Source organism: Bos indicus, chromosome 24, assembly GCF_029378745.1.
Source record: "Bos indicus isolate NIAB-ARS_2022 breed Sahiwal x Tharparkar chromosome 24, NIAB-ARS_B.indTharparkar_mat_pri_1.0, whole genome shotgun sequence".
Taxonomy (NCBI): Eukaryota; Metazoa; Chordata; class Mammalia; order Artiodactyla; family Bovidae; genus Bos; species Bos indicus.
This window is the reverse complement of record NC_091783.1, coordinates 24,746,002-24,890,180: the sequence shown is the minus strand read 5'-3', so window position 1 is coordinate 24,890,180 and position 144,179 is coordinate 24,746,002. Positions and strand designations below refer to the sequence as shown.

The 144,179-nt window shown below is 40.4% G+C and overlaps 1 protein-coding gene across 1 annotated transcript; it reads right to left on the bottom strand.

The window, feature by feature from the left end:
- Positions 1 to 26,994: 26,994 nt before the first annotated feature.
- On the bottom strand, positions 26,995 to 140,798 carry KLHL14 (kelch like family member 14). The gene is made up of 9 exons (XM_019986967.2): positions 140,667 to 140,798; positions 139,402 to 140,385; positions 105,832 to 105,953; positions 50,844 to 50,933; positions 44,304 to 44,382; positions 34,472 to 34,662; positions 34,232 to 34,390; positions 30,972 to 31,129; positions 26,995 to 29,116 (listed from the first exon to the last, which is right to left on the bottom strand). Exons 2-9 carry the CDS (start codon positions 140,340 to 140,342, stop codon positions 28,976 to 28,978), a joined length of 1,881 nt encoding a protein of 626 aa, XP_019842526.1. The 5' UTR covers positions 140,343 to 140,385; positions 140,667 to 140,798; the 3' UTR covers positions 26,995 to 28,975.
- Positions 140,799 to 144,179: the final 3,381 nt, after the last annotated feature.

The following is a 144,179-nucleotide window of genomic DNA, read 5'->3' as shown; positions in this document are numbered from 1 at the left end:
AACCAGACACTGAACTTCTGAGTTCCTCTAGGAAAAGGAAGACGCATTTAGAATCTTGGTTTAAACACACTGGAATTCTAACACCCATGCTTTTGCTTGCTGCGTTTTGATTTTTAGGACTAAGAGGAGTCCAAGAGGCCAGCTCTGAAGGCAGCTTTTGATGTGATTGTGGAGGTCTGTCACTTACCAGTTCAATTAAAATTGAAAAACATACAGAAAATCCTTGGAAATCTTTGTGGCATCATGGCCCCAAGCATTTGCAGCTGTGCCCATCGAGCTTAAGCTGAAAGAACACTGGCTCGTGACGAGTTTTGGGGTTTACTGAGAACAAATTGGTGGTGTTGATCATCACTGGGACAGAGCAAAGGCAATGGAGAGCCTGCTGGAATCGTGTTCATGGAGACTGATCTTTGTAGCAGTGTTTTATTTTCAAGTATCAGTAGGGAACAAACCTCTGCTGTGTGGTTTTTGCTCAACATTTTCTTGATATAATATAGCTTGGCCAGATTATTATAATCTCTGAGGACTGTATGAATGACTGCAACCTAGAATTTGAAGTCTTTTCCAAAGGGTTTGTTTTTAACCATTGTGTCTGTCTCCTGCTGCTTAAATCCCTCACAGATGCAGGGAGATGGGAAGAGGATATTCTTTGCTCTCCACTGTCTATCCCTCTCTGCCTTCTTATTTATTGTCTTTACTATATGCCTGCGATGCAGGAGACGCAAGAGATGCAGGTTCGATCCCTGCTGTCTAATCCCTGGCTCAGGAAGATCCTCTGGAAGAGGAAATGGCAATCTGCTCCAGTATTCTTGACTGAAAAACCCCATGGACAGAGGAGCCTGGTGGGAAACAGTTCATAGGGTTGCAAAGAATTGGGCACGACTGAAGTGACTTAGCACACACACAAGCACAGAGGTCAGAAACTCTGGGTTGTTGGCCCCTGCCTGACTCTCTCTTTCTGCAAGGCCAACATTCATGCTTTATTTCAGCACCAGATGCCTGGAATTCCATTTTTTTTCTTTCCTGAACCCCTGCAATGACCTTTGGCTAGTCTCCTTGCCACCATTTTTGCTCCCCTAGGGTTCGTTCTTCATGCAGTAGAGAGAATGAATGTATTAAAATGAAATTCAGGCTTCCTCTTCTCCTCTTTTGCCATTTCAGGGATGTTATGAATGCTTTAGTATGAAATTCTGCTCATCTGCTTTTGGCAGAGCTAGCTTCTCGTCCTTCAAATCTCACCTCAGTGGACACCTTCTCAGAGGGGTCTTCTCTGATCAGCCTGAAGTGTTTACATCCTCATCTTACTCTTTGTCTCAGGCCCTGTTTTTGTCCCTTGTAGCTTTTATTGCAGTTTGTACCTGTTTTATTTGTCTTCTCCTATAGTATTCACCTTCTACAAAAGCAGGGATTCCAGTAGTTTTTGCTTCCTCCCCATTAAATCTCTCCTACTTAACATGGAATCTTGCTCGTGCTCAATCGCTTTGGGGTTGTAACCCCATGGATTGTAGCCCACCAGGCTCCTCTGTCCATGGGATTCTCCAGGCAAGAATGGGGTTGATTGCCATTCCCTTCTCTAGGGCATCTTCCCGACTCAAGGATTTAACCGGAGTCTCCTGCATCACAAGCAGATTCTTTACCATCTGAGCCACCTGGGAAGTCCTAGGGAGATGATCTAAATGAGAAGCAAAGGGAGAACTGCCCTTCTCCAGGGACTGCACACAAACCCAGGATTTGGAGCCGCATCTGGCTGCTCTATCTCTGACTTATATGTGAGAGGGGTGGAACCACTAAGCGTTCAGGTCCGCAGACCCAAGATCACAAAATATTCATGAAGTCTCCCATTCTATGCACTTCTACCATCTCTGCAAGCAGCACAGATCAGAAAACTCATCCCCTTCTTATACCTGGAGAACAGAACAGATGTAGAGAGAGATGAAATCGTTTGCCAAAGGTCACAGAGTTCATCATGCTTGAGGACAAGGACCAGGAACTCAAACATTTCTTTATTCCAAATTCAGAGCTTTCTCTAGCAGATGCTTCTGCCTGAAAAGCTGGTGTTTCAGTTCTTGTATGCTAAGCTCTGTTGCAGCATTTCTTCTGATGTATGGCCCAAATTCTGCTTCAGTGGGTCTTGCTCAAAACTCATTTCTTTGGTGAACCATCTTCTAATCTCAAATGACCACAGGCTCTCCTTAGATGGAAGCTCCCAGACATGGTCTTTGAAAAATTACATCATAATCCTAAAAGAAATGAAGGAAATTGAAACCAATCTTTGTGACGTACTGTTTTTATTTGGTTGCTTGTGCTATTTAGATGAGGGGGTTACAGGATAAGGACTATATCTTTTCCATGTTTTATACCATGCTTAATAAGTTCTCAGAATATAATAAATGTTTCACAGGCCAGTGAAAAATTCCAATGCACATAACCTACCAGAGAGGTTATAAAATTATTCATGGCTGACATTGATGAGAGGATCAGAGCTTTTACCCTACAGGGAGAGGACTGTGACTGAGAATCCAGGAGTTATTCTCAGGAAAACCAGATATAGCGTATTTCAATAAAACCAATTTCCAGCATGAGTTTATTAAGACATATAGAAATGTACATAATAATAAAGTGCTAATTTATGTTACCCTACGATAAAAATAATAATTGGTGCTGGTTATTTATCACATGATGCACTCATTTTGGAGAAGGAAAAGGTGACCCACTCTGGCATTCTTGATTGAAAAATACCAGAGAGGAACCTGGTGGGCAACAGTCCATGGGGTCAAAAGAGTCAGACACAACTGAGCGGCTAAGTACACACACACACACACACACACACACACACACACACACTAATTTTAATATGATTTTCAAAAGAGGATAGGTATTACTGATTGAGCAAGATAACACATGGGGAGGAGAGCATGTATATAGTAAATATCACATATATGTAAATGGTTATCTTGATGGAATTATTTCAGATGTCTGAACAACCGAATAAGCATTGTGAAATTAGTGGAAAATAAACTTTCAAAGATGTTGGACAAATAAAATGTGAAATGGAACCATCTACCCTCTATGACAGTTGCATGGAATGTCAGAGAAAATATTACCTGGATTGAGAGGTAGGAGAAAAGATTATCTGGAATAGGAGGGAGGAGAAAATCCTTTAGTAATTTCTGAACATTTGCTTCCTTATTAGTTGTATTTTCTGGAAGTCAATTTTCATCGCAAATAAAACCAATTACTAATGTGCGTGTTACTGAAAGGTTTATGTGCTTATGTGTCCTGTAATAGTTCAAGAATACTATAGAAGGTGAATGCAAAGAAATTTGGGGGTCAAGGAATGAGTATATAGAACCACTGGGAAGCAGAGGCTGTGAGGGACTGAAGGTGAGGTCAATGGTCAAGGCTGGTACAAGTGGGTGAGAGCAGACTGACCTGGAGGAAGATGTCCTCAAGTAAGAGCGAGGTAGGGGCGTGGACTCTCTCAGTTTTGTGAGAGAGACTGCTAAGTTAATAAATGTAAGGTGCTAGAGGGATGATTGACTTGTTTGATCATATATTAGGTGTCAGGTATATATTTCACCTTGGGGCTCCCCAGGTGGCTCAGTGGTAAAGAATCTGCCTGCCAATGCAGGAGAAGCAGGAAAAGCAGGGGAGTTTGGTTTGGAGTTTGGTTTGATCCCTGGGTCAGGAAGATCCCCTGGAGGATGAAATGGCAATCCACTCCCGTATTCTTGCCTAGAGAATCCCACGGACAGAGGAGCCTGGTGGGTTACAGTCCATAGGGTCACACAGAGTCGGACATGACTGAATGACTGAGCATACATACACACACACATTTTACCTGCATTTCTGTGTATCAAAACACCTTATGTGAACACTCTAACAGACAGGAGCAATTATAAGATGCTCTGAAATCACATTATGAGGGATCTCTAACCTAGTCCAAGAGGATTAGGTTAGGTTTCCAGAAGAAGGTGAATGTCTTAAATCAGAGTGGAGGGGAGGTGGGGAGTAGGCTGGAGAGAGGAGGGCATTCAGAGGGCCCGTCAGAATGGCAGAGAAATAAGGTGAATCCCTCTCCCTCAGACTGTAGTCCTTCTCATCAGGGTTATCTTCGAAGTAATTGCCCAGCGAGAGAGTCATCCCATACTTAACCAGAAAAATTGAGTGTCCCCTCCAAAGTTAATGGTACCTATTGTTCTTGGTCATCAATATATCTGGTCTCCTCTCCAGCCACAGAGAAGGCTAAATTTCCCTTATCCCCAAGACATAGCCGTGGAATTTGCTTTGGCCCATGACATGTGTGCAGAAGTCAGCTGGGTGGAGGCACATGAATGATAGTGTGCTGTTCTCCCTAATTCTCCTTGTGTCACCGAACCAGGAGATCACGCGCTCCAGACAGTACAGTGACAGGAGGGCAGAGCCTCTGTCCCTCTGGATCGTCACTCAGTGTCTCAGAGAGGCTCTGGGGGGTCCCCTTGACTCATAGCAAGTTTTGAGTGAGAAATAAATTTCTGTTCTGCTAAGCTGCTAAACTTTTTTTTTTGGAGAGGGAATGTTCATGACTGCAACATAACACTGTCTGTACTGTTTGACTTTATCTCTGTTTAAAACCTTTTTGTTTTTAGATTTGTGTCTTGTTTTCATATTCTTTGACTCAGTTTTTGCCATAAAGTATTGTCTAAGGGCTCTTCACAGCATCTAGATTTTTGCTGAAATTAAATGACTTTCGAAAATAGCATACTATTATTTACAAATCTTATGGTAAATTTCAGATGGATGTGGAAGTGTCAGTTGCTCAGTTGTGTCTGACTGGACACCATGGACTGTAGCTCACCAGACTCCTCTGTCCGTGGAATTCTCCAGGCAAGAATATTGGAGTGGGTTGCCATTGCCTTCTCCAGGGGATCGTCCCAACTCAGGGATTGAATCTGGGTGTCCTGCATTGCAAGCAGATTCTTTACCAACTGAGTCACCAGGGAAGTACAAATTTCAGATGGGAAATGCTTCTATTAAAATCCTAAATGGGGGCTTCCCTGGCAGTCCAGTGGCTAAGACTCTGCAGTCCCAGTGCAGGGGGCAGAGGTTCGATCCCTGCTCAGGGAACTAGACCCCATATCCTGCAACTAAGAGTTCACATGCTGCAACTAAAGATCCTGCATGCCACGACCAACACCTGGTGGAGCAAAAAAAAAAAAAAAAAAAAAATCCTATATGGATAATATACTGCAAAAATACTCAAAACTATACTGTTACTTTCTATGTTTTCATGCTTGTTTTTTAGTTTTTGATTTTGTTTTACTGGTACAACACATTCTACATTTTTCCTATTGTCACTAATTAAAAAAGAACTTAATTTTCAAGTAACATGACAGTCATATTTATTAGGAAACGTGAGTTAAATCCATATATCCTTCTGGAACTATTTTTCTTTTTATAGAGAATGTTTCCACTACATTGCTAGATCTCACAGTCTGCATTAATTAAAATATGCATTCATACACTTCACTGAAGCCAGAATTTCAATGTTAGACTCTTTTGGATGGTGTGAGAAGGCTGGACCCAAACTTGCAAATTTGGCTCAGTTTATTACCTAGAATCTACTATCAGTTTTGTTTCTCAAAGTAATTCAAATGCAAAGTTAAAAACAGGTTAATGAAAATTCAGGTGTAACTACATCAGTAAACTAGATGATTAAGATGGGTTGTTGACCTGAAACAAGGGCAAAATTTTCAGTGAAATTCTGTTTATTATGTAATTTGAGAAGGATAAAGGGAGCATAATCTTTTCTGGGGTGTTTTAATTTGGAGACCCAGAGAAAGAGTAGGAAATTATAAGATTTCCTCCTTCCTCTGTCCAAGGGATTCTCTAGGCAAGAATACTAGAGTGGGTTGCCATGACCTCCTCCAGGGGATCTTCTCATCCCAGGGATCAAACCCACATCTCTAATGTCTCTTGCATTGGCAGTAGGGTTCTTTACCACTAGCGCCATTTGGGAAGCCCATAGAAGAGCTTGCTTGCCACCAAACATAAAACAGATTGCTCATTCGACTTTTTCTTTCTTCCTTCCTTTTTTTTTAGAGGAAAAACAAAACTACTTTTTATTGTAATATTTGATGGTATCTTATTGTAATTTGAAACATATCATGGGATTTATAAAGTGAGCTGCGACCCCTGATAACTTTTAGGAACCTAAAGGACTTGTTTGAGATATCTTCAAACCTTTCTGTGACAGCATTTACATAAGAGCTGTATTTCTTATTATAATGTGTTTATCCTCTTGGACCCAGAGAGTTTACTTACTAAGAGATGAAGTGATTTGTGTGCTTTATTGATGAGACTCATCTTATCTATGTTCTATGACGATTCAAGGATAGTATTCGAAATAAATTTCCAGTGTACCTTTTTTTAGTACTTGTTTATGCCTTTCTGTTCCATTTATTTGCAGGCTCACTTTCTAATTTTAAGAAATCCATTCTTTCCTTTTTTGGAGGCCCTGTCCCATGATTAAGCACAATGCTATGTTCTATAGGAAACAGTGGAGATAAATGTTGAGATGACCAAGATGGTGAAGAAATTGGCTGTGTATCATAAACTGGAAAAAACAGTCTTTGTCCTGAGTCTGTCTACACTTTTTGTTCCAGATTCTGTCACATTTCTGCACGTTGGTTCTTCACCTTTCTCTCCCACCCCTATTCTTGCCCTCCCCTCCCTACTTCTCCCTCCTGATACAGCCCTACCTGACGTCCACTATCATGCTCGTTCTGCCTCTTAGCTTCTTGAGGGAAATAAGATGAGATGTTTTAAACTTCTTTTGACAGAAAGAGGCATACTGATCATCCTTTCCCAACTCTTTGTCATGCAGGTTACAACATTACTTCTCCAAGTCAGGCGCTGACTGAAGAGAAACAGAAAATGGGAATGATAAGATCTACTCTGGAAAAACAATTTAGCACCAGACTGTTTCACGTAGCACATATAGCTTACTGCTATATACAAATGTCTAAATTACGTGGTGAGAGAACTAGAGATTAAAAATTGTGCCTCAGAGATAATAAGTGAAAAATAAAGTAGAATAAAGATTCACTTGAGAGCAGAATTATGCCATTACCAGAAAAATTAAATTCTGTATCTTGAGATTCAGCTTTCCCTTGTGGGGTTCATCCTGAGCACACTTGTTTCCCTTTCGTTCGGTTTCTCTTTCCTGATCTGCGTCCTCTGAGAAATCAGTGTCTTCAGGTAGCTTGCTAGCAGAGCCACTGGCACTCTGAGCAGGAAATCAAAGTCAAGCACACAGACTGGATTGTCGAAGATGGAGTTTGTGGGTGGTCTCCGCAGTTCTTCTCCAGTGATCATTTCCAGTGCATCATGTGGTCTGTAATAGCTACTTGGTGGAATAGAATCAAAAGCTTCGAATGCATATATTCAGTTATTTCAGAGTCTATGCATGTTTACTTTTTTGATTCACATATATATATAAACACACACACACATATATATGTAAACACATGCACAGTACCCTGTTATCAGGATACTGTACAGGGCATGCTTGAATTAAACAGAGCGAGATAGATGGTCCTAGGTGACAATGAACACTACTTTCAAAACATGGGCAACTCACTTACCATTAACATGGTTGATAGAAATTACTCAACTATTGGGGTAAGTCCCCAAATGAGGACACCTTGTATGTTTTCACCTTTGCATATGAGTTGTTTCAATATGCACCAGGACAACAGAGCCATGAATCCTCTCAAACAAGTTATATTGGGGTTTTTATGGTGATGGGGTTTTTGTACTTGAAAGGATTCTTGGCTGTGCTGTCCTATATTGGGGTTTAGAATGTACTATAAAAGTGTACTTATTTTTAAATGTTAGGTAGTGTATTTCTTATTCTAGTTATATTTTACTTTCACTGATGGTGAAAATTTATATTTCTTGAGCACAGCTGAAATTGGAGAAAGGTAAGGCTTCCCAGGTAGCTCAGATGGTAAAGAATATGCCCACAGTGCAAGAGACCTGGGTTTGATCCCTGGGTCAGGAAGAGTCCCTGGAGAAGGGAGTGGCAACCCACTCCAGTACTCTTGCCTGGAGAATCCCATGGACAGAGGAGTCTGGTGGGCTCCAGTCCATGGGTTGCCAAGAGCTGGACACAGCTGAGTGACTAACACACACACATTGAGTGCAAAGGGAAAATGAGGTGGAGAAAAATTTACTTTGGACAGAAATTTCCATTTTTTTGGTCATGGTAGAAAGGAGACCAAGAAGGATTATGAGCACATGGATAACTTACATTTTTTATTATGACCATGAACTTATCCACCTTATTTTTTTATAGGAACATTCAGGACTTATTTTTTATTAGGGGAGTAAAATATGTTTTATAGGAAAAAAATACAAATCAGCACATCCAAAAATTCACCTCAGTTTAAAAATAGATTGGGATTAGATCTGCACTAAAAGATCTGTGCCACATATTAAGAGTTATCCCTGAGGAAAGATTGTTAGTTCAGTCATTTCATTTTTATGATTCCTTTGGAGAGAACTAGAAACTTGCTTTAAAAAGTTGTATTAGACTTGTGTCAGAGATAACTGTAAATTGCTTGAAAAAGAAGAAAAACAACAACAAAAAATTTCTATAAGCTTTTTTTCCCTTTAAAGAACCACACTGGAATGGTAGACAGCACGACATGGGTGTGTGTAGACACACCCAGCTCTACTGATGTTTGATTCTCAAAGAAGAGCCTATAGCAGCAGATTAGCAAATAAATGTGCATTTGTGTATTTTAAATTACAATAAAATCTTTAAGGTACTTTGTGTCTTTTTTCTTTTTAACTTTAATTGACTGGGACAACTTGTCCTAATCTTCTTTCTACCTTTCATTCTGTGCATGATCAGTGGCTCAGTCGTGTGTGGCTCATTGTGACCCTATGGACTGTAGCTCAGCCGGCTTTTTTTTTCCTTCTGGTCCATAAACACGCTACAGCTTGCTATGTATTTAGAACTTCGATATCTTTTATCAGTGTTTTGTAGTTTTCAGGTATGTTTTGTTAGATTTAATACCTAGTGTTTTATCTTTTTTGAGTGACTGAAAAAGTATTATGTATTTTTTTCTGTGTCCATGTGCTCATTGATGGTATAGTGGGGTAGTGTGTGCTCAGTCCTGTTTGACTGTCCTGTTTACAACCCCACCAGGCTCCTCTGTCCATGGGATTTCCCAGGCAAGGATACTGGAGTGGTTTGCCATTTCCTCCTGCAGGAGATCTTCCTGGCCCTGGGATTGAACTTGCGTCTCTTGAGTCACCTGCTTTACCATTAGTGCCTCTTGGGAAGGTATATAGAAAAACAGTTGTTTTTTGTTATGTTTATCTTTTCCTGTTATCTTGCAAAATACACTTATATGTTCCAAAATTTTGGGGGGTAGATTTTTGGAATTTTATCCATAGACAATCATGTTTGGTACAAACAAGGACAAATCTATTTCTTCTTCCTATCTTTGTCTTTTTCCCTCCTTACTTGCTTTATTGCAAGAGTTACCATTTTCAGCACTATAAAGAGAATGGTGAGAGCTGATATCCTTGCATTGTTCTTGCCTTAGGAGAGAAGCATTCAGTTTTTCATCATTAAGTACAATGTTATTGGTAAGTGGTTGGTGGGTTTTTTTTTTTTTTGGTACTGTTCCTTCTTAAACTGCAGTGTTACTATTTCTATTTTTCTGAGAGTTTTTATTATTAATGAGTGGTAAATTTTGTCAAATCCCTTTTCAGTCTCAGTTGATATGATCACATGAAGTATAAGTGGTTGTTTTTCACCCTCAACTACTGGGAGGGAATTCATTCTTTAGGACCATGGCATATATATGGCTATTGCTGTCTGCCCTAAAGCTGACAGTCTTGCAATAATGTCTGGTCATCAGGTCCTTGCAACTCATTCTGTATCTTTCTTAGGACATTTTCTAATGATGTTCTTTCAGCTCCTTTTGCTTTTTAAGCTCTCTTGGGAGTATAGAAAAATCTAGAGGCTCTTCTATATGAGTCTTGGGTGTTTATTGTGGTAGCATAATAAGGGTGGAGAAACCAAAATTATATTGACAAGTCTCAATTCAGGCCTGTTCTTGACATATGTGGGACATGAGATGTCTTAAGTCCAATTATAAAAAAGCTATTAAAGAAACTAGCAAACTCTTAAAGATATGTCCAAACTCTTACCTTAATAAAATAGCTCTATAGTGACAAAAAATGAATACAAATGTGGTTTGTATATGACTGAAAGTCAGCAAAGTATCTAAGGTCGTTGAATTTAATTATTATTTTGCATTTACGTGTGTGTGTGCGAAGTTGCTTCAGTCGTGTCCGACTCTGAGACCCTATGGACCATAGCCCATCCAACTCCTCGGTCCAGGGATTCTCCAGGCAAGAATACTGGAATGGGTTGCTATATCCTTCTCCAATTTTGCATGTATGTGCGTTTTATTGATAGGCTAGTGAGGTTTACATAGGTAAAGATAAAAGCATGCATATTTATATATTCAGTTTAGTTCAGTTCAGTCGCTCAGTTGTGTCTGACTCTTTGCGACCCCATGAATCGCAGCACGCCAGGCCTCCCTGTCCATCACCAACTCCCGGAGTTCACTCAGACTCACGTCCTTCGAGTCGGTGATGCCATCCAGCCATCTCATCCTCTGTCGTCCCCTTTTCCTCCTGCCCCCAATCCCTCCCAGCATCAGAGTCTTTTCCAATGAGTCAACTCTTCGCATGAGGTGGCCAAAGTATTGGAGTTTCAGCTTTAGCATCATTCCTTCCAAAGTATATGTTTATTTCATAAAACTTACTTTTTGTATGTTCATTTCAGTAAAATCACTAGTTATGTTGCTATTATCAAGATTTTCCCGTAACTTGTATTCTGTTGATAACAAGGATAAATTTTACAGCATTTGCAAATGCATAGTGCTTCTTATGTAGTTTTTTATTAATTTCAATTTGTATAAACTTATGCTGAGACAATAGTAAATAAAATCAATAAAAATTTTAAGGACATATCTATATTTCTACTTCTGTATTTTGGTGGAACCCTACCTTTTATGCTGACAAAAATAACAAATTGTAATATGCAATGTTATTGCCATATTTAAAGGTGGTTATTGTCATATTTAAATTTGTGTTTACTGCCTAATTGGGTTGTTTTACCCCTTGAAGTTTAGCCCCTTTGAAATATGCCTTCGAAGAGGCTAAACTTCAAGACTCAGATGTCAATGCTTTTTACTCTAAGGGGAAAATATATCACGAAGGGCTATTTTTGAAACAGTGGAGTTTACTAGCAAGTGAAATCCATACACAGGTGGTCAAGAAGGGCAGGCTGGAACTGTCCAGCACTAGCTGAAGATGAAATCCACAGGTGGAATTTCTTATTTTTCTTCTTCCTCCTTTTTTTAAAAAGCTTTTTTTCTTTTTTTGATGTGGACAATTTTTAAAGTCTTTATTGAATTTGTTACAATATTTCTTCTGTTTTACATTTCTGGGTTGTTGACCACAAGGCTTGTGGGATCTTAGCCCCCTGGTCAGAGATTGGACCTGCACCTCCCTGCATTGGAAGTCTTAGCCACTGGATGCCAGGGAAGTCCCTCTCCTTTTCTTATGGTATTTCAACTGATTGAATCAAGTCCAGTCCCATAACTAGAATAATATTTCTTACCTAAAATAACCTGACTATAGACTTTAATCACATCTACAAGATACCTTCACACAACATGTAGATTAGTGGTCGGGTAACTGGAGTCTTCTTGACCTCCATAATTGTACGAGCCACATCCCGTAATAAGTCATCCCATAATAACTCTTCCTGTAATATATATAATATATATTATATATATAATATATATATGAGAAGAGTATATTTATATATTTTTCCTCTTGACATATATATATATATATATATATATATATATATATATATTTCTCCTCTTGGATCTGTTTCTCTGGAGAGTTCTGACTAATACAGCAGTTTTTAGAAAGTATATATATTACATTTACTCTATAAAGATTCTATGGAAATACAGAGTACATCGCACCAAAACCCAACTTTGGAAGTGAATTCATTGAGTCTCATTTGTGCACTTTTTTTGCTAATCTCTGTGCTCTACAAGGGAGACCCTGACTCTCGTTCACCTTTGTACTTGAAAGTTCAGCACAGTCTTGCTGACAGAGAATGAATTCAAATGTCAATAAAAGAAAATGACAATAGTTAACATTAACTGAATGCCTAAAATATTCTAGGCAAATGTACTAGGAACTTCATATGTAGCCGACTCATGCAGGTTTGCTTGGGACTGAGGGGTTTCTGAGATATGACACTTTGAGTGGTAAAACTGTAAAGATCCTAGTCAAATTGGGATAGTTCATTATTCTGCCACATGTATTAACTTGAAGCAAACTGTAGAGTAATGAAGAGTCATTAAACAATAAAACATTGTGCACTTATGAAAGTATTGTCCTTAAAGCACAGGAGTACTGAGAAAAGTTCACTAGCTGTCTTTAGTCCCACTAAATTTCCAGGTCTTCAGTGAATTCCTTATAAGCTACAAGTTCTTTACAAATGGCTTTTATGGTCTTCCCTTGTGGCCCAGCTGGTAAAGAATCCGCCTGCAATGCGGGAGACCGGGGTTCAACCCATGGGTTGGGAAGATTCCCCGGAGAAGGGAAAGGCTACCCACTCCAGTATTCTGGCCTGGACAATTCCATGGACTGTATAGTTCATGGGGTCGCAAATAGTCAGTCATGACTGAGCGACTTTCACTTTTTAAAAACAAACTTTTTATTTTATATTGGAGTATAGAAGAATTGATGCTTTTGAACTGTGGTGTTGGAGAAGACTCTTGAGAGTCCCTTGGACTGCAAGGAGATCCAACCAGTCCATTCTGAAGGAGATCAGCCCTGGATTTCTTTGGAAGGAATGATGCTAAAGCTGAAACTCCAATACTTTGGCCACCTCATGTGAAGAGTTGACTCATTGGAAAAGACTCTGATGCTGGGAGGGATTGGGGGCAGGAGGAGAAGGGGACGCCAGAGGATGAGATGGCTGGATGGCATCACCGACTCAATGAATGTGAGTTTGAGTGAACTCCGGGAGTTGGTGATGGACAGGGAGGCCTGGCGTGCTGCGATTCATGGGGTCGCAAAGAGTCGGACACGACTGAGCGGCTGAACTGAACTGAACTGATAGTTGATTAACAACGATGTGTTAGTTTCAGTTGTACAACAAAGTGATTCAGCTATACATGTATACATATTTATTCCTTTGCAAATTCTTTTCCCAGTGAGGTTGTTACAAAATATTGAGCAGAGTTCCCTGTGCTTACTTGTGAAATCTAAAAAAAAAAAAAAAGGTAGAAATGAATTTATTTGCAAAATAGAAACGGACTCACAGACTTAGCAAATCCAGCGTTATCACTGGGAAGCAGGGTGGGGGGACAGTTAGGGAGTTTGGGATAGACATGTACACATTGCTGTATTTAAAATGGATAACCAGTAGGAATCTACTGTAAAAGTGCTTTTTTAACATAACAAAATCTGTGTTTCCTCAAAATGTACAATAGGACAAGATTACAGAGCACTCACTTTATTTCGTTATTTGGAAATATAGTTACTATTGGTAGAGGTTTCTCAAGCTGTTACATTATCTCATTTAACTCTGACAACAGACTTTTTGGGTAGAAATTACTATTCTCTTTTATAGATGAGGAAATGGAGGCTTGGAAGAGTGAGATAATCTGCTTCAAGTCACAGACAAATAACAAAGCCATGAACAGTACAATTGTAGCCTTTGCTCTTTCTAAGGGCTTGCCTGATGGCTCAGCAGTGAAGAAGCCGCCTGCAATGAATGAGACTCAGATTCAATCCCTGGGTCAGGAAGATCCCCTGGAGAAGGAAAGGGCTACTCACTCCAGTATTCTTGCCTGGGAAGTCCCATGGACAGAGGAGCCTGGTGGGCTGCAGTCCATGGGGTCGCAAAGAGTTGGACACGACTTAGCGATTAAACAACAACGAAGGCTGCACAAACTGGATCTCAAATAATAAATCTGATGTGAAGAGGGAATGCCCAAAATGTATATGTCAGTGGTTCTCCAACCAGAATCCCACCTCCCGGCTCTGCCAGCATAAAGGAAGGCGCTGTCTGCTCCCTGGTCCCTAATCAATGGGAACACATATTAGGTTCTCCAAAGGGTGCTCTGGATTGTGCTTTGGAAGCAGGACAGAGCAGGCTCAGTGTTCTAGAGCAGGAAGGTATCTTTGCTAGTTAGCAGAGATCTTAGCTTCTACTCAGTCAAATAGCTTTGATTTCCATGAGTGTCTGGAGAGTAGTAAAGTGCCCCAGCACTCTTGAATTCTACAAATTCCCTTTGAAAATCTCTAATAAATTTACAGTCTTTGCATCAGAAGTGTTGGAAGGTTTTAAGTTACTGGACCTTTTTAACCACTTCAGCAAGTCCTCTGGGAATATGACCCTCACATAAGAAGACATGCAAATCCAGTGCTCAGATTTCCTGCTGCAGGGAGCTCGCTTGACTGACAGCCCCAGTGGCTGAGCTCTGAATTGGTCACTGTGTCAAAGCCACTGTCCTCATGGATTGCTGCCAACCAATGACCGAGTGGGTCTCGCGTACTAATACAGACCTGTTCCCTCCAAGTAGGGGACTTTTCTGATGAGTGATGTTGGTTTTAGAATTTCTGACTGACCTCCTTCAAACTTTAGAGGCTAACTGGAGGCTAAGATTCTCCATGTCCAACTCTCCTTTCTTCCCTTCCTTCTTCACTATGGTCAGACCTGAATTGCATTTTTTTTTTTGGCCATGCTGCGTGGCATGTGGGATATTCATTCTCTGACCAGGGATCGAACCCCCACCTCTTGCATTGGAAGCTTGGAATCTTAGCCACTGACCACCATGGAAGTCCCTCGAATTGTATTCTCAAAGTTCTTCTTGTCTCTGCTACTGCCTCCTCCATCTCCCAAATAGGCCTTTTCCTGAATACATGTTTTTTCACGTCTGTACCTATCATGGTGTTTGCTTCTCAGAGGACCTAAACTAACACATATTGGTACTGAATACCCACTGTCTTCAGTTTTGAAGACTTAGCCAAAGTTCTAACCTGAGACAATAGGAAAAATTGCATTTAATATCCTGCTATGTATGCCATGAGTTCAAATTTTAGAGTATTGGATTTCATACCAGATATCTGAAATCAAAGCATTTTGGGAGGAGGTAAGAGAGTAGACTTGTGTCAATGGAGCACTTGAAGACCAATCATTTAGTCTGGATAATTCCCCAGGCTTCCGGCTCAGTTTACTTGTATAAATGGAAATCATACCAACCGTAAAGAAAAGGGAATAATGCTAGAGGATGGTTGACTTGGGACACTGAAGCGAGTTATGTGGCTTCTGAATTTCTCCTTCTCTTACGAATAATGGTCTTGAGTACAACCCTTCTGCATTATGCTGTCTTCACCTGAAATGTGTAAAATTTTTTCATTCTACTCAAGAGAAAAATATCATCACTCCCATTTTGCAGATAATGAAACTAAGGCTGAGAGAGAAGACTGTAACTTGCCCAAATTAACCCAGCTAGGAAAGAATCGGATCAAAGTTTGGATAGGAGGATCAGTGGCTACAGTCTTTACTCTTTTCATCCATTTAAAACCCTATTCAGTAATCTTTAAGGTGTTTCTAGTTATTAATTTTATGGATTTGTGCACCTGAAATTAAAAGGTAACACTTTGCCTAAAAGCACATTTTAACTGTGCATGGGTTTTTTTTTGTCAGTGAAGGGAACTACCTTATTGGACAATTGTAGTTTATTTTTCATTGGCTGCTTTACTGAGCCTCATCAAATGTATTTGCTTTGCAGACCTGCAGTGGATTAATCTTGAATAAGTAATTTGGAAATGTTTTTATTCATTTCTATGGAAACCATCTATCTGGATTTTCATATATCAAGATCATAGAGATTTGTCCCAGTCCAATTGCAATCTTAGTTACAGCAGTGTCGGCTTACATATTAAGGGCATAGTTTTGCTCTGATGGCCCTTCAGAAATCTGTAATTGGTGTGGAACACAAACACGAACAGAATGTGTCTTAGGAGGTCCTGTGAGTTAGGCTTCAGCAGATTAGCTGAGTCTTTCTTGATGGAACAAGCCCTTTGGAATTTATTAACACTCTGCTTCGTCCATTAACTACTCATGTCTTAAAATCCACTTGGTCTGCGTTCGCTAGCGTTTTAAAGAGTCAAACCTGAATCTGAGACTTAATTGACATCCATAGTGATATACACCAGACAAATTCCTTCACTTTTTATCCCCAAACAGGACATTTTTTTCCCCCCACTTTGGGATAACAATACTACTTTTATATATTTTCCTTCAGCAGAGAAAGCATATATATTTTTTTTCATTCTTAGAATACATCATCCTGCTTCTAGTTTGACTTTACTCCCTACCCCTCAGTGGTTTTAGGGCTTTTGGAGCTATATTATCTCTTTTCTTCTGAAGATTACTGAGAGAGTTGTGTGTTTGTGTGGGGGTGGAGATTGGAGGCTGTGAAGGGCAGCCTGCCTGGAGATTATGAACCATGCTTAAAGAATCATTACTGTGAGAGAGGGCCTATAAAGCTAGGAAGTATGGTAGAAATTCAAGCCAAAGATGTTAATCCTGGGAGAGTGTGTAACAAATATGCAAAAAGATACGTCTCTTATCTATTTGCTATCTATATATCATCTACCTAGCAATCTTTTTATCTATCATCTATCATGTCCATTTGCCTATTTATCTGCTTTTTCTGTTTTTTCTTTTTCCTTTCATGTCCGATAATTTCTTAAATTTCTTAAAATATTGATTAGCTACAACTGATTTATAATATGTAAAGCAGCACCTAGTATGCAAAAGTATTATCAACCTAGAAATGCTAGGCTTTTAACATAGGAAGAAGTCATACTTATTTTCATGAACTCTGTTTATATACATATTTTTAAATTTTTACCATACTTACTGCTATGGTAGCTACATCAGCTTTCTTTTGATATGTCCTTGTATTTAATTTTTGTCTCCTGTTAGGATCATATCGGAGAAGGCAATGGCACCCCACTCCAGTACTCTTGCCTGGCAAATCCCATGGACAGAGGAGCCTGATAGGCTGCAGTCCATGGGGCCGCTAGGAGTCGGACACGAGCAACTTCACTTTCACTTTTCACTTTCATGCATTAGAGAAGGAAATGGCAACCCACTCCAGTGTCCTTGCCTGGAGAATCCCAGGGACGGGGGAGCCTGGTGGGCTGCTGTCTATGGGGTCGCACAGAGTCAGACACGACTGAAGTGACTTAGCAGTAGCAGTAGCAATAGCAGGATCATATAATGAGCTGTTTTTAAACCAGTCTGATAATCTTATTCTTTTATTTGGAATATTTAGTCCATTTATTTTTAGGTGTGTGAGTGCTCAGGCATGTTTGACTCTTTGTGACTCCATGGACTGCAGCCCACCAAGTTCCTCTGTCCATGGAACTTTTCAGGCGAGAATACTGGGTTGCCATGCCCTCCTCCAGGGGATCTTCCCAACCCAGGGACTGAACCCACATCTCCTGTGTCTCCTGTATTGGCAGATGGATTCTTTATCTCTGTGCCACCTGAGAAGCCCCATTTATCTTTACTGAGCTTACTAATATATTTAGTTTTATATCTCTCATCTTATTTGCTTTTAATTTGGTCTGTTTGACATTTTCTTTTCTCTTTCTTGCTTTTTATAGAATTATTTTCATTATTCTACTTTCCTCCTATTTATTTGTTAATTTTACATTTATTTTTAAAAATTTATTTATTTTTAGTTGAAGCATAATTGCTTTACACTGTTATGTTTGTTTCTGCCATACTACATTTATTGTCAGTGCATGCTAAGTCTCTCCAGTCGTGTCCGACTGTTTGCGATCCTATGGATGGTAGCCCGCCAGGCTTCTCTGTCCATGGGATTCTCCAGATAAGAATACCTGAGTGGGTTTTCATGCCCTCCTCCAGAGGATCATCTTGATCCAGGGACTGAACCTTGAGTCTCCTGCATTGGCAGGAGGGTTCCTTATCACCAGTCTTCCCTGGTGGCTCAGTCAGTAAAACTGACTGATCTGCCTGCAATGTGGGAGACCTGGGTTTGATCCCAGGGTCATGAAGATCCCCTGGAGAAGGAAATGGCAGCCCACTCCAGTACTCTTGCCTGAGAATTCCATGGACAGAGGAGCCTGGTGGGTTACAGTCCATGGGGTCACAAGAGTGACTAACACTTTCACTTTCTTGATCACTAGTGCCACCTGCTAAGCGTGTTGTTATTATTAGCAGCAGTAGTTTAATGGTTAACCTAGAGATCACAACCTGACATGACTTATTAAAATTATTTTTTATCTCTTCTCTAATACTGCTAGAAACTTAAAACATTAAACTCTGCTCCAACCCTGGGTCGGGAAGATCCCCTGGAGAAGGAAATGTCGACTCACTCCAGTATTCTTGCCTGGAGAACCCCGTGGACAGAGGAGCCTGGCAGGCTACAGTCCATGGGGTCTCACAGAGTCAGACATGACTGAGTAACTACACCACCACCACCTGTCTTTCGAATTATTCTTGTTATACATTTTAATTATCTCTACATTTTAAATTTCACAATAATTCCCAATTATTTTTGTATGGCCAATATTTATTTATAGTTACCCACAGATGTATCATCTTCTGTCTTCTTCATTGTTTGTTTTTTCCATGTTTCCAACTGTGATCATCTTCTTTTTCCTGAAAATCTCTCTTTGGCATTTCTTTTAGTGTAGGCCTACTAATGATAAACTTCTTCAGTTTTTATTAGTCTGAAATTCTCTACTGTTATTTTCAATTTTGAGAGGATTTTTAAAATCAGATATAGAAATCTGAGTTGGCTTTTATTTTCTTTCAGTGCTTAAAAATGTTATTATAAATTCTTTTGGCTCCTATCATTTCTGTTGAGAACTAAGTTGAAAATCTCATTGTTGCTCCTTTGAAAACAATATAACTTTCATCTCTAGCTGTTTTTAAGATTTTTTGTATAAAATAGATAACCAACAGGATGACTTATATCACACAGGGAAGTATACTCAATATTTTGAAATATCCTATTAGGGAAAAGAATCTGAACTATATTCAATATTCTGTGATAAACCATAATAGAAAATAATATAAAAAAGAATATATATATATGTGTATAACTGAATCACTTTGCTGAAACTAATGCAACATTATAAATTATACTTCAATTTAAAAAGAAAAGAAAAGCATACAATGACAAAATATTTTTGCTTTTCAGGAATTTCACTCTAATGTACCACGTGTGTTGCTTTGTTTTATCCTGCTTGGGGTTTGCTGAGCTTCTTGTAACTGTGAGTTGATGTTCTTTAACAGTTTTGGAAAATCCTTGGCCGATATACCTTAACATATGGCTTTTATGTCATCTCTCTTCTTTCTTTCTAGAACTTAGTGATACATATGTTAAACATTGTAAGTGCTTACCAGAAGCACTTTGTCCTTTGTCCTTCCTATTCTTTTTTCTCTTTATGCTTCCTTTTGAATGTTTTCTATTAATCTTTCTTCAAGTTTATTAATCTTGTGTTCTGCTGTGTCTAATTTTCAGTCAACTCCATTGACTGAGTTCTTAATGTAAGATATTAATTTGTTTTAGTTTTAGAATAACCATTTGATTCTTTTTAAATTTTTATTTTATATTGGAATAGTTGATCTACAATATGGTGTTAGTTTCAGGTGTAGAGAAAAGTGGTTTCGTTATACGTATACCTATATTTATTCTTTTTCAGATTCTTTTCCAATGTAGGTTATTACAAAGTATTGAGTAGAGTTCCCTGTGCTCTACAGTAGGTCTTTGTTGATTATGTAGTGTATATATGTTAATCCCAACCTTCTAATTTATCCTTCTCTCTAACCTTTTCCCTTTTGTAACCATAAGTTAAAAAACAACATAGATCCTAGTACTCTGGTGAGATTCTTCATCCTTTCATTTATTTTGTTCACTTTTCCTATATTTTATTTAACACATTGATTATAGCTATTCCCTTGCTAACTCAAAAATCTGGATCAGCAGGTCCATTTCTATTCTGTTTTATTCTGTTGGTTATAATGCATATGGAGCTGTACTTTTCTCAAGTCTAGGAATTTTTGACTAAATGCACTGTTTTGTGTATTAAATAATGTACTATAGTGGCTGGATATAATTTTATCTCCCATTGGAGCATGTGTCCTCTTTTTCTGTTATGCAGATAGAATGAGGAGGTGGCTATCTCAATTCAGTCATGGATATAGCTTGGCTAGGGTCCCTCTTCCTAGGACAGGCTCTCCCAGGCTTTTGCTTGAGAGCCTGTTCTTTGTGTCCTCAACCTTGAAGTCCAAAGAAAATCCAGCTCTTCCCTTCAGCCATTTTCCATGTAACTATTCTTCCAACTCATAAAACTTTAAAATTTGCAGATGTCCTAAGGGAGTGAGCAGTCATGTATTTGAAGCAATTCTTTTCATCTGGCAAGTCTTGAGATCGTGGGAAGTTTTTCCGGCTTTCTAGAAGTTTTGACCTAGTTCCCCATCTTTCTGTACAACCCCAGAACTCCAGAAATTTCTTTCCAGGCAAAGTTGGCTATGTGTTTAGGGCTCCTTGGGGTTTTCATTGTGTCACTTCAGTTCTGTGTGACAGCTAAAGTTGGCTGGTTTCTCTTTCCCATTGGATTGATCCTCTGCCTGGGCTAGGGTTGATCAACATGTGGCCAGGACTTGAAAATGTCCCTAGAGAAAAAATACTGGCCATCATAAATTCACCTCAGAGCATGTTTCCCTCCCTAGAACTTGAGTTCATTTAGTCCTAGTTGCTTTTATAGCTCTCTAATGCCTTGAAAAATATGGAAGTCTTGGCCTGCTGTGGCTTAATTTGCTCTATCTAAACATGAAAATTCCTTGACCTCTCACTATTTCATTTTCTTCATCAATTATTTATTTATCTAGTAGTTTTCTATATGAAACTGGCTTAGTTGTTATTTATTGTATTTTCAGAGATTGTCTTTATAAACATTAACTGAAAAAAGATCCATTCATTTTCTACTTAGTACTGACTTTGTATACTTCCTTTGACCCAGCCTGACTCCCTGGTTCTCCTAGTTGGACATCAACTCTTTTCTGGAATTCCCACTTTGCCTTATGTGTATATCTTTAGAGGATGAGATGGTTGGATGGTATCATCAACTTAATGGACATGAATTTGAGCAAACTGTGGGAGATAGTGAAGGACAGGAAAGACCGGCACTCTGCAGTCCATGGGGTTGCAGAGTCTGACACAACCACGTGACTGAACAACGACATTGCACGTATACCTTGCACTGTAGTGACTTAGGGATGTGTATATCCTATGCAGGGACCATCACAGAGCTTTGTCCATGGTGGAAGGAATACATGAACAAAACAACAACAGCATAAAACATAAAAATGCTCTAGGGATACCAAGAGAATTCTTACATACTTGTCACTGATGAAGAGATCACCCAAGAAGCAGTATTTGTATTGTTTTCTGAGCCGGGGGCCAGAATTACACCAGTACCATCCCATTTGTGTACTGGGGCAAAGATTTTCATAATAATGGGATGTTTATATGAAGAAACAAGAGTTTCTGCATGCAAATTCTGGCTTTCACAGTCATTAAATAGCGGGGACATGGTTAAAATGACAAAGGCAACTAGCTTGCACACACACAGACCAAGACTGTTTGCAGGGTTCGTCATATTAGCAACGGTTAGGTTGTCTTTAAGAAAATCCATATACAACTTACATTTTCAATATGAGGTGGAAATAACTCCACTACTCCAGGGATTCTAATACTTCTAAAGTCAACCACTGCTCATTCATGGAGCACCACATTGGGAAAAGCATTGTGGAGAAATATACCATTTCAGGCATTGTCCATTGTCCACCAAGGGAATTAGTTAAAACAAGCCACAAATACATCATAATACATCATCAATATAATAAGATATGTGATAGGTAAACTATATGAAAAATATAGATAGTAAATATTATAATAAATACTGTAAGGATTTAGAAAAGAAGATGACCACCCTAGTGATGATCTAGGGAGACTTGGATTATATTTTCTCATCAGACACATAGCCTTAAGGCCTTTGGCTTTAAACTTCTTTCTTTCCTTAGAGTTGGTTTAACATGGCCAATCATGTTGGAAAAGAAATGAATAAATTTGACATGGCATCCCATCCCAGCTGGCTTTAATAATCTGAATTGCTTTTAAGACAAACTTGTGAGAACAAGTAAAGAACTTCCTGCCAAACTATATGAATGTCATCTGGCCTGAAGTGAGAGCTTGGTGGTGGTCTAAATCCATTCACAAGGAGGGTACAATTTACCACAACTATTCTGGCAGAGCTTGGAGGTGGGGGAGTTGCAGCTTTGCTCATTACACGTTAATTGAGGAGAGGGATCAGAGATGGCTGAATAAACAACATCTCTGGAGAGCTAGAAACTTTCATGTATTTCAAAGAGTATGTTATGGTGAAACCATATTAGTAGTTGAGAAGAACATGAATTGTGGAGTAAAACTGGCTTGAGGAATCAGAAAGAACACAAAGGAATGTTTGTTTGAGGATTACATGTGACACCAGTACATAAATCGAAATTTGCCAGTGTTTGAATGTTTGTTCAGCATACTATGATTATTAAAAATTAGTATAGAGACCACCTTGTCACATGGAAACATGTTTATGAAATGTTGAAGATTTAAGAGATCAAGATATAAATTCAGGGACCTTCCTGGCAGTCCAGTGATTAAGACTTCACCTTCCAGTATAGGGAGTGTAGGTTCGATCCCTAGTCAGGGAGCCAAGATCCCACATGCCTTGTGGTCAAAGCCCCAAAACGTAAGCCAGAAACAATATTGCAACAAATTCAATAAAGACTTTAAAGAAAGATATAAATCCAGTTGTACAGAATGCAAAAGTGCAAATGAAAAAGATGGGGAAGAGTCTGGAGCCCAAGAGACAAGTCATTGTGTTAAACGTAATTTTCTTTCATCCCTCCGTATTTCCCAAAATGTCCATAACTCGATTATATTAATCATTTAAAAAACAGGACTTTTATTCGAGAAATATTTCATGACTTCATGGTTTTTTCAAAGACATATTGCTTATTATCTCTACCCTCAAGGAACGCTGAATCTAGTAAGGGGGTAAGACATAAAATCTTATAAATAGTATGGAGTATTGAAAGTAAGAGAGCCAAGGGAAGTCAGATGAAAACCATCACACAGGACTGTTGTGATCACGAAGGCTTAATGAAGGCAGTGAAGTTTGAACATGACCTTTAAAGACAGGATTTTAATAGATTGTGTTGAGCATGAAATGGCATTCTCTGTGGAGAAATTGCACAAGCAAAAGGCAAAGATGGAAAAGCATAGCTGTTTATGTGGAAAAGCAAGGATTCACAATGCTCAATGAGCAGAACAGCAAAGAAAAATGTGACTTGAAAGCGAGACTGAGGCCAAATTTTAAGGTATCATTGCCAGGCTAGAAGTTGGATTTAGTCATTGCATCGTAATAGCTGATTTGTGTATTTTTATTCAGGGTTTACAAGGTGCAAAGTGTTTTCACATTCTTTACATATGATTTTTTCAATAATGTTCTGAAGATGAGATTATCACTCTATCTGCAGATGACAAAACTGAAGTTGGAGGAACTGGAGGATGCCCCAAGTTCACAGAGCAAGTTCCTTCTGCTCATTCTTCCCAGTGGTTCATTCTCAACAACCATATAGCATTTGCCATAATGCACGATTGTTATTCTTCATTTTCCCCTCCAGCACATCCTAGTCACTTGTGGAAAAAGCAGCCAGTTCACCAGGATTTCCTACATGATTTCAAATGATTGATCTAAGAAATTAACTTTGTTACAGGAAAATATGATGGTTGGAGGATGGGCTTAGATTAAAGCCTTAGGTTGAATCCTAGTTCTGCTGCCTATGAGCTGTATATCAAATAGTTTATCCCCTCTGAGCGTGTGTCCTTACTTTTCATATATGATTAACATTTGCTTTATAGAGCTGTTTAGAGGAGTAAATAGGAAAACACATGAAATGCCCAGTAGTGTGCCTGACCCATAACAAACACGAAGTCAGTGGAAGTGTTATGTTGTTATAATATTGCTCATATAACTTTGAATCAGTAACTAAATCCTATTCCTTTATTCTACTTTCCTAATTTAGTTCGATCAGTTTCCAGATGACCCAGATTTGAGGGTCTTGACTGGGAGTCAGGAGCCTGCCATCTCTCTAAATGTAGGGTGACTTCATCCTGCAGCCAAATGTTCCCCTTCCCCCTTGCCTTTTCTCATATGTCACTTTGTTGTACAAAGGGGATTTGGAAGGTCAGAGAGAAAGAGTCAACCTAATAAGTGAAAAATGGAAGGAGAGATCACAATCAAGGACCACTTTACCTGAAGTGATACAATTATTCTGAGCCTGAGTAGACAGTCCTAAACGTCAAGTCACTCCAACCATCTTGTTTTCAATAATATCAGTGAGCTAAAAACATTAAGGTAATGCTACTTCTGCTAATGTTAAGAATTGACATTTACTGAGTCTTTAATATATACTAGGCAACAGCCTCAGAGAAGGCGATGGCACCCCACTCCAGTACTCTAGCCTGGAAAATCCCATGGGCGGAGGAGCCTGGCAGGCTGCAGTCCATGGGGTTGCTAAGAGTCGGGCACGACTGAGCGACTTCACTTTCACTTTTCACTTTCATGCACTGGAGAAGGAAATGGCAACCCACTCCAGTGTTCTTGCCTGGAGAATCCCAGGGACGGGGGAGCCTGGTGGGCTGCCGTCTATGGGGTCGCACAGAGTCGGACATGACTGAAGCAACTTAGCAGCAGCAGCAGCAGCAGACAACTGCCTAGAATAGAATAGGCCACTCAAGCTTCAATTTGTAGATGACTTTTTCCTTAGTCCTACCCCATTGTGTTGTATTCTTGACACACATTCTCAGTCTGCATCTCTAGATAGAACTGAACATTTTGTTTATGCACCAAACCTGAGAGTCAACCAGTGTAGGGAAATTTTATTAAGAAACCCAACCCAATATATGGCTTCTCAAGTGATGCGAGTGGTAAAGAATCTGCCCGCCCATGCAGGAGACATAAGAGATGTGGCTTCGAACCCCTGGAGAAGGAAATGGCAACCCACTCCAGTATTCTTGCCTGGAGAATCCCAGGGACAGAGGAGCCTGGCGGGCTACAGTTTGTAGGGTCACAAAGAATTGGACACAACTGAGTGACTTCACACGCACATACAACCCAATATAAGGCCCGTATCTAATGCGCAAGGCAGAGTAGCGCTCTACCATTGTACCAAACATACTAAGTATTTGGATATTTTCTCCTCATATTGACCTTTCTTCTTTTTTCTCACTGCCATTTTATTTTCCACCAAAATTTCAGCATTCTCTAGGTCAGGTGCTTCTATGGAAGTCAGGCTTGATCAGTCATGGTCTTCCTTCTACTTCATCCACAGGAACTCAGTCTATTAAGATACTCACCAGTGTGTATTAATTGGCTTTGCTATGCTTTACTAATCCAATTTTAGCTGGTTTGCTTGTTCATTTAAAAATATTTTGACCTAGAGAACCAAGTTTAATCAGGATCCTGGAATTTATAGTGATGCCTTTGAGGATATGCTCAATAAATACTTGATACTTAGCATGTTGATAGTGATAAGTGATATGTCAGGCAGCTGGGAAATTGGAAATTTGGCCCTCAAAGGGGAGAACAAACACAGATACTAATTTAAGACCACAGACACAGCCTAGTTAATTTTTTAAAATCTGGTCCTTATGTTTTCTCTTCCGGTTTTAGTCTAGTCATGGACTTAAGGAGAAGGAAATGGCAACCCACTTTAGTATTCTTGCTGGGAAAATTCCATGGGCAGAGGAGCCTGGTGGACTACAGTCCATGGGGTTGCAAAGAGTTGGATATGACTGAGCACACACACATGGTCTTAAAGTAGGTGGACCCTGGGATTAGGAGAAAGCCAAGTATAATTTCTTAACTGATCATGATAACTGGTCAGCACTAGAGCTTTTGAGGCTTCAGAGTATTGGAAAGAAGTTCTGTAACAACTGGGCATTGGCTCAGGAGGAGAGGAGGCTGCTATAGAGAAGGGCCTTTCCTGCTATGCTACAGTAGCATGGTGAGCTGAAGATTCAGTGGGTAAAAGAAACTCTATTGCTCTTGCTTCTGTGGAATATTGGGGAGAGTCAAATGGCCCTTTAATTACCAGTTTAGTCATCAATAATGGAAGATTTGCCAGGGAAGGATTAAATACTAGTTTGCAGGCTCTTTGCCTGGAAGTTTGCCCAAACCTGCAATCACGTGCCTCAGTTTCTCCTACTGTCTTCCAGAGCCCCATCCTTTCCTTGCCCTGCACGACTTCCCCCCCGACCCCCAGATTTCTAAAAATAAAATGAACCACTGTATATTTAGAGAGTTGACTTAATTAAATATGTGATTCACTTAGGGTTAGGGTTTAGGGTTAGGGTTAGGGTTTCTAAGGGGTTACCCTTTAGAAAGTGTGCAAGTATTGCTTCATGCATAAGGTGCTTCTAATAATTTCTATAAGTACTGTTATTAGATCTTGGATAAGTATGCCTCATTGTAACATTTTTACAATGGAAAAACCAGATTCAATTCATGATTTATAACTCACAACACTTTTTCTGAAACATTCTGTAGTTTTTAGCATTAATACTACATACATATATGTAGGGCCAGGAAGCTAAATAAATTGATAAAGTGTATCTGCAGAATAAAAATATTTATGCATTTACAAATTACAAACCCTCGAATAACTTAGTGGGTAGATTTATACACATGCTTTATAAGTCAGAATATGAGAGACAGTTGAATTAGTACATAAAGTTTTTATTTAAAGTTTTCCCCTTCCAAGCAAGCTTCATTTACACATTCTAATACTGTACAAAATTTACATTCTCTGTGATTTATTTATTTATTCACTCTTCACTTTCTAATAGCTTACGCCTTTCTGAAATACAGAAAGCTTTGCTTATAGTTCTCATAAATGCTTTTATTTATTTTGGCTAGAAATAAAAAATAAATGAAGAACAAGTCCAAGGAAAGCAAATACCCTTGTATAAACTGACTTTCGGAAGAGATGGGGACTATTGACGATAAAAGGTTTTGAAGGAGACCTTGTATTCTTCATGACATCAGCTGGGAATTTTATCACAAAGTACTGTAACCTTTCTTTCTATGTATTCATATGTGATCAAGGAAAAAGAAATGAAAAGCTGATTCCACTGGATATATATATTTATATATATATATTTTTACAACGGATCCTTTGGATCTGAACATACAAATAAATACAAAAACAACAAGGATTGCACTTTACTGTAGAAATGGCATTGGATTCCAGTATACCCATCCATCTTGACATGCTCCACAGTGAAACCTTGTCACCAGGGCAATTTTAATTGGTGGCTTCCCTATGTGGTTATTTCTGAACGACATACTTTTTGAGGGATTTGAAAACATCTCTGGGTGATTCACAAAATATTTTAGGCTTTGATTTGTTCCTAATTATTGTTGTGGCAGCTCTGAAGAGCTTGAGAATCAAATCCACGTTTCTGCTAGTTTTTCTCTATTGTAGGTCACACTGATATTGTCTCATGCTTTTCTGACCTTCTGCTCCTAAATTCCTTGTGCTTCTCAAGACAGCTAGTGATGGCTCGCTTCACTGAGCCCAGGCATCTCTGCTGACAACAAAGAAATGTAATGAGTTGAGGGGAAGGAGGGTTCATCAGGTGCTTTTCTAGAGGCACATCTAGAGTCTTTTCTAGAGCCAAAGGTGTGGAAGAGGGAGAGGTATTGTTTGAGGAGTTACAGTTAGCTCCTTAGGCTCTTTGCGGCCCCATGGACTGTAGCCTGCCAGGCTCCTCTGTCCATGGGATTCCCCAGGCAAGAATACTGGAGTGGGTTGCCATGCCCTCCTCCAGGGGATCGTCCCAACCCAGGGATTGAACTCATGTCTCTTAAGCCTCCTGCATTGGCAGGCGGATTCTTTACCACTAGCTCCACTTGGGAGGCCCTGTTCGTTCCTTATATGCTGCCCCAAATGAGAAAGCCTGAGCCTCTATAAACTGAATAGTGCATTTTGTTTTAATCTTTTGGATAAAACTGAGGACACAGAATTTATGACTCTGGCTAGCCTAGAACTGACAGGGCAGAAAGAAGTTGCTACAAGAGCCAATATCTTTTTCTTCTCCGTCCCCACGAGGTGCTGTAAGGGGCAGAAGGTATATAAAATGAAGTTCTATGGAAACAAAAACATTCCTCTTCAGTCTTACATGATTTTCTTTAACTGTGTTGCCTACAGAATCTGTGAAGCTGCCACAGGTTAGGAATATAGAATCAGTGGCCATTTCTGTAATGTAGTATGAGTGTTTGGGTGGGTCAAATTTGGAATCATTCATGAACACAATATCCCCAAAACTTCAACATAGATCACATGCAGGTAAACTACAATGCACAATACTGATCTCAGGTCTCTCGGGGGGCACTCCTCTGTATTTTCTTTCTCCTGTTGAAAGTCGAGATCCACGTGAGGGATTTCGTAAAGCTGAGACAAGTTAAAACCAGTCTGCAATGGAAGAGTCTGTCACCACAGGAAGTTTGATGTGATCCGAGTTACAGACAGAGTTTCCGTTCAAGAACAGGTCTTTTCCTTTTGTAGCTTCTTGTAAATCACCAGACACTAAAGTGGGTTTCGGCAGATGTACCATTAGAATGCATTGTTCTGGCTACAATAGGGATGTCACTTGTCACTGCTTCCTAGAATCTGTCGTTCCGGGGTTTCCTGGTGTTATTTGTTGTAAGGTACGCAGGCGGGCAGGATAACTGTTGCACAGGCTGGCCCTGCCAGCGGTTCTGCCACATCTCCTTCAAGTTCTGTCCAGCTGCCTTTTTCTGGACAATAGCATATTGTGGATGACTTGTAGGCTCCCTGGAATAGAGGGCAGAGAGACTTAGGGAAGGCTATTCAGAGAAGTGCCATGGCAACCTTATTTATCACATCTACATTGGGATGGTTTACAAATCCTTTATGATAACTTAGCCCATGTTGGAAATTATCCCTTGTTTAAGTTTAAAAAAAGAAATAATTATCTTAAATATTCAAATAATTGAAGTAAATTGGATTTTAGATTATCACCTCACTTTTCCATTTCTTATCTTACTACTATAGAGAATCAGAGACAGAGGGTTCAAAACCAGTTTAAAATAAACTGGAAATGAAGGTTTGTCAACTTATTCACATGTTGATTTATTTGTTTTCAAGGGGCCACACGAGAAATAAAAAAATGTCTTTGATCCTCTTTCCTTTGTCAACCTCAGCGGCTAGTGCTTGTATAGTTCCCTTTCTTAACCAAAACAGCCTTTTTTTTTACCATAGGCAAGGGAAAAAACCCCAAAATCCCAACCAACATAATCATTTTCTGGTTCCAAACATACATACGTTTGCAGCTAGCAATATACGCCAGCAAATAAGGATGTAGATGAATATCTAATGATATATGTCAATACAGTTCGCTTCCACAAGACTATAACTTTTAAGGCTCTTCAAGACTTTAAATAACAATCTTGTTGGATGCAAAAGAAATGAGGCTAATTAATATTATTAAAACCCCAAATTAATCTTATAAAACCAACACATATATATAGGAAAATACAGTCATCATTTCAAAGGTGGCTGTGTAGACCATTAGACTTATGTGTCTTCTGATATGTCATTTGAATTACATAGCCCCCCTCCTGTATATTCTTGCTATTAATAAAATAAATAAATAAAATTTTTTTAAAAAGCTGAACTCAGGTCCTTACCAATAACAGTCTATAGGAACTATGGAGACAGAGGACTGTTTTAAATATCAACACAAGGAAATCATTAGCCAATACCAGAACGTTGGGTATTCTATAAGATAACTGACCTTGCTGTTTCAACAAGTCAACGATATAGGACAGAACGAGAGGCAGGCGTAATTCTCCAGATTGTGGGGGATGTATGAGATATAATAGCAAAATATAAGTGAGGCCTTTTGAATCCTAATTTGAACACGTCAATTTGAAAAGCAGCTTTTTTTTTTTTTCCAGATCAATGGGATAAATTTGAAAATGGATAGGATATAAAGGAATTACTGTTGATTTTATTGGGTGTAATAATAATAATGTGTTTATATAAACAAGTGATTTTTTTAAAAAGAAATACTGGAGCATTTAGGTTGAAATAATGTCTAGAATTTGCTTCAAATTGCTTCAACCACATATTTTTAGAAGCAGGAGAGATAAAGTCAGCATTGCAAAGCACTGATAGATGTCGAAGTTGGATGGTGCACTGAAGAGGGCCCACTGAGCTCTCAGTTCTTGCGTATGTTTGGAAATTTTTATGGTAAAGAGGGGGCAAAGTGGAAAGCAATGGCAAATTACATAATCCTAAGGAGAATCTGTGGATAACCGAACAATTATTTTCCATTTTCTATGCTTTGCCGGTCAGAAACTTTTCAGACTTTCCTAAACAGATTTAACAGACATCTGTAAAACCACTTCAGCCCGACTTTTAACTGGAAAGCATGAGGATGGGAGAGAAGCAGAGACCTACCGCATTTTGTGATACAATTGACCAGAGAGCAAGCCAGTTCTACAGCAACCACACTGATTCTACTTTACTGCTTAAAGTAATTTACTGTGTGCATATAAACATGATGCTCGTAAAAGGTATTTGTGTGGGTGGTAACACATTTGGAGGGACATGAAAAGTAAGCACAAGCAAAAAGGAGGAAGAGGAGGTGAATGTAGACACGTACCATACTCCAGCTGTAGCCTCCCACCAGGTAAATGCTGTCATCAAGCACTGCACAGCCAGGACCACTGCGACCCTCTAAAATGGGTGTCTGGAGAATATTCCACTGGTCACCTTTTGGGTCATAGCATTCCACCAGCATTACATCGAGATGGGAGAAACCTAAGTGACATAGCAAAATGGAATCATCAAAGAATAAGCTCTTGGGGTTCCAATTTAAGGCTAGGGCTTCTTTTAAAATAAATGACCAGAGCCAAGAAATAGACAGCTATACCTTTGAAGACGTATGTATAAATTTGCGGGTGAAATCAGGAGTTGTCAGAAAGATCTAACAAGCAAAAAAATAAAAAATCCTCCCAAACCCCAACCTTTGATATTTTGGATTAATTTAAAGCAAAAATGCCTGGCTAGATGTCGTTGGAAAAGGTTGATTTACCTTGGAGTATCAGTAAAGATTTATTTAAATCTTATTAAAAAGCTTTAGCAATATGTAAACTGTGAACTTCCAGATGTTCAAGCTGGTTTTAGAAAAGGCAGAGGAACCAGAGATCAAATTGCCAACATCCGCTGGATCATTGAAAAAACAAGAGTTCCAGAAAAACATCTATTTCTGCTTTATTGACTATCAAAGCCTTTGACTGTGTGGATCACAATAAACTGGAAAATTCTGAAAGAGATGGGAATACCAGACCACCTGACCTGCCTCTTGAGAAACCTGTATGCACATCAGGAAGCAACAGTTAGAACTGGACATGGAACAACAGACTGGTTCCAAATAGGAAAAAGGGTTCATCAAGGCTGTATATTGTCACCCTGTTTATTTAACTTATATGCAGAGTACATCATGAGAAACGCTGGGCTGGAGGAAACACTGGCTGGAATCAAGATTGCCGGGAGAAATATCAATAACCTCAGATATGCAGATGACACCACCCTTATGGCAGAAAGTGAAGAGGAACTAAAGAGCCTCTTGATGAAGGTGAAAGTGGAGAGTGAAAAAGTTGGCTTAAAGCTCAACATTTAGAAAACTAAGATCATGGTATCCGGTCCCATCACTTCATGGCAGATAGATGGGGAAACAGCGGCTGATTTTATTTTTCTGGGCTCCAAAATCACTGCAGATGGTGACTGCAGCCATGAAATTAAAAGATGCTTACTCCTTGGAAGGAAAGTTATGACCAAACTAGACAGCATATTGAAAAGCAGAGACATTACTTTGCCAACAAAGGTCTGTCTAGTCAAGGCTATGGTTTTTCCAGCGGTCATGTATGGATGTGAGAGTTGGACTATAAAGAAAGCTGAGCGCCGAAGAATTGATGCTTTTGAACTGTGGTGTTGGAGAAGACTCTTTAGAGCCCCTTGGACTGCAAGGAGATACAACCAGTCCATCCATAAAGGAAATCAGTCCTGAATACTCATTGGAAGGACTGATGCTGAAGCTGAAGCTCCATTACTTTGGACACCTGATGTGAAGAGCTGACTCATTAGAAAAGACCCTGATGCTGGGAAAGATTGAGGGCAGGAGGAGAAGGGGACGATAGAGGATGAGATGGCTGGATGGCATCACTGACTCGATGGACATGGGTTTGGGTGGACTCCGGGAGTTGGTGATGGACAGGGAGGCCTGGTGTGCTGCGATTCATGGGGTCGCAGGGTCAGACACAACTGAGTGACTGAACTGAACTGAACTGAAAAAGCTTTAAAATAGTAATAGTTAAAGCAAGCATTTTATAGACTGCTTATAATCTGGTTCTTTCCTAAGTGTTTTATATGAAGGAACTCATTTAATCCTCTCAACCACCCTATAGATATTCTACATTATATTCATTTTATAGATGAGAAACTGAGGAACACATGGAATTTTAACCTAAATAAGTCACATAGCCTGTAGCTAGGCTGAGATTTGAAACCAAATCAATAGGCTTCAAAAGTCACTTTTACAGACTAAACTTTATTGCTTTTCTTAAGTGAATATTCAATTCTCTCAAAATCTTTTACTTTTTTTAACAGTCTGATTATGTAAACACCTGTGATGATGTGCTTTAACTATTATAAACTTGAAAATACATACTTAAAAATGACACTTATCCAGTACTTATTACATTTAGGGGTAGATATGTATTGCTAAATAGCACAAAAAATGTCCATATCTAACCTGTGGTTTAAGAAGGGTATATGATTGGAAAATAAATGTATGAACAAAGGTGAAGTTGCTTAGTCATGTCCAACTCTTTGTGACCCCATGGACAGTAGCCCACCAGGCTCCTCTGTCCATGGGATTTTCCAGGCAAGAGTACTGGAGTGGGGTGCCATTCCCGTCTCCAGGGGATCTTTCCGATCCAGGGATGGAACTCGGGCCTCCTGCATTGCAGGCAGACTCTTTACCATCTGAGCCACTGAGGAGTCCCATATATGGGTATATGATTGGAAAATAAATGCATAGAATGGCCTTATGTGCTATGCCCAGATGGCCTGCATTTCATTTCATCAGTTTCAAGAATCATGGAAAGTCAGAGCTGGAGGAGATTTGAGAGACCAACTTGACCGTCTTCTTCATTTACAGATGAGAAAACTGAAGCTCAAAGTGATTCCACAGTGTTCTCAATATCACAGCTCTCTCTGCTTTCCTGTGAAATTTAGTGCTACACACATGCACACAAACTACAAAAAACTTGCTGCAATATACATAATAAGGAGGGAAAAGAGCCATATGTGGTTCCAAAAATACTATGTTACTTATTAAGTAAGCAAATGGAAAGAATTTGAGGATCATAGATGGTTTGATATTCAACTCTTCAAAGAAGTAATTCTAAATTTAGACATGAAATTCTGTTTTCTTTAAGAAAAATCACATTCATTTCTTTGTGCAGCTCTAAATTAAAAAAAAAAAGTTCTTTACGATGATTACAAAAACAATTTTCTGGAAAAAAAATCCATTACTATAATTTGGTGATAAGGGATAATTTATTTTACTGAATTCATTGTTACAACCAATTGTTTGTGCTTTTCAGTTATTAATGCTCTTGTTTTTTATTTTCTGTAGACATCATTATTCATTTCTTTAATGTGTGTGGTAACTTCAAAATAATCCTATCTGCAGGACAGCCAAAATAAGTGCTTGCCCAAGGGTACTGCTAATTTGCAAAGAGTAGATTTTATTTGGTCAACATGTTTTGTACTTGGTTAACTATGATTATCTAACGAGAAACCCCCTTAGCAAGAAACATGAGATGCAAATGTTATTGTGATTTAAAAAAAGAGGACCTTTCAAATGATTTCCTCCAATTGCATATAAGCGATCATTCATTACAGCCAAAGTGTGGATGGCACGTTTTGTGTTCATATCTTGTTTTCGAGCCCAGACATCCATGACGGGGTCATAGCAATATAGCCACGGGACATACTCTCCGTTGTGTACACCCCCTGTGAATTAAACATAGACACACAAGTCAAGAAACTGCCTTGGAACTGAACTTTGCAGCAGAAAGTGGAGGAATGACTTGCCTGAAATGTATATTTTCCCATTGTGCACTGCTCCTGCATGAGCCGCCAGAGGCTGTGGCAAAGAAGACACATAACGCCATTCATTTGTTTCCAGGTTATAGCACTCCACGCTGGACAAGTAACCAGTTTCATTCCGTCCACCAATCACATATAAATGTTTGTCCAACCGGCATGCATAGAAACTGGCTCTTCTACAATGAAAAAAAAAAAAAAAAACAACACCCCTCTAAATACAAAGTAGCCCAATCAGTCATCAGGGAAAGTGGGGGCGTCCTGCTTCAGAAAGGGGTGCTGTGTGTGCTCAGTCGCTCAGTTGTGTCTCTGTGACCCTTTGGACTGTAGCCCGCCAGGCTCCTCTGTCCATGGGATTCTCCAGGCAAGAATACTGGAGCGGGTTGCCATGACCATCTCCAGGGGATCTTTCTGACTCAGGGATCGAACCCTTATCTCCTGTGTCTTCTGCATTACAGGAAGATTTGTTACCTGCTGAGCCATCAGGGAAGCCCCAGAAAGGGTACAGAGCTTTGGACATTATACATATGACTCCTTGTGAAATCAGAGACCTTGAATAGTAATCATCCGTAATCCCCATCCTGGTTAACATTATTGACACTAAACTCACAGTAGAGGGGAAATTTACAACTCTTTGTTTCAGCTCTTTTTATCTTGCTTTTATACACTATTCAAGTGTTCACTAATGTTTGGGATATTTGGTACCTTGTAAAGATATCACAGCTCAGTAAGACAAAGTGAAAAATGAGGTAGATAATGTAACAATAATAAATTATCTTGACATTCACTTTCTTTATGGTCCTTCAAGGGTCATTGTTCCCAATTTATAAGAGAACTACATCATCAAAATTTTTCTTCAATTATCTTTTTTTTTCTTTTATCCCCCAGTATGACTGCAAGTAGAGAAACTTTTCGGACTGAATATAGTGTTGAAATTTTGCTCTTAGGAATTTCATCTGTGTAGCTTTTGATGTTCTTACAAAGCCATAGGATATTTTTAAATCTCTTTTCAAGAAAGACTATTTATTAAATTACCCCACCTTCCCTCAAAGGCAAAAGACACGCAAGTTGTATTAAAAGGACTGGAGACAGGAAGGCCTTTCTGGGGAGAACACAATCTAGGAGTCAGAGACTGAGGACCTGAAGTAGAGTTCTAGCAGAAGACACGGAAAGTGGGGATGCGAGATATAGGAGAGGAAGACGTAAAGCTTAGCAACTAATAACATACAAGAGCTGAGGGAGAAAAGAAGTTGGAAGAGGACTCAAAAAGTTAGTTAGGATGACAAGGTCGCAATCTTAAGCAACACTTTAATCTTCAGCTTCTTTTTTTCTCATTGATGCTACTGGAATAATATACTTCACAAGGATAACATGTGGGTCAATACTGGAAAAGGATAATTGTGATGTGCCAAGCCCTTCAGAGGCTTCCCAGGTGGCTCTTCCCAGGAGGCTTCCCAGCGGTAAAGAATCTGCCTACCAATGCAGGAGACTCAGGAGACACAGGTTTGATCTCTGGGTTGGGAAGATCTCCTGGGGGAGGGAATGGCAACCTGCTCCAGTATTCTTGCCTAGGGAATCTCATGAACACAGGAGCCTGCACGGTTATGCATGGGGTTGCAAAGAGTTGGACACAACTGAGCATGTGTGCACAAGCCCTTCAGAGAACATAACTTATGTTTGATGAATTAATGGTCTTTATAAAATTTTATAAAAATTATTTACAAAATTTTATAAAAATTGATGCCAAGACTCTTGGGCAAAGTCAATAGCAAAATAAAGAGTCCTAGAGGTTTTGAATCAGGTAAACCTATATTGTTTGAAGATTTTCCAAGCTGTGTTTATAAAGTGTCAAGACCTCTGGGAAGCAGTATATAGCATCTTGATGAACAGTTAGGACTCTGGAATCAGATTGCCTGGCCATATGACATATTGTAAAGTGCTTGTCATAGTGTCAACATTTTGTTCACTCTCATGAACTGTCAGTTGACATTATCTGGATAAAAATTTTTTAAAAATCAGCCATTGTGATGTTTGCATATAAACTTCTAATAGCATTTTCAGTGATGACTAAATTCTTTAATTTTTAAACACAATTTAGTACCATATACATGCACACTTAGTCGTGAGGTCACGTCCAACTCTTTGCCAGCCTATGAACTGTAGCCTGCCAGGCTATAGTTCATGGATTTTTCTGGCTAGGATACTGGAGTGGGTTGCCTTTGCCTCCTCCAGGGGATCTTCCTAACCCAGGGATCAAATTTGCATCTCTTGTGTCTCCTGCATTGCAGGAGGATTCTTTACCGCTGAGCTGCCGGAAAAGCCCATATACATATGGCATATGTTATAGATGGTGATGTATTCAGTTGTTTTTCCAGTTTTATTGAGGTATAATTGGCAAAACTATAATAAATATAAAGGGTACAGTGTGATGATTTGGTACATGCGTACATTGTAAAATGACTTTCACAATCAAATTAATTAACACTTCATCAGCTCACATATTAACCTCTATTTTTGTTTGGTGAGAACACTTAAGATCTACTCTCTTACCAAATTTCAGGTAAACAATAACTATTATTAACTATAGTTAGCATGCTGTAATTAGATCCTCAAAATTTACTCATCTTGCAATTGGAAGTTTGCATCCTTTCATCAATCTCTCCCTATTTCCCTCACCCTTATCCCCTGGCAGCCACCATTTTAATCTCTATTTCTTTACTTTTGACTTTTAAAATACGATTCTACATATAAGTGATATACAGTATTTGTCTTTCTCAGTCTGGCTTATTTCACTTGGTGTAATCACCTTCAGTCTCATCTATGTTTGTCATGTAAATGGCAGAATTTCCTTCTTTTCTGTGGCAGAATAATATTCCAGTATATATATGTGTGTGCAGGCTTCCTAGGTAGCACAGTGGTAAAGAATTTGCCTGCCAATGCAGGAGATGCAAGAGACATGGGTTTGATCCCTAGGTTGGGAAGATCCCCTGAAGGAGGAAATGGCAACCCACTTCGGTATTCTTGCTGGGAAAATTCCATAGACAGAGGAGCTTGGAGGGCTACAGTCTATGGGATCACAAAGAGTTGGACATGACTGAGCGACGAGCACATACTTGCATATTTATATACACACCACATTTTCTTTATTTGTGTGTCAACAGACAGTTTGTTTCCATATCTTGGCATTTGTGAGTAATGCTGCCATGAACATGGGAGTGCAGGTGTCTCTTTTAAGATCTTGATTTTGGTTCCTTTGGATACACTGTATATGCAAGAATGGGATTGCTGGAATATCAAGTTCAGTTTTTCTGGATAGTCCTGGACTTGTTAGCATCATTGTTTATTTGAGAGTAGTATTTTGGCTATTTTTTTTCCTATATTTTCTTGACAGAAATGTGTGCTGTAGAAAACTCAGAAAGATGATGAAGAGAGCAATAATGGAAAAATAGAGAATGTTACAAAGGAGAACAAAGAACAGGTGAGTTGGATTTCACTAAATAAAGTTTGCTGCTAACCTGGGCCATGTCTTCTGAGGGGTATGTGAAGCTCTGAAATTATAAAAAAGTCTTTTAAATAAAATTATATATATATATATATATATATATATATATATATATAGTGAATACACACACACACACACACACACACAATGCTTTTGTTTAGTTGTAAGTCATGTCTGACTCTTTGTGACCCCATGGACTGTAGCCACCAGTCTCCTCTGTCCTTGGGATTTCGCAGGGAACCATACTGGAGTGGGTTGCCATTTCCTTCTCCAATATATTATAAATATGTATACATATATGTTGTGAATGTGCATTTTTTTGGAGGCATATGTTTGGAGAAAAAGATTTTGAAGGGAATTTTTAATCAGATTATTATGGGAATTGAAAACCTGAAAATTTGAAATTTCTTGGTATAAGGACGTAAAAACTCATCTAAACATAAAATTAGGTTTAAAAACAATAGCAAAATTAAGTGCACATAGGTAGACCCCTAGTTCCTTCCATTTTTCTAACCAGATTTCAATTGCTCTCATTGAATATGATGGGTCAAGGTTGCTTTACTAGTGCTTTTACCTTCTCAAGTTAAAATATTTTGTTGAGAAGACTGACATGTCTATGAAAATTTGTGCTAAACAGATATTTCTTTGCATCATTGACACAGGGTAGGTCAATATCCCTCTTCTGTATGAATCTATTGCAAGTTTTGGAGCCTCTGAAACAATTAAGTTAGTAATCTTACTAACAAACCATCATCAGTGGGCCAGTTCCATAATTTGGACCATGTTAGTTGCAATATACTATATTCTAAGTTCTTCTGTGTATTATATGTACTATATTCTGGTCTAGAAGAGAAAAAATGCTAGTCATAACAAGCATGAAACTCTCTATTAAATTAAGTTTAGGTAGTGGAGAATCAGAGAAAGATCTTCTTCTGGCAGTGTGAACTCCTTTTATCTTGTCCACAGTTTAATTTCTCCCTCTTTCTGATCTTGCTCCTTCCTTCCTCTCCTCACCCGAGGGAGCTGTCAGAACTGTCTTTCTATCCCCGACATTCCCAATGTGATGTTCCGTGTGTACTCCTAGCTTTATCCACACAGTGTCACTGTTAGGTTCCAAATGGGGGAAAAAAAATCAGTAGGTTTCATTTCCTGATGAAAAGTGCATTTTTGTGTAGAAATTTTAATAGCTAAGGTTCTGAGTCTCTGACTTATTCCCTTGCATGCCCAAAGTGAGAATTCATGAAATGTATTATAGAAACACTGGGTAGTTAATGGTCTATCAGCAACTGTGAACATTTGCTTGCGGCTAAAATTTCACCACACCAGGTCTCTCCTGGGAACGCTTCCTGCCCCTCCTCCCCACATGAAGAGCACACCTGATTAGGCTACGTTATTTGGGGGCAAAAGGAAGCTTATTGAAGACTTTTTAATGGAATGACACTATCTGTATTTCAAGTTGTTTCTCTCTCCCTCCTCCACCCGGCCACCTCCTGTCCCAATGCCAGAGATGATATTCAATGACTTGTGATAATTTTAAAATGACTATCGATGCCCTCTACAAATACACTTTGAACCTGTGTATAGGACAGATTTTTACAAGCTTTTTCTGAAGCGTAAGGTGGTCAGTTCATATCCTCAAGAGTCATACTGAGAGGGCTTCCCTGATGGCTCACTGGGTAAAGAATCCATTTGCAGTGCAGGAGACATAGGAGATGTGGGTTTGATCCCTCAGTTGGGAAGATCTCCTGGAGTAGGCAGTGGCAACCCACTCCAGTATTTTTGTCTGGAGAATCCCATGGACAGAGGAGCCTGGCGAGCTTTAGTCCATGGGGTCTCAGAGTCCAACAGGACTGAGCCATTAACACTTTCTTTCACTACCTCTGTTTCAACTTTTTTTTTTTTGGTTTTATTTATTTATTTACATTTTATTTATTTATTTTTAAATTTTATTTTATTTTTAAACTTTACAATATTGTGTTAGTTTTGCCAAATATCGAAATGAATCCGCCACAGGTATACATGTGTTCCCCATCCTGAACCCTCCTCCCTCCTCCCTCCCCATACCATCCCTCTGGGTCGTCCCAGTGCACCAGCCCCAAGCATCCAGTATCCTGCATCAAACCTGTTTCAACTTTTGACTTTTACCATCAGGTTAAAAATACCAGATTTTGTCAAACAGAATATTGTTTCTCATTGTTTCTTGTAAGGCTGCTAGAAACAAAATATTTAAATTTGGAAACTTCTTTGATGTACATGCTTCCTGCTTTTCACTTACTCTGTGAAACTTAAGCTTTGTTAATGGTGCCTCCCAAGTGGTTTTCCTTTCTCCCGCCCTCCCTCTATCCTTCCTTCCCTCCCCACCCTCTCTTTTTTCTCTTTTTTATTTCCTAGACTAGCTGCTGCTGCTGCTGCTAAGTCGCTTCCGTCGTGTCCGACTCTGTGCGACCTCATAGACGGCAGCGCACCAGGCTCCCCCATCCCTGGGATTCTCCAGGCAAGAACACTGGAGTGGGTTGCCATGGCCTTCTTCAATGCATGAAAGGAAAAAGGGAAAGGGAAGTCACTCAGTCGTGTTCAACTCTTCCCGACCCTATGGACTGCAGCCCACCAGGCTCCTCCACCCATGGGATTTTCCAGGCGAGAGGACTGGAGTGGGTTGCCATTGCCTTCTCCGCCTAGACTAGCTAGCAGGTAGTATTTCCATAAGAATAACACCTAAAATGTCTACTTTTTTTTGAAAACAAAATTGAAATCACCAAAGCATTTTTATTGATCCAATCGTTCATTTTTGCCCTCTTCTTACTGAAGAATCAAATCCTAAATCTGAGACCAAAACAACTCTTGAGCTTTACATTTATCTTTGTACTCTGTCTAACCCCTTCTGTCGGCAACCTCTTGGTAGCACACATACAATTCATGAGTTGACCTATGGCTGAGTAAGCCTGGAGGTCATGTGCCCATTTCCTTGATGAACTGGGAGGGTGTTCTGCACGTTCATTATACTCCTTTGGAAGTTCTGATGAGGCAAGATATCTGAGGAATTTGCCCAGCCAGCTCTGTAAGAGTGGGTGACCCTAGAGGTGACTTTCAATGTGTTTCCATTATTCTTAATCTGTTTGGTAACTTCTCAGCATAGTAACAACTTCTCAGCAGTTTGGCAGCAGCTGAGGGTATGAGGGGGAATTCCCTGGTGGCTCAGCAGTAAAGAACCCGCCTGCAATGTAGGAGATACAGGAGACACAGGTTCAACCCCTGGGTCGGGAAGATATCCTGGAGGAGAGCTTAGAAGTGCACTTCAGTATCCTTGCTGGGAAAATCTCATGGACAGAGGAGCCTGGTGGGCTACAATCCATGGGGCTGCAAAGAGCTGGAGATGACTGAAAGGACTGAGCACACGAGCAGAAGGGAAGGAGGGAGGTGGGGAACTTCCGGTGAGTCTGATTCATGATCTATACAATGCAGAGCTAACTCAATTAAATATCTCAAGAAATCTCTTTTCTAATCTGAAGAGTATCTCATATATTTTCAATTTTTTTCCTTCTTTGTTTAATCACCAATTAAACCACACTGGTAGCTAACTGTACTTGCTTGGGTGAATGGAAGCTTGGCAATGACAGAAGAATTTCATTTTAAGTTATGGATTGCTGCCCAGGTCAACCAACCAATAGGAGATATGGAGCTAGAAGATTGACTGGGCATTTGTGAGGTCTGCCTTTTCCCATTCAGCTCGGGAAGGAGCTCTTTATTTGGTCTATCGAGTTGATTGTTCGAAATCTAAAAAAAAACTTCTTTTACTAGGGACCTGACATGATATACCATAATGACTTGGAAAGAAACGTTAAACAGTCCATCCTGTCAACGGTGGCTGCCGGGCGCCGACAGACCATGGCAGGTCTTTTTATCAGGTCAATGAGCTGCTAAAAATTGTCTAAGTAGGACCCTGCCCTGATAGGCTATAGTGCCTCCGAGGAAGTCATTATAGAATATCAAGTAAACAATACACATTTAAAAAAATTACTAATTAGGTTTTGCAGCAATACTTCTCATCCTTAGGGGCTCTACAGTGAGATAATTGACCGCGACGTGAGTTATGCCTCCCAAACCCAAGGCATGAAGGTTAATTATTGTGGTGAACAGCCCCCAGCAAAGGAGACCATGGTGATGAGAAGCTGACATCTCAAACATGTTTTGATGTATATTTAATTTTTTTTAAATAAAACTTTTGGAATAGTTTAGATCAAAGGTTAAAATGATACAGCTAACAATAACAGCAACCAGAAAATAACCCCAAAAGGAGAGAAATAAGGTATGTTGGAGAAAGAAGCTTTCTCCAGGAAAGAAGCTCTTCTCTTAGGAAGCTTTTATATATACATGTATACACAACAGGAGGATTGAGAAATTTGTCAAGATATTAACTGAGCCAGAATAATCCCTTGAGGTACCTTTGAATTAGACAGTCCTCTCTGTGGTCCTTAGACTATATTGTGCCTTGAAAATGACTAAAATGTCGTTTTCAGTGTATAATGTTTAGTCCCTTGAAAGAGAGTTTCAATATCCTTATATGGAATGGGACGTTAGATACTAAGTTTACAGCAGAAATTCTTACTCTCTTTTGGCAGTAATGTACCTTTTTGAGTGAATGGTATGATTTGAATTTTTTTAACTTGGAATTCATGATTAAGGATTTAACTTGATCTCAGTGTAATCTGTGGTGCTGGAGAAGACTCCTGAGAGTCCCTTGGACTGCAAGGAGATCAAGCCAGTCCATCCTAAAGGAAATCAGTCTTGAATATTCATTGGAAGCACTGATGCTAAAGCGAAACTCCAATACTTTGCCCACCTGATGCGAAGAGCTGACTCACTGAAAAAAACTCTGATTCTGGGAAGACTGAAGGCAAAAGGAGAAGTGGGTGGCAGTGGATAAGATGGTTAGATAGCATCATCGACTCAATGGGCATGAATTTGAGAAAATTCCAAGACAGTGGAGATAGTGAAAGACAGAAGAACCGGTGTGCTCCAGCCCATGGGGTTGCAAAGAGTTGAACATGACTTAGTGACAGAACAACAGTGTAATCTGATTGAATGTTTAAAAAAGGGGATGTTAAGGTTATGAAGGAATAAGAACAAAAATTATTTCTTGGTTCAATTGAGAAGAGAAAATATGTTGCAGCTTATTGTTACTATTATATCAGAGAATTTGCTCATGAGGATGTTGAGACATTATTCGAAAAGAACCAAGTGTTCAAGATTTAGTATGTGAATTTGCATGTATATATTACGACATGGCCTCCTGCCTAAGTAATAGTCAGGAGAACTGAATGTGTACAAACACAGTTGCCTTATTGTCCTTCGATGTTAGAAAACTTTGGTGAGATAAACACTGCATACATTAGAAATGAGAAGACACCTTGCAAAACTGACTTTTCATTAGGTAGCAAATCACCTATTTTTAAACGTCTGATGGGGAGATGTTTGAGGAAGTAGACATAAGGAATTCGAGGTAGTGAGACTTGGAAACTTTAATATGGAAATATCTGCATCAAAATACATACATTGTGAGAATGGTGTTCTATATTTCAGTGATAAGATTTGAATAAATTACAACTGTGAAGAGTGGAATAGCCATGAAATTGTAGCTCTGCTTGTCAAAAAAACTAGTGCAACATGGAAAAGGAAGACAAGCCATGGATAGGCATTATGCTAAGTGAATAAGTCAGACAAAGATAAATGCCATATGATATCACGTACATGTGGAATCCAAAAAATGCAACAGACTAGTGGATATAACAAAAAAGCAGCAGACTCACAGATACAGAGAACAAACCAGTGGTTACCAATTAGCAGAGGGAAGTGGGGAGCGGCAAGATAGGGATAGGGTATTAAGAAGTACAAATTATTAAGTATAAAATAAGTTACAAAGATCTATTATACAACACAGGGAACATAGCCAATATTTTAAAACTACAAATGGAGTGTAACCTTTAAAAATTGTGATTTTTTTATATTGTACACTTATATAATATTACACAGCAACGATACTTCAATAAAAAAGTAAACTTTAATGTGAAAAAAAAAAAACCAAGGAAGACAAGTTATATAAATTCTTTCTTCCTACATTGGAACAAATACTTGACCTATTATTTTTCTCCATCGAGTTAATGAGGCAGTTAATCACAGTTGGCCAGGCCAGTTTTGTATTTTGCCTCCAGTGTCATTCATTGGCTTTGCTTAGAATACCTTATCATGGGAAATCATTCAGTATCCTTCCTTGAGGTCAAGCGGCCACAAATGTTTCAGACACAAGAGATAAACACTTACCGTTCTTGCATGGGCGGAAGTTGTATCCAGCTATTAAATCGGGGGTCGTATCGGCTGACAAAATTCGTACTGTGTTTTCCTGTAAAGATATATTTGAGACACTTAAAACTTAAGATTCCTTTGTTGTTTTGCACATTGAATAGTGTTTTATAAGATGCCCCTGTTCTCTGGTTTAACAAACAGATGAAAGTTAGGGGGACTATCTAACATGGTATGAGAATGAGGAGTCAGAACAAAAATCTATGTGCCACTTTAAATATTTTTCTCCTTTTTCTTCTTTTCTCCTCTACTTTTTTTTGGGGGGATGAGTTAGTATAAAAATAGTGAAGTGAAAGTAATAATAAACATAAGTCAACCATAATAATAAAAGCAGATATGTTTATCAAACTAGTTTTATCCCAAAGTTAGGGTAAAATTTCTGTGTTTCTGTATTTGCGTTTTAAAAACATGAAGTTATTATCTAATCATAATCAGTTCCAGAGACTACATTGAGTGATATCTCTGGTTAAAGTATTTTTGATTTTTTTTAAATCAAATTTAAGAATTCTAGCAGTGGTAGAGACCACTCTGTCTCCATGGAAATGATAGCTCTCACTACAATAAGAGTTTGCATACGAAATCAGTTGTAGCCTATGTGTGTCAACTAAGTTCTGCTTTTGCATTTGGGGAGCACACAGTTGCTGTAGCAGGTAGGTTTGCTGAAATGTGAAACATGAGACCTCAGAGCTGGTTATTTAATAACCAGGTTATTTCCTCTGTTGAGCCTAAGAAGCATAGTAATGTCTCCAATGTGTCAAAATGAACCCTATTGTACATACAGATTGACACCAAAGCAAGAAATACAAGCAAAGAGTGTGTTACATTTTCTTTGTACCATTTGAGATGATAATCATCTAAAATACCTGAGGTCTTAACTCTAAAAGTCTGTTTTTTGTTAATATATGTGGAACTAACCCTTGAAATATAGGTACTAAAATTCACTGCAGGAATAAACAGATAGGAGTGTGTGTGTGCGTGTGTGTGTACATGCACTCACACAGGCATGAATACACCACACAATTATTAATTGCACAAATACACACTGAATACCCACTATGTGTCTTACCTATTCTAGGTCTGGGACTATATTGGTAAACAAAAAAGACAAAGTTCCAGTACTTACAAGGAAATAAATACAAACTTGTAAATTCATCAAGTGAAGATGAATGTTATAAAGAAAAATGAAGGGGGGATCGATAAAGGGAAACTCAGTTTCAGTACTATGGGCACCTGTTCACAGATACACTCTGAAAGTCATGCAAATATCTGCAGAATTAGAGTCTCAGACAGTAGGCAAAGTGAGCATAACCTCTCCCTGGGCTGGCCATGGGTTCAAAACCAGCAAGACTGCAGGGGCTACTTGGACAGAAGTCAGAAGTATATGAAGGTCTGGACACAGTGTGCCTTGTGGACTGATGCTGATTTTTGTCTTTTCTTCTAAGAACATTAGGAAGTCACTGGAAGGTTTTGAGCCAACGAGGAACGTGGCCTCACTTCTCTCTTACCGTGACCACTCTGGCTGCTGTGTAACAGAAAGACTGCAGAAGGGCTGCTCTGGAAGTGGGTGCCATCACAACAATCAAGGCAAGAGCTGGCTTGAATGAAGGTGGAGGCAAGATATGGCCATATTGGCATCTACTGTTTGGGCACAGCCAATACAATTTTCTGATAGACTGAGCATTGGTGTAAGAAAAGGTGAATAATTAAAGATGACTGTCAGAATTTTAGCCATAGTATCTGGTCAGAGGGGTTTCTCTGGTGGCTCAGTGGTAAAGAATCTGCCTGCCAGTGTAGGAGACATAGGTTTGATCACTGATCTGGGACTATCCCCTGGGGAAGGAAATGGCAACCAACTCCACTATTCTTGCCTGGGAAATCCCATGGACAGAAGAGCCTGGCGGGCTGTAGCCCATGGGTTTGCAAAAGAGCTGGACGTGACTTAGCAACTAAAACAACAATAACAACAACTGGTTGGAATGTCATGCAGTTTGCTGAGGTGGGGAAGACCAGGCAGGAATAGTTGAGGGTTAGGGAGGGAAGCCATGAATTTTGTTTTGGACTTAATCTGCAGAATCCTATGGGATCTCAAAGTGAAAGTGGCTCATAGGCCACTGGCTAACTGAGACTGAGTTATTGTTTGAAATCATAGAACAGGATGAAAATCTTTAGTGAGAGGGTATGGAAATGGAAGATAAAGAGTCCTGGAAATGAACTCTGGGGGAGAAGAAAAATCAGCAAAAGAAAGGAACTGTCAGAAGTAGGAAGGAAAGTGTGGTGGGAGTTTGGAAGCCATGTCAGATAGAGGAGTGAGGAATGGAGAACTGACCATGGGATTTGGAAACTTGGCAGTGACCATGACAAGCCTTGTTTACACAGTGGACAGGAGGGGATGAAAGCCTAAGGGGGGACTCCTCAGGAGAGGCTAAGATATAAGAAAGCAGAGGCAAGAGGACAGGCAAAGCTTTTAGGGCTTTTGGCATAAAAAGATGAAGATGATAGCTGGAAGATGCAGCATCAAGAGAAATTTTTATTTGGTTGTTGGTCATGTTTTTAAATTCAGAAGTACTCCAAAGTACTTGAGGAGGCAAAAGGGAATGAGGAGTAGACTTCAGGTTGGAGCAGAAATAATAATAGGAGGGATGGCTGCTGCTGTGCTAAGTCGTGTCCGACTCTTTGCCACTTCATGGACACCAGGCTCCTCTGTCCATGGTGTTATCCAAGCAAGAAGACTGGAGTGGGTTGCCATTTCCTTCTCCAGGGACTCTTCCCAACCCAGGGATCGAACCCAGGTCTTCCACATTGCAGGCTGATTCTTTTACCATCTGAGCTACCAGGGAAGCCCAATAAGAGGGATATATTTACCTAAAATATATGGGTAGTGGGACTTCTCTGGTGGTCCCATGGTCAAGATTCGTCTTTGCATGCAGGGGGTGGTGGGTCAATCCCTGGTCGGGGAGCTGGGACCCCACATGACTCGAGGTCAAAGAACCAAAACATAAAACAGAAGCAGTATTGTAACGAATCCAATACAGACTTTTAAGATAGATCACATCCAAAAATCTTTAAAAAAAAATATCTGGGTAGCAATGGATTTGGTAGTAGCAAGATGAAGATTTTACTGTTTGATTGCTTCTATTCTCATTGGACTATGAAGCAAGGCTATCAGCTGAGAGTGAGGAAGGAGATTTTGGAGAAAGAAGTATCCGAGGAAAGAGAAGGTGTCAAATAATTAACCCAGAGGGTGGAAGAGTGTATTGACCAGGGAAATTTAGTAGTGTTGGCTAGTAGCTAGCATGGCTGTATGATTTTCTATGTCTCCATTTAGTTGCTCAAGGGCAGGAGAGAGATGGAAAGAGTTGGGCTGAACCAGGACCAGGGCTTTACCAGGCAAGAATAATAGGAGAGATGGACACAAGGGCTTCAGGTTTGTGCACTAATGTGACTATAAGGGTGGGCGATAGACTATAAGCTCAGTGAGGAGGGAAGTATGGACATGAGGAACTTCCCTGGTGGCTCAGATGGTAAAAAATCTGCCTGCCATGCAGGAGACCTGGGTTTGATCCCTAGGTCGGGAAGATCCCCTGGAGAAGGGAATGGCTACCCACTCCAGTATTCTTGCCTGGAGAATTCCATGGACAGAGGAGCCTGGTGGGCTACAGTCCATGGGGTCACAAAGAATTGGACATGGCTGAAGTGACTTAGCACGCATGGACATGAAGGGATGATGGACAATGAAAATGTGAAGGAGGTGGCATCTCCGTAATAATACTGGGGAGCTGCTACATACAAGGGCAGCAGGAAGTAAAATCTGAAGACACCCTTTAAAGTGGTGAGTTTAAAGCATGTGAGAGTGAATAGAGAAATAGAAAAGCTACCTGCCTCCAATAATATGGAGCATAAGAGCAAAGGTGGGGGACCGAACACAGTCCTCATTGGACAGAGTGGCTGGACTAATAGTCCTCCCAGAGAACAGTCAGACTTTGATTAGAAAAGAAGCTGAAGGGACGTTTGGGGAGAGTTTAAGGATTATAGGGATATTGTTGATGTGCAATCATGAGTTCCAAGGATTGCATGGCAGGGTTTGGATCGCCTGGTTGGGTGTCAAATCAAGTTTTATTTGGGGATTACAGAAAGAGTTGGGGATTACAGAAAGATCTAAGAGTGCCAGAAGTAAGTATGACTCCAAAGACTTGGATTTCACAAAGGGAGGCTCCAAATCAAGGAAGGATTATGTCTAGAGTTGGTTTGTAATCAAGTTTTTGTAGAATTTACAATCATTTCCCTGTAGAAAAAGTCATTCTTGATAGTCATGTTCCAAGATTAATTCCCAAATATATCCAAAGATGAATGTTTTTAAGAGGAATGTAGAATACACCCACCACGAATAAGAATGTTTCTCTGTGATGCTTGGTTTAGAATTTCCATTTGGAGGAAGACATGTGCCTCCTTTCAGTAATGGGGCGTAGGACCTGCACACGCTGAGCACTGGTGGTAGAAATCAGCAATCGGCTTTGCTTATTAGTGGTAAATGGTAGTGACCGTCACTCAGAGAAAAGGCTGAGCTAACCACTCGTGTGATGTTGATGGGAACCGAAGAAAGAGCTTTCAGAGGCAAAGTCGGTGGTATGGAAAAGAGGCTAGGATGAAGGATGAGGAGATAAAAAGAAGAAAGATGTTCTGAAGTTGGCAAAGGATGTGCAGAGGGGATAATAAATCTCAGAAGGAATGAGTGAGGTAGAGTGAGGAGAGTGAGATAAAATGAAGACAGTTATTTCCTCCTGTGCCTTTCATTGACCCTACTTAGACGCCTGAGGGGGTGGCCACAGGCAATGGAATTCTGGATTACTCTTCACTTCTTTAGTTTCTTCTCATCTTTTCCATTTTCTTGTAACTCTTCCATTTCTCTCTCTTTTTTTCTTAAGAGGTCCAGTCACCAGACATGATTGTTGTCTATCTCTTGAGTGATAAAGTGGGGGCAAGGAGTGGCAGTTTTTAGCCAGTGGTAGAGGGGAAGGAAGAAGAAAGGAAAGGAAATCTCCCATGGGCAGTTTTTCTGGGGGAGTTAATATTGGTAAGTGACAAATGTAAACTGGTTCTCTGTAAGTTGGGGCATGACAGAATATAGGCATTTATATTAGAGTATTACAAAGCAGTCTATCACTAACGTCATTAGGAACAAGACCCCCCAGCCTTCCCTTGTCATGTGTTAATTTTCATCTGGCTTTCAAAAAACAATTCTGCACGTTCTTTCTTAGATAAACCTGCCTGCTGTGCACTCTTTTCTCTTACAAAAGTTCCACTCTGTTCAAATCACTTCCAGGGAAGAAGAGGTTAAACAGGAGAGTTCATCGTGGATTATATATCTACCAGGGCTTTTTTGTTTGTTTGTTTGTTTTTGGTAACATATGGAATCCGTCATTGCAAAGAGAAGTTAGAAAAGACATAATAAATAACATTTTTTGTTCCTGATCCAAATCTGTTTCTCCCCAAAGCCCAGAAACTGTCTTTCTAACACTGAAAGATATGAGCCAACAAGGCAGATCTTGGGAAAGACTGTCCCTTTCTCTTCAAAGAAATATTCTTGGAGGGTAGCCTGGGCTGTTTTCCTTTAAGATTTTCTAGAATGAACAGATGTAACAATTTTCTATAATTTGCCTTGGTGCAGATGCTAAAAGAGAACATTCACCATAAAATATATGCAGTATATGTAATTTCAGCTGGCTGTTCTGGGGTTTTAAAGTAAAAATGTGTACCTGCAAGCTGTTTTATGGTTTCTCAGTCATAATGATCTCTGTTACAGAGAAGGCTACAATGCAACCCCTCCTTTACGTGCAAGGTTTCCAAAAATATCTTGATACTTTTGCGTGTTCTGCAAGGCGCAGCAAGGTGCAGTGTTCTGCCCATGTTGGGTTTGGGAAGGGTATTCAAATGTTTAGTTTTTCTCTTTGACACAATTACAGAGTAATTGCATCAACAGGGAAGATGGTGGATAATCTGTGGACGAAGCCCTTGCAAAAGATGCTGTAGCCCGAATAGGCTTTAAGTAATAAAGGCTGCAGAGGAACTTCAGCTAAGGTTATCTTCAGCACGACGGCAGATGATGTTTACTTATTGAAACTGTGTGTTATTATCCTGATAAAACGGGAGAAAATTGGTGGAGAAGGTGGTGAGCATTCTTCATAGCTGCCACTTGCTACCTGCCTCCAGGGAGTCTGGGCTTATGCTGGGGGCATTCCTCAGGGGATGGATAAGGAGATGGGGCTGGGCGTCACGGCGAAGCCAAATCCCCAGACAGTCCATGAGTGAACGCACTGCTGCGTACCGTCCTCTGTCAGCTCAACGGTTGACCCTCCCTCCAATCGTCAGCCCCCATCACCGACTACTTCATTTGTCCCTGCTGCACAGAAATATGTTTTCCACGGTAATTACAAGATGGATTGCCACCAGCACCTCTCATCACATACTTGTTGAGCATCTACTACTAAGTGGTTCAATAGTTACCATTAGGGTTCCATTGGTCCTCTCCGCCCAACACAAACAGGAAGTTTTCCACCTCCACGACGCAGTGATGGGCACTGTTGTAGGGCATGACTAGAATTGAGAAAGGAAAAAAAAAGGACATATGAAAATTTTCATCTTAGGACTTGGTACCCTGGATCATGAGTTATGTGCTTTCACCAAAATGCACAAAACATGAGACTAAGTCAGAAGGGAGAAGAGCACACAGACAGCAGAGCGGGGCACCCCCCAGTCCACAGGGCTCAGCAGTGTGTTTCCAGCAACTGCCAACCCCACCCCTTTGGATGAATTTTACATAATATTATTCCGCAGATCAATCAAGAACAACGTGTCGGGCTGCTTTCGATTCTTAAGTTCTCCTCACCTGCCTGCTGATGGGGATCGCAGTCTAAAACCATGAATGACACTCCCCAACGGTCAGGGCTGGGGGTTCCGTCTCGGAAGAAATCCCCCAGCATCCACTCGGAGCCATTAAGCTGCTCTGCCCAAACTTGGCTTGCTGGCAATCTTTCCATAAACAGACTCAGGGTGCTTGGCTGTTTTCTATTCCACAGCAATGAGCAAGCTGAATTTCCATACAGTTTTAAGTTTTTAAATTAAGGTCCTGCTGATTTAATGCCTTCTCCAAATGTATACGCTTAATTTCCTGTACAATGTCATTAGCAGCACAATCACACATTTTCTATCTATCTGCTTAACAGCTCTTCTGGAACAAAGATAAAAACTGTCAGGAATGTCACAAATATCCATTCCCCTCGTCTTGCCCTGCTCTGCCCCGAATGCAGTGCCTGTGAAAAGGGGGAATATGATTCAGAAAATCCAGGTTGCCCTGGATCTGTTCTCATGCACGTGTTCGTTGGGGAGACACACAGGACCAGAATGGGACACCCCTGTTAGCCCGTGTGTGCAGTGCTGTGTTCGTCTCTGCTATTATTATATCACATGGTGACTGTAAACGTGCATGGCATTAGCTGTCACACCACGGGCAGTGTGGTTTGGGCCCAGTGACACCAGTAGGAAAAATGATGTCCTTGTTCAGCTCATCATATGGGCACCTTAAATCTAGGTGAGGACAAATGGGGAGGTGATATGCATGTTCAGCCAGGGAACTTATTGCTTGACACGGATCAACAGAGCACTTAAGAAACCAGTGCAGTGGGAAATCAATATGAGTCAGGGCCAGCTCGTACTCTGTACTCTTTTGCCAGTGGTGGGAGAAAGATAGGAAGACAGAGAGAGAGAGAGACGGAGGGAGAGAGATAGGGAGACAGAGAGAGAACGAGCCTATCTTATAACCCAGTTTATCTGAGATGATACATATCTCTCATTTCACTTTGTTTTTAATATCTTCTATTTGTCTTAGAATGTACTTATGCTGGCTAAGATATGTATACAAAAATAAGGAGAAACTGGCAGAGCTTTGAATCCTTATAACACAGCTCCAGAAAGAGCAAATCAGATAGCTTAAGCCTCTTATTAAAGGATTTTAGGAGTTTTTCATTGTTTGTATTAGTTATTCACTTTTACTGTGAATATTCACTGTTTCTGAACTAATAGCCACAAGGGAGATGGCATTGGCATGGAAATCCTGGATTTCTGGGATTGAGTAAAAATTGGGTGTGCCCTGGATTTTCATGGCCCATGAGTTAAGTCAAATGATTTAGGGAGTTATCTAGGGAATGTCCTTCTGTCCCTCAGCCTTCAGTTATCTCATTGGAAAACACTTTAAACCACACAGCTCCTGCAGGCTCCACTCCTCAGAGTCCATCGGGGCAAAGTATATGTTGAGTTTGTGGAGCAACTAAAATTGGGTGACTGGTTATGCATTGAACACCTTTTTTTCTTTTCTTAAATTAATTCATCATTGTTTTCATCATGCTGCTGGTTCCAAAATACCAAGCACAAAACTATGCTACTCATATCTTATGTATACCGTGTGTATTGTGAATGACCTGGTACTACTCTGGTTTATCATAATGTCATCTGGTCAGGGTACACTCAGCACAGCTTGTTTTACCTGGATGCATCTATTCATATGAAACATAAGTGTAAGAACAGAGGCCACTGGGAACTCCCTGGTGGTCCAGTGATTAAGACTCCGAACTCCCAATGCCGGGGATCTGGGTTTGATCTCTGGTTAGGGAACTAGATCCTGTATGCTCTCATGTTGCAACTAAGACCCTGAGCAGCCAAGGGAAAAAAAAAAAAGAACTGACTATAACCAACTTACTTACAACAATATTTATTTTACAGTTTTGGTCAATTCAATGCCCACATTTTATCAATAATAAAAATTGTATTATCTTCTTTTTAACTGGAAGTCCAGCTTTATATTAATAATAAAGCACAGACTCTGAAAATAGAACACTAGTTGTGTTTTGTTCTTGTCATTTACTTGCTCCCATTCAGGCAGAAATTAAGTGAAGGAAATAATACGTGATTTATTCTTAAGCCTCTTTCTCATTTGATTACCCCTATTGTTAAGCTTTGTGCAAACAAATGAAATTATTGCACTAAACTATTGAATCCTTCAAAATAAGGGAAGACAAGGTCTTTGAAATGCTCATATAAAGGCTACTTGAAGATATTCTCATTTATCTACCCAGTTTTTTACTCTTGTTTTAAAACCTTGCATGCTATATTTCTTGGCTCTTTCAGCATCTTCATTCCTGAATTATTGTTGTGAATCAAGAAACTATACATACACACAGAAAATCCTTTGAGATGATTATCAATGTAAAACTCCAAATCTATTAGAAAAATGTTGCCATGAAATCAGTGTTTGAGTTTTGCAGAAGATCTCATTGCTTTGACTTCTGATTAAGCCCGAAGGAAAGCAAAATAAAGAAAGCAGTGAGCAAGACAAAACATCTGTTTAAAATGACACCGGGTACGGCAATTATTGATTATCTTAAATAACAAGAAAGACGTGCCCACTTCCTTCCACATTTCTCTAGGGGTGGACACTGGCCTCACCCTGCCAAGCAAGTATCATAAGAGAAGTTTGTACTCCCTGTTCATATACAGCCCGGTGTGAGTTTTTAGCGTGTCAGTCAGTGAGTTAGAGGGAAAGGGTAAAGAGAAGCTAATCAGGATGAAATGAGATTAAAGGCTGTCTAATTTTACAGCGACTGTGATCCATCAGCCACTGTGAAAGTGACAGTGGAAATGAATGATGGAGACAGACAGGTGGGGCTGTACATTTCACTGATTTATCCTCAAATGCACTGGGCCTTATTTTATTGAGTGAACATGACCGCATTTATCATTACTGTCATCTAAACCCACTTCCCTCCATTTAAAAAGGTCACTTTACTCACAGGGAGTAAGAGAGAGGCACTTTCAAATCAGATTTAAAATCTAATAACACGTGTTTATAAGGCCCTTTGTGAGAAGTCTCAACTTCATTAAACAAACTCAAAATGCTATAAGGAAGGAGAAAAACAGCCAGAAAACTGAACAAGAAGAAACCTCTGGTCATCTGAGGGGTTCATTCAGTCTCTAAATGTGAAGCAGTTTGTATCATTTTTGTTTTCTCACTCCAAACCCTTGCTATTCTATTCTAGTCTGGGAAATTTCATAAACCATTTGCATTTAATATTTTTTAATTAAGAAAGTAGGAAGCAGGTGATTCTATAAAATAAACTTGGAGAGGATATTAAGTCAGACTATTTACTCTGAAGAATGACTGCTCAGCACACACTGAATAGATGTTAGTCATTGTTACAAGTTGAATCCTTGCCACAATTCACTTACATACCTGCTAATTGTTTTCTCATAATTTTAAAGCCATAAAAATCTCAGTAACACAAATTCTTTTACCCTTTTCTGTGCAGTGCAATGAAATGTCCTGGGATGTTATTCACAGAATTGGTCTTTGTGGATATGAAGATGAAAGTCAAACTCTCAAGCGTATTTCGTGTTACTTTTCACAGCAGGAACCACCATTAACCAAACTTTGCGACGTGCCAGGCATTGTGCGGGTTCTCTATACGTATATGTATATATAATTATATTTATATATATGTGTGTGTTTGTGCTCAGTCATGTCCAACTCTGCAGCCCCATGGACTGTAGCCCACCAGACTCCTCTGTCCACAGGATTTTTCTGGCAAGATTACTGGAGTGGGTTGCTATTTCCTCCTCCAGGGATTTTCCCAATCCAAGGATTGAACCCACATCTCCTGCATTGACAAGCAGATTCTTTACCACTAAGCCTCTGGGGAAGCCAATATTTGTGTATAGTTACCTATATTATATTTCTGAAAACATAGCAAAACTTGTGTTTTGTTATTACTGGCTCTTATTCAGGCAGAAATTACATGAAGGAAATAACACATATTATAATACATGATAAAATATAAGACATGATAAAATATATATTTTATTTGCCTATAGCTTTCATTTAATACAGCTAACTACAAGGGTCGCATTAGTGATTCACTTTATTTCTGTAAGAAATACTGAGGCCTTGAGAGGTTAAGTCACTTGTTGAAGGTCAGACTCAGCTAATGAATGGCAGAGATAGAATCCCAACACAGGGCTATCTGGATCCCAACCCACGCTCTCATCCATTTCACTCTACTGATTTTCAATAGGTATGTTCATCCAACCAGCAAGTAATTACCGAGTACCTGTGTGTTCAATGATGGTGTTCCTGAAAGTTCTGTATAATTTTTTGGTATCGAATCGTATTTTAAATATTTATTCTTTTCTTATTTAAAAGGATCCTTAATTAAAGCAAGTTGACACTCCTTTATATTTTTTCCCTATAAATCCACATATTCAAAGAGTGGATTTTCTGAAAGTAAGATACATATTTTTGATGGAGCCAGAAAAACACTGACCGAATCAGCCAGGCAAGGATGGGGAGAGTCTATTGGCAGAGGGTTTTTATCTTTTGAACAAAAAGGGCATATTTCAACCTTGCAAGCAGATTCAAAGTACCGTGGGCCCAGAGGCCCTTTTCCTGGCATATAAAATGCACAGGGATCTTGTTGCCTTTATGAAGATCTTAATCTGCTAGAGATCCACATCTCGGTTTTCTCTCATATTTTATATCTAAGGAACATATGCCTCTTTGAACAGTAGGTATCCTTTGCAACCACAGATTTGCATGAACATCCAAACAAAAGACTGCATAGGGCTATGCCAAGTTTATAGGATGACTGAAGGTGTGCTTATTGAATGTTTATCATTTCAAGTAACATTTATGAGCGCTTTGATTTCCTTTTGGCCTCAAATACATAAACTTGAAAAACCGTCAAATATGACATAATTTTTGGAAAAAGTAATTATTGGCCATGTTTTGTAAAAGTACAGTCTTGTAAAAACTAATGATCTGCAGGAAGAATAAGTTTTCCTCAAATCCCTCTCAACCTTTCAGTTCCCTACTGCAGAGGCCAGCCCTGTTGTTTTCTTGGATTTTTCTTCCAGAGAAGTTATATATATGGGTCATTTTCTTTAATACAATTGGCATAGCATTCTATGGGCATACTATTCAGTACTTTGCTTTTTTTGCACTCAAGAATACACTCATTTATTCATTCCCCACCAATCAAAGATCTGTTTGGCTGCTACCCTATGCCAGGCAATGCTCTACTTGTTGGGGAGGTCATGACAAACAGGATCAAGGAATATTGTGGTCAGGGAAAGCATGTAACCAACATGGACACAAATAAACAGGCACTTCTATTTCAAAAGATAAGTGTGTTGAATAAAACTGGGTTTCCCTGGTGGCTCAGATGGTAAATAATCCGCTGCAAATGCAGGAGACGAGGGTTCTATCCCTGGGTTGGGGAGATCCCTTGGAGGAGGAAATGGCAACTGACTCCAGTATTCTTGCCTGGGAAATCCCATGGACAGAGGAGCCTGGCAGGCTACAGTCCATGGGGTCGCAAAAGAGTCAGACACGACCTAGCGACTAAACAACGACAACAAGGAAGAAGAATAAAGCGGGGTCCATGGAGAGGAAGGGAGAGAGTGAGGAATTTTGACAGTGGTCAGAGAGGCTCTTTCTGAGCAGATGACTTTTGAGCAGAGACCTGACAGAGTGAGCAAGGCAGCCACAGGGGTGGATGCAGGTATAGAGACAGGAATAACAAATGTGGCGTACAGCAAGTACACCAAGAAGCCCAAGGACAGAGGATCTGAGATAAGGTCTGGGAGGGAGACCGAGGCCAAATCTGTGCGATGGTGCAGCCTTGGTCAGAGGATAACCCCTGGATTGCCTACCATCCCCTTCTTTTCAACAGCCACACTGTGCTCCATCTGAGGGGAGTCCTGGGATGTGTTCCATCCCCTTCTGATTCACTCACTCAACGAATATTTACTAAACATTTATTATGTGCAGGCACTTCTCTGGTTGCTGATAATAAAGCAACAAATGAAGCTGACAGTACCCCTGCTCTCCAAAACTTCACTGACAGGAGCAGAAGAATCTGTACAAATACACGATGGAACGCCCAGGAACACAGCCAGGTGAGGATGGACAGTGTAAAGAGGAAAGCTAAAGGGACCAAGTGTTAGAAAGTGAGTGCCTGGCCGTGGCTCGACCTGGGGTCATCAGGGAAGGCCACTCGAGACTGTCACGGAAGGTGAATTTTGAAGGGTGAGAAGGGGTCATTGTGAGAAATCTAAGGGGAAGGGGTTCAGTCAGAGATTCCAGAGCATTAATGAGCTGGACGTGCCTGAGTAACCTTGAGACAGCCTCCATGTCTAAATACGCCAAGGGTGAGGGCCAGAGAGGCATGGGAGATATTGGGGGCATGCAGAGGCAGGGTAGGTGGGTCTTTACAAGCCAGATTAGTGGTGTTGATTTTATTTTTAGCATGACGGAAAGGCACTGGAGAGGTTTTAGCAGCAGCAGGACGTTATCTATGTTTTAAAAACATTGCTCTGGCTTTTATGATGTTGTGAGAGTGAATGAGGGAAAAGAAGAAGATGAGGCAGGATGCTCCTTCTGTGGCCCAGGTGAGAGAAGATGGAGGCTGGGTGAGAGAGGGGTGAGAGGGCTGGAGAGTAGGGGCGTGGTGAAGTTTGCCGCTATTATTACAAGCAGGTCTCTGCTGAGTGTCCATGTGGGTACACAACACGCATACACAGGGCTTATCTGTAGGATTAATTCTTCCAAGTGAAATTTCTGAGCCAAAGGATGGGTGTCTTACTTGTTGATGGATGTCATTATATGGTACCCCTTTTAACATCTGTACCTTTGCCAACATGGTAGGTGAACAAATTGCTGTCTAGTTAAAATTTAAATTTCCATTTGTTTAAATATGAAAGAGCTTTTTCCATATATTTCAAATCCATTTGTATTTTATACATTTCTCTACTGGTTTTTGATTTCTTGATATCATAAGTTGCCTCTAAGTATGTGATTTCTGTTCTTAAAGTGTTTTATGGAATTATCTAAATTGGCAAAATAAATGATATTTTGGAAGTATGGCATTGCTGGAATATGTATTTGGGCAATATTTACTCCTTGAAGCAAATTCACATAGCAGTTACATGCTGTTGATAAAAAATATAACCTGAAAGAAAGATGCCTCATTTTAATGACACTGAATGAGTATTTCTTGCCATTGGATTGTAGAAATTTTTTTTTTTTTTACATTTTCTTCATTTTTATAGTAAGTATAATCAAGAAACATAAATCTTTTAAAATTCACTAGTTTAATCCTACCATCCTGTCTTTCTGCAAAGATCTAGCAACTTAGCCAGTGCTTCTCTGGAGACAGAATCAGACACACAGTCAAACTCTTGCATTAAATGGAGCACATGCCTGATAGATATTATTGAATAAATAACACATGAAAAAGGCTCTGCTACTTTTTTCTATTGTATTTGGATTGTATTATCCCTGCTTTATTGTTTAGTCTCTAAGTTGTGTCTGACTCTTTGCGAACCCATGGACTGCAGCCCACTAAGCTCCTCTGTCCGTGGGATTGCCCAGGCAAGAATACTGGAGTGGGTTGCCATTTCCTTCTCCAGGGGATCTTCCTGATCCAGGGATCGAACCCACATCTCCTGCATTGGCAGGTGGATTCTTTACCACTGAGCCCTGCAAACTACCAATAAATGGACATGGTTTGTGTATTGGGGGATGATTTAATTATGGATGGTCTGTCTGGAAAATTAAATCCCGTAAGAAATTCACATAGTCTGAATCCTGTGATGAGTTGGTGAAAGTTCTGAATTAACCCAAAGATGGCCAACACTTTCTCCCTCACTCCCAATCTGTTCTGCACACAGAGATTAGGGTTCCCATAGTCTCACTGGAGACAAACTTGTTGACGTGAGTTTGAGATATATCAATCTGAAAATAAGGGTCCATGTGTTAGACTTTGGAGACTATGCAAGAACCAAAAGAGTCTGTTTCTCTTTCATAATTAAAAAATGTATCTGAGGGAGAGTTTTCCTGAGTATTATTTTGTGACATTCTCCTCTGTGCCACTGCTGTAAATGCATGACTTTATCCTACACTTGCCGAGTCATGAAACAGTGTATTAGAGACATGGATGGACCTAGAGTCTGTTACACAAAGTGAAGTCAGAAAGAGAAAAAAAAATCATATATTAGCACATATATGTGGAATCTAAAAAATGAAACAGATGAACTTATTTGCAAAACAGAAATAGAAACAAATGTGGAAAATAAAGGTATGGACACAAAGAGGGGAAAGGGAGGGTGAGAGATTGGGAATTGGGAGATTGGGATTGACATATATACACCATTGATACTATATATAAATAGATCACTAATGAGAACCTACTCTATGGTACAGGGAGCTCTACTCAGTGCTCTGTGGTGACCGATGGGGAGGAAATCCAAAAGAGAGGGAATATCTGTATCAGATAAGATCAGATCAGATCAGTCTCTCAGTTGTGTCTGACTCTTTGTGACCCCATGAATCGCAGCACGCCAGGCCTCCCTGTCCATCACCAACTCCCAGAGTTCACTGAGACTCACGACCATCAAGTCAGTGATGCCATCCAGCCATCTCATCCTCTGTCATCCCCTTCTCCTCCTGCCCCCAATCCCTCCCAGCATCAGAGTCTTTTCCAATGAGTCAACTCTTCGCATGAGGTGGCCAAAGTACCGGAGTTTCAGCTTTAGCATCATTCCTTCCAAAGAAATCCCAGGGCGGATCTCCTTCAGAATGGACTGGTTGGATCTCCTTGCAGTCCAAGGGACTCTCAAGAGTCTTCTCCAACACCACAGTTCAAAAGTATCACATATAGCCAATTCACTTCACTGTACAGTAGAAAGTAACACAACACTATAAATCAACTATACTCCAATAAAAATTAATATAAAAGAGTAAAATAATTTTTTAAAATGTCTTTTGTGTGTCACTCAGATCTGTGAGCTCCTTGAGGCTAGACTGTGACATCCCTATAGCTTTATGGCCACACCAGTGTCCAGTACATGGGATAATACAGCCTCAAGCATTGCTAGGGCTTTTATGCCTATTGCAGAAATTAGAAATGTTAGTGAATCAATAAATGTTAGTAGCACAAAAGCGTGAATATTATGAGAGAATGTGGCAATTACTTCTTTGGCAGGTGTAAAAAATGTATGAATGCCAGAAGATGTGAAGGAGGGAGGAAGTGAAAGAATTAAAAGGAAGAAAAGGAGAAAGATACATGCCTTAGATCAGGATTTTATGTTGTCTAGGAGGATGTCGCCCTACACCCAATACACATGTTAAACAAAGGAAATTTGTAAGTTCTTCAAAGACTGTGACATATTTCTTGAGGAACTATCATAAGCCTAATTGTGCCAAGGTCAAAGGTTTTTCAATAAATGTTGATTTACAGTTTTAGTTCTGAGTGCTTTAATGGAGGGAAGTGCTAATAACCAGCAAGACTGAGGAGTCTGAAAAAATCAGGCTTCTCTTAAGCTATTCAACCAAAACTAACTTTTCAAATTATGACTCTATCATTACAATATTAACTACTGTATTTTGAATAGTTCTTGATATGTTAGTTAGAATAGTTTTATTTTTACTTTTGGAAGGTAAAACATCTTTGGGAATGAACTCCGTGTGCATACGTGCTCAGTCACTCATTTATGTTTGACTCTTTGCAAGCCCATGGACTGTATCCTGACAGGCTCCTCTATCCATGGGATTTCCCAGGCAAGAATACTGGAATTTCCTCCTCCAGGGGATATTCCCAACCCAGGGACTGAACCCAAGTCTCCTATGTCTCCTGCATTGGCAGGCCTACTCTTTACCATTGAGCCACCTGTGAAGACCTGGGAATGAGCACTGCAATATCTTCAAAATATTAGTTTTTGCCCCCCTGCATTTCTAAAGTGTGTTTTCAGAGGCATGCTAATGAAACATGCTAGTGCTTTGACATCTCCCTTTTCCTAAGTGCCAATAAGTGTCTTCCTGATTTTGTCTTTCTGGAGGACTGAGAAATTGCACTTTTCTTTGGTCTACACCCAAAAAGACTCATTAAAAATAGAGTCAACTCTATAAATGAATTAAAGCCATAGAGCAGCTTATATTATTCAAACTTGTGCAAATACCTGACGAAGGTCAAAGGAGCCAGGGCTATTTATACTGTGGATGATATGGCAACAGGACAGCAAAAATGATTGTGCAACAGCTTAAATTCTCTTAGGTGATGGCTCTATTGTTGTTCCAAGTTATTGATGGCAAGAGGAAGGAAATGGATACGGTACATATAATGAGAATTTGTAAGGACGTATTTTCTGATGTGGATCACACACACTCATTATTGGAAAGTGAACTCTGGTCAGTTAGTTAGTCAGTTCAGTCGTTCAGTCGTGTCCAACTCTTTGCGACCCCATGAATCACAGCACGCCAGGCCTCCCTGTCCATCACCAACTCCCGGAGTTCACCCAGACTCACGTCCATCGAGTCAGTGATGCCATCCAGCCATCTCATCCTCTGTTGTCCCCTTCTCCTTCTGCCCCCAATCCCTCCCAGCATCAGAGTCTTTTCCAACGAGTCAACTCTTTGCATGAGGTGGCCAAAGTACTGGAGTTTCAGCTTTAGCATCATTCCTTCCGAAGAAATCCCAGGGCTGATCTCCTTCAGAATAGACTGGTTGGATCTCCTTGCAGTCCAAGGGACTCTCAAGAGTCTTCTCCAACACCACAGGTCAAAAGCATCAATTCTTCGGCCCTCAGCCTTCTTCACAGTCCAACTCTCACATCCATACATGACCACTGGAAAAACCATAGCCTTGACTAGACGGACATTTGTTGGCAAAGTAATGTCTCTGCTTTTGAATATGCTATCTAGGTTGGTCATAACTTTCCTTCCAAGGAGTAAGCATCTTTTAATTTCATGGCTGCAGTCACCATCTGCAGTGATTTTGGAGCCCCAAAAAATAAAGTCTGACACTGTTTCCACTGTTTCCCCATCTATTTCCCATGAAGTGATGGGACCAGATGCCATGATCTTCGTTTTCTGAGTATAGTGAACCCTGGTAGTTCACTATAAAACTTAGGAGATAGCAGCTCATTCATTCACTTATTTCATTCAAAAATACGTATTGAGGAATTAGTTATTCTGCTACACTCTGGGACGCCACTCCTGTATTTCAGAGCTCACAGTGCAGGGAAAAAGAGAATGTGTAAATAAAGAAGTAAGACACACGTGTTCTAGGAGAAGAGCAATGGAAGAAGTGGGATGGAAATAAGTATAACCTCAGGGAGAAAGTGAGACTTGAGATAAATCATAAAACCAGGACTGTTGGGGTAAATTATTTCCTTCCCTCTCTGTGCAAAGCAGCACTTTGTAGGTCAGTGTCTGGCAGACAGTTGTTGTTCGATAAATGACAGCTTTGTGTTAAAAAAATAAAAGACCTATCTCAGGCCATTGATGCAAGAGTTTCTAAAAGTGGTTCCTAAGCTGGGTCCTGGTGGTGGTATGATTTTGTGCACATACATACATTTTGCCTATGTATACACAATGACATGGAAGACTATTAGTGAGTCGGGATTTTTTTAAACAGAGTGGTTGTGGAACCACTGGGCATTTTCCATCCACAGAAGAACAGAATTCTCCCATCCGGCTCCCCAAAGACAAAGCAAAGGCTGGTGGAAATACTTTGGGCCAGTTGTTCCTGTGTCTCCTAGGGATTTCTGGGGACAAGGAGAAGTCTGAAGACACAAAGCTGGCAGACGCCGTCAGTGCTCGGAGTGTTGAGAAGAGAGTGGGGGCAGGAGTAGCCCATATTTCTGGATTTGGTGGAAAAAATAGCACCCAGGACCTCCCTGTGGGCTGAGCTGTCGGCCTGCTTGGCTAGAACTGCCATGAAAGGTTTCCCAACCAAGAAGATTAATTGCTAGTGCAAGGTGACCCTAACAGAAGCCATGTGGTGGACAGTGGGATGCCTTCAACAGGTTCATAACTGGGACTTCCCTGCAGGTCCACTGGTTAAGACTCTGCACCTCCAAGATAGCGGGGTGGGTTACATCCCTGGTCAGGGAAATAAGATCCTGTATGCTGCATGGCTTACAACCAGAAAGTAATACTGATCATAATAAAAGAAAAATAAATAGAAGTTTTTTAAATTAAAAAAAATTAAAAAATAAGAAAGAGGTGTACAACAGTGTCTATAAAGACAGCTCATGAGAAAACAAAGTCAGCTTTACAGCATTTACCTCTTGAAAGTCAAGTTCTAAAAACACCAGGCAAATAAGAGCTTTCCTCTGTCTTCCTCCCCTTCTGCTCTATCTCTGGTTGAACCAGACTACTTGCATGGTTGATTTCCATCCAAGGGTGAGTCAGTCTTTCTCACCTTCATGTCAACCTCAGTGTGCAGGAAAGATTTAACACAGCAGGCCTGAAACTGCTATCCTTGGAAAAGTCTGGCCTTTCCTAGAAAGGTTGCTGCTGCTAAGTCACTTCAGTCGTGTCCGACTCTGCGACCCCATAGACGGCAGCCCACCAGGCTCCCCCGTCCCTGGGATTCTCCAGGCAAGAACACTGGAGTGGGTTGCCATTTCCTTCTCCAATGCATGAAAGTGAAAAGTGAAAGTGAAGTCGCTCAGTTGTGTCCGACTCCTAGTGACCCCATGGACTGCAGCCTACCAGGCTCCTCCATCCATGGGACTTTCCAGGCAAGAGTACTGGAATAGGGTGCCATCGCCTTCTCCGTTGGCTAATGTTAGGGAACTTAGATTTCAAGAGCAGTTCACTACCTTAGCTAAGAGTGGCTGTCTGTGCCCAAATTGTACAAACAATGAGATTTATGCTGTTTTTCTTTTGGGAGCATGGAATTTTGGTATGTGCTAGGCATACGTCTACCTGACTAGTCCCCAGTGAAAGCTTTGGGCACTCAGCCTCTAATGAGCTTCTCCAGTAGACAACGTTTCATAGGTATTGTCATGATTGTATGCTGGAAAGAATGGGTGCAACTCGTGTGTATCCACTGCGAAAAGCCTGGTTTCCTCTGGACTTTGCCCCATGCATCCTTTCTTATTGCTGATCCTGCCTTCTATTTCCCCCCTGCAATAACTCACAGCTATAAGTAAGACTATATGTTGATTCTGTTAGTCCTCCCAATAAATCACTGAACTTGGGGAACCACAGGAGACAGAGAAACTTCAAGTATATTTAGAGAACAAGGTTTTGATTGACTGTCCCAAGACACCTAGGGTTGCTTTAAGACCTTTTCCTGTAGCCACAGGGAGAGATGAGGCATCCAATACAGAGGTTTTAAAAAATCAGTGGTTGGGAGAAAAAGTTGTTTTTGGTTAGTCCCATATGTGAAGTTCTCTCAATAAACTGCAGATATAGGTATGTATGACATGACTGCTTCTGGGCTCTGGGGAAGTGTGGTCAAAATCAATGTGCAAACGCAGCACAGTCTCATTATAGGTACTAGATTTATCAGAGCTTTTTACATTATGGCCCTTTTTATTTTCTTGGGGAGCTTGCAGTTGCTATATTATTTGAAACACTAATACAGAGACACAGGAGACCATCTGTAAGGAGTGCACAGTGGTCCAGGAGCTTTGTGGCAGAGAAATCCAGAGAAGGGAGAAGTCACTGGGGCTTGCCTCCATCAGGTAGTGATACACCATCTTTAATCTCTCCCTAGCCATTCCATCCTTCTGCTGTGTTCACAGAGTGCTTTTCCTTATCTTAAAAAATAAAAAAAGTGACAGAAAATGAATACTTCTTTATCCTGCTGCTCCTTCCAGGTATCCTTAGAGCACCCCATCCCCTGGGCCATAAACACAGAGGTGGACACAGTGAGTGACTGGTCAGTCTCAAGATGGCCCCATGGTCCAGCCAGCCCCCTCAGCGGGAATTTCACCCTGGCTCTAACAAGAAGAAATCTTTCCTTTCTGGCCACAGATCCTGGAGTTTCTTGTGAAAATGGAGAAGCAAACCTGAGTAAGGAGAAATGAGAGGAGAACAGGAGCCAGGAGAAATGAGACCAAACTTTGACATTTTGTTTCTGAGTTATCCATAAGGTCAGAGCAGCTCTCCTCTCCTGTTTAGATGGTCTATAAACCCCTTTCCCCACTGGCCTTTTAAAAAGCCTTCCAACAGTCTCCCTTACCCCTTTTGGTTTAAGCTTCACAGGGCTCCCAGAATGATCCTTCAAAAGCCAAGTCAGATGATGACATTTATTTCTGGTCAGTCTTTTCCTTACTTGCCATTGACCTCAGTAAAGTTTGAAGTTTTTGAAATGACCTACCAGAACCATAAGGCCAGGCTGTCGGCCACCTTCAACCAACTTTTCTACCACTGTCTCCTTCCCCAGTGGTGCTCCAGCCACACTGATCTCCTTGGGAATTTCCCCTATGACCCCAACACATTCCTGGTTGAGGACTTTGCTCTTGCTGTTTGCTCTGCCTTATATGTTTTCCCTTCATGCATTCCCATGGCTCACTCCTTCACTTCATTCAGTGTCCCTAGAAAGTGAGACCTTCCCAGGTAACCATTAAAAAAGGCCTCCTCTGTTATTCATCACTCTTTTACCCTCTTGTAGTATTCTCAATAGCACTTGGAAATGTTTATCATTAGACAGATCTTTTGTTTATAAAGTATTTCCATACTAAATATATTAGTTGCATAGACAGAAAACATACTAAAATATTAGGCTCCTGGCTGCATTAATGCCTTGCTCATCACTGAATCCCTAGTGCCTTGAAAAAATATCTTGCACACAGAGAACACCTGATAAACATTTGTTAACTTGATACAAATCATTAAGTTATATTGAATTGGATTTCTGTAACTTTCAACCAATACTTTTACATTTCAGATGAAGAAAGTAAAGCAATTTGGTTAAGGCAGACTAACAATGCAATATGCATGTGGCTTTAGCTCCTAGGTTCAGTCTTGGAGACTTATGTGCAATCTGCCTTTTAAAATGGAAGGCAGTAAATTGTCATACAGATCTAGGTTTGGTATCATTTAACTGTGTGAGTTTAGAAGTCGTAGTTTTCTTCATCAGTAAGATGTGAATTATAATATCTACCTTATAGGGCTATTGTAAGAATTCAATTAAATTGGATAACTTACAGAATGCACCAGGCTCATTACAGACAAACGATAAAAGTTAGTTCTTTTATTGTCCCCTTTCCTTAGTTCTTCCTTCAAATATTCTTACATTGTTTAATTTTATGAAGGACACAAAACCCCAAAGAAGCAAAATTCCTTCACTTGTGATAACTAGTTGACAAAAGCATGAAACTGTTAGAGCACGAACTTGATAGAGAATGGACTTTAAAACACAGTTTTGGTTTATTGGGGGTAGAAATGTATGGTCCTCAAAAGATTCACATTTGGCTGTGACTAGGATGAAGTGACACAGGTCCCCATATTATCAAGAGGTATGCTGATGATCCTTGTGTGATTTAACCTAGCTTAACATGTGTTCCGTGAGGATAAGAGATTTCATTTAGTTTTTACCTAACATATATCACACATGGACATCACCAGATGGTCAATACTGAAATCAGACTGATTATATTCTTTGCAGCCAAAGATGGGGAAGCATGATACAGTCAGCAAAAACAAGACCAGGAGCTGACTGTGGCTCAGATCATCAGCTCCTCATTGCCAAATTCAGGCTTAAATTGAAGAAAGTAGGGAAAACCACCATGTCATTCAGATATAACCGAAATCAAATCCCTTTATGATTATACAGTGGAGGTGACAAATAGATTCAAGGGATTAGATCTGATAGATAGCATGCCTGAAGAACTATAGATGGAGGTGCCTAACATTGTACAAGAGGCGGTGACCAAAACTATCCCCCCAAAAAAAGAAATGCAAGAAGGCAAAGTGGTTGTCTGAGGAGGCCTTACAAATAGCTGAGAAAGAAGGGAAGCAAAAGCCAAAGGAGAAAGGGAAAGACATACCCAACTGAATGTAGAGTCCCAGAGAATAGCAAGGAGAGATAAGAAAGCCTTTTTAAGTGCACCATGCAAAGAAACAGAGGAAAATAATAGAATGGGAAAGACTAAAGATCTCTTCACGAAAATTAGAGATCTCAAGGGAACATTTCATGCAAAGATGGGCTAAATAAAGGACAGAAATGGCAAGGTCCTAACAGAAGCAGAAGAGATGGCAAGAATACACAGAAGAACTGTACAAAAAAAGTTCTTAATGACCCAGATAACCACGATGGTGTGGTCACTCACCTAGAGACAGACATCCTGGAGTGTGAAGTCAAGTGGGCCTTAGGAAGCATTCCTAAGAGCCAAGCTAGTGGAGGTGATGGAATTCCAGCTGAACTATTTCAAATCCTAAAAGATGATGCTGTGAAAGCGTTGCACTCAACATGCCAGCAAATTTGGAAAGCTCAGCAGTAGCCACAGGACTGGAAAAGATCTGTTTTCATTCCAATTACAAAGAAAGGCAATGCCAAAGGATGTTCAAACTACCGCACAGTTGTGCTCATTTCACATGCTAGGAAGGAAACACTCAAAACCCTCCACGCTAAGCTTCAGCAGTATGTGACCGAGAACTTTCACATGTATAAGCTGGATTTATAAAAGGCAGAGGAACCAGAGATAAATTGCCAACATCATAGAAAAAGCAAGGGAATTCCAGAAAAACATCTATTTCTCTTTCATTGACCACGTTAGAGCCTTTGACTATGTGGATCACAACAAACTGTGGAAAATTCTTAAACAGATGGGAATACCAGACCACCTCACCTGTCTCCTGAGAAACCTGTATGCAGATCAAGAAGCAACAGTTAGAAGTGGACATGGAAAAACGAACTGGTTCAAAATTGACAAAAGAGTACATCAAGGCTGTATATTGTCACCCTGTTTATTTAACTTACATACAAAGTACATCATGTGAAATGCTGGGCTGGATGAATCACAAGCTGGCATAAAGATAGCCAGGATAAATATCAACAACCTCAGATATGTAGATGATACCATTCTGATGGCAGTCAGAGAAGAGGAACTAAAGAGCCTCTTGATAAGGGTGAAAAAGGAGAGTGAAAAAACCTGGCTTAAAACTCAATATGCATAAACTAAGATCATGGCATCCAGTCCCATCACATCATGGCAAATAGATGAGAAAAAAGTGGAAACAGTAACAGATTTTATTTTCCTGGGCTCCAAAATCACTGTGGATGGTGACTGCAGCCATGAAATTAAAAGAGGTTTGCTTCTTGGAAGAAAAGCTACGGCTAACCTAGACAGTGTATTAAAAAGCAGAGACATCACTTTGTTGACAAAGGTTCGTATATTCAGAGTTACGGTTTTTCCAGTAGTCATGTACAGATATGAGTTGAGCACCGAAGAATTGATGCTTTCAAATTGTGGTGCTGGAGAAGACTCTTGAGAGTCCTCTGGACAGCAAGGAGATCAAACCAGTCAATCCGAAAGGAAATCAACCCTGAATATTCATTGGAAGGACTTATGCTAAAGCTGAAGCTCCACTACTTTGGCCACCTGATGTGAAGAGCCAACTCACTGGAAAGGACCCCGATACTGGGAAAGACTGAAGGTAGGAGGAGGAGGGGGTGACCAAGGATGAGATGGTTGGCTGGCACCATCGACAAATGGCCATGAGTTTGAGCAAACTCTGGAAGATAGTAAAGGACAGGGAAGCCTGGTGTGCTGCAGTCCAAGAGGTTGCAAAGAGTTGGACAGGACTTAATGACTGAACAATAACAACAACAACATATATTAGACACCTACTTCATGCTATGTATAAAACAGAGAAGAATGCAGTGGCTTATGTCCAATGAAGGAAAAATTTATGTCACATGAAAATGTAATGCAAAGTAGAATATCAGTTCAGTTCAGTTCAGTCACTCAGTCGTGTCCGACTCTTTGCGACCCCATGAATCGCAGCACGCCAGGCCTCCCTGTCCATCACCAACTCCCAGAGGTCACTCAAACTCATGTCCATCGAGTCGGTGATGCCATCCAGCCATTCCATCCTCTGTCTTCCCCTTTTCCTCCTGCCCCCAATCCCTCCCAGCAGCAGAGTCTTTTCCAATAAGTCAACTCTTGGCATGAGGTGGCCAAAGTACAGCTTTAGCATTGATAAAGGACAGAAAAAGTAGAGGATAGGTAATGACATAAGTTGAAAGTACAGAGAAGGATGAGGCAAATGAATAATTTTTTTTAAAGTTGTCTTGTAAAATAAGAGCTAAAAGGAGATTTGTGATGGGTCTTTGAAGGAAGGATGGGAAATGGGGCGATGCTGAGGAGCTCAGGGAATTCCAGTCAATGCCATCTGTGTGCAGAAAGGCATGGTGGCTGGGGAACTGTTAGGGAGCTTGGCTGGGTTAGAGTGTAAAGCAAGGTTTGAGAAGCAATGGGATGTCAAGTTGGGAAAGCAGAGTGAGACAAGGTCATGGAGGTGCCTAAATACCAAAGAGTCAACTACTCTCAGTAGAGAGGCTGTGAAGATTTCAGGAAGGGAGTAAAGCCTTAACCAAGTGAACAGGGAAAGGATCTTGTCCTTAGATCATGTTAACATTCTTTCATCACCTGGGCATGTTTCTGCTAAAATAATAGTAAGTCCCTTACACTTGAACCTTCAAGTTGAGAGCTTTCAAAGATGCGAATGTGTATCTGGTTCCAGCAAGGAACCAGATGCTGATGTTGTGCCAACAACATCAGGCTTGAGTGAAACTGCAGCTTGTCTCCATCTCTTATTGCTGATAATCTTTCAGCTCTACCATTACCTACCTCCTCTAATTCTTCTCATCAGTAACTCTTTTTGCCTGTTCACTCAATGCCAGCCCCTGTATGCCAGTTATTAAAATGAAAGTACTATTGTATTTTTCAAGGTACTGTGCTGTAATATTAAAAATGTTTTATCTTGGGGATTTGTGTTTTATGCATCATTTGTGCGAAAGGTAAGTATTATAAACTTATTACAGTACAGTACTATATAGACAATTGTGTTAGTTGGGTGCTTGGGGTAAGAGGTACCCAACTTATGAATGCACTCTTGGTACAGAACTTGTTTGCATGTAGTGGACTTACTGTAATTAAAAAAAATAGCCATCATCTTAAAGATCATAAATGCAACAAAAGAGATAAAGGTCTAAAGGGAGCAAAAAAGAAGAGTGTAAGCATCTTCAAGTGTCAACCCAGAAAATGTAAAACATAACCACATGTAAAGGCTAAGAGCTGAAGACCAAGAAAAAGGGACAAATCAAGAGAGGGAAAAAAGACCATTAACTTAAACATGACAATGGCTATTATTTGTGGACAGGGAATAGGCAAAAACGTTTTTCATAATAACATAGGGGAAGAAAAGAGAGAGAGTAGTCCTCATAACTAAAAAAATTAGTTATTACTGTAAACAAGACTGTCCTTCAAGCATTCAACTTACTGTGGCTTCTCCTTTACTTCAAGTTGATAAAATGGGAAGTGGCATAATATCTCTTTGGCAGAATGATAACTACTCTAAGCATTGTCACTCTACAAAGTATGAGCCACAGTTTAGTTCTTACTCTCCAATAAAATAGCTAATGAATCGTCGTTGTCCCTCAGGAAAAGCATCTGAGCATCTAAGGCTGGCAGTGAGGCCTAAAGCCATTATTAAGCTTTTCTCTTTTCCACTACCCCCTAGCTGTCAAGTCCTTGCTTCCCTCCTGACTCAGCTTAGATACCAATACTTGCCTTTTAATAATTTCCTGGCACACACACACTCAACTCTCTTATTCCTTTCTCCATTCTTCATACTTGTGTAGAAAAACCAAATCTTGGTTATATCCAGCCACACACAACTCCAGCATGTGGCTGGAGATATATTTTTATGACAGCATTTAAAATTCACGTTATTGTTGCCTGAAATTCCTACTGTGTTCCCCTACACCATTTATTATCAAACTAAGGTCTAGGACCAAACTGGGCCCACCACCTGTTTTGGTAAACAAAGTTTTATTTAAACACAACCATAGCCACCAGTTAATATATTGTCTGTGGCTGCTTTCTTGTTACCATGGCAGAGTTAAAGAATTGCAACAGATACCTAATGGCCTGCAAAGGATGAAATATTTATAACCTTGCCCTTTAAAGAAAAACTTTTCTGACCTTTGTCCTAAATGACTATTTTGTAGCTTGCTCTCTCTCAACTCTGTAACATCTGCTCCCTGATTTACTTTTAGCTGATAACATTGCTTTCTATTTCACTGAGAAAATGGAAACATTTAGAAAAGAACTCCCACAGGCTTCCAGCATCGTACCTATCAAATTACCTGCATCAGTATTATCTATACCCTACCTTTCCTTTTGCTTCCTTTTGTTATTAAGGGTGGATGGACCATCCACACTCATTTCTAAAGTCAGGCCCTGCATTTGCATCCCATTCTCTCTCAACTATTTGAGGATATTTTCTGAGCAATCTTATCCTGTCTTGTGTCTTTCATTGCCCTCCCTCCACCCCTGACTCCCGCCCCAGGCTCTTTATCAGATCTCCCCTACCAGCAGAGAAACAAGGGCTGCTTTGCCACCTTAAAAAACATTCTTGGATCAATATCCTTGTCTTGCTCCCTATCCCATTCCTCTGTTTTCCTTTATATAAATAATTATTGAAAGAGTTGCCTTTACTCCAGGTTTCCAATTGTTTCCCTTCCATCGTCACTTGAGCCTTTTCAATAAGGCTTTTATGAATAGCTTCATCATTTCACTGAAGCATCTGTTGTCAAAGCCCATGTTGATCAGTGAAATGTCATTTCCCATCGCTCATCTCATGAGATCTAGCTGCGTCAATTTGCATCGACCACTCTCTCCTATACCTGTGTCCTTCCTGGAGACCATTCTCTCTGGATCCTCCTTCAACCTAAGCGGCTGCTTTCTAGTTTGACTCACGACTGGTTGCTGCTCATCAACTCAATCTGTTAATGCTGACATGCCCTAAGAGCATGACGTTGAAATCTCTTCTCACGTCCATCCACCTCACTGTCTTGGTGATCTGCCAGCCACATGATTTTATTCACGTCAATACAGCTCCACTTGGGTACCAAATGTGCTCTCAAACTTAACATGCCTCCAAATAAACCCTGCCTTTTCGCTCCAAATGTTTCCATCGAAGTCAGTGTCAATTCCATCTTTCTACTTGCTCGGGACAAGAACGTCAGAGGCATCCTCGACGCTTTTCTTTCTCTTGTAATAAGCTTGGTAAAAATAAATCATTCATTTCTCATGGGATAAAAGGTATCCTTTTAGACTTTTTCTTTGCCTTCTCACAAACACATAAAAATGGTATGCATATGATACATCTGCTTTTCTAATCTTCTGTCACCTTAAATGTATGGTATTTTCATTAAGAAAAATATAGATTTTTCCTTAGTAGTTTTTAACAGTGGTATGTATATATTTTATTTTATATTATTTATATATAATAATATATATTATTTATATATATATATAAATTATATATATATATATATATATATATTTTTTTTTTTTCCGGTATGGATAAACTAAAACTCACTCAACATCCCCTAATTGTCAAACACCTGAGTTTGGTTCTTATTAATTGCTCTTATAAACAACACAGATGTGAATGTCTTTGAATGTGATATGTAAATGATTATTTCCTCAGAACAAATCTTAGAAGTAGCATTGCAGACATCAGGACCATTATGTTTCTTAAATGTTTATTTTTTTGTAATTTATATATAACTGTATAAAGAAATAAATTTTCTGGATTTCTAGATGAGCATAATGTACTAAGATATAGTGATGAAAATTACCCACCAAACTATGGATGATTTAATAATGTTCTTTCACTGACTACATTTGAATTGCAGTTGTGAATCCAGTGCATGTAGAAGACGTTATATATTTGATTTCTAGAAAATGTTCCTTGTGGCTGTGGATTCAAGGTCCTTGTGGTAGCTCCGTGGCTCCCTAGGAGTTCATAGACTGGCAAACCCAGCTTTGGTTACTGATTTAGAGAAGCAATTCTCTTAGCATGTGATCATAAATGGAACCTATTTCCTCTCCCATCCAAGTTGCTCACTTCTTGACATAACAAACTATTACAGTAGGAATATTAATTCTGGTACTAAGCAGGCAAGTAAAAAGAGTTCTCATTAAAGCAGAGTAATTATACCTATGTAGTCAGAATAAAGTAGGATTTTAACTGAGGGCTGTTTAAGTTAACTTCCTCGATCGAATCTTTTTATGTGCGGTGAGGGTTTCCCTCTGGAATTCATGGCAATCGCTTTAGCATTCCTCAGGCATTTGAAGACATGTGGAAGGAGTGTCTGTGGACTGCCATGGCGGCAAACGCACACCGCCGCACTCTGCTCAAACACTTCTTGCACTGTTGCAATTCTGAACTCAACCACTAGATGGTGTACACTGTTCTCTGCTGGCCCCCCAGAAAAGCATCAAGAACTCTGCTCAAATATGGGGCTCTAAGTAAAGCCAACAAAAACAAAGAGGAAAACCAACATCCATACAACAAGATTTGGGGGATCTCTTTAAAACTCTGGTGTCCTTTCCCCACCCCGCCCCCCGCCCCCCGATGCAGGCCATGCTGAGTTAGAGAATAATATCAGTGTTATTTTCTTTACTTCATTTCTCCTAAGTAATTCCAAATATCTGAACTGGACAGAATCTATCTCTGATTCTCTAGCTATTTGTGGAAACCTCCTTTTGAACTTCATACTTCAGTGCTGAAGGCAATCTAAATAGTTTATTTCCTCTTTTAGAAACTCATATGGACCAATACTTAGCAGACACATCCTATGCTGTTATTATCAAAGACAGATTTTTTCACAAAGATCAGATTTTTCAGTAACTTAAAAGATCTTCAGGTTAAGTCCTGTGGTGTTTATGTGGCAGAGATGTAATAAACTAGAATTTACTGCTGTTCTTTTGTCTATAGGAAATTTTGACCCAGGCATCAACATAAACTTGCTTTTCTATTTATAGTATACACACAATTGGAAAAATGATTTGGCTTCCTTTGCTTTTTAGGGAATAATTCCATACAAGAGGCAAACATTTTTAACTGGTAAATTACTTTAAGAAGCAAACATTTTAAAGAAGCTGAAAGAATAAATAAAATCCTCTTCCTTAAATTTCTGCCAGGTTTTTACAAATACGTAGGCATTTAACTATTGATGATATTTTTTTAGTAGCTTCAACTTATCTTTTATTCTTTGGTGAATTTACCTTGAGTGGTCTTTGAGCTGTGGGTTGGGATCCCAACTCTACTGTACACGGTGAACATGCTCATTTGCTCAGTCGTGTCTGAGTCTTTGCAACCCCACAGCTTCTCTGTTCACAGGATTTTCCAGGCAAGAAAACTGGATTGGGTGGCCATTTCCTTCTCCAAGGAATCTACCCAACCCAGGGATTGAACTCAAATCTCCTGCATCTCTTTCATTGGCAGGCAGATTCTTTACCACTAAGCCACTGGGGAAGCAATGAATTCATCTTCAATACAGTAAATTGCCTTCCGTTAAGAAAGCAAATATTTTAGTGAAGAAGTTGATGGAATAAAAAAGTCTTACCTTAAAGTATTCCCCCAGATTTTGTAAATAACACATGCATTTAAACTATGGATGATCATTTTAAAAAGATTTTTATTGGAGTATAGTTGCTCTACAATGCTGTGTTACTTTCTGCTGTACAGCAAAATGCATCAGCTAAACACATATTTATCTCCTCTCTTTTTTGGATTACGTTCCTATTTAGGTCACCACAGAGCACTGAGTAGAATTCCCTGTGCTATACAGAAGGTTCTCATTAGTTATCTATTTTATACATATTAATAGTAGTGTATATAAGTTAAGCCCAATCTTCCAGTTCATCCCATCCCCACTTCCCCTTGGAATCCATGTTTGTTCTCTATGTCTCTTGGATGACCCTTTATGGATTAAGTAATTTCAACATATCTTATACTCCTTCTTGTCATATTAACCTGGGTCCTATGAATCATAGCTCCTCATCTCAAGTGGAATTTAGCTTTCTGAATCCTTAATAGTCAAAGATGCCTGTAACAAATCAATATTATCATCCTTTGCGGGGAAATACCATTCAAACCAACTGGGGCCTCTGAGCTGACAAAAACTGCTCCAAGTTCATGTCCACTAGCCAATAATGATGCGAAAAAATGTCCATAGATGTAACTTCAGTTGGAGAATCTAAAAAGTCAGTGAAATTACAAGGCTTTAATGGTGCTTCTAAAAACAGTTCTAATTTTATATTCTCATTTTTTGAATTATATTCACTTGACATTTAGAAGCAATTTTAACAGAAATTTTTTTATTAACTGAGAAACAAGAATTCTTGGGCTCTAATGATAAATGATGACTCTTTTAAAAATACAGTCAACTCTTGATTACTCAGTGGTCTGGTTCATATATTATTTTAGTATTATTATTTCTCCTGTTACGTTACCTCCTTTAATCCTGCTCTTTGGTTATTTAATTCTTCAGGGAGTAGGTGAAGCCAAAGGACAGTGGTAAATGCAAGTAAATTGGTCATGTATCAGCTATGAAAAAAACTGATTAGTGTGCGTGTGTGTGTGCTTGTGCGGTAAGGGAAAGGGATGATAAGGCTAAAATTTTATAAACTGTCAGGTATGTAGTTTGCTTGAATTCTAACAATCAATTTTACCCCTTTACTCATACAATTTAAACTTCCCCAGTGGCTCAGATGGTATAGTGTCTGCCTGCAATGCAGGAGACCCAGGTTCGATCCCTGGGTCGGGAAGATACCCTGGAGAAGGCAATGGCAACCCGCTCTAGTATTCTTGCCTGGAAAATCCCATGGACAGAGGAGCCTGGTAGGCTACAGTCCATGGTGTCACAAAGAGTTGGACATGACTGAGTGACTTCACTTTCACTCATACAATTAATATTTAGAATTTGGTTTTTGTTTTACATTATATTTTAAAATTTACTTTTTATTGGAGTACAGTTGCTTTACAATGTTGTGTTAGTTTCTGCTGTACAGCAAAGTGAGTCAGCTCTATGTAGACATATAGCCCCTCTTTTTTTTGAATTCTTTCCCATTTAGGTCACCACAGTACATTGTATTTTGTATCTAGTTTATATTTTTAATATTTTTCAGATATCACTTTTGTAGATATGAACCTTTTACACTAAGACTCCTAAAGCTTTAGGTTTAATTTCTTTTTATTTCCGTATTCTTATTCACTCTGCTGTCCTCATTTGCTAGTCTAGGCTGGGCCTAGAAGAGCAAGGCCAACTCTGATTGAAATGAAGGCCCTCCCTCTCCAAACTGGCTTTCCTAATTAATGATGGTCAGTGTGTGAGACCAGCAGCTCCAAAACCTCTCAGGCAACATTTGTGTATACGGATCACAGCATATGAAGAGAATGCACTAAATATTTTGGTTCTATTCGGCATACTTTTAGTCCATGAAAAGTATTATCTGTTCCTATATTGTTGTATTATGGGAAGTCTTAAGGAAAAAATAATGGTATTTTTAATTTAATGGTACAACTACAGTTTGATGATAGATTTAAGTCATAAATTGAAATGGAAAAAAAAAGTATGGAAGTGAGAAGACCAAGCTGCTAACACTTTTACTTTTTTCACTTTCTTCTTCCTTTCGGATCTCAATTTGCTTACACGCTGACTTTAGAATTTGTACTTCTAGCCGTTTCTCCTCTGTCATATAGACCAATATTTTCCAGTCCTTTCTGGGTAACTTCCCTTAAGTCTCTCCTAGTCTTTAATTCTTCCTTCTTTCATTGATATATTCACCAAATATTCACTGATCACCTACAACATGCCAGGCAGAAAGCTGAATATGATGAATATAGACACTACAATTCAATGTTTAAGACTAAACTTATCCCTTCCTTCTGTAAGCTTGCTCTTCTTAGCTTCTTCTTTTGAGCAAAAAGGCATTAGTTCAGTTTAGCCAATCAAGCCAGACTATCTCTTACCTCCTACTGTCCAGCACGACAAATGAAGTTTAAATTCTACTTATGAAATGAGATTTAATTTTGCCATTCTTTCATTGTTTTCATAGCCATTGCAGTAAATCAGGCTCTAATTATCCCCTGCGTGGGTTATGTAATAAATGGTTACCCTGTCTCCAGTCTCTCCTTTTCTAATTCACCCTAAATTAACTTTTAAAACACAGATTTAATTATGTTATTTCCCCGCTCAAAGATTTTTGGTGACTCCCCACTGACTACAGAATAAGATCTAAACGGTTTTCACCTGACCCTTTACACCGGCTCTCAACCCACTTTTCAGCAGTTCCCTACTCTTTGCAATTTCCTAAGTTTAAAATGTTTCATTATGTTCTGCTTTTGTTTTGCTGTCCTGTCTCTGCCTGGAGTAATAACTCATCATATTTGTGTGTCATTTTCCAGTTTACAAGGGACTTTTTCCCAAGCACCTTCCATTAGGTGGGATCATATCCCAGAATTTAAAACTGAAACAGCCCGGGCTCTGAAGATGTAAATAATTTGATGAGGGCCTCATGATTAGTAAGAGAGCCCAGATACTAAACGTCAAGGGGACCCAGCACCATAAAGCAAACTAGATTGAGGTGCAGCATTTTTACTGAATAAAATGAATTTGAGACCTAGATTGCCCTTGGTATTTGGTGCATATATTTTATCTAAGAGCTTCATTTATACAGAAAGCCAATTCTTCCTTTCTTCCTTTCTCTCTTCCGTCCTTTCTTTCTCTGGCTGCTTTGGGTCTTAGTGGTAGTACAGGGGCTCAACAGTCGTGTTCAGGCTTAGCTGCTCCAGGGCATGTAAAATCTTCTTGGACCAGGGATTGAACCCGTGTCGCCTGCAATAGCAGGTAGATTCTTATCCACTGGACCACCAAGGAAGTCCCAGAAAGCCAATTCTTAATTGCCATACATCTTTGGATTTATTATACTCTAACAGAGTTTAAAAACAATTTTAACTTTAATTTTATAGTCACTATGGTAAAACTCTATCCTATTTTCAATCTCTGTGTATCTTTATAGTGATATAAATGAACTCACAAGATTGGTACTGCCTAGCTTTCATGAACATTTTGTAAAAAGGCAATGGCACCCCACCCCAGTACTCTTGCCTGGAAAATCCCATGGATGGAGGAGTCTGGTGGGCTGCAGTCCATGGGGTCACTAAGAGTCAGACACAACTGAGTGACTTCACTTTCACTTTTCACTTTCATGCACTGGAGAAGGAAATGGCAACCCACTCCAGTGTTCTTGCCTGGAGAATCCCAGGGATGGGGGAGCCTGGTGGGCTGCCGTCTATGGGGTCGCATAGAGTCAGACACGACTGAAGCAACTTAGCAGTAGCAGCAGCAGCTTTCATGAACATTTTGTAAAAATAGCACCTGCTAGTTTCATCAAAATGTATAACACACTGTGCTACAATTTGATGGGGTTGCAAAGAGTCAGACATGACTGAGAAAGTACCTGTTTCATGCCACTATGGTAGTCCCTTGATAAACAGTCCATACAAAAGAATACATTTTAAAAGCGTGCCACAGTATTTGAATGTGAACTATAAAATATGAGTCTAACCCAGAAGTCCACTATTCAAAGACCTGAATGAATTGGAATTTCTCTCATCATTAACAACGATAAGTACCTTGAAGCCTCACCATATAACATTTTATGTATATCTCAAACAGCTTGAAGTGACTTTTATTCAAATTGATCACTGTAGGAATAAGATGTAAAGGTAAACTGGCTTTGTTGACTGTCTGTTTATTGATTTCCAGGGCTCCTTAAGCTGCTATTGTAGTTTAGGTACCACTCAGTCATTTCTTCAATAATTATTACATGTACTTGACATAGTGGCTATAAAGATACATGAGGGACAGATGCTTTCAGTCTAGGAAGATAGACTAGACTAGGTATTTATTTATTTTTGTTTCATATTTGTACCTTTTAATTTTGTATAAAATATGTTAATACAAATAATTCTTTAAAAAGTGCAGTATATTTTACTTTTATAGATATTATTGACTTTGTTGCTTTTAGAAGAAACTTCATATTAAAATAAGTATATTTGGGAAATGTTAGAAAACATGAAATACACACACACACACACACACACACACACACACCCTATAGCTTAGTCGCATGACTGGGTTTTCTCTTCTTTTTTTCAAAGTTTATTTTACTTTATATTGGAGTATAGTTGATTTACAATGTTGTATTAGTTTCAGATATACAGCAAAGTGATTCATTTATACATGTACATATATCTATTCTTTTTAAAATTCATTTCCCATTTAGGTTATTACAGAATATTGAGGAGGGTTTCCTGTATTATACAGTAGGTCTTTGCTGATCATCTGTTTTATTTACATGTAGTAGTGTGTATATGTCATCCTAAACTCCTAATTTAACCCCCCCACTCCAGAAGGCAGACATTTAAGCAATTATAACACAAACAAACAAAAAGCTTTCGGAAGGTAGGTCTGGGCAGGGAACTGTGACAACACAGAGGAGAAACCAATTATTTGTTAGAGGGGGGTCAGGAAGTACCTTGGCACTTGGTCAGAAGGACATTTATGGCCATGTGGGTGTAACACTATATGCTCTTGTAGTAATCAGTCGCTCAGTCGTGTCCGACTCTTTGTGACTCCATGGACTGCAGCACGCCAGGATTCCCTGTCCTGCACCGTCTCCTCGAGCTTACTCAAACTCACGTCCATTGAGACGATGGTGCCATCCAACCATCTCATCCTCTGTTGGTGCCTTCTCCTCTTGCCCTCAGGGTCTTTTCCAATGAGTTGGCTCTTCACATCAGGTGACCAAAGTATTACCTAATTTTATCTTGACCTAGCACATTATATAGAACTAATTCCTGTATGTTTCCTGGGAAAACTGTGGCAACCTTAATAAGGGCGATGTCCTATTTGTATCCTAAACTCCAAGCACAAAGCTCGAAACAGAGCAAGTGTTGCATAAAGTGAAAGTTGCTCAGTCGTGTCCAACTCTTTGTGACTCCATGGGCTATATAGTCCATGAAATTCTCCAGGCCTGAATACTGGAGTGGGTAGCTTTTCCCTTCTCCAGGGGATCTTCCCAACCCAGGGATCGAACCCAGGTCTCCTGCATTGCAGGCAGATTCTTTACCAGCTGAGCCACAAGGGAAGCCCAAGTGTTGCATAACTTACATGGAATTAGAACCAAGAGCATTCTGTACAAGCAATGGCCTAGTGTCAGAAGGGCTGCATCTCAGGGATCTGAGTGTAGTTTGGAGAAGCTGGAGGAAAGGAGAGGGATGGGAGAACGAACATACAGTGAATCCAAGGAGGCAGGCTTTAGAAGCTGTGCTGGGTTGAAGCTCACCTTCGGGGAATCTTGTTTTGGGAATTTGCTGAAGGTTTTGTGCTAGGGATCCACAATGTGAATGGAGATTAAGAAATGGATTAAAGTGGATACAGAAGATAAAAGTGACAACACGCTGGTAAGATGAAAAAGGGATTGGAGGAGAGGGACACCTAGGGATGTCTCTTAGGTTCCCAGGTTGGGGAGATGCAGATGTCATTCACTGCGATGGAGAACAGCGAAGGCAATGGGTGTGAAGGCAAGATAACAATTTTAAGGCTAAGTGGAGATGTTCAGGAAGCACTTGGAAATACAGTTATTGGTTGCAATAGAGAAGTCTGGGAAGGAAATGCAGATTAGGGTTAGGGGTAGGGTCAAGGTCAGGGTTAATGGTCTATCATGAGCTGTTATGGATGCCATGCTGCAGGAAAGGTGTTCAGGATGAGAAGAGGGCTCAGGATGATAGTCTGGCAAACATGAGTGCTTACAGAGTAACTAGAAAAAGTGGCATCCAGGATTACCTGAGAAGGCACATTTTTTTTGCAAAGTTACATTTTTGAAGTCAGAAGATGACTTAACCAGATGGATACAGTTTTCATTTGAGATGAAGGACATATTAGAGGCACTAGGAAAGTGGTACCGATGAACCTATTTGCAGAGCAGGGAGAGGGACGCAGACATAAACAGACATGTGGACACGGAGGGGAACGGGGACAGGGGGCTGAATTGGGAGGTTGCATCAGCACGTATACACTACGATGCGTTAACTAGATAGCTGGGGGGAAGCTGCTGTACAGCACAGAGTGCTCAGCTTGCGGCTCTGTGATGACCTCAGGGGTGGGATGGGGGAATGGCAGGGAGGTCGAAGAGGGATACATGTACACACAAAGCTGATTCACTTTGTCGCACAGCAGAAACAAACATACCACTGTAAAGCAATTTTTAATTGGATTAAAAGTATATCAAAATGAAATTAATTTTTAAATTTAATTAAAAAAAAAAATCCTGCCAGCAGGAAACCTGGGCATTTCTTAGTACAGCTGGCCCCTGAGCAACGTGGAGTGTTAATCCAAGAGTAATTTACAGCTGGCCCTTTGTGCCAAGATCACTCCACATCCATGAGTTCACCCAAACACCAAGGCGCAGTACTGTGATATTAGTATTTACTCCTGAAAAATATCTGAGTGTAAGCGTTTCCATGCAGTTTGAACCCACATTGTTCAAAGATCAACTGTAAGTGTGCAGAGTAACACACCCCTTGGGAAGTTTTCAAGAGGCAAAGGGATGCCCCAGGTGTCTGCCAACCCTGATGCCCTGTTACCACAGATCATATGAACCTGCACAGGTAAGAGATCAGAAGCAAGCCATGCATTTAAGGGGTAAAAGAGAGGGGGAAATGGCTTTCAAACTAGATTTATATTGGGGTTAATAATACTCATTATAAGTGATGCGTTTCTGACATCCACATTCCCTGAGCATTGGTTAGGGTTTGATGTCCACGAAATTTACAGTTTTACCTGTTTTTCAATGAGTCAGCTCTTGCCCACCTGATGTGAAGAGCAAACTCATTGGAAAAGACCCTGATGCTGGGAAAGATTGACGACAGGAGGAGAAGGAAATGACAGAGGATGAGATGGTTGGATGGCATCACTGACTTAGTGGATATGAGTTAGAGCAAATTCTGGGAGATGGTGAAGGACAAGGAAGCCTGGCATGCTGCAGTCCATGGGGTCACAAAGAGTCAGACATGCCTTAGCAACTGAACAATAATTCACTTCAATAAGGGCTCCTCTTCTCCTACCCTGGGACATTTGTTTTAAATGAATTATTAATCAAACTCCGCTTTTTCGCATGACTGGTCTTCCTCAGTTGCCAACCTGAACATCTCTGTGTGACGAAAATGTTAAAACACCTAATGCCCCAGTGGAGACAAGTTTGGGGACACCTTCTCCAGAAGTCCCTTTCTGCCTTCAGATCTCAAAAACAGTGAACCCACTCGCCTGATTCACCCATTTTGAATCTGCAAATACCCATCTGACCTTGAAAAACAGATAGTGTGACTCACACAGGGCCCTCCTGGGAAGGCATTTTCTTTTATCATTTAGTGCCCATCAGAGGCCCCAGCTCAAACCAATGTCATCCCGCAGACATGTAGCACCTTTTCTTTATCAGCAACGAGCCTCAAGTCTAATGCAACATGGACCACAAAGACGAAAAAGGGAGAGAAATGTAACTAAAAGGAACTTGGGAAAAGGGAGAGGAGCAGTACAGTACATGGGCGGATGCGCACAGAGCCCGACAGGGATTTACACCATTGAAGACAGTGGTCTCATTCTCATCTCAAACACACTTGTGCTTTCTGCCAATGGTGAACCAAACCATGAATTTTCACTTTGTCACATAATGTGTGCAAAGCACAAGACTGTACCATGGAGATTGTCTTCAACGTGGCAAAGAGAATCACAGGGAAGACAAGACATCCATCTTCAAAAAGGTAAACAAATCCTCACGGTCATTCTTACTGTGGGGGATGGACTTAGGATAACACTGGCTTCAGGCTTGGCCTGTACCTGGTGGGTAGGTTTGGGGGGCATCTCGTCACTGTCTCCTTGTTACCAGCCTCCATTTCAGTTTCTTTACTTGATAGTGGTCCAGTTTGTCTCAGAAGAAAATATAATATAGCTCAGGTTTTAAGGAACTCTGGTAAGCCAAACTAGGTATTACAGTTACAAAGAACTGAAAAAATGTATCTGTATTTTTACACTGTCAGTTGAAGAGCTTGGTGTCTACTTAAAGGGGGCTTCATGAATGCTGAGCATCTCCTGACTGCCCTGCAGATCCACTCTCCATGTCTGGGGACCCTCTTGGTTCTTTTGAGTGCTGATACCCCTGACCACATCTCAGGGCTCCCTTTCCTCTGGCTTCTGACTGGATTTGGTTTCAGAAGACTGAGGGAGGACGAAGAGAAAGGTCAGGGTATTTCTACCCCTAGCTTCCTTCTTCTGGGTCAGTGTGGGCTACCTTCCTTGTTGGAACGAAGCTTCTACTGAGGTCGTTTCAACATCGCCCTCTGTCTCTGGTTCTGGAAAGTTCTCCCTCCCTTTGCCTTTCAGCCCTAAGGCTGGTGTCAGTGTCCCACTGTCTTAGCACTGGCAAACAAGGAAAGGGGGTACACTACTCCTTGGGATGCTCTTAGCCCTTGCCTACATGTCTCTAAGTAGCTCTCGTAATTAAACATCTTCTGTTTCCTGGTACTCACCAAATATGCCTTAGCTTTAATATGGCACCTGTGAGTTCTCACCTCTGCATTGTTTGCAAACAAGGAATTCATTATTTTCCATTCAAAATGGCTTGAGTGAATGAAAAGCTTCTGACATATACTTTTCTAAATAATCCAGCTGAAAAAAAAATACCATGTTAAAAAGAGTTCGAATAATGTCAGTTACAGGTCAGAGAACTCCTAATAAGGTTTCATGGAACATGGCTTAATAGAAAGAGCACTAAACTAAATTAGGTCAGAAGCCACGGGTCTGAGTCACAGATTCATCAATTATTGCATGACCTTGACAAGTAACTTAACCACTCTGAACTTTAGTTTTCTCATATATCAACCAGTGATAATAATGTCTGTCCTGTTTATCATACAGGGTTATTGTGGGGAATCCCATGACTGACCGATGTGAAAATGCTTTCCAATTGTGAGGACTAGATAGGGATATAACCCAGAATGTTTCTGAGGATAAAATTTATCCAATAAAAAAATTTATTCAATAAAGAAACACATAAAGTTCCATTACACTAGAAAGTCCATAATACCTGTCCATTTTTATCCTTAAAATCACAGTGACAAGATAAAAGCACTGTCCAGTTTAAGAGGCAGGTTCTGAAGCTAACTGGTCCCTAATTTGACCCCATCATGAATAACCTTGGACATACTCCTCGCATATAAGTTAAATAAGCAGGGTGACAATATATAGCCTTGACGTACTCCTTTTCCTGTTGGGAACCAGTCTGTTGTTCCATGTCCAGTTCTAACTGTTGCTTCCTGACCTGCATACAGATTTCTCAAGAGGCAGGTCAGGTGGTCTGGTATTCCCATCTCTTTCAGAATTTTCCACAGTTTATTGTGATCCACACAGTCAAAGGCTTTGGCATAGTCAATAAAGCAGAAGTAGATGTTTTTTTGGAACTCTCTTGCTTTTTCAATGATACAGCAGATGTTGGCAATTTGATCTCTGGTTCCTCTGCCTTTTCTAAAACCAGCTTGAACATTTGAACGTTCACAGTTCACGTATTGCTGAAGCCTGTCTTAGAGAATTTTGAGCATTACTTTACTAGCGTGTGAGATGAGTGCACATCATGAGATAAGCTGGAATCAAGATTGCCGGGAGAAATATCAATAACCTCAGATATGCAGATGATATCACCCTTATGGCAGAGAGTGAAGAAGCACTAAGGAGCCTCTTGATTAAAGTGAAAGAGGACAGTGAAAAGGTTGGCTTAAAGCTCAACATTCAGAAAACTAAGATCATGGCATCCAGTCCCATCACTTCATGACAAATAAATGGGGAAACAGTGGAAACAGTGGCTGACTTTATTCTTTTGGGCTCCAAAATCACAGCAGATGGTGATTGCAGCCATGAAATTAGAAGACGCTTACTCCTTGGAAGGAAAGTTATGACCAACCTAGATAGCATATTCAAAAGCAGAGACATTACTTTGTCAACAAAGGTCCATCTAGTCAAGGCTATGGTTTTTCCAGTGATCATGTACGGATGTGACAGTTGGACTATAAAGAAAGCTGAGCACAGAAGAATTGATGTTTTGAACTGTGGTGTTGGAGAAGACTCTTGAGAGTCCCTTGGACTGTAAGGAGATCCAACCAGTTCATCCTAAGGGAGATCAGTCCTGGGTGTTGATTGGAAGGACTGATGTTGAAGCTGAAACTCCAGTACTCTGGCCACCTGATGTGAAGGGCTGGCTCATTTGAAAAGATCCGGATGCTGGGAAAGATTGAGGGCAGGAGGAGAAGGGGACGAGAGGATGAGATGGTTGGATGGTATCACCGACTCAATGGACATGAGTTTGGGTGGACTCTTGGGAGTTGGTGATAGACAGGGAGGCCTGGCATGCTGTGGTTTATGGGGTCACAAAGAGTCGGACACAACTGAGCGACTGAACTGAGCTAAACTGAATGCTCCTCAACTTGGTTGTATCATCAATAAAATTGGATGATAAGGATCTCAGCCTCACATTACTACTGCAAGTATTGAATGAGATCATCGTGAGAGCATGGAGCACAGTGTCTCCCACAGAGAATTCCTTCATCTATGTTAGCTTCAGCCACGAGATGGAGAAAGAGTCCCTCAGTAGAGACAGGATGAGACAAGGTGCAGTATCCAGCTTCTGAAGTCAAAATTTCATGTCTTGGAATATTATCTCATATATTTATTAACTGTAACTTTGAACAAGTTATTTAGTCTTTCTAAGCTCTAGGTTTATACACACACACACACACACACACACACACATATTCAATAGGCTAATTCTATCTGCCTTAAAATGGAACCTTGTGAACACCAAATAATAGATATGTAATGTGCTTAACTGGTGGCTCAGACAGTAAAGAATCTGCCCACAAAAAGGAGACTCGGGTTCAATCCCTGGGTCGGGAAGATACCGCTGGAGAAGGGAATGGCTACCACTCCAGTATTCTTGCCTGGAGAGTTCCATGGCTAGAGTAGCCTGTCGGGCCACAGTTCATGGGACTGCAAAGAGTTGGACATGACTGAGTGACTTACACACACCATGTGCTTAACACAGTGCTGGATACATAATACAATGCTCAATTAAAACTGTCATTACCATTTTGGTGTTGCTAAACTCAAAACCCCTCCTTGTCTTTTTAGCTCTTACTTCTTTTGGATGAATAGTCTGCAAAGAGGCTGGTTTACATAATAGGTATTTGCAAGTTCAAAGATAGAATTGAGATAAGCAGAGAAACCTAACTACACATATTTAAGGGCTGGACATGTCTTTGAAAGGCTGATGTCTTGGCACAAGCAGTATATGACCTCGTGGAGAAGGGAATGGTTACCCACTCCAGTAATGAGCCAATGTTTAGCTGCTTTTGGTACTTGTCTGCGGCCCTGGAAAATGAGAGTTAATCCCCTGATTCAGGATTTGCCCAGTGTCTGTGGGGTGTACCTGTGAACCAGGCGGGGAAGTGGAGGTAATTAAGAAGGCAAATATAATATCTGCCTCCATGTTGCTGCCTGAGAAAGTGTTTCATTTATTTTCAGAACACAGTCTATCTTGAAGTTAAAAATGAAGGTCACAAAATATTCCCTTTGGGAGTGTATGGCTTGCGACTTAAGAGTGTGATCTCTGGAGTTCGAACTTTGGCTTTGTTTTTTATTCATGCTTTTGGACAAGTTATTTTACCTGTTTATTCCATGGTTCCTCCTCTATAAAACAGGAGTTCAGAGTAGAACTTGCATCATTGGATTGATTGTTGAGAGGACTAAATGAGCTAATACATGTATAAATGTCTTAGGACAATAAATGTTAGTTATGCTTACCAAGATAAGTATTGCTTTATTACAAAGTGGTGTGGTTTGTGAATAAAATAGAAATGTCCTTAGATCAGAGTGCAAGAGCTAGAAAATTATGATTTGCAGGTCATATCCACCCCTCCACCTTTTAATTTTTTTTCCTGTAAACCTAACCTCATTGGAAACCAAGTGAAAAAATTATTTGTTTGGCTCTGCTGGTCTTAGTGCGGCATGCAGGATCTTGGGTCTTTGATGTAGCATGTGGTACCTAGTTTCCTGACCAGGGATTGAACCCAGGACCCCTGCATTGAGAGCGTGGGAGGCTTAACCACTGGATGACCAGGAAGTCCCTCTCCACTTATTTTTATAAATAAAATTTTATTGGAACACAGTTGCAGTTATTCATTTACTTACTGTCTATGGCTGCATTCATGCTACGTTGGTAGCTGAATATACCTGTGATGGAGATCTTATGGCTACAGGCCTTGAATATTTACTATCTGGCTCTTGATGGAAAAATTTTGCTGACTCCTGGACAGACAGCTACTACTAACATATTCTTCTCAAAGGGAAAATTTGGCATAGAAATTATTTATTCTGTGGAAATATGTTTATATTCACACATTTGCACTCTGTCAAGTGACATATTATGCACTGCAAACAAGCAGCTCGGAAGACCTTGGAAGGTCCGCTTTGTGCTCTCCCTGCCCCCACCAGTTCTGCTTAAGGAAGCAACATGCATGAGGTGATGCTACTAACCTACTTTGAGCAGAATAAATATCCTGTTATTTTCCAGTAATGTTAATGAGTGTTCACGCTTCCAGCCGCAATTAGGGAATTGAACTCTCTCTCATCCTTGACTTTTCTCAGACCATGATAGAATCAGGCATTGGCTATCATTTCTGTAAATAACTGAACTTTATTTGGTAAAAGGAACAAAGTTGTTCTTAAAAAAAGAGATATGTATTTCATGTTTCTGTTCCTTTCTTAAAAAAAAAAAAAACAAAAAAGAATACATCAACATATAATAAACGCTGGAGAGGATGTGGAGAAAAAGGACCCCTCTCCACTGTTGGTGGGAATATAAATTGGTGCAGCCACTATGGAGGTTCTTTAAAAAACTGAAAGTATAGTTACTCTATAATCCAGCAATCCCACTCCTGGGCATATATCCAGAGAAAACTCTAATTCAAAAAGATACATGTACCCCCAGTGTTCATGGCAGCACTATTTACAGTAGCCAAGACATGGAAGAACCCCAAAAGTTCACTGAGATGAATGGATAAAGAGGAGGTGGTATATATACACAATGGAATAGTGCTTAGCCATAAAAAAGAAGGAAATAATTTCATTTGCAGCAATATGGATGGACCTGGAGAGTATCATTCTAAATGAAGTAAGCCAGTCGAAGACAAATATCATCTGATGTTGCCTATATGTGGAATCTAAACAAATGATCCACATGCACTCATTTACAACCCAGAAATAGACTCACAGACACAGCAAACAAACTTATGACTACCAAAGAGGGCAAGGGGAAGGGATAAATTAGGAGTTTCAGATTAGAATATACAGACTACTATATATAAAATAGACTACTAACAAGGAAATACTGTATAGCACAGGATACTATACTCAATATCTTATAATAACCTATAATGGAAAATAATCTAAAAAAGAATATATCTATATATCTATATATCTATATCTATATCTATATCTGAATCACTTTGCTGTGCTCTTGAAACTAACACAGCATTATAAATCAACTATGTCAGTCACTAAGTCGTGTCTGACTCAGAGACCCCATGGACTGTAGCACGTCAGGCTTCCCTGTCCTTCACCATCTCCTGGAGTTTGCTCAAACTCACGTCCATTGAGTTGGTGATGCTATCCAACCATCTCATCCTCTATAGACACCTTCTCCTCCTGCCCTCAATCTTTCCCAACATCAGGGTCTTTTCCAATAAGTCAGTTCCTCACATATTTTAATAAAAATTTAAAAAACAGACGAAAACATTTCTCCTAGGGAACAGAAATCATTAACAAATGTTTCATGTTCAAAAGGATGTCGATCTCAGAAAAGGTGATATGGTTAACTCCATGGAAAAAAAGGCAAAATAAAAAGTTTCAGTTAAAAGACAAAATAATAAAACAGAATGTGGAAAATTAAAAAATTTTCCAGAGGTTAAGAAAGGTTATTCCCGCCAGTGAAAGTGCTGGATACTGCCACACTTCTGGCTTCATCTTTTTTTTTTTTCTGGCTTCATCTTGTACCCACATCCACTCAAGCTTTTCAGTTCAGAGCTGAAACCAGCTGGAACAAGGCATGGAAGATGAATGCCCAATGCTGAGATTAGCAAGTGAACTGGATGTTAAAGATACATATAAATTATGAGAACTATTGTTGATTACTTTCTGAATTAGATCAAGAAGTCTATTTACATGTATTTGTAACAAACACAATATAGGATATCAAACCTTACAAGTTGACTAATAAGATTGAAAGCAAATAACCATTACACGTCTCCTTAATTCATCTGCACATGTATCTTTTGGTTATCATGCAGGTGGGGAAAATGATTTGGGTTTTTGACAATAATAAAGACAAAAAATGATGCCTTATCATTTTGTTTTTTAAATGCAAGCTGTAACATGGAAGAAGTAATTTAATCCTAGGAAATTTTATGCACAGACAAGAACAGCTACTGATATTTGGTAAAGTTAATGATTTCGGTAATGAAAAACTTCAAGCAAATTTATGAATGAACAGGAAACAAAGATCTGAGATTTACCAATGCAGCCAGGCTGAGGAATACCTTAGCGTCATTAGTACAAGATAAATCAGACGACCACGCTGAGAGAGCAAAATGCACAGCCTTCCCCTCTTTAGGACACTGTGTTTTGACACACAGGCCTTATAATTATAATTTTTGCAAGTGAAGGAATTGCAAGACCCCAGGAAGTATAAATCACCTCTTTCTAAAGTAATTTTCACCTAAAAATAACCCAGTATGTATCATATTCTTTCTTCAATCTTCCATTAACAACAAAGGGGGCAGTGGAAATCTCAAGAAACAAACATACGTATTTAGGATATTAATATATTCTGCTTGGGCAGAGAATATCCCATTTTATTCTGTATAAAATGCAGAAGTCTAGTCTTGCTTCACCTTTAACACTTTTTCCAGTTTGCACTCGGTCATTACTACTGTAATGAGGAAGAGAAAAGGGTACAGGCTCTGGAGCTTTATTTGGGTACACATTTTGGCTCTGCCATTTACCATCTGCGTGACCTTGAGCAAATGGCTTAATGTCTCTGTACCTCCATTTCTTCTTCTGAAGTAGAAATAATCACAGTGCCTAAAACCATAAAGTGCTGTTGTGAGACTCAAACAAATAATGCAAGTGAAGTGCCTAGAATGTGTGCCTTGCACACAGCAAGTGTTTAACAATTCTTTGTTTTCGTATGTGTTCTGATATGTATCACTTGTCAACCACAGTGAGCTGAACTGTGTCTCCCCAAAAGATATGCTTAAATTCTAACCTTATTTGGAAATACAGTTTTGGCAGATGTAATCAAGTTAAGGTGAGGTCATAGCAGATTAGGGTGAACCCTAAAGCCAGTGACAAATGTCTTTATAAGAGAAAGGAGAGGAAGATTTAGACACAGATGCGGAGGAGTGGCATGGGGGAGATGTCCAGGGAAAGACCGAGCACAGACAGAAGTGATGAAGCTGCGAACCGAAGAATACCAAGGACTGCCAGGAGCCGCCAGAAACTGAGAAAACGCAAGGAAGCATTTCCCCCTAGCATGTCTGGACACTTAGATTTTGGACTTCTCGTCTCCAGACCTGTGAGAGAATAAGTGTTTATTATTTTAAGCCATCCAGTTTTGGGTACTTTTTATGGCAGCCCCAGGAAATGAATGCAGCAGGTAACCTCTATGAAAAAGTAGGGACTCGTAGGAGAGAATGAGGTGAAGTCACGGCACCTAGAAGAGAACCCACAGGTGGCTCACTGGGTGTCCTTTGAATTGAGTTATTTCATGGAGTCACCTCTTTTTAACCTTGCTTAGAGGGGAACAGCTTTGGGCCGGTAGAGCTGGGGTGGCAGACAGCTCTCCTAAGTGACAGTGACCACATCATACAACTTTATCTAGAGCTGTGCTGTTGATACAGAAGCCATTCGTCACAAAGGGCTATCTAAATTTAAATTCATCAAAATGAAATAAAATGAGAAATTCAGTTTCTCAGTTGTATCAGCCACGGTTAACATGCTCCATAGCCACACAGGGCTCCTGGCTGCCATATTGGATTGTGCAGTTACTGAACATTTCCATCACTGCATAAACTTGCATTACACAGCACTGGATGACATTGGCACTATAATAGGATTTATTTAGGAGGCAAATACAACAAGCAGACAGGTTGTGTAGAAAAAGGAAAGTGTCATACTCTTGTAATAGAGGTAGGCAACCCCATCATTTATGAAGGACAAAAGGAGAAGTGAAGATTGTAGAACTGATACCCGGACAACTGCTCACAGGATATCTCTCTTGTTGAATGGTCTATTGTTTTCTTCTTAAAGTCACCTACATCCCTGCTTTTCTGTAATGTGGACAAAGAATATTTTATTCAATTTTTGTAGACTGAAAATTAGTACCATACAAAACTAGCCTATATCCAATGCCAAACATCACTATAGTAGAGTATGGCTTACCTTACCTGCATCTGGTTGAGATACACCTCACACGGAATTGGTTAATTTTTTGGTCCCTCGACACTGTGAAGGAGGTAAATGCTACAAAGCGACAAATAAGATCAAGAAATACGTGAGCTACACAATCTCTCTCCTCCTCTTCTGATCTAATCATACAGTTGAATAAATTGCTATAAAATACCAAAAATAAAACTAAAAACAATGACTGAATCATTTTTTTTAAATCTCATGTACTCCGTGTTCAGGTAGCAAGAAATTTAATTCCAGTCCAACCAGTCTCCTGTGATTTTTTTTTCCCTTTCATCTAAGATATTTTTAATGCTCAGAGGCATTATAATAGAAAAGCATGTATTTTTGCCTGGTTTATACCCATCATCCTTACCATTACAACAAGACAAAAGCATTAAAGTAAAATTAATCATGTCAAAAGATTTTAGCAAAAACAAGTGAGACCATGCATAAAGCATCGCTTTGTCTAGTGTGAAGTCACGCTCTGATTAAAAACATATAATGAAAGTGAAAGTGATACATCATTGCCTTAGCAGTAGGATTTTCTGAAAGTGCTTTGCAGTTCTCAACATAAAAATGTGGCAAGACTTTTGTCTTTGAAACTCACAATGATTATTGTTCTAGCTAAATAACTGGGATTCAATCTTAAAATCTTTTCTTTAAAGAAATTAAGACTTCATGACCAAAATATGGCCTGTCAGTAGGATTAATAGTTAGTACACACTGAAAGGAGTAGTAGTTTGCCTTGACATCCAGACACAGTGATCAGAAAGTATCTGCTCAATATTCCTCTTTTACAAAGCCATCTTTAATGCCAGCTAATATGGTCAGGCCTTTAAGATATCTTCTGTGAAGCACAACTGTTTGCTTCATCAAAAGCAATCTCACTAATAAGTATTAAAGCATGGTCACAGAGTGATCATTCCCCCATAATGGAGTCATTTTCTGTATGCCACACAAAGCCAAAAATTCTACCTGACCAGATATTCACAAAATATAGATTTAGCTCCTTGATGCCACCAGGGTTATGTTGTAAGTGTGTTTATTTGCCCTTTCCTTAGTTACTCGTTTATTCTGACAGAGTTACTTGCATATAATAAGCTTTCTTTTCACTGTTTTGTTGTAAGTTTAAAAGTCATTTCAATTCCCTTTTATCATCTCTATTGATGATAAAAACCATTCTGTCCTATGGGAATTATGTGTATCTCTATGATTTATATTTATATCTGTTTTGTATAAACTATATAGATGTATATTAGTTGGCATATAATAAACAGAATAGTAAAATTACATAAACTCAGACATACTTAAACTATTTGTGGGAAGTCAAAATTAGAAAAATTCCCTTTCAAATGCCTTATACTAATATTTGGAGTATACTTTAAATTTTTTCCTTTAATATACATGTTTGTAATCTTCTATGAATAAAGATCTGTCCCAACAATAAAAGTCACACTGATGCAGGAAGAGATAGAAAGATGCATGGAGCAGCTGTGACTTCTGACAGATAACTGTTCATAAGAGAAATGAGAATACTTTGATTGAAGAAGACGGAACCAAATACTTGTTGAACATAAGGATGCACTGTTGTAACCATTCAGGCTATTAAACAAGTTTTTGGTTATTCTTTATTTGAGAGCTTGGGAGGATTTCATTTCTCTACCTACTTTGAAGTTAGGCATGGCCAGGTGATTTGTTTTTGCCAATAAAATGTGTTAACTCTTAAAGAGTCAGTGTGACTTAAAAAGCTCAAAGAGTCATTATGAAGTTTTTCTCTCCCTTGCCTTGGCAACCATAATAAGCCAAATAGTAGTGGAATTTCCATCAACATGAGTACCGGAATGAGAAGAAACGGAACAGAGCCCTAGGTAACTTATCACAGACATGTGATATGGAAAGAAATAAATCTTTACTTATAGAAGCCACTAGGATTTAGGGATCGTTGTTACTGTCTAACCTAGCCTAGCCTCTAAAAGATATAGGCATTGGTACTAAGAGGACCCAGGAGCTGATGACAAGGAAACTGACCCTGGAAGGTGGAAAGATGGGAATGCACGTTATGATATGGAAAACCACTTTGTGGGCACTCAAAGCCAGTGCTCTGGGACAACCCAGAGGGATGGGGTGGGGAGAGAGGTGGGTGGGGAGAGAGGTGGGTGGGGTTCAGGATGCAGGGGTACAAGTGCACCTGTGGCTGATTCATGTCAATGTGTGGCAAAAACCACCACAATATTGTAGAGCAATTATCCTCCGATTAAAATAAATTAATTAATTTTAAAAATTTTAATAAAAATATAACATATCAAAAAAATTGTTGTTTGCTTTTACTTGGGTGGCTCATGTGTTACTTAATAAACATCCACCTCCAAGAGAAGAGGTTAAAAAACAGATAAGAGAGATATCAAAAATGTTGATAGTGTGTATTGGTTGCTGTTGGCTGCACTTGGCTAGATCTACAAAGAAGAGATGATCTCACACAAAAAAAGTCTGCATATTTATAAGTAGGATTGAAAGAAATAGTCTCGAAAACCAGGAGTGTGCAACGTTAGAAGAAGCAATGCTTTTCAGACCCATCTGGGAAAAGGTGACATTGGAAAGAATTTTGAGCAAAAGACATAAATTCAAACTCAGCTTCTGTCTATCAGTAGAGGAATGGATAAGGAAGATGTGGTACGTATATACAACAGAGTACCACTCAGCCATGAAAAAAAAGAGAACAAAATAATGCCCTTTGCAGCAACTGGATGGATCTAGAGATTGCCATACTGAGACATGTAAGTCAGACAGAGAAAAACAAATATCATATGATATCATTTATATGTGGAATCTAAAAAAAAGGTACAAATGAACTTATCTACAAAATATAAATAGAGTTACAGATATAGAACACAAATTTGTGGTAAGGGGAGGAGGTAAAAACTGAGAGATTGACATATACAGAGTACTATAGATAAAATAGCTAACTAAAAAGAACCTACAGTATACCACAGGGAACTCTGTGACGGCCTCCATGGGAAAAGAATCTAAAACAGAGTGGATATAGGTATATGTATAACTAATATGCTTTACTGTACCCTGAAAATTACACAATATTGTAGATCAACTATACTCCAATAAAGATTTTAAAAACCTCAGTTACTGACAAAAAAAAATTAAAAAGTATGGCTTTAGAGTTCAGGGTTTCTGAGACCAAGCCACCCATTTTCTTTGCTTGGCCTTACAATAAACCTTCCTTTGCTCCAAACTAAAAAAAAAAAAAGTGTGGCTTTTCACTGTAATTTTACTACTTTAGAGTATCTTAGAAGAAAGTTTCAATGAAGGGTAAGACATCCAGTAAACTCTTCTAACTCAGGGAAAAGAGTAAAAAAGGAACTTCCTCAGTAAAGCCAGGTAGATATCCAAATATATACAATAGTAGGAAGAGAAAAGAAAGAGAGAGATGAGAGAGAGAAATGGGGATAAGAAAAAAAGGAAAAAGCAATATAAGAATATATCAGAAAAGTGCATATGGTCATTGGCCATGGAGTAGATGGAAATATAAGAAGACAGCTGAGTTTATTTAGAGGATGAATTACCCAAAGACTCCCCAGTTTGGACTACAAGAGGCTGTGACCATTAGTGACTTAAAATAATCATCATCTGCTACACATCTTAGACATGAAATGTACTTAGAAAACTCTTCCACTCCTAGGAAGTGCAGAACCCTCAGGTTGACTTCAGATAAGGAAGAACCTCCCATACAGTGGAGCCATGGCCACGGAGAGCAAAGGACGGTGAACAGAATTAGGGAGGACTCTCATCAAGAACATACATTTGGATAGTCAACTTTCCAAATGCCTATTTGGTGGGGTTGCTAAAGTGCTATGCTCTTTCTAAATTAAAGAGTCTGTTGTGCTCAACTTGTGCCTAATCCATCACTGTGCATTATGTGCGAGGGAGCCAGAAAATTTGTCTCTTTATTTGGTTTCCAGGTCAAGTGAAAGTGTGAAAGTGTTAGTTGCTCAGTCGGGTCCGACTCTTTGTGACTCCATGGACTATAAGCCGCCAGGCTCCTCTGTTCATGGGATTCTCCAGACAAGAATACTGGCATAGGTTTCCATTCCCTTCTCCAGGGAATCTTTCTGACCCAGGGATCGAGCCTGGGTCTCCTGCTTTGCAGGCGGATTCTTTACCATCTGAGCTACCAGGGAAGATCAAGAGGTGTCTCAAATAAACCCCGTGACGGAGCTGAAATGACAAATGTCATTTTTAATTGCCAGTGCAAGATGCTTTGCGGCTCATTCTTGGCTCTGCTGCACTGATGGTTGTTACATGTTAAGATGGAGCCCTGTAAGCCTGGATCCCTGAATGACGCCCTCTACCAACATGTGCTGGCATGTAGCATGAGTGAGAAATAACTTTTTTGCTGATTTAAGATTTTAGGGTTGTTTGTTACCACAGCATAATCTAGCCTGTCCTGATTGACACACAGATCTTCAGGCTAGAAATAGAAATTTCATTGTGAATCAAAAGTGTGTCTTCTTCAAATGGCCAATAGACATATGAAAAGATGTTCAAAAACCACTAATTATCAGAGAAATGCAAATCAAAACTACATCAAACTGGTCAGAATGGCCATGATTAAAACGTCTACAAAGAATAAATGCTGGGGAGAACATGAAGAAAAGAGAAATTTCCTACACTGTGGGTGAGAATTTGGCAGCTGCAGCCACTTTGGAAAACAGCATGGAGGCTCCTAAAAACTAAAAGTAGAGTTTCCATATGATTCAGCAATCCCACTCTGAACATATACCTAGAAAAACTATAATTAAAAAAGACATGTGCACCTCTATGTTCATAGCAGTACTATTTACAATACCCAAGACATGGAATCAACCTAAATGTCCAACAGATGAATGAATAAAGATGTGGTATATATACCAGGGAATATTACTTAGCCATGAAAAGGAATGAAATAATGTCATTTGTAGCAATATGGATGGACCTAGAAATTATACTAAGCGAAGTAAGTCAGAAAGAGAAAGCAAATACCATATGATATCATTTATATGTGGAATCGAAAATATGACACAAATTAACAGATCTACCAAACAGAAATCAGACTCAACAAAAGTAGAGAAAGTGGAGAACTGACTGTGGTTGCTAAGGAGGAGAGTGGTGGGATAGGGTTGGTGGGGGTGGATTGTGAGTTTGCAGTTAGCAGATGCAAACTATTATAAATAGGATGGCCGAAAAACAAAGTCCTAGTGTATAGCCCAGGGAACTATATTCAATATCCCATAATAAACCATAATGGAAAATGATCTACATGTATATTATATATACAATATAACAAAGTTACTTTGCTATACAGCAGAAATTAACATTGTAAATCAACTATACTTCAAAAAAATTAAGAAAGATATGTAATTAGATTAAAAAATAAAAGAAAATGTATACCTGTTACAGAAAGAAAAAAAAGCATGTCTTCTTTCTCAAATCTTGGATCATAAGAGCAGAAGATTCACTTCTGTCTAGTTGTAAAACAATACAAAATCGAGTCAAATGGAATAAAAATGTATCAGGGAACAACTATATTCCAGATACTGAGCCCAGAGCTTATATTATTTTTATTTAACTCTCACAATAAATCTAAGAAGTGAGTATAATTATATCTACATTGTGGGTGACAAGGATCAGAGAGGAAGCACGGGGTCTATTTCAATTTAGATCTGTCTGTCCTGAAAGATGTGGCTCTGCGTGCGTGCGTGCGCATGTGTGTGTGTGTGTGTGTGTGTGAGTGTGTGGTTTCATTTTTGATACTGCTACCAAGACAGATTTAAGCTGTCAAGAAATCTTCATAGAATTATGGCTTGTCAGTAACCTTACATGTAAATTTCATCACTTGCACCTCCTAATTTGCAGATTAGTCCACAAACCAAGATTATATTCTTGACCTCTAGGAGTAGGGGATTCATTCAATTAACCTGCAACAGTTCTACTCTCTGAACATGGAACTAATCCCAGTGCCTTGGATCCGTTTAGACTGTCATGGGTGCGATGGGTCAACACAGATTAAGTCCCATTCATCTGCCTGGAGTCTTGACTAATAGCACCTGTTGGTGAGATAGAGAGGCAGCCCTGTCTGATGAAAACCCAGAGACCAGTATTCTGTTCCTCATCCTACCACTAAATCGTCATGTGACTCTGGGTGCAACACCTCTGCTCCGTCAGTCATTTAAAGTGAAAGCCAACATCATGAACATGCTGTAGAAAGTGCCTACAGGATCTGGTTTCTGCTAATCTCTTTAGCCCCATGACATGTGTTTCTTTCCCTCACTCTGAGTTTAGCCAAGCACCTTCTTTCTTCAAGGTCTTAAGTGTTTCAGTGGCTAACTTGTGTCTGACTTTCTGTGACTCCATGGACTGTACCCTGCCAGGCTCCTCTGTCTATGGGATTTTCTTAACTAACCTGGGGGAATCATCTCTCACATCTTTACTTGGGTAGCTGGCTACCAAATTCTCACCAACAGTGTAGGAAATTTCTCTTTTCTTCATGTTCTCCCCAGCGTTTATTCTTTGTAGACGTTTTAATCATGGCCATTCAGAGCAGTGTGATGTAGTTTTGATTTGCATTTCTCTGATAATTAGTGGTTTTTGAACATCTTTTCATATGTCTATTGGCCATTTGAAGAAGACACACTTTTGATTCAGCATGAAATTTCTTCTGTTCTCAGCTCACATGTCACCTTCTTTGGTGATATCATTCATGACTCCTACACTAGATCTGATCTCTTCATTCCATGATCTTATATATTTTATACCCTTCCTTCGGAGCACATCACATTTTGTTATTATATACTGCTATCTGAGATTATTTATCTAGTTTACTTTTTGTTTTATATTGGAGTATAGCCGACTGACAATGTTGTGACAGTTTCAGGTGAATAGCAAAATGACTCAGCCATACATATACATGTATCCATTCTCCTCCAAACCCCCCTCCCATCCAGGCTGCCACATAACATTGAACAGAGTTCCCTATGCTATACAGTATGCCCTTGTTGGTTATCCATTTTAAATATAGCAGTGTGTACCTGTCGATCTCCAGCACCCTAATGGGATTATTTATTAATGCTGATTCCTCCAGTAAACTCGAGGTTTGGTGAAGACATGATGCTATTTGCTTTGACTCAGCACTGTTTTTTCTGCATCTAGAGCAATGCCTGCTACACAGAAGGTATCAACTATATTTGCTGAATGAATGAAATTAATGTGCAAGATGAGAGGGTTGAGTGAGAAGATCATTTAATTTTTCAGGGCTCACATTCAGTGGTTTGCTAGACTTTGTCTGCAATTTGCCTAGGATTGACACAGAGCAAATCTGAGCAGCCTGTATCACTCATAACTCCTTCACGCCAGATTCAGTAGCAAATACCACAGCTGGTGTGTAAAGAAGGCATCATCGGAATTATTGGTACCCATTCTGTCCTCTGGAGAAAAAGCAATTGCTATATTCAAGGGAGGTATATATAAACCAGAAATAAAGCCAACTGGTTTTTCTAGGCACCCAACTTACTTGAAATACAATATTTGGAGTGACCACGACACATATTTTTTTTAAAAAATCTATGAAAAATCCACTAATGCACTGGTGCATGAATACACAGCAGCAAATAATTCAAGATATATAGCAATGTGCAGCCATGGGTCCCAAATTAGAATTGAGCTCATTGAAGATAAAATTAGATGCTAACATATTTTAAAAGTCCAAACAGAACTCTGTCTCCTTTTTCTTTGTCCAAAGTCCTAGAAACCATTATTCAATGAACTGAAATTCAAAATTCCAAGCTAATAGAGAACAACTGCCATGCTACTTTTTTTAAAGTAGCATTTTAAATCACTGCGTTTCGATCACTGTGTTTTCATTAACACAAACAAAAATGAGAGGCGTATCTCTCCTCTCGGTTCTTTTTTTTGAGCCTATCTTAACAATTCTTTGAAATGGTTCTGTATAATATGGTTCTTGGTTAACTCTCCAGTCCCACCACATAATTCCTCGACCTCAGGCTCTCCTATAGATACACAAATTCATTTCAGTTTCTAGAAGGTACCAACTGTCTCTTGCTGTTTGGCACTTCCAGTATGGGGCCCTCTTATTAAAATACTTTATCATTCATCTCTTGTTAAAAATATTTGTTTATTCATTTATTTATTCAGTCTTAGTGCAGTACTGGGGGGTCTTTAGTCACAGCATGCAGGATCTTTTTAGTTGCCACATATGGGGTCTAGTTCCCTGACCTGGGATTGAACCCGAGCCCTCTGCAATAGGAGCTCTGAGTCTTAGCCACTGGACCACCAGGGAAGTCCTGATCATCCACCTCTTTGCATCAATAATTCCTAGGCATTTTTCTCAGTTTTGCAGAAGGTCACTTTTACGGAAGCCTTCCTAACCTCCCATGTATAGATGAAGGGTACTTTCTGGGCTCCCATGTAAGCCCAGCTTCTCCTGTTTATTTCTCAGCACAATCTTGCTTTCATTGCCTCCTTGGGTTCTTGAGAGGAGATTTGATCACCTTCTACCTTACCACCTAGCACAGAGTAGGTATTCAATAATTGCTTGCTTCATAAAGGAATAAGGTCTGCAGTTAAGTTTAAATGCTTCCCAGGCATTTAGAGTCATTCTGGAAGTACCTAGTTCTTTTCTGAGGTTCTCTTGCAATGCAAAACGCACTATCCACAGACTCTACCTACCTGTCTAGAAATTAAGCTAAACAAGTGGGTTTTCGTTATGGGTAATAAAGATAACCCGAATAAAGGGAACATAAAGGTATAGAACCCTCAATTAATTTTGCTTTTTATTTCTTTCAAAGCAAATCATCATAAGAAGTGATTGTTTTCCACTAACTTGCCATCTCCACCTCTCCAATATATCCTCAAAGAACAGAAATGAACTGAAATCAAGAAACAGAAGCCCAAGAAAGGAGTCCAATTAAACTGTCAATGTGCAGGTTTATTATTCCCTGAGTAACCAGCAATTAAACCATTCTCCGCTGCTCAAATATTGGCTAAATATCAAATCTACATTTATCTTTTGGAATTGAAGTTCAATGTCTGACGCAAGATGTGTTTTCTCAGTATTCTTTCTTCAACGTTTATGGAAGATATGTTTTTTTTTTTTTTTTAAATCAAGCATCCACCAGCCTCTCATCTCTGTGACTCTCCTAAAAGAAATTGATGACACCCAGCCCCCAAACTATTCCTGCATGGACAGGATCAAGTTCAAGGTCCTCCACAAACCAGATAGGAAGCCCAAGAAACCTCTGTACAATGGTTCCCTTTATTTTCTATGACTGAAAAAATACAAATTCCCAAATCCTTGCACTTCCAAGTAGAGGGCAGAGTTGTAAATTGAGAGGAAGAGGAACAAAGGCGGTTCTCCGCCTGCTAACAGAGGCATCTGAAAGCGGCCAAAAGGAGGAACACACCTTTCTAACTCAGCTCTTCTAATTTTCCTTCTAACCTTACTGAAGGGAAATCATTATCGGCATGTGGAGAGGGAAATCTATATTTTGAAATCCCTTTTCCTGAAATTGCTCAAGGAAAACAATAAGAAGCCCCGAATAAGTAGAATCTCTTATCTGGAATGTCAGCAAAACAAGGTCAATTTCAGGGAAACACTTTACCCACCAGTAAAGACAATGGTCAGTGGGGAACCCAAAGAATTGACAGCCCCTCAGTACCATCTTGTGAGAAGGAAGGCAAGCTGCTTCCACACGAGGACTTTGTGAAAACTTTGAAATGTCAGTCATACATTACAGCAGTTCACAGCAGCCGCAGGGACCATTTTCCTTGATCTTTACAGGAAGGATTTAAGGCCTGCAAAGTGCAAGAGGCACGCTTTTCGCATTGGCCATTTTAGTATTCATGTCTCCTGTACCGCTTCCTAATAAGTTAAGAATGAAACGGGAGACTGCGTGCAGGAGTGAGAAATGCAAGAAAAGCAGTACTGTAAAATAAAAATGAACAAAAGTGCATTTCAACTTCCCTTTCATTATTAACAGTCAAGAGAAACAACAATGCCAATTTTCTTGTTAATACTTAATATTTCACACTTACAAAAGGACTTAACCTTCATTTTTACAGGGTATTTCTTAGAATGTTGCTGATAGAGGCTGGGGAGCTCCGTTACAATTCATAATGTTAATTTTACAATGTTATATAAGTGATTTTTTTTTCCCAAAGAGAAAGATAAAAATGAAGGCTGTGTTAGCATGTTACCAAAACAATTTTTTTTTAGAAAGATAAAAATGAAGGCTGTGTTAGTATGTTACCAAAACAATCTTTTCAGGGAGAGTAAGTGTTCCCTTTGCTGTTTGGTTAGACCAAGCCACTGGTTAGCTAGACTGTTGAATTTTGTTTTCTTTATGTTAGGTAGAACCACCTTTTCACTTCCACTGACCTCCACCATATTCAATTTATTGTTATTTGTGGACCCCTTCAGATAGTGTTTCTAAAACATAAATAAAACAACAGAATAAGAGGTAAAGAAAGTTGTGACTGACTTTCCTCTTAATTCTTCTTTTTCTTCTTATTATACATGTGCAAGGGGTATGACTCCCATAAGTGGGCATCTGTGCACCCACCTGGGGATGACATCCTTCTAAAAAAAACACACTTGTGAGACAGGCTAAAAATGCTCAAGTCAAGTGGGCAAAGGATTCTACGATTCACAGGCTCTAGGCAATCTCAGATTTTAGGTTTCCGCTGGTTAACTTATTTGTTAGTTCTTATGAAGAGAGTCATTCAATACATAAACAGACTCCACACCAGGAACTGTCTACAAGCATTAATTGGCATCTTCAACTTCCTGTCAACTGTCTTAGCAGTTCTTTGGGGTCAAAATAAATGACCATGAGCAGTTCTGCAATCCCTAATATTTCATTAGATTTGGGGAGAATTTGGACACCTTCTTATCCACTAAGAAACACTTTTTCACTTATTATTGGGGACTTCCCTGGTGGCTCAGCAGTAAAGAAACTGCCTGCAATGCAGGAAATGCAGGTTCAATCCCTGGATCAGGAAGATCCCCTGGAGGAGGAAATGGCAACCCATTCCAGTATTCTTACCTGGAGAAGTCCATGAAATGAGAGCCTGGAGGGCTACAGTCCCATGGGGTTAGATGGCCCCAACAGTGTGGAAATTGATCAGTTAACTGACATATTAATTCAATTTGGCCAAATGAGATGCCTTAATTAAAAAATACAAACCAGCAGCAGAAATCATCTAAATAGACTGTCTATATTTCTCCCATAAACCTGAAAAATATGCTTTCACATGGGACCGTGTAGTCACAGCCCAGAAGGTAATAAACTTGATTTCTTAGAGTGCAAGCCCAGTGAAATGGAGAGTATCAGTAGAGTAGACATTTATTTTAGAGTTATGAGCCTTCCTAAGTACAGGAAAAAAGATCCAAGAGTTTTGAACATGTTTCTATTAGAGCTTTTCTATACATTAATGTCTTTATTTCCTTCCAATTTCAAATCTGATGAAGTCAACAGAACCCATATGTCTTTACTTCTTAGTCTGAAGACGTCTACGTTCAATGCATGAAAACTAGAGAAAATGGTCTCCGTGCTCCAGAATGGTGGATTTAGTACTGGATCTGTTACAGCGTAATTTGTCTCCCCTCTGCTTGGAGAGCTTGAGTTGACTGATACCTCGAAAATACAAAGGTACATACAGTCCTTGTGCCAATATTGGTGGTAGTGTTACAACAATAGCAATAACATTTGCAATTTTTTGAGTTCCTGCTGTGTGCTTGATGGTTTACCAACACAATTTTATTTTAAAAATACTGAAAGGATGTTGACAGAATGAATAAGCCATGATTCAAGACATTTACATGACTTGCTCAAGGTCACAGACATGGGTTCAAACCTAGGTCTGACCAACTCAAGTTCATGCTTTCTTACTGCACTTCACTAAGTAAAGAGTTAATCAGGCAATATAAGGAAATGAAGTAGGGTGACCCTATGTTCTGGTCCTACCTGTTGTCCCAGAAGAATTAACAGATCCCCATTTCAGACTCTAAGCTTCCCAGGTTGAACAATAAATTAGATGAGCACTCTCTTTCTGAACAAGGCTTGAAAGGAACATAAGACTTTTCATGAGTTGTTCATAATGTTTTAATTAATCTTTTTGCCTTTAATGAAGGCCTTCAAACCACTAGATAATTGGACCCTGCCTGATGTACCTGGGAAAAGAGATGTACTTGTGAACGAATATCATTTATTGTTTGGGTCTAATATCTCCCTGTCCCCTGGCCTCTGTTTTTGTCCTTTTTCATCAAGAATCTCTTGTCCTTCCTCTTCCCTCTCACCTCCTCTGGGTATCCACATCTCATTCTGTGTAGACATTCTCTATTGATCAAGTATCAGAAAATTGATTCTTTGGTTTTACTTTAGCTTGAGTTTCTGATGCATCTTGAAAAACACAGCTTGGGCACTCATTTTGGTTGTTCAGGTCATGTCCAACTCTTTGCGACCCCATGAAGTGCAGCACGCCAGGCTTCCCTGTCCTTCACTATCTCCCAAGTCTGCTCAAACTCATGTCCAGTGAGTTGATAATGCCATTCAACCATCCCTGGTCACCCCCTTCTCCTCCTGCCCTCAATCTTTCCCAGCATCAGGGTCACTCATTCAGATGTTTCAACTACTGTGAACAGTATTTTGTCAAAAAGAGAATGAATATCATTTGAGGGTATCTCTAACTTACTTTTGTTTTTTCCTTCCTAATCTGGCAGCTACCCTCCACTACTTCGTTACTACAGCCAGAGTGTGTAGGTGTCCAGGGAGCCTTCCCATTGCAGTTTCTGGACAATGCTACTACAGGTCTGCAGGTTTGCTGGAGTAAGCCAGCTGCGAAATGTATTATTCCAAGCACCACCTCATATGCCTCTACTCCTCTCTTGCATTTGTGGGCAAACTGTTGTCCTCTTTCTGTTGTTTTAAAGGGCTTTCCGTAAGAGGAGAGGAAACGACTTTTTAAAAAATCTGCTAAAATATATAACTGCTTCAAAAGACACATGTAACAAGGAAATCTAACTTTCACTTTGGCGGGTTTTAAATGTATGGCTTTGATTTATGGATCAAAATTGCTCATTTATTATTTTATCTATACAGCTCTGGGCAATTTTGACAGTTAAAATTTAGTTTTATTGACCAGTGCAGCCACTGTGCCCACGAGGGGACTGGTGCACACAGCCTGCTGCACTCAAGAAACGATGATTTTTGATTCCATGACCGAGTCAGATTGGGAATCATAACCGATGTAACAATAAGTTCCAAATCTCAGTGCCCAAGGCAAGAGGTTTGCTGTAAAACACAATCACCCTTTAAGGAAGGGAGGAGAAAAATCTTGGGTGGAAGTCTGCAAGCACAATTTAATGCAGTCAGGCTTGGACTGGGGTATCTCTGTTCTTTTGAACAGTGGACATGGGAGCAGTGGAGCATGGGAAGGGGGTGGTTTTCTAAAGACTGGAGACCACAGCCTAAAGGTTAACGAGCAAAGACGCCTCTAAAGCAAACCCAATGTTAATTATAGAGACAATGAACTCAGTAACCATTTGGACCTGAGGAAATTTACTAGCTGACTGCTGTTCAGCAAGCTTTCCCTTTTCAAAGAGCAAAAACATAACTGAAGAATTTCTCTTGAAAGAAACACAAGCAGACACAGCAACTTGGTGCAGTGATTTTAGGCCAGTTTTTCGTTTAAGCGTCTTCCCACTACCCAGTTGGCCACCTCTGCAATGTCAATTTAGTCTTTCACTCTAGACCTCTCGTGATACATTCACAGACTTCCAAAGGGTAACAAATCAATAAAATGTCTAATTTGATTAACCATGTTTTCCAATCCAGATAGCTCTATGTTGAAATAAATAGGTGGGTAAATAAAGAAAGAAAGGCACTCACTTGTGAGGATTTTCCAGGTCTTCTTTTCATCATCGTAGTACTGGACCAGATTGCTGGGGAGCCGGTCCGGCCCAGGAGGCAATCCACCGACCAATAACAGCATTTTCTTGTTAGAGCGAATTCTTCACCCAAAACAAAAGAGGAGATGAATAACCACATTATTGTAGAGCCTTTTTAGTGGCAACAAAATCATAACCATCAAAAGAATGTTCCCTGCTTGCAGATTTCTATTTCATTTTTTTCCTGTTTCTTTTCCCATTCATTCTCAACCAAAAAAAAATTTTTTTTGAACCAAGCAAAGAAATGATCAGAAGCACGGCATATCCCCATACTCAAGGAATAATAAGCTCCTTTTATGCAATTTGTTAGAGGTTCATTCTAGAACGACCTTTTTCTTATATTATCCCTTTAAATCATCACTCTTTACAGCTGAGTACACATGAAATGCTCTGGAGTTGTACTAAGGTTAAGCATTAAAGTTGCATGTCAAAAATCGTATTAGTCAAAATCATTATTATAAACCATTCTCCACTCAAAGAACCTTGAAAAAATTAAGGTTATGCAGAGAGTTTGTGAGCCAACTCTTTAATCACCCGGCGAACTTCAAATACCAGTTTGGTACAATTAATAGCACAGGGGCTAACTGGGGTGGGTTCACCAGCGCCAACAGGACTTTTTGTTTAATTTAGATGAGACTTCTGCCTTCATGCTCTTCCCAGCTCCTCCTCCCCCTTCCCCCATCCCTGGGCACCACTGGCAACACAGCAGCACCAATTGGTAAAAATGAGACTGTGAGGTTGTTCTGAGCCTCCCCGGAGCGGAGCCCTGCCAATGCTTGCCACTGATCCAGCGGCATGAACTTGCTCAACTGTGCAAAGTCACTCTAATTCCCTCCCTCTGTTTTTCTACCTTCTCCCCCCAGGGGGCAACCACTGAAAGGAGTGACTACCCACCCATCAAGAGCTGGCAATTCGCTGCTATTAACCGTGACTGTGATTCCCAGGCTGCCTGGCAGTTCCTGAGAACAGGCCTGCAACATCTCATATGCAGTAAAAGCTATAAGATGCACCCTGCCCTGCACACTTGACCTGATGGATGTACGATCCTGGGAACAGTAATGGATTGAGCTCACTTGCGATTGGAGGGAGAAGGGGAGGCCCAGACCCCCACAAGGGCCCTGCTGATTTAACGGTCGCTTTACATATAATTGAACTTCTCATTTACCTGAAAGGCTGAAGGTGGTGGTGGAAGAAATGCAACAACCATGATGGAGGGAGTAAGTCAATAAATGTAAACGGGTTCCTCTTAAATATGATCACCACCCACTGTGTGGCTCCGAATCTATGCTTACACGTTCATCACGGTTGTTCTGATTCAAGGATGCTTGGCAAAGTATGCCCTTGTGGAGAAGTGCTGTTTGTTGGTTAAGAACCTAACATTCAGAGAGTTAACTTAATACAGTTAACGACATTTCCATGGGAAGGAAGGGAACAAGAGAATTCCTTTAATGAAACTCTGGTGCCATTGAATGCTTCATGTATGGCTCATCAGAAAAAAACACTTTCTGGAGAAACTCGTATCAGGGACTCATGCCTGGGGGCAGCTGTATTTGTAGAATATTTAATGTGACATCAGCTTATGATATTAATTTTGTCACAAACAAAAATAAACTCAACTATTTTGAAGTTGAAGTACTTTGGAACTCTACTCATATATCTTATAGATCAGTAGTGAAAGTGAAAGTCACTCAGTTGTGTCTGACTCTTTGCAACCGCATGTACTACACAGTCCATGGAATTCTCCAGGCCAGAACACTGGAGTGGGTAGCTGTTCCCTTCCCCAGGGGATCCTTCCAACCCAGGGATTGAACCCAGGGCTCCCACAGTGCAGGCAGATTCTTTACCAGCTGAGCCACAAGGGAAGCCCATCATACAGGCTATATGTATATGAAGGTGATCATATAGATCAGTAGTTGGAAAACAGTAACAATATAATAGTAAAAAGCTCCATATTTTGAGGATTTCAGTCATTAGGGAGGTTTGTTGACAAGGGTTAAGGAAACTCAGTGCAGTACATATCTCTCTTTTACTTGCAAATAATACGTAACTCAAGTGCCATATCATCTCCCAAATATCTGTTTACAGAACTAACATAAGACTATTTTTTGTTGTTGTTCTGTAGTTTTAGCCTAAATAACCACTCTGTGAGTACAAGATGACAGCAACTGTATTTTTAGACTGCTGTCAGTTTCCATGTGTAGACACACCCGTTCAACCAGAAGTCGCGATTCTGTGGCTGTCGTGATCTGACGCATGGACATGCTCTAGACTGAAAGTAGGGGTGGCTGTGCTTTGCTGCTCAGTCGTGGCCGACTCTTTGAGACCCCACGGACTGTAGACCGTCAGGCTCCGCTGTCCAGGAGGATTCTCCAGGCAAGAAGGCAAGAATACTGGAGTGGGTTGCCGTGCCCTCCTCCAGGGGATCTTCCCAACCCAGGGATCAAACCTAGGTCTCCCACATTGCAGGCGGATTCTTCACCGTCTAAGTCTGCAGGGAAGCCCAAAAGTGGGGGTAGATGGACTAATGTCTACCCATTAGATATAGAGGCAAGGCTTCATTGGAATGGTATGACCAAAGTCAATTATCAAATGTTAATTCGGTCTCTGTTTTAATATTTAAATAAATGTACGGCTTTAAAAAATGTGTTTCAGGAGCGACAAAGGGAGATAAATGCATGGCTCAAATGATGCTCAAGTAAGGGTGTTTGATTCACTGATAAGGCCAATTTCCCTGGACCAGTCCCACTGGTGATTTTCAATATCTCCTGAGACGGACCATATCTCCAGATGAGGAGAGGATCAAGGGTCTTTGTCATTTCTGCCCAAAGAGCCAAAGAAGATGCCCAAAGAAGATGGAGAGTCTTCGTCCTTTCTGTCCCCTACAAACTGGACTGGGATTATCAATACATAAGCCACTGATCAGCTGGCAAACAGTAACAACTGCCGTCCTGGCAGCAAAGACACGACTCAAAGGGTTAGCTGGCAAAGCAGCTAGGAGAGACTCCGCATCAACTAGGACATGTCTCTGAACCAGCCAGGCCTCCTGAAGAATTACATGGAAGGAAAGGAAATCCCCCATTGGCTGCGTATTTTCTGTAAGAGAACAGTGCTCTGAGGTCATTACGATGACTTCCCTGGTGAGTGAAGACACATTCTAAAGCTTTTGCATTGTTACATTTATATCATCATTCATTCAATTTATGGCATTCTTACATGGAGTATTTTGTTCCTAAAGCTTATGTTACTCCATGTTCCAACCTGATATTAATGCTATTCAATTCTAAATAAAGTTCAATACTCTACCTTGTGAAGGTGAATCATACAGAAAGCAAAAATGGGATAAAACATGTGAGAAGTAGCACAGCACAGAAGAAAGAACACATAAAACAACAAAATGCATTTGAGTGGTTTTCTTGGCAATTTCTCCATCGATTATCAAAACGGCACTGTCTTAGGTATAGTTCACTCAACAGGGGAGTAAGAAAGTTCTTAGAGTCAAATAAAGTGGCAGAAACAGTGTTCAGACTTAGGTCTTCTAAATACCAAGTCACCGATCTTTTTAAAATTCAAATCACTTAAAAATTTTTTATTTTAACATAAATTCTGGTTAAGACCCAGGTGACCCGGATTCTAGGACTAATTTTGTGATTTAGCAGAGTGACTTTGTATAAATTACTTGGCTTCTTAGAGCCTATGTTTTCTTATCTTTAAATAGAGGAGTAATATCTGATCTGCATGAGGATTATATGAAACAATGAAGTGAAATGTTCTATGTAAACTCTAAGGTAAATGATTTTTAAATCAATCTTTAGTATTCACAGTACAATGTGGGCTTTATTTCATTATGCCAAACCTGATTAGTTAAAAAAGAAAAGTGGTATTTTTCACTGAGATTCTTGTTGAGTTCATATATATAAATACAAGCTAATTAAGAGGATTTCACTACCTAGCTGTTATCTTATAATTGTATGTCCTTAGAAAATTATCAATTAGATTATAATGGGTGTCTTTGAGCCTTGTTATAAGAAAATATACTTTGGACATGACATAAAACTGTGAACCTTTAAATAAAGAGCCAAATAAAGAGACCTAATAGAGATTACTCTACATTTCTTATTTCTTAAGAATAAAACAAATGAGAAAAACCAACACATATTTTACTTTGATATAAACGCAATGTCAACTATTCAATTACTCCTAGAAACTAATATACGTGAATAATTCCTGTGGAAAAGCTCCCATTCTTTTTACAGTGTGCAATTATAATAGTGACAATCACAATAATGACAGATAATAATGAATGCATATCAGATATTGAAACCTCTGATTATCATGCCATTTATTTGATGTGTGTGAACTTCAATTTGAAAACATGAAAAAAGATACCTTGTGAACTAGAAAAGTAAAATTAGAAGGATCTGAATTAACTTGCTGAGGGGGCTTTCCATTATTCTCTTCTAAACAATTCCAGTAGAGCTTTACAGGTTTAATTTTAGATTAGACAAAATCTACAATATTGCAATAGAGTTCCTTTATATGGCAACATAGTATACTTTTTAGAAGCTCTTTACATAGGAAAGTAATTTAGCCAAACTTAATCTATTCTCTTTAAGTCTGTTAATATTTTTTAAATATTTATTTTCACTCCTCATCTTTGCACTTCCTAGACCAAAGTAATACATTTAAAAGGTAAGTAATTAGAGAAACTTAAAGAGCTGAGAATGTCCTGATTAATAATACAATTTGCATGCCTTTGGGTTCTTAGATTCCTGCTTAGAAAAATATAAGGTTAAAAAGGCAACGGAATTTGAAGGTCTCCTTTGTTCCAGCTCAGTAATCACCCAACATTTACCATGTGTCACATTTGTACGTGTGTGTGCGTATGTATGCGTGTGTGCTCGTGCGCAGAGGTACTTTGGTTCCGGGGATGAATGATTGAAGAATAACCTAAAATCTCCTGGTATAAACAAATTTTTCATCATACTGGTGTTCTAAGTATGGTAAAGTCTCATTTATTTATATTTCAGTGATTTGGAACTTTAATAATTGGGAAACAGGCCAGGTAAAGTTTTCCTTCGCAGGATACATATAAAAAGTTTTTATTAACTAGGTTGCAAGAAGAGTTTTAACCAATTTAAGAAGTCAGTTGGTCTGCTGGCACTTTAGAGCCACCCACCTACATTTAGGCTGTTTTTTTACAGATAACAAATTATTCTCAACTATTTATTAAATAAAATGTTCTGCAGTATTCTGAAAAATCATTAAGTCAGAGAATTAAAAGAGAAGTTTAAATTTGTCTTCTTCAGCAATTCCCAAGCCTGGAAAGTCATCAGAATCACCTGAGGGGATTAAAAAACTCAGATTTTTGAGATTAAATTCTTAGGTCTCAATTTCCAGAGGTTATGTTTCAGTGGGATGAGGTCTTAAAAATCAATAATGTTACAGTTTTCTGGTTGATTCTGACACACAGGCAGACTTCAGGCCACTCATTTGGTTCAGTTCTCCATATAATGTAGAAATCCTTTCAATAGTTTTTTTTTTAAAATAAGTAAACATTATTATTAACTTGGAAATTTATAAGGAAATGGATCTTAGTTTTTCAAATGCACTCTACTGTGGAAAGCTATTGGACACTTGTGTTAAATCTATTTTTTCTTCTCCTGATGCTGAGCTGAAAAGTCTTTCAGAGAAAAATAACAAGTACCCGGCTCTTTGTCATGGCACTTTTCCAATACTGGAAGATAGTTGCTATGTGTCTTCTCTTTTCCATGTTGAAAATTTCCCTTTCTTTCTGAAAAAGTTTTAATTTTCTTTACTATGCTGTTCACCTTCTTGAGTGTATTCTAGACAATCACTGTCCCTTTAAAAAATGTGAAGGTCAGAACTGTACACATATAACAAATACAATATGTGATGGACATACTTTTTTTTAAGGCTTTCCAAAATGACAATGGTCTTTCAGCTGGCATGGCACAGTGTTGGTTCCTGTACAGCTTCCAGCTGACTACAAATACAGATTTTTTTTTAAAGCAAGACAAGCCAGATATTCAAGTCAGTTTTTCCCCTATCCTGTATTTCTTTTAGTTAAGTATTTTAAACATCAATGCATGACTCTTTTTAAATGCTTGTATGTCCTCTACTGATTGAGACTTTGTTTCATCTGTCATTTAACAATTACTGAGTTTCTACTATGTTCCAGTTTCTACTGTGTTTTAAACACTAAAAATCATAGTGTGAACAAGAAGAAAAAATTCCCTATTCCTCATGGTAGTTACTTCCATCCTAGTGGGGACATCCATCAGAAACATCATGATTCTCCAAGTAGGACAGCCTGGTTGTTAAGGGTGTAGATCTGACAATTAGTGAGATGTTTGGCTTCCACTATTCTGAGATGGGGCTTCCCAGGTGGCGCTAGTGGTAAAGAGCCCAGCTGCCAATGCGGGAGACTTAAGGGAAGCCAGTTGGACCTCTGGGTTGGGAAGATTCCCTGGAGGAGGGCATGGCAACCCACTCCAGTATTCTTGCCTGGAGTATCTCATGGACAGACGAGCCTGGCGGGCTACAGTTCATAGGGTTGCAAAGAATTGAAGACGACTGAAGCAACTTAGCATACACACATTCTGAAATGAGTGACCTTGGGCTAGCCTCTTTGCCCTCTTGAATCTCGTTTGTAAAATTGGATAAGAATAGATCTAAAGCATAGGTTTGTTTAATGCTCAGGGCTAAACACACACACACACACACACACACACACATATACATGTAAACCATTTATAACAGTGCCAATCAAATGCTATCTATCACCATCACTTTTCTCTTTGTCCTCCTCCTTCCCATCATTGCCGTATCATCGATGTAGCTATTCTTTTGTGTAATATGCAGGTAGATAAGTGAGTATCCCATATCCCCATCAAAATTTTATTACTTAAAAATAATAGCATCACATTTCCATTGTTTACATATTTTAATTATCCCAATTCATTCTCTCTGAAATGATACATAAATATTTGGATTTTTACCCTGTAGCTCCCCATATACGGTCTTTAGAAGTGTGTGTGTGTTTAAACAAATGTATAATGGAAAAACTAAGCAGTTTTGAAGTGGCAGTGTAAATGGGGGTAAGTCTGTGCATGCTCAGTCATGTCTGACTCTTTGCGACCCCATGGACTGCAGCCTGCCAGGCTCCTCTGTCCATGGGATTCTCCAGGCAAGAATACTGGAGTGGGTTGCCATTGCCTTCTCCAGGGGATCTTCCTCACGTAGGGATTGAACCTGGGTCTCCTGCATTACGGGCAGACTCTTTACTGACTGAGCCACCAGGGAAGAGAGATGGTAAAGAATCTGCCTGCAATTTGGGAGACCTGGGTTTGATCCCTGGATTGGGAAGATTCCCTGGAGGAGGGCGTGACAACTCACTCCAGTATTCTTGCCTGGAGAATCCCATGGATATAGGGGCCTGGCAGGCTACAGCCCATGGGTCACAAAGTGACTGAGTGACTAAGCACAGCACAGCACACTCCTTTGGAACCACCATACATTTATAACTAGTTATATATTTTTTTCAAATGTTCAAGCTCAAGCATCATTTTTTGCCCTGCCTCACTTTTTTTTCTCAGAATTTCCTTCCTACACCCTTTACTTTTTCTTCTTCATTCTGAGTCTGATTTGCTCTTCAGGTCTATGGGACAGATAGCATCCTGGGATTTCCCTTCCCAACTCTTGTTAAATGTACATTTTTGTTCCTGGATCCTATATCTTCCTTTTCTTCAATGATTTCTTGGTTCTGCCAAAGCATATCCTCTTGCAGTTTGCTTAAAACACTAGTTAATTAATTAACCTTTTACCAAGATACACAGGAGATGTGCGAAAAATGGAATAACCATGCTCAGGTTCTTGACTGGTGATTTGATTGAGTAGAGAATTCTGGATTGAAAATTATGTGTCTGTGCAAAGAATTTGAAGTTTTTCCATCCCTGGGGCTCTGTTATTTCCATTGCTTAGCCAATACGGTGATTTCGTTTCTATCTGTTGTGCTGAGTACCTTGAATCTCGAATCTCATGTTCTTCAGGCAGAGAAACTGTCTTTTTCTTAATTACTCTGCTCTTTCTGCCTTCCTTTTCTAGATGTTTTAGACTTTTTGGATTGATCCAAATATATTTTCACACTCAATCTTTTCAACCTGCTTTTGAAGATTCTTTTGTTTTATCTTTAACTTCTTCTGGATGTATTTTACCCTTTTTATAGCTACTTCATTATTCTCCTTTTTGAGTCTGAGGATATTCATTGGGCACCTTTATTTTTTATTTTTAATTTTGGAGTGGTAATGGCGATGGTTGTGGTTGTGGTGATGGTGGTGGTGGTTGGTTGGTTAGTTGGTTGATGTGTGCTATTTTCTTCTCTTCTCAGAATTCTATTTGAGTTTATTTTTTTTTTGTTTTATTTTTAAATTTTATCTTTCATATTTTCATAAGAAATGGACTTACACTTATCTCAGTTTCTGTTCATACTTAAGATTCATGTAGTAAAGTGTGTTTGGACATTTTATGTCATTAGACAAGATTGTTGACTTGCAGGCAATATTCTTGAGTCCAGAGGCTCCACTTCCCCTTTTTTCAGAGAATAGCTCACAGTCTTCCACCTGGTCTGAGGGTGAAGGATGCTGACTGTCCTCAGGGGTTACTCATGGGATCTGACACTATTAAAAATTAATATACTTCTAACCACCCCTGACTTTCGGTATTGCCTTTAGCCATGCCCTGCAGTAGACTGGAAACTCCAACTCTCAAGTCCCGAGAGTTTCTGAAATGCAAGTCAGTTCGCTTGTTGTTACTATTCAAGACCTTTAGGTTTTTAGCTTTTTCCATGCTCATAACCCCATCAATTGACATGTTCCCAAACATATTAAGATCCCTCCTATTAAGATCCCTCCTCTGCTGCTATCTTCTCTCCTTTTATCTCTGCTCTTATAAGTCTATTTCATCTCTTTGTTATCTTTTTTAGAAGTGACCTAGAGAGAGAGGAGATAGTATGGTTAGACAACATCTCTGATCTATAGCTGTGATTTTGATTTTAAACAAATCCATCCTTCAAAAGCCAATTTTAATATTTTTACGATTTATTTATTTTTGGCTGCATTGAGTCTTCGTTGCTGCATGCAGGCTATTCTCTAGTTGCAATGAGCGGGCTTGTCAATGTGGTGGCTTCTCTTGTTGCAGAGCATGGGCTCTATGTGGGCAGGTTCAATAGTTGTGGCTTGAGGGTTTAGTTGCCCCGAGGCTTGTGGGATCCTCCCAAATATCGTACATGTGTCCCCTGCTTTAGTAGGCAGATTCCCAACCACTAGACCACCAAGGAAGCCCCAGGCTAAGTTAATTTTAAGAGTCAGCCAGATCTGGATTTAAGTTCTCTTTTTTACCACTTCATGTATTTTCTATCCTTAGGCTGGTATTCAACACCTTGAAGCCTCAGTTGCCTCATCTGTAAAGTGGGAATGTTTTGAGTGTTAAAGTCATCTAAGTGTAATGTTTGAAAAGAAATGGCTGCAACTCATAAATAGAGTCACCTTCTACAGCCAGTCTCTTAAGCAAAGGAAAGGCATTTTGTGCTGCTCTTGCCTTTAAAGACGATGCCTCTGCACAGTGAGGAGAGACAAAATTGATGCCCCCAACATAATCCAGTAGAGAGAGGCTGGAGAAGACAGGAAGAAGTTTTAACTTTCCCATGACTTTCCAACTTCAGTGAACTTTGCTAACCCTAGTATTAGGCTTAGTATTTTATACAAGCATTGAGTCAAGGAGGCATTTTGTATCTAGTGATACAGTAGTGATGTATGGTAGTGACCTGAGAGGCAGGAAAAACTGGGAAGATGTAAAAACCACCTCTGCGCCCCCAGGATTCACAGAAACAGACAGGTTTTGAATTTCCACAGGCCGTGGGATTGGAGGGGTTTGTAACAAATTTACCATATCTTTAGCAGATCTGAAAAGCCACCAGATGACATCTGAGTTGCATATGGAAAATACTTATATAGTCCCATAGTAATCAGGGTTTCCCAGGTAGTGCTAGTGGTAAAGAATACTCCTGTCAATGCAGGAGACTCAGGAGACATGGGTTCGATCCCTGGGTCAGGAAGATTCCCTGGAGTAGGAAATGACCCCACTCCAGTACTCTTATCTGGAAAATTCCATAGCGGAGCCTGGCGGGCTACAGTCCATGAGGCTGCAAAGAATAGGACACGAATGAGTGACTGAGCACTGAACACATAGTAATCAATCGATAAATGGCAGCTATTATTATTATGAATCATTTATTAACCTTTGGCATTTTGTTTTATTGCTTAGAAGTCTTTTCATATACCATAGGTGCACTGTTTATAAGCAGTCAGAATATTTACTAAGCAAGTCTAACAAAAATATAAAAAACCACTGGGCTTCCTGCAATGGTATTGGTCTAGATCTCATTCATAAATTTAACCTACTCACTCACTCCTGGCTGGGAGCTCCTTGTTAAGGAAGTCTCCAAACCTTATGATATCCAAGTCACCACATTTTACAGTAATCCTGACTCTTCTCTCATTTTCCTGTTATAGTCAATGTTCTATCAAGTCCAATGCTCTATGGATTCTGGAGCTGTAACACGTACAGACCACTATATTTAAAATGAATAACCAATAAGGACTACTGTAGAGCACAGGGAACTCTGCTCAGTATTCTGTAGCAACCTAATTAGGAAAAGAATTTGAAAAAGAATAGATACATGTATTATGTGTAACTTAATCACTTTGTTGTACACATGAAACTAACATAACATTGTTAATCAACCAATATAAAAATATGTATCTCTTCATTTCAACCAAACTGCCAGTAACCTGATTCAGCTGGGTTGGCTTTCTCTGGAGCTGTTTTAACTGTGATGTCCTTGCTTTGTGAGCTTCTGCTCCCCTCTAATCTAACCTACATGCTTTGTCAAATGAATTTCAGCAAAGCCTGACATTAATGATCAATTACATTAGTCCTTTTTTTTTTTTATAAATTATCAAGGAATTCCCCATCGCTTATCCTCTGTAAAATACACATATCCTCCACGTTATAACCTCCCTTTTTCTTTCTTTGTCTCTCTCTTTTTCTCATAGGTAAGTGCCTTGCTTGAGATTCTTTTCAGGAATAAAGTGTTTCTGAGTTAAGATCTGAAAAAAACATGAAAGACAAATTTAAGGAGGAAACTGCTTAGACTATGGGGAAAAGTAAACAGAAGAAGATCCTGTATCAATGGCCAGAAGGAGACTTTTTTGCAAATCAGCTAGCCTTCCCTAAACTTCCAGCTAGAAGGGTACCCAAAAGTCCCCAGAGGAGAGCTGCTACCTTTTCTTAAATTTTTCCAGAGAAGTAAACTCCCCGGAGAACGTGTTCCAGCTGATTTGATGTTGTATTTAGGTTTCTTTATCATAGCTGTTCTTGGTAATTACACAGCAGCTTTCCTGAGAAGAGCCTTTAAATAGACCTGCTAATGCCTCTCTGAGGCAGGAAAACACAGAGAACCATTATCCCCATTTAACAGATGAAAGAATAGAGGAAAAGGGGCTTGGACACCTTTTCCAGTGCCTCAGGATGGGCTTTATTTCCTCCATTTCACAGAGGAAATATCTCCAGGGCTTTCTCACACAACCCTTCTGTGATTTTCAGGTCTGGCTGAAAATGCCTTCACTTCTCAACTTCTGACACCAGGGTCACCCCTTTTCCCCACCAGCTACATTGTGACTGGAGAATGTCAGCCATGTACAGTACTTTCTGTGCTTAGTCGTTCAGTCATGTCCGACTCTTTGATGCCCTGTGTAGGGACTATAGCCCGCCAGCCTCCTCTGTCCATGGAATCTTTCAGGCAAGAACACTGGAGTGGGTTGCCATTTCCTACTCCAGGAGATCTTCTCGACACAGGGATGGAACCCTCGATTCTTGTGTCTCCTCATTAGCAAGCAGATTCTTTACCACTAGCTACCTGGGAGGATTATACAGTATTTGTTGTCCTTGTTCAGTTGTTGTGTCCGACTTTCTGCAACCCCACGGACGCCAGGCTTCCCTGTCCTTCACTATCTCCCGGAGTTCACTCCAACTCACGTCCAGTGAGTCAGTGATGTTATCTAACCATCTCATCCTCCAACACCCCCTTCTCTTCTTGCCCTCAATCTTTCCCCTGCTGCTGCTGCTGCTAAGTCACTTCAGTCATGTCCGACTCTCTGCGGCCCCAGAGATGGCAGCCTACCAGGCTCCCCCATCCCTGGGACTCTCCAGGCAAGAACACTGGAGTGGGTTGCCATTTCCTTCTCCAATGCATGAAAGTGAAAAGTGAAAATGAAGTCGTTCAGTTGTGTCTGACTCCTAGCGACCCCAGGGACTGCAGCCCACCAGGCTCCTCCATCCCTGGGATTTTCCAGGGAAGAGTACTGGAGTGGGGTGCCATTGCCTTCTAGAATCTTTCCCTTAGTTTTCCTAAAATGGAAGTGACTTTAAAATTTGTTTGATCATAAAGACAACACATGCTTATTGAGAAAAATTCTAAGTTTACTTAAACACTTAGTAGTATACAGTAGGTACTCAATAAATACTTGTAGGAATGAAAAAATGACAAAGAAAAGAACGAAGTGGTGAAAGGAGTCAAAGTCACTTGCAATCCCACTATCTAGTAACCTGTCATTGTAGGTTCTTATCATCCTTTTTCCCCTCATCTGTTTTAAGGTCCAATAAGGTGGGTGTATTGATGGAGGTGCCAAAAGGCAAAAGGGAAAGAATAAAAGTTAACATTTCTGAACCAAAACATGGAAGAGTCAGAGGGTGACATATTGGAAAACAGACAGTCTTATTGATTAGCCCCCAAATCTAATGTGCTACCTAGGATCAGTGTTGCCTCCCAGAATGAGAGCTACCCATGACAGAGATAAGTTACTGAACTCCAGTTATTAGCACAATATAGTATCTTTATGCTCTCTGCCATATCTGTATATTATTTACTTAATATTTTATTTAAAACTGATCACTTTGAAATGCTTAATTCTAGTCTATTCAAGCCGTTCCCAATGGTGGTTGCTCTTTAAAATCACCTGGGAGAGCTTTCATGAAATATTTAGGGTGGGAGCACCTCTCAGAGATTCTAATTTCATGATCCACTGTGGCACCAGCATTGGTGTTTCTTTAAAAATCTTAAGCATTCTGTATGATTCTAATATGCAACCAGTATTGAGAATCATGGTTCTAGCAATTACATTTATGAATCATGGGCTTCATGGGTTGCTTTTCTCTAATACATGTTAAGATATAGTAATACCTAATGATTAAAATAAATTAAAAAATGATTTCTCACGTACCCTCTGAAATGTTTCACATCCTACCAGGGGCAGGCAAACTATAGTTGAGAACATACCATAATAAACAGAAGAAATTAGGACTTTAAAATCTGAACTTCTGAAAAACTAGTCACATTCCAATTCAGCTACTTCTTACATGTTTGACCATGAGAAGCTCGATATATTTAATGACTGGAGGTTTGCATGTTACAATTGTAATGAACTATCTTCCCATCCACTTACTTCTTACTCCTGCCCCTGTAGCACACTAGTGAATTCTTCCTCAAATCTTCACTGATACATACTGATCTCAGAATGTCACCGTTATTTTTCCTAACAATTAAAATAAATTAAAAAATGGTTTCTTATATGCCATTTGAAATGTTTCACATCCTACCAGAGGCAGGTAAACGATAGTTGAGGACACATTGTAATAAACAGAAGAAACCAGAACCACATTCTCTGACAGGCAGGGTGGGGTAGTTTGCTAATGTTTTTGCCACATTTCTCCTGATACTAAAGCTGTACACTGGTTCATGATGGCAGAGGCAGGTATGACAAAAGTGTCTTAAGGTCTTCATCTGAATCCATGAATAGTAAGTCTCCCCAAGGCTTAGTTCATAAGGCAGTTGGGTCTATCTTTATACTGTACACAGCATTTCACACTGTACTCCTGGACCTTGGCATCATGAGGGACATCGGCTTTCACCCAACTTCATATTTAATACTCAGCGTTTTCCCCGCTTCACCCCCCTCCGCCCATCCCCAGATTAAAGTTTCCTTTAGTAGCTAGGAACAGTTGAATATCTTCTTTGCTTGATTACCTATATAATCCCTATCTCTAATACCGAGTACTTAGTGACTTTCGTCTAAAGAGCGTGAATTGCAATGGGAATGGCATCTCATTAATCCTCCCCATTCCTGGGTGGAAGTTTCGTGGCAGGTATGACCTCTGAGATTAATCTGTCTGCCTCCAAGTGAGTGGTGGGGATCTCCCTGCTCACTATCACAGATGCCACCAACACGTTGGGAGGGACACCAATGTTTGTGTAACAGGAGAAAATTCTTCTTCTTGCCCAAGAGAGATGTGGTTCTGTGCAACCTGTTGCCAAGGAGAGATTCAAGCTCTTAGTGACAAAGGCAGATAAAGCATCCTTCTCATGCCAGGGACAGACACGTAAGTAATGCCTATGTCTAAACCTCTAATGGAGCTTCCCAAGTGGCACTAACGGTAAACAATCCACCTGCCCATGTAGGTTAGACATAAGAGATGAGGGTTCGATCCCTGGGTTGGGAAGATCCCCCAGAGAAGGGCACAACAACCCACTCCAGTATTCTTACCTGGAGAATTCTATGGACAGTAGAGCCTGGTGGGCTACAGTCCATGGGGTAGGACATGACTGAAGGGACTTAGCATGCAAACCCCTGCTGCTGCTGCTGCTAAGTCGCTTCAGTCGTGTACGACTCTGTGTGACCCCATAGACGGCAGCCCACCAGGCTCCCCCATCCCTGGGATTCTCCAGGCAAGAACACTGGAGTGGGTTGCCATTTCCTTCTCCAATGCATGAAAGTGAAAAGTGAAAGTGAAGTCGCTCAGTTGTGTCCGATTCTTCGAGACCCCAAGGACTATAGCCCACCAGGCTCCTTCACCCATGGGATTTTCCAGGCAAGAGTACTGGAGTGGGGTGCCATTGCCTACTCCACGCAAACTCCTGATAAAGGCCAATTATTAGACTATGCTGCCTCTTGAAAGCCAATCTCATTATTGAGACTTCTCTCCCTTTTTTCCATCTGGTTGCCATTTTGAAGAGAAAAGAATGACTTCCTTTTCTTCCAAGAGTTCTTTCTTGGAAGAGTTCTTTCAAGAAAAAGTACAGAAAGACCCAAAATCAGAGAATGACATTGAAAACAAAAGTTCAGGATGTTACATATCTCCCACTGAAGTCATTTGTATCTGACTGTCAAAGACCTAACAGTAAAGATGAATATTTTAACAAAATCACGTTTCTCCAAACAGAAGTTCAATCATTTAGGATAAGAGGACAACGGCCTGATTCCACATCAAGGGTCTAGAGACTGATTTTATCCATTCCTCTGACTCCAGGGAGAGACTTCTCGTGGGGAAAGTAGGAGGCTCCTTCTGAGAACGGGAGCCAGCCTCCTGCCAGGCAGGCTGTTTCCGGTTGGAAAGTCACTGCAGGAGTGGCCATGCAGGGAGACGGGGAGAAAAGTTAGTTAGTAACTGAATATATTACGCCAGGCTTCTCTTGGACTATTCACGGCAACAAAGAGGTATCCCTCTTGGAGATAAGAGATTCGCAGCCGACACCTTTCACATGGGCTCAGAATTTATTTTTAGAGGAACAATAATGTTATGAAATCATCCTGGGGTTAAGAGAAATGAAGAAGGTTATCCTTACTTCGGGGTAGATAAGCAGCAAGGGACTGAGGCAGGCCTGGGGGCTGTGTGCTGTGGAGACAATGAGGTGTGGCTTGTGGGAACCAGCTTAGGGGCACCCTGCTGCGGTGGGTGAAATAGGAATTTCTTATCCTTCTCTTCTTTTCCTCTCCCTCCCTATAGGGAGCCAGTTCTTTCTGTTCTTTGCTGCTTCACCGCGGCTGGAGGGGCTAAATGCTAAAGAAAACCCTAGCTCAAGGGCCCAGTGGGGTCTAGGAGGTCTTCCAAAGGCGCCAAAGGAAAGCGCATGCGCAGAAGCCTCTGCGATCCCCGGATCAGCCAATCCCCCACAATATCCTTCTCAATCATCAGATCTCTGATTGGCAGAAACAAATTATTCTGGGAAAATTCACCACATCTCTGAAGCTGCATTGTGGACTCGATACTGTGTGGCTTTAAATTATTCTGAAAATTCTCTAGAGCAGCAAGTACCCAAATTTTATCACCAGGAAACAAATCCCCATAGAGTCTGGTCATTCCAATAACTTGCCCTATGACTTATATCCTTTTTATTCATGTCAGTGTATCAAATTTCTTTTAATGCAACAAATTTTCCTTAAACTTATCTTCCAGTAAATGACGACCCTATTTTCTTCCATTGTCTATGGAGCAAACAGGAAAACAGAAGCGTCTGTTTAGTTGCCTGATTTTCACATGAATGCACGCTAAGTTGCTTCATTCGTGTCTAACTCTTTGATACCCCATGGACTGTAGCCTGCCAGGCTCCTCTGTCCTTGTAAATTTTTCAGGCAAGAATACTGGAGTGGGTTGCCATGCCTTCCTCCGGGGGATCTTCGCGATCTGGGAATCAAACCCGTGTCTCTTAGGTATCCTGCATTGGCAGGCAGGTTCTTTATCACTAGCGCCAGCTGGGAAGCCAACCACTGGTAGCAAAACAGCCTGGGGTGTTGCTGAAAATGCAGATTCCTCAGTCCACGCTCCAGATCAATTTAGAATCTCTGGAGTAGGACTGGGGAAGACTTGTGTTAGAACAAAGTTCTGTGGTTGGTTCTTCAAAGAACTATTGATTTAGACATGATTTTTTGGGGTGGAGGAAAGCAGGCCTACATTTTCTTTCTCTTCTAGGTTTGTATTATTGAAAGAGAGATATATATACACATACATACATACATATATAGATATATATATATTGCTGACTTGGATAATTGCTCAGCTGCCTAGATAATTTTGCCGGTACAGATCTAGTTGAAAAGTAACATTTCAATTAGTTTCTTGAACCTGTTTTATAAGTCCTTCTGTCCTATTCTTGGCCCCTGTTATGGACTGAATGGTGTTGTCTGCAAGTTTATATGTTGAAGCCCTAACTCTCAGCATGATCATGTTGGTGATGAGGCTTTTAGGAGATAGCTACAGGTAAATAAGTTTATAAGGGTAGGGCCCTTGTCTAATAGAACTGGTGTCTTATGAGAGAGCTTCCCAGGTGGTACAGTTGGTAAAGTCTCTGCCTGCCAATGCAGGAGACACAAGAGATGCAGGTTTGATCCCTGAGTTGGGAAGATCCCCTGGAAGAAGAAATGGCAACCTGCTCCAGTATACTTGCCTGGAAAGTTCCATGGACAGAGGAGCCTGGAGGGTTACGGTCCATGGGGAAGAAGAGGAAGAGACCCCAGAGCTTCCCCTCCCCCACTCCTCCTCCCACCCCCCAGCTCTACACACACAGGAAAGACGACGCGAGCAGACACTGAGAAAGCAACTGTCTGCACACCAGGAAGAGAGCCTTCACCTGCATCAGGCCCTGCCGGACCTTAATCTTGGACTTCCAGCCTCTAGAACTGTGAGAAAACAAATTTCAGTTGTTTAAGCTCCCTGGTCCCTGTTATTCTGCTATGACAGCTCAAGCGGACTAATGCAGTCCTCATTAACACAACTGCTTGGAGGAAGGATCTTCCAATTTCACCACACAAGAGCTACACTTTGTAGCAGCCTACCACCCGCACACCGTGTGGGGAATTTGGAATATGGGATAACACTCCTCATCTCCTCCTCTGCTTGGTGCTCGACTACTTATGTGCATGTGTGCTAAAACGCTTCAGTCACATTGGATCATATGGACCCTAGCCTGCCAGGCTCCTCTGTCCATGGGATTTTCCAGGCAAGAATACTGGAGTTGGTTGCCATGCCGTCCTCCAGGGGATCCTCCCAACCCGCGTCTCTTTATTCTTCTGCATTGTCAGGTGGGTTCTTTACCAGTAGAGCCACCTGGGAAGCCCATGCGGTAAATATTAATAGTTAACCATGTTCCACGGAGAAGGCAATGACACCCCACTCCAGTACTCTTGCCTGGAAAATCCTATGGACGGAGGAGCCTGGTAGGCTGCAGTCCATGGGATACCTAAGAGTCGGACACGACTAAGCGGCTTCACTTTCACTTTTCACTTTCATGCATTGGAGAAGGAAATGGCAACCCACTCCAGTGTTCTTGCCTGGAGAATCCCGGGGACGGGGGAGCCTGGTGGGCTGCCGTCTATGGGGTGGCACCGAGTCGGACACGACTGAAGTGACTTAGCAGAACCATGTTCCAATGAAGAAGAGCAGCTAGGAGGGATAATAACAGACACAGAGAGTGGGGAGCCATGATTCCCATCAGCGTTTGTGGCACTCTAATTAATGTATATAAAGCCATAGACAAATTTCTTTGTGCTTTCAGAAATTTTAAATGTTACTCATGCTCTCAGATTCTAAAGTTTCCTTGCTGTAAAAAACAAAAAAAATGGGAAGGATTCTCCAGAAAAATCTTTCTCAGGTGAGATCATGCTTTCTAGGTCAAAAAGACTATTGTGTCTGGAACCTGGGCTCTCAGTTTGATGAAGCTGCTGCGAAGCTTGAGGGGCTCTTTCCTATACAGGGGGTGCCCCTTTCTTGGAATGGGTTTTTACTTGCTGCTGGTTTTGTTGGCTGCTTCCTAACTCTGGAGCAATCACAAATCTTCAGTTTATTTGAGTGCAACAAAGTGCTGTTTATTTCAGTTTTCCTTTGTCTGCTTTCTCTTCTAAAATTTTGAGTATAAGAATGTCTGGGTGACAGCTGAAATTTGCCAGGTTTCTCGGGGTTCTGAAGGGCTTCCCTAGGGCTCAGTCAGTAGAGAATCTGCCTGAATGCAGAAGACCTGGGTTCAATCCCTAGGTTGGAAAGATCCCCTGCAGAAGGAAATGGCAACCCACTCCAGTATTCTTGCTTCAGAAATTCCATGGACAAAGGAGCCTGATGGGCAATAGTCCATGGGGTCTCAAGAGTTGGACATGCATGACCTAGCAACTAAAGCACCGCCACCACTCAGGGTTCTGAAGTGACTACTTTGAATTAGGTAACTACTCTATACTTCTGCCGAGGAAAGGACGTGTCTGCCTTCTTGATACACAAAGTGACTAATTTAGGTGATGCTCTGCTTTCCTGAGATCTGTTGGTAATGCTACTAAAAACTATAAAGTTGTAAGTTTGATAACACTTCGTCCCTTTGAATAACCAGATAAGATATCTATGTTAAAATTTCTACTGCTTTGCACTCAGATCTATGATGGTGGTCTGGAGTCTCTTTGTTGTGTAGTAGTCATGTAAATCTTTTAACAGAAAGCAAGAAGTTGATTGTTTGAAGCGAACGATAATCAAAATAGAAACTGTTCCATCCAGAAGCATAAACATGAAGCTTAGGAAACAATTTGCTGAACATTCTGCCATATCCACACACTCAAAGCAAGAGTTAGTGAAGTAACCTATGGGAATTGCCTGGTGGTCCAGTGCTTAGGGGTCTACTCTTCCGTTGCTGTGGGCCTGGGTTTGATCCCTGATCAAGGAACTAAGATCCCATATGCCTCCAGGCATGGCCAAAAATTAAATGAATGATTTTTTTAAAATAAAGAGTGAAGTAACCTAACCTACTAAGAGTAGCAAAAGTAATTTCTTGTTAAGAGCAGTAGATATTTTTTGTCCCTAAAGAGAACTGCAAGGACACTGTAGCAAAGGAAGATAAAACAGAACAAGTTATTCTCCCGATAAACTTAGCTTTTCCAAGTCAGAAACTGCCTTGGTGATATGAGGAAGGAAGCCTGAAGGTGCATGTCAGCCATGACTGAAGATTCTGGACTCGCTGTTTCCTGCTGATCCCCACAAGGAGCACTTCTGACTCCCCTTTCAAATGAAAGCATCTGTTTTTCAAAGGTTTTTTTTTTTTTTTTTTTTTTTAATTTCTCCTTCTTCTGCAGCAGTTCTAATGAATTATCACTGTCTTGGCAGTCGAAGAATTTTACCTCATTTCCTTAAAATACTTATTGTATAAACACAGTTTGAATAAAAATTCTGACCTGCCTTATAGATAATATAAATTAATACTTGAGTAATAAACATTTTTTCTTTGAATAAAAGATTTGCTACACCAAGGAATCTTCCTACACTTGAGGAATATAATGCCTGAATCAACACAAAGCCAAAATAATCACATGAAGAAGAAAACAAACAGCATCAAAGTCAACCACAGACACTGTCCTCTGCCACACTAAACACCCAGAATTTTACACACTAGACATATGTGCTACATAAAAGTACTCGTAGAATTTTCCACTGTACATCTGCATGCATTTGTTTTAATTTTTGTCAGATAGGACACCCAATTTCTGCAGAAGGTGGCCCCAGCTTGACCAAGGAACCAGAAGAAGCCCTCCTAAAAAGGTCAAAAAGACTTCATCAACTCTGTAAGAAAAAGAAAATAGCGCAACTAGAAAGTGGCCAAAGGAGTTGATAAACCTTTTTTCCCAAAAAATATACAAGTGGCCTATAAGCACATGAAAAGATGCTCAACATCATTAGCCATTGCTGCTGCTGCTGCTAAGTCGCTTCAGTTGTGTCCGACTCTGTGCGACCCCAGAGACGGCAGCCCACCAGGCTCCCTGTCCCTGGGATTCTCCAGGCAAGAACACTGGAGTGGGTTGCTATTTCCTTCTCCAATGCATGAAAGTGAAAAGTGAAAGTGAAGTCCTCAGTCGTGTCCGACTCCTAGCGACCCCATGGACTGCCGCCTACCAGGCCCCTCCGTCCATGGGATTTTCCAGGCAAGAGTACTGGAGTAGGGTGCCATTGCCTTCTCCGCATTAGCCATTAAGGAAATGCAAATCACAGTGAGATAGCACTTCACATCCATCAGGACGGCTATAGTCAAAAAGACGGGTGTTAAGTGTGGGTGGGGATGTGGAGAAATTGGAACTGTAATGAAAAATGGTATGCGCACGCTGCTTTGGAAAACAATCTGATGGTTCTCTTGTTCAGTGTTAACTGTGATACAATATGACCCTGCAATTCTACTCCTAGGTATATATATCTAAAAGAAATGAGAAACATGTGTTCACAAAGAAACTTACACATAAATGCTCACAGCAGCATTATTCACAGTAGCAATAAATGGAAACAAATCAAATGTCCATCCACTAATGGATCAAGTGTGGTTTATCTATACAATGGAATACTATTTAACCATAAAAAGGAACGAAGTATTGTTACATGCTACAGCATAGATGGACTTTGAAGACATGCTACATGAGAGAAGCCAGCACCAAACGCCACATGTTGCATGATTCCATTTGTTTGAGATGTTCAGAATAAGAAAATCTATGGATTTATGGAGACAGAAAGTAGATAACTGGTTGCCTAGGGCTGCAAAAGGCAGGGCCAAGTTGGGGCTGATTGCTAATAGGTCTTTAGGGCTTCCTTTGGCTCAGCTGCTAAAGAATCTGCCTGCAATGTGGGAGATCTGAGTTCAATCCCTGGGTTGGGAAGATCCCCTGAAGAAGGAAAAGGCTACCTACTCCAGTATTCTGGCCTGGAGAATTCCATGGACTGTATAGTCCATGGGGTTGCAAAGAGTCAGACAGGACTGATCGATTTTCATGGGGTCTTTTAGGGAAGGAGTGATTAAAAAATGTTCTAGGTGAAAGGCTTGTCTTTTTTTTTTTTTTTTAAATTTTATTTTTAAACTTTACATAATTGTATTAGTTTAGTACCCCTGAACTTGGTGATGGACAGGGAGGCCTGGCGTGCTGCGATTCATGGGGTCACAAAGAGTTGGACACGACTGAGCTGTGTCAGTTCATGAACTGAACTGAACCCCTGAACTTGCAGTTAGTCTCAGAAGTGAAGGTGGTCTTGGGGAATCCAGGACACACAAAAATAAATAAATAAATAATAAAATTAATTGTGGTGATGGCTGCCAACACCACAAATATACTAAAAATCATTGAATTGTACACTTTTTAAAATGGGTGAATTGTGCTGGATGTAAATTACATCTCAGAAAAGCTGTTCAACCTGAATCCACAAAGGCTTTTCTAACTTTTTTCAGTTGCTGACATGGATATATCAAAAGGATGGACCAGACTCAGGACGGGCCTCAGCTCTGCAGTCTACTCAGAGGTGGATAAAACAAACACTGTCAAGCTGAACCTCATCACTGTGAGAGCAGCACTTGGAACTCAGGCTGTGAGAATCCGGTTCTAGAATAAACATCCTGTATGGAGTTAGGAGTCCTAACAAGTGAACAGAAGGGCAAATTGATATAAACAGAATTATGTCTATAAAAATAAAAGCTATCAACAATTATGCATTTACTGTCAGGCACTATGTCAAGTTCAGTACATGTTTTCACCCAACATTCAGGATTGCCCTGAGGAGATGGGTATCTTTACTGACATTTCAGAGATAAGCAATCTGAAAACAAGTTAAGTAAACTACCCAAGGAGAGCCAGCTTATATGTGGTCAAGGTGGGATTTAACCTGAATCTGTCTGACTTTTAGGTCTTAATTACTATGCAATAGAACTGTTTAAGATATTTGCACTATAGCATAACATTTTTATCTGTATCTCCTATTATGTCATATTCTCTTTCTCTCCATACACATATCTCCTATTACTCTGTAGTCCGTGTCTACGGATGTCATTTTGGAGTGAACCCTTGTGAAAACCTTAAGACAGGGAGTTTATAGGAATTGCCACTGACAGTAGCGATACTGTTGTCATAGTAACCAATCCACCAAACTGGTCCCTGCAAGGAGCCGCACACTTCTGCCTCTATAAGGCACCAATACTGGCTGAACTCCCTCACAGCATCAAGGACCCTCTGTTCATGCATATGGGGTAGAAAGTACTGAGGTTCTGGTGTGCATCTTAAAGCATGAAAGTTCTTTCTTCTAAGTTTCGCTCTCTGACTCAAACATTTTCCATTTCCTCTTCTAATCCTTTCCATTTACTCAGGATGTCCCAGGGATGCTGGTTCTGAGGGGTGTGAAAAATCAGGGCTAGTCAGTATCCACAGCTTTGTTCTAAGCAGGAGTTACAAATATGACTACTTTCTGTTTGGTGAAAAAGGCACACTCCCAACCCAGTAATTCCTCACTCAGTGCTGACTCTGAATCTTTGTCCCTGCCCCAAACCTACACACAAGACCTTTAGCTGATTAAAAAATAAAAAACAACAAAACCTCTCAGGAGCCACTGTACAGAAAATTTCAAGTTGACAGCCGACGGTGCACACTATGTCAGGGGGCTACACACACAAGACATCCACACGCATCCAACCATCTGCATTTTTCAACAATGCCCCTACATTTTCAATAACTCTTTTCTTCTCTAACCTGGGTCTTTCTCTCTTCCTTCTCATCTCCATTTCACTGGCCTCGCCTGTCTTCAGAGGCACCTGAAGGCACATAAGGCAGGGAAGTGAAACCGACTGTAATTCTTCAGTTCACTTCCCTGCAGCCTCCAGTGAGCCAGTCTCCATACGGTGGCCCAGCTGAGCTCCGAGGAAGCCCGGGTCCCTGCGCAGGTGCAACCCACCAGCCCGCTGGCAGGCGCCCTGGGAAAAGAGAGCCAGTCAGGGACACCAGAGGCCCTGCTAGCCGCAGAAAACCAAGCTTTACATCGAATATATAAGATTAAAAAGAAGAGGGCCTCTCCTCTGTGAAAGAAAGAATAGGCGACTCTTGTAGTATCTAAAAAGGCCATCATTTTCCCTTTGAGGAATTAAACATAAATTGCTGGGAGCAATCAGAAATTCTGATTTCCCCATTTTCTTCTGATGCCCTTGTGATCACCTTCGGATCCCTCCAACTTCACTCTTAAGTCCTTACAAGTCTATTTCTGTGCTATCAGTGAAATCACAAATCTGTTCAAGAGTGTTCTTGATGGGCAAAAATGTATTCAGGTAAATCTGCTTAGTGTATCTTTTAAAATTAAAAATCAATTACAAATAGCACTTTCTGTTCGTAAGCGTGTTGTTTCTTTTTTCCATGTTCTCAGCTGATCCTTACCAAAACCCTGGGAAGCTGAACTATATAATTCTTAACCCATTTTACTCAGCTAAAGTGGAGCCAAGATACACACTTAGGTTTATGAATTCAAAGGTGGCAGTGTTTCCAGTATAGTGCTGTTCATTTAGTCAGTTCAAACAGAAAAGCCTGCTGATTTTTTCATATGGGATTCATCCATGTAGTGGTTAATCCTTAGCAGGGCTGACAACTTCCTCTATGATTTCGACAACACTTCTTCCATAGTCTCTAGCCACTCATTTGTTTTTCCAGCTCCTGGAAGGTACCAAAAACTCTTTGCTGCCTAGTATTCTCTCAGCTTGTAACTCCCCGCTTCCAGATCCTGCCTTCCTCCAGACCCATTACCCTGGCCATCTCAATTCTCAAAGCTCATCTTTCTTTCTCTTTTTTGGAATGTAATTTCTTTACAATATTGTATTGTTTCAACTGTACAATGAAGCGCATCAGCTACATGTATACACATATCCCCTCCTTTCCGATCTCCCATCCCACTCATCTAGGTCATCACAGAGCACCGAGCTGAGCTCCCTGTGTTATACAGCAGCTTCCACTAGCTATCTATTTTGTACATGCGGTGGTAGTGGTATAGTTGCTCAGTCGTGTCCAACTCCTGTGAACTCGTGGACAGTAGCCCACCAGGCTCCTCTGTCCATGGGATTTCGCAGGCAAGAATACTAGAGTGGGTTGCCATTTCCTTCTCCATTTTACACATGGTAGAGTATATATGTTAATACTACTCTTCCGATTTGTCCTAGCCTCCCCTTCCCTCCCTGCGTCCACATACCCATTCTTTACATCTGCATCTCTATTCCTACTCTGGAAATAGGTTCATCTTAAACTTCTTCTGTAGAGGAAGAATTCTTTGGCCACTGTGACAAGTTACAGCACCTTGTTATACCAGCTCTCAGAACATAGCACTTTCCTAATCTATAGCATGTATTATCAGTGTGATTAACTTGTATCATTATTCACTCTTTTTTCTTATATGCAAACTACATGAAGTCATGACTGCGTCCATGTTCTTTACCCTATATCTCAGAGCATAGCAGACTTTGGTGTGTTATACCTGTTTGACACATGTTTGGGGGCTATTCCACAACAGAGGTTCTTGTTAGCAGTCAATTCGATGCATCACCCTGAATTCCCACCGTGTGCATGGCACGGTCATTGGCCTAGTTTAGAAAAGCTATCCAAGGTCATGGAAGTCCCCCCGTTTCTCAGGTTTGCTAATTATACTGGGAATTAAGATTCATGATGGAGAAGGAAATGGCAACCCACTCCAGTGTTCTTGCCTGGAAAATCCCAGGGATGGGGGAGCCTGGTGGGCTGCCGTCTATGGGGTCGCATAGAGTCGGACATGACTGAAGCGACTTAGCAGCAGCAGCAAGATTCATGAAGAACACACTCAGATTTTCTTCTCCTCCTGTTGGCATAACCTTGAAACTCACACTTCTGAAAGTACTACATTATCTAGCAAAGAACAAAGAGTTATTTATAAACATTTTAGCTAGATTACAAATATATAATTATTGAACTGGATCAAGTTATAGGAGTGAAGGTTCCATGACTGACCATTTTCTTCTTGCTGAATTTTTTTTCTTTTGAGGAATGAGGTTATTTTCCCTTTTAGTGGAACACTGTAATTCTGTAAATTATATGTTCATTATGTAGTGACTTAAATGCTTCTTAATTTGTGCTTATGAGTCCAACAAATATTGAATGTGTCCACTCTCCAAACTTTAGAATTTTCTTGCTTATCCTCCCTTACTATTAGTTCTCTTTTTGTTTCTTTTTTAGATGGTTTATTTCTTAATACTTTCTTTGATTTACTGTATTTCCATGTACTTTTGTTACTGCTCTTTTTTTTTCTTTTACTTTCCTATGATTTATTTTTTCTTTTACTTTCCTATGATTTATTTTCTTTCTATCACAAATATTTGCTATTTCCATTCCCCAACTACTGTAGGTTTTCTCTAGTACCTTTCTGCTTTACTTCTAATGTTGCAAATAGTTCTAACATGATTGTCATTCACATTTGTGAATAAATAAGCCCTTCTGATATTTACAGCAAAATAGACATATTTACTATATGCTACAACTGAAAGTCCTTCCCCTGGTTAACTTACTCTCCTGTCCATATCAAAATAGTGGTTATTTGGTATTTCATTAAAGAGAAATCATCATTAGTAATCCATGCATCATGAGTTATCTTGGATGTTAATGGAAAGGACACAGCACTGAATATATTTTCTGGAATTCTAAATGAATGAAAGAAGGCACAAACACTATGGTGTAGCAATTCTTAAGATGATTTTTTTTTAATTGTCAAGGATTTTTTTGTTTTAATTATTTTTTTTAATTGAAGGATAATTGATTTACTTGAAACAAAATATAAACAGAATAAAATCTCAATTAGCATAATCTTATTTTTTGTAAATGAAACATACAGGTATTTTTATAATTCGGGCTTCTACCTGTTGTATTTATCAACTGTAAATATTATCAACGTGCGCTTTCTATTGTTTTCACAGAAACAAAGCTGATAGTTCTCCAGGACTCCAGTGCACACAGAGGAGGAAAATCTCTTGGTTCCAATTCAAGCTTCAAGGCTTTGTTTCGCTTTGTTTTATTTTCAAAATTAGTTTTCGTAGTTAAACTGTAAAGTTCTTGGTTTTTTTTTTAAAAGATTTTTTTGGATGTGGACCATTTTAAAGTCTTTGTTCAATTTGTTACAATACTGCTTCTGCTTTTTTTATGGTTTGGTTCCTTGGCCATGAGGCATGTGGGATCTAAGTGCCCTGACCAGGGATCGAACCTGCATCCCCTGCCTTGGAAGGTGAACTTTTAACTATCAGACCCCTAGGGAAATCATTTTTATCAATTTATTTAAAATATATCAGCTCACCTTACTTTTAGAGTCAATAATCATAGCACTAAATCTCAGCAAACTCATTATTTAGCCCCTTAGTCTCAGAACTAGTTAACTGAGTATGTAGACCAGTAGGAAAGAATTTGAGCTTTCTATTCTCTTCCTCTCACTTGGTGGTTTGAAGATGAGTTAGAAAATTGCAAATTTTAATCACTACTGTGCTGTGGTAAAACAAAGATGTGGAGGTGTTGATTGGAGTTTCCTTTTCCTAGAAGTCATATGTACAATATTCACTCATATTCATTACAATATTCACTCAAGAGGCTGTACTTCAAAGGATGACAATTACTTCAACTCACCATTATTCAGATAATTGGACAACTTATTTTCTCTGAGCCTCAATTGTCTAACATTTAAAAGACTGAAAGGACTAGAAAGAATGTAAGTAATATATTAAGCACACTCATGCTCAACTAGTCAGTGCTCAACTAGCGATAGGTATCATTATTATTGATAAACAGCAGCTGTGTGCAGGTGTGTGTGTGTGAGCATCTTTAAAATCATCTCCACTTTTATCTTCTGTTGGCTTTGTCAATTCATATGAAACTGAAACAAATCCTAAGTGTCTACCCACAATTATGTTTAAGACCAATACCAATTCATATTGAACTCGTATTTTGGGGTCAAGGCTGATCTAGCTGGGAGATAAACACATAAGCCAAACCCACACCAGCACACATGCTCTGCTAGGGGTTACCCACCTTGGAGAAGGCAAAGAAGTTCTATAGACATACTCAATCCAGCTGATTCACTTAGAAATCAGAAGTCCTGACAACAGTGCCCTTTGATCACAGCAGCTGGAGATACAGGTTGGCATTTAGAAAAGTAATTGTTCATGTGTTCATTTATATGTCTAGATTAGTTCATTCAATACGTGCATGTTAATCTCAGAAAGCAGTGCATTAAATGTACCTGGCTCCTCTAATTTCCTACCAGAAATCATTAAAATACCATATCAATGATATTAAAGCCTATCCTGAATAATGACCAGTCTATGTTAGCTGGGTCTATATCCAGTATGTTTGTGAAAACGAGCAGCTCATTCACTGTTTTAATTAATCACCATTTACCTTCCTGGGATCACTGTTTAAATTTTTAAGTCTTACTATGGAAGGCTGAAATTTTAACTTGGCAGGGTAGAATTATTTAGATGTGAACTCTTTCCAAACAGAAGCAAGAAGACCAGTGGGATTCTCTCTACTAGAATAAGGATAAAGTGTTGTGTCCATTCTGTTCACTGATGTAGTCTAAGTGCCTAAAATGGGTTTTGGAAAACTATGACTCACAGAGCAAACCCAGCTTGCCTCTTGTTTTTATATAGTCCCCCCTGCCACCCCTAGAATGGTTGTTACATTTTCAAAGGGTTGAAAAGAATCAAAAGAAGAGGAATATTTCATAACATGCGAAAATCACATGAAATGTTGATGCTCACAAATGTTTTATTGTAACACAGCCATGCTCATTCACTTATGTATTATTTTTGTGTTACCATGGCTGTTTCTGTGCTACCAAGGAAGAGTGATGTAGTTGCAACAGAGTTAATATGACCCTGAAGCCAAGTATAATTACTATTTGATCTTTAACAGGGAAAAAAAAAAAAGCTGACCTCTAGTCCAGAGTAATACCCCTCCTTAACTTCTTTTAAAATCAGATACATTAAAATTTAAGCTTACTATATAGCACAGGGAACTCTGCTCAATATTCTGGAACAACCTAATTGAAAAAAGAACTCGAAAAAGAAGAGATAACGTGTATACGTATAACTGAATCACTTTGTCATACATCTGAAACTAACACAACATTATCAATCAACTGTACTCCAACGTAAAATAAAAAGTTAAAAAATAAAATAAAATTTAACTCTCACAAATGTCTTTCCAAAAGAGAAGTCTTAACTTTACATTTAACTCTAAGGCTAATCAGCAGATTATATGATAGGATAGAGAGGCTCACAGTAATAAGTAGAAACATCATCGATGAGAACACAGGCTCAAGAGCCAAGGTGCTTGGCTCAGACTTTGGCTCTACCACTTACTAGCTGTGCCGCTGTGGGCAAAATGCTTAACTGCTCTGTGCACCAGTTTTTCCATCTATAAAACGAGGCAAATGATGGTATCCATCCCTTAGGGCTATTATGAGCATTAAATAAGTTTGTGTTTGTAAAATGCTTAGAACATTATCTGGTATGAAGTAGCTACTGTAACATATTTTTCACTGAATTTTTAAGGTAGAAAGTTGAGATAACTTAGAAATTAGCTAAGGTAATGAGCGAGCCCAATGTGTTCAAAATGGGGAAAAAGACAAAGGTGAGTTGAAATTCGAACATGTCCATTGTGGTCAGTAAGTACTCTGAGCCAGTGCAATGCAGTAAGATCTACTCTAACTGCGTTTTGATTGTAGGATATAACTATTTGTCTCCCACACCTGTGACATAATTCTGTAATCAATGGTCCTGTTTGAGATAATAAACAAATTGTATTCTGAATGGCTGAGTGACTTCTGATATGAAACTCTAACTACCTAGCAAGTTCTTATCTGAGGGTACCAAATTGACATAAAGGGAAGCAATGATTTAAAGGATTCATGGATACAAGATTAGTTTGCTTTGTTGAGGTTTTATTCAGGTCTTAGGAAGGGAACCAATGGAAAAGATTATCCTACATTTAAAGAAACACTTTCTAAGCATCAAAACCAGGAGGCAAAACTATGCCTTAAGGAATTCTAATGGCTTTTTAATCATTGCAAGTCATTTTAGCAAATAGATAATTAGTACTCCTGATGTTTAAATAGATTTTTATATCAATTTATGTGAAATCTTTAAAAAGACTGAAGAAAGTGAATTCTTTATAAAGTAACCTTTTATCTTCTATAAAATATAATCTCTTGAAAACTGTACTTCAATACAGGACTGTATATGGGACTGCAATAGCTTGTAATTAAATATTAAAAAATATAATTATTTTTACAAATGCTTTTCTGTCACAGGTGTTTTCCTGGAGGAGGTTCAGTGAATTTTTGCTATGTGCAATAGGAATCAAGATTAAAGAACATATTGGGAAAATGTAATACTGAGGCTTTCTTAATTAATAATTTCCATTCCTTCAACTTTCAGTAAATGTTTATATAACTGTTACATTGTGGGAGGTGCAATGAAAATGTAAGAGATCCAGTCCAATTTGATTTACTTGGGCCAATAACTAAATTATGCATAACAACTTAAAAAATACAAATAAAAAACTTTTGGGGGTTTCTTGCACTGAACTTGCACTCTAAGTTTTTGATATTTACTTTTTAATGCACTAAATGTTGCAAGTCATGCCACTTTATTAAATCTTTGTGCTTTAGAAGCCTTTAATAATAGCTATTCTAGAAACTTTTCCAAAAATTTCTGTGTCCCATTTCTTGCAATAAAGCGAAATAAAAATAAGGAGTAAGATTTCAAAATATTTTAATTTTTGTCCAATCATGTCCTGTGATCTTAGTTATGTGTATATTTGAATATAAGATAATAAGTCTTATTTTTTAATATCCTCAGTGCTCAGTTCGCTAAAATAAAATAGAATCTGAGTATAAATGGTATAATAAGAAAAACTAACATCTAAGACAAAATTAAATTAATTTGCATATTTATAAAGTCTTTATGCTTGGCTTACTTTATTTTTTAGACTTAAAAAATTCCAAATTACTCAATAATTAAAAAATTTTAAAACATATATAATTATTATATTAATATTCCTACATTCTATAGAAAACATGTACTCTTAAGTAAATTCCTTTGAAGTTATTCTATTTGCTTGAATTTTGAACTTATTTCAATAGATTGGCCAGTTTTAATTTTTCAACTCCTTCTCTGAATTTGAGGAGCTCTTTCATACTTAAGACTTTAGAAACTAAAGGTGGATAAAAAGTAGTAAATACAATGCCCTTCCATCCAATTGCCTTCAATAAAACTGATGCAATTTCAAAAATAATTGTTTAACACATTTATCCCTCTGTTAAACTACATATAAAGCTGAGAGAACATTTTTATATTATGCTGACACTGTAATAAATAGGCTGATATCATACTATTGGTTGCAACTTACAGCATTTTTGTCTACATTAAAGCTAAGGTCTTGGTGACTATTCCTGCATTCTTTCTGTGAATTAAAATTAGAATAATGTAATTAGTCCCCCAAATTAAAATGCTACAGTTCCTAATAATGGAACAAAGTCCAAAATTATATTACTTTGAGATCAACAATAGGTTCACATGAACTGTTTTCCAGATCTGCTTTTTAAGGAAAATACAGTCTCCTTCCTATTGCGGAAGTATCAGATTCTTGCAGCATCCATGACACTTGTAAGCATTCAGTGGTCAGACGGCACTACATATCCTTCAAATGATATGGCCCAGTGAAGCTGGACTGTGTGGTCACGGAGCCAGGCAGCCTGGTATCTCAGCCATCCACCACGACAGAGCCAGAAGGCCCCAGCTGGCGTGCTGAATCCAGACTAAGGTGAGAAATGGATTTTTCATTTTGAAAGTCAACTCTTCTAACACTGAAACCTAGGACGTATTTATCAGGTAAAAGTGCATTGAGGACTTTAGGCTTATTTATTGGATCAAATGTATAATTCTCATTTTTTCCTCCAGTTACGCTTAGGACAAGTTAAATCTTATTTTCCTTCTGGGTTTCTGAATTTACACTAGATAGTACATTTTAAAACATATGAATACATGTGTGTTCAGGACTATAACTTAATATGTAAGATATATGCTAAATTAAGTATACCTGTAAGTGGTTCAAAAGTCATAAAAGTTAAAATAACAGAATATTGATCACCAATGTTCCTTGGTGTGATGACATTTGCCCGTCACATTAAATTTACCAACTTGATCTTTAGACAAATGGGAACTCTTACAAAATAAAAATACATTTCAAGTCCTAGTTGTCATTTGGACTTCTGTATTCACTATTCAAGCACAAGAGTTTGGATTCTTGCTTGTGTTATTGTCTTTCTTGTGTTATTTTCTGACACTACAAGTTATTAATTCATTTCTTACCAACATTAGAAAAAGCAACTTACAAGATTTCTAAGTTCAAGATTTCCCATGCCTCCCGTGGGCCTCACATGACCACCAGTGCTCCCTAAACAACAGTAGAGAATATCTTCCAGTTTCCTAAACTTCAGTTACCCAGGTCTGGTAGAAACATCATGATGGAAAAAATAAACCTTTAATTCCATAAGGGTGCAGAAAGTGGACCCCATCTTCCAGACATCCTTCTGAGTGGGAAAAGGCCATGATGGATTCTTAAACCATGTACTTTCTAACACAGCACTTAGTGGATAAGACTGGGGTACTTGGCATCTGGACTCATGATGTTTTATCCTCAGAAACTGAGAAGAAGACACTGCTTCTTTTCTAAAAAGAAAAAGCAACCCTCTGCGAGGGCTCATTAAAAAGGGTTTTAAAATTGGAGCAAATAAAACAGGATTGTCAATTCTTACAGTCTTTTTTTTTTTTTAAATCTCAGCAGCATTTTAAAAAGGCATTGTTTTTCTCTCTCCCCTTGGACAGGAAATCCCACTTTCAATACACACGTGGGACACATTCCAAATAGCAACAACAACAATTCTCCAACTCCTTTGTGACTTTAGAGCAGGCGCACAGACCTAACTGCAGCTAGATTAACTACTCCTCTTCTCAGTTTTCAACTGTGCTCCCCTTTGACATGGGAACTACTAGGCAGGATTCACTCTGCCTCCTGGAAATCTCTTGCTCGGCTCTCCTTTAAAAGTGAAAAGGATAAGGTCTTCTTTTTTACATACAAGTCAGAAAAGTTTGTGTGGGTGATGCCAGAATTTCCAACAGCGACCCTAAAAGACAAAGCCTTTTAGAACTCTAACCTCCAACGGGAGCAAACCTCAAACAAACAAACAAACAAACAAATAACTTGAGTTGTTGGCATGAATGAAAAGCTTGTCTTCTGGAGTTGTCCCCTGGCACTTCTGCTCGCCCGAAGCAGGGAAGGGGTGGAGTGGGCGGGGGTACTTCTCATCACAGGAACCTTTCCTTAAGCCAAGCCTATTTTGAGAGGTAGAGGAGGACTGAGTAGGAAGACTTCTCAAGCTGTACTTCCAATGGCCCGGACATTTGGTCCCACCTGCCTGTCAATTTCAGCTCAGGAGCCCATTTTCCTCTCTGCAGATACTGAGAACGTGGACTTTCTGGCAGTCGGGGATGCACGGAGGCCAGTTTCCCGTTGACCTTTCAGGGACTCTGAAATCAACTTTCCCCCTCACAGTCTGAATTGTTTGTTTTCGGTTGTTTTCAGCCTGCAGGAACCTCCTGTTCAGCACACCCCTCTCCCCTCTCCTCTGCCCTCTCCCCTCCCTCCGGCCTCTCGGGCTTCCCCCACCCCCCACCCTCCCCCCACCCTCCCCCCACCCTCCCCCCACCTTTGTTGTCTCGTACCTGCTGGCCAGGCTCTGCCTGCAGTGCTGCCTGAAGGGCATCAGGTGGTAGTTCATGGCGTCCAGCAGCAGCTTCTGGCAGACCGGGTCGGTGCGCATGAAATCCACCGACTGGACCCGCTCCACCAGCTCGGGGGCCGGGATGAGCGCGAAGCGGAGGCGCTTCATGAGGTCGGGCGCGTACTGCATGCGGGTCTCGCGGTCATGCTCCAGCCAGAGCACGGACATCTGGAAGAGCGCCAGCTCCGACTCCACGGGGGGCGGCAGCGAATCCAGCAGGGCGCGCATCTCCTCGAAGTTGAGCAGCAGCACATCCTCCACCAGGTACTTGTTGGCCAGCTTCTTGGTCTCCTCCAGGCCGTGCAGCGCGGCGATCTTGCACACCTGCTTGTAGTTCTGCACCGAGATCTGGTCGTTGAGGAACTGCACACAGAGCTTGGTGACCTGGGGGATGTGCAAAATCTTGCTGACCGACAGCACCTCCTCCACCGTGTCCAGGGAGAGGGTCACGTTGGCCGTGTAGAGGTACTCCAGCACCAGGCGCAGCCCGATGGACGAGCAGCCCTGGAGAACCAGGTTGTTGATGGCCCGGGGACTGGTCAGCAGCTTGTCGTCGGGGGAGGAGGATGGAGTGCCGGGCTCCTCCTGCGCTGGCGGCGGCGGCGGCTGCTGCTGCGGCGGCTGCTGCGGTGGGTCCTTGGGGGCCCCCAGGCCGTCCTGGCCGCCGACCCCTCCCCCGAGAGGGGGGTGACTGGAGAAGAGCGATCGGAAATACTGCGAGCAGGAGGCCAGCACGGCCTTGTGGCAGTGGAACTGCTGGCCCTGGGCCGTCAGGGTCACGTCGCAAAACAGCTGCTTCCTCCACAGCAGGTTGAGGCCGTGCAGCAGGTTGTCGCTGTGGCTGGGGTCGAAGGTGGAGGTCCGGTCCCCGGATCTGGACATGGCGAGCTGCCTCGGCGCACCTGGCTTTAAACCCGCCTCCGACCTGGCAGACAGGGGTGGGGGATGGGAGGGAGGTGAGCAGGGTGGTGGAGGGGGGTGGGGTGTGGTCGGGGTGGGGCAGGGTATGGAGGGGAGGGGAGGGAGAAGAACCACGGTCAGTGCTCAGCTCAGGTCTCCGGACGGACCCGACCCTAGGAGGCAGGTCTGAAGGTGCTGGATCCGTGAGCGCCACCCCCCGCCCCCCGGGGCCCTGTCTGGGGGTCCGGGCGCCCGCTCCTCTCCCCGCTCCTCTTCTCTCCGCGACCCCCACACTTGGTCCCTCACTTTTCCTAAAACCACCCGGGCTCGGCTCTCGGCGGCGACAGCGATGGCAGCAGCGACGGCAAAGTGGCGGCTGAGGCCGAGACACCTCGTGGGCTCGTGTCCATGCCGGGCCGGGGCGGGAAGAGGCCGGGGCGTGGGGAGCCCGGGGGCCCCCCCCCAAAAGCGCAGAGGCGACCGTCGACGGAGCTTCCAGGTCACCTCGGCGCCCGCAGCTTTGCGTTTCGCAGTTGGTCCAGTTTTGGGGGTGGGTGGGTGGGCAAGGGGGCCCGACAAGCGTGCGGGAAGGGGGGGGTGATCCTTAGCCCTCCAAACGCTGGGAACCCCTTCGATTATCCGCGCTGCCCCGAGAAACTCCCGGGCTAATCGTCTGCGGGAGCAGATAAAGCCCTTTCTTCTCCCGGGAAAGTGCAGCGGAGCGCGGTGAGGACCAGCTCAGTGGACTCGGCAGAGGCGGGAGCTGTCCTTATCAATTCTAGCTCATTTCCCTCACCCCGGCCCTGCCTGCTTCTCTGCTTTCGCAAACTGTTGGCTTTCCCCGTCACCACTCAGTTTTGCTAATTTTTCAGAGACGCCTTTAAACCTGGCAGGAGAATCCCTTCAGCCCCCCACCCCCGAGATCCCCCCAACCCCCCTGGCATTTTTAAGCGCGCAAGTTCGGGCGTGTGTCTCCCTTTCTCCGCCTGGGCGGCCCCGAGGAAGATGAGGAGGGAGGAAGTGGGACCACTGGGATGGATTAAGAGCCAGAGCCCGCAGGCCCGGTGGGATTCGCGTGGACGGTTCTCCCTCCCGGGCACGAGGCGCAGTGGCTTTAACTCCTGGAACTACGAGAAGTTCAAGTGTACGGGCAGGTGTTGGGGGAGGGGTGGGGGCTGTCCGATGGTGGGGGGGGGCGGGGTCTCTGCCTCCCACCCAGCATCGCCGCCCGAAGCCGCCGCTTCCTTCTGAGTCCCTGGGTGCAGCCCCCGGCGGCCCCCCACTCGAGCACCCCCACTCCCCGCCCCACCCCCGCCAACCCGGCCCTGGAACTACTTCTGTAAAAAGTCTGAGCCGCCCGCATCTCGGCGGAGGAGGGCAGGAGGTGAGGGAGGCGAGGCGAAGTCGATACGCCGGGTCCTTAACCTGTAATTGCACCTTCTAGGGCTGAGCAGAAAGGGCTCCTCTCTGCCCACATCCCGCCCGCGCGCCCGGGAGACCCGCCGCCGCCGCCGCCGCCGCCGCCCGGCTCCGAGGGATCCCGCCGGACCGGCCCCTTCCACTGCGGCTCACTCTGCCCTGCCTGGTGCCAGTCCTGGATCGCCGGCTTCCTATTTCCACCGGACTGGGCTGCTCTCCACTCACTTTATCATCCCGTTCCAGGTGGACCCTAACCTCCCGCGAGCTCCCTCCCCCAGCAGCACCCGCCCCCCACCAACGATGCGCCCCCCCAAAGCGCAGGCTCTCCGAAACACCTCCCAGAGTCTCTCCCTTGAAGTGGACCCGGTCATACCTCCCTCTCGCTGTCCCCGCTTCGTTGTCTCCCCCCCGCCCCCCACCGCCACATCTTTTCCTGTTCCCCTTCCTTCTTGCTCTCCTCCTTTGCCTTTCCCCCTCATCTGCTTATTTCTTGCAATTGGAGTTTTATTCTTTATGAGCGTTTGCCACACAGCCATCCCCCCCACCCCTCTGAAAGACTCCCTCCCCGGCCCTCCCCCTCGCCAACAACCCAAAAGACAGAACAAAATACACACAAGGCAGACACAAGGCCAGAAACTTACCTGCTTTCAACCAGCTGCAAAGTCAAGGCTCACTTAAGCTCCCCCCCAAAAATCAATTGTCCTTCCTTTTTAAAGGTTTGCTCTCTCCTTGGGAGGGGGGTGGGAAACACCTTCTGGTTCCCAACTCCAGGCAGTCACTCTTTACAATTTATTTTGTCGTACATCATTTGATCACCATGAATTAGCAACAGCAAGAAAATGTAGGAGAGGGAGAAAAGAGAGAAAGAGAGAGGGAGAGAGAGAGGGAGAGAGAGGGAGAGTGAGAGAGGGAGCAGAGCTTTCTGCAAGAGAAGAAGAAGAAAAAATGTACGTGTGACAAATTATGCTACCAAGAAACAACACATCATTATCCTTGGGCCTGGGGCTCAGTGAGTCGTAACGAGAGTAATAGGAAATCCACGGTTGGGGAGAGAAACGGTCGTGCTTGGCCAGTAGAGAGAGACCATACAGGGGGATGGATGCTGGAGAGACTCGCAAAATTATGGCTCAAGGCTATTGTAAAAATTGTCGAGCGTAAATGACTGCGATTTCAAACATCTTTGGAAGAAAGAAGGGGAAAAAGCGAGCCCCCCCTCCCTCCGGCTCCCTCTCTCTCCCTCTCTCTTCTCTCTCTCTATAAAGAACCGTCAAGTTTTAGTGCGCATTGCTAATTAGTCAATTTCTCTCTGCCTTCACAGGCTGGCGACTTCGCTGCTGAGCTGAAACTGCTAATTTCTGTGACCAGCTTTTTTCTTAGCTGTGATCTGGATGAATGAGTAGCTGTCTCACAGAGATGACAAAAATAAACTCTAATCCCCCCCAAAATTTCCACTACATCTTTCTCATGCATAGATTTATGATCTTCAAGCGCTCTGTGCAATATGCAAACTTTTTGTGTCTGTAGATGTGCTGTTTGTTTCCAGATTTATCTACATTCCTGCTTTTCCCTTTCACTCTGCCCCCCCACCCCACCCCCCTACACTGGGAAATGCAGAAACCGTCTCATCTCAAAGTCTGCCAAGATGCCACTTTATAGTATCTTGGTGTTTGGGGTTTGGGTCTGACTTGGAAGTCAGGAGTCCTTGCCTAAGAACTGAGTGGCTGAGTGTACAGCGGGGGTGGGGGAAGTAGACAGAATAGAGGACAGCTCTTCGCTTTACATTTGCTTCCCTGCATTATTCAAGCTTTATGATCTTGTTGGAAAACATATTTTCTCCATCATTTTGTCGGGTTATACAACCATCTCGGAACCTCTCTGTCAGCTCTTCAGCAGGAAGGGTTCAAAAGTCACTTTATTTTTTTAATTGGAAAATTATCCTATTGTCAGATTTGCCTTTCAATTAGGAGTCTTTGATTTGCAGGAGCTAGAATCAAGTGCTAGGAGAGCCATCTGCAATTTCACAAATGTAACCTTTAAACTTTGGAGCTCATCTGATATATAAGGTCGATCTCAGAGAGCTCACATTTTTGACCCTGCTTAGCATGCAAAATGAACCCCAGCATGACTCTGGAATTTCAGCTGTACCAAAGATTCATGTGCATTTTGGTAGAGGACGTGTTCTCTTAGACTTATCTCATGATGTATTGCGCCCTTACATTTATAGCCCTGCATTTTGGTTGTCAATGGGGGCTGGAGGTGTCCAAGAAAGAAAGGGGAAAAAAAAGAAGAAGCAGGAAAAGGAAGGTAGGTATGCCCTTGAAGAAAATGAACATGGAAGAAAGCTGGATCTGAGTTAAATTGAGTTTTGCTGGCTATTAAATATATGAACATGATTCATTC

Excerpts from the sequence above, each read along its gene's own strand:
- KLHL14 (XM_019986967.2), bottom strand. The coding sequence starts at position 140,342 with ATGTCCAGATCCGGGGACCGGACCTCCACCTTCGACCCCAGCCACAGC. Across the intron at positions 50,934-105,831 it reads GACCTGGAAAATCCTCACAA|TCATGCCCTACAACAGTGCC; the intron begins GTGAGTGCCTTT and ends TCTCAATTCTAG. Across the intron at positions 34,663-44,303 it reads CTTCCGCCCATGCAAGAACG|AAGAGCCAGTTTCTATGCAT; the intron begins GTAAGTGTTTAT and ends TTTTCATTGTAG.